We start from the raw sequence: 144,179 nt of genomic DNA, 5'->3' as shown, positions 1-144,179 counted from the left end.
ACTTTTAGGCTAATCTTAAACGAGTAAAGCAAAAAGCTTACTACTTAGTACAGTATTACAATTGGGTTTTTGTATTAGATATATTAATAGTATTAGATAAAAATAAAGCTTATACTACGGTAGCGGCTTTTCCAGATTCTCTTTTCGTGGTCAAAGTCCAGTGAAAAATGAAAACAGGTTGTCTTACATCTACTGTAGAAACTTTTAGCAGGTGCAGGAGCCTTCCTATTCGATTATTTCACCTCACTTCAACTTACAGGTGATCTCCGTAATAATCACTTCCGTGTAGAAACAAGCTCTTTTTATTTTAGCTTTTATAACTTCTAATTTGTTCTAATTTATTTAAGTTTATTTCTATTACACTTTAATTCACTTCACTTCGCTCCAGGGTTGCCAGATCAATAATTATTTCTGGGGATTTGAGTAGCTATTTCATCATAAGTCTGTCTATGATATGTCTAAGTCAATGGGGTGTATTAGTCCGTTAAGTAATTCTGGGTTATGGTATTGTTTGAATATGTCTATAATGTCCTGTGTCGATTAATTTTGTTTTGTAATTATGTGTCTGTGATGTGTCTGGAAATGGGATTTGAAATGCATAGCTATCTTCATTCCCTGATAATAAGAAAATTTGATTTTTAAAACATTTAAGCGGTGCTTTTGTGGCTGGGATGAGGTTATGTGCTGAGCTTTCATCACTATGGTCGGTAGTTGTTAGAACATTGATGTCAGTCTGTGGTGGTCTAGAGAGTACGTCTGCTACGATATTCTTTTTTTCTGATTTGTAATTCATCTCGTAGTTGTATTCTTCTAAGATACACTTCCATCTCTTCATTTTTTCATTGTGATTTTTATTACTCAATGCAAATGTGAGCGGTTGGTGGTCTGTGAAAGTTACAACTTTCGCTGATCCATACAAATAATTTCTAAGTGAGGTGAGAGCCCAAATAATCGCCAGCATTTCTTTTTCATTTGCGGCGTAGCTTTCTTCGGTTTTATTTAATGATCGGGATATGAAAGTTATTGGTTTACCTGCTTGTTTAAGGACTGCTCCTAGAGCATAGTTTGATGCGTCAGTGGTAAGGTGAAATTCTTGTTTGAAATTTTGTATGATAATATAACTACTTTTGATATTAGGGATAATTTAATTTTATTGAAAATTTATTGCTGGTGTATTCTTCAGTCCGAAAGGAAGTCGAATGAATTCGTATTTGCCGTTATCTGGTGGAAGCCGCTCTTCAAATCAAGAACAGAAAAATATTTATTATTTCCTAGCTGTGAAATTACTTCGTTGATTTCTGGAATGGGGTATCTATCTGCTATTATTAATGTATTTAATTTCCTGTAGTCAATTACCAATCTGCAATTTTTTTGTCCTGATGCATCTAATTTTTTTGGTACAACCCACACAGGTGCGTTGTAAGGTGATCGCGATGGCCTAATGATTCCATCTTTTAGTAAGTTTCCTATTTCATTTTGAACAAAATCTCTCATTGCCAAAGGATATGGATAGTATTTAGTGTATACCTGGGTTTCAGAACAAGTTCTAATTTCTCCTACTACGGTGGTGGTATAAGTAAGTTTTTCATCTGGTTCGGAAAAAAGATTAGGATATTTTGTAGTTAGATGGTTTATGTACCATTACCTAATGTCAGAGTATTGTCATAAGTTTTAACGGTGGCACGCATTTCTTTAAGGCCATCATTTCCAATTATACCGTCAAAAGAATTTAATGTAGGGAGAAGGAAGAATTTCAAAGTAGTGTCTTTATTGCCGAATAAATTTATGATTGTATAGTGAGTAATTTGCATCTGTCCTGCAATAGATTTTGCGAAAAATGGTTCGTCATTTAGTATTTGTTTTGCTACGTGGCAGGGCTGTATATAATTTTTACTTGAGCCTGTATCGATTAACATTTTTAGAATTTTTCCGTTCTTCGTTTTGAACTCTACGTAAGGCAACGAAGAACTGCTCATTCTAAAAACTTGATATCGATATAATCTTGAGTTTCAGGCATTGAATTTTCGTCTACATAAGCCTGGTCTGGCTGTTCAATTTCGTTAGTAGTCAGTGTATTTTCATATTCTAGAGGAGTGGGTGTCAGCTCATATTGGTAGTGTTGGTCTTGTGCTGTGTCCTGTTGAGTAGCTGATTCAATATGTGAATTTCTTTGTTGTTGTAGAGGTATTTGTTGGAAAAAATTAGATGGTCTTTTTCCGGTGTTATTAAATTGAGGTCTATTCATGTAATTGACTGCTCTTGAATGTAAGGAGCGGTCGACATCCATAGGCTCTGGTCGTGGAAATTGAGGTTTGGTAGGTGGTTGGCCAAATGGTTTGTAATTTTGCATATTGCGAAAATTATTTGGAGGAGCTTGATGACGTTGATGATACGTGAAATTTTGTGGAGGCATCTGCGGCCTCGAATAAGTTTTTTTTTATGTATTTATATTAATTGTTCTTTTACTCTGGAGGGACCCTTTGGTGGTGAATCGCAGAGTTGAACTTTAATTATAAAGAACAGGAGGGTCCCCCCGAAGGTGGTGAATCGCGGCTCTTGATTTTATATTAAGTTATTGGCTGTACAAGCCTATGTTTATATTTATTTAAAATTTATAATTGTCTGGAGGGTCCCGTGGGTTGTAAATCTCAGAGAATTTTGTTTTTTATAAGCTGGAGGGTCCCCCCGAACTTGATTTTTATACTCTCGCAACAAAAGTTGCTAAGAGAGTATTATAGTTGTGTCCACATAACGGTTTTTTGTAAGTCCTAAAACTAAACGAGTTAGATATAGGGTTATATATACCAAAGTGATCAGGGTGACGAGTAAAGTTCAAATCCGGATGTCTGTCTGTCCGTCTGTCCGTCCGTGCAAGCTGTAACTTGAGTAAAAATTGAGATATTTTAATGAAACTTGGAACACGTGTTCCTTGGGACCATAAGAAGGTTAAGTTCGAAGATGGGCACAATCGGACCACTGGCACGCCCATAAAATGGCGATAACCAAAAACACATAAAGAGCTATAACTAAGCCATAAATTAAGTTATAAAAATAAAATTTGGAACATAGGATCGCATTAGGGAGGGGCACATTTGAATGTAATTTTTCTGAAAAAGTGGGCGTGACCCCGCCCCCAAATAGGTTTTTTGTATATATCTTGCAAACCAGTAAAGCTATATAAACTTTCTGCAGTCGTTTCTTTTAGCCGTTTCCTTATGCAGTCCAAAAATGAAAGAAATCGGATAATAACCACGCCCGCCTCCCATACAAAGGTTAGATTAAAAATTACTAAAAGTGATTTAACTCACTAACGAAAAATGTCAGAAATTTCACATAAGAAATGGCAGATGGAAGGTGCACTGAGATTTTTTTACAAAATGGAAAAAGGGCGTGGCGTCACCCACTTATTTGTCAAAAACCATATCTCAGGAACTACTCGACAGATTCGAATGAAATTCGGTATACAATATTTTCTTGGCAACCTGATGACACGTGTGGAAAATGGATGAAATCGGTTCACAACTACGCCTGCTTCCCATATAACTCAATTTTGAATCCTTCTGATTCTTTCACTTTATAATGTATACATAAGGAACATATAAAGATAGCGAAATAAAACTTTACACAAATACTGTATTTGAGCTGTGACATGACTTGAGGAAAAATTGTCAAAATCGGACCATGACTTTTGCACCCGAACTTAGCCTTTCGTTACTTGTTTATTTTTTATTGACTGTACGAGCCCGTTGTTATGTATTTGTTATAATGTTAGTTAGGGTTAGTAAATATACAATTAAAAATTTAAATGTAGATAAATGTTACTAAAAAATTTTCCCTTAAAATGTAGATAAATGTTACTAAAAAAATTTTCCTCAAAATTTTTTTTTAATATTTCCTTAAAAATAATGGTTTATATGCTTTCTTTCTTTTTGTTAATTCTTACGTATTTTCTAATTATTATTTTTGTTTAATTTTTAAAATGTTTTTATTTTTTTTTTTAATTCCTTGAAATCTACGTGTTTTTCTTTCTCCTTTTTTGTTATTTTAAAAATCCCTTGTAAGCTTGTAAAATTTTCTTGCTTCGTTTTAATATATTTATTATGTATTATTTGATGTTTCTTTTTTTATTTCATAATTTTTTTAATTTGTAAAATTTTCTTACTTCTTTTTACTATCTTTATAATTTTTTGATGTTTCTGTTTTTTTTTATTTCATAAATTTTTTTATTTTAAAATTTTCTTACTTCTTTTTAATATCTTTATTATTTTTTGAAGTTTCCTTTTTTCTTTCAAAAATTTTTAACTTTTAACTTTTAATATTTTCTTAGCTTCTAATTCTTTCTTGTTAACCTCTTGGCGCCTGGGGTGTCCTCTCGTTTGGTTAGTACCTACTAAAGCTCCCACGGTGCGCACGTTTGGAGGGTGCGTCTCCTTCCTACAGGATCCTGACGCTTGTTGGGTGTTGGACCAGCTCGTCCAGTCAAGTGTTTCCTATCCTTCAACGGATTTGAGGTTTGGGGTAGTAATACTACGTTGCTTCGGCGTTTTTCCGCGGGTGATTGATGTAGTATTATTATGTTGCTTTTACATCTGTCTTTTCCACGGGTGATTAAAGACTCCAACTAACAAGTAAGGTAGGGCTAAGTTCGGGTGTAACCGAACATTTTATACTCTCGCAATTTATTGATGTAATTTTATAAAGATAACACAAGTCGACCCATATATTTGGTATAAAGTTCAATAGAATAACGAAAATCATCATAAATAGTATATGGGGACTGAGGTAATTCCTAAACCGATTTCACTCGTTTTCACTACCAAGATACAATGTATCGAAGACTATACGCTCACTTCATTTAATATTACTTATAATTGGTATATGGGATCTGGGGGAAGTTATGACCCGAGTTTTACCATTTCAGGTACAGAGAGAAACTGTTATAAGAAAAAAATTCAGAGGGAATGAATTACATTAAATTATCTGAGGGATTTACCTATATTTTCGGTGAAAAATTAACCTTAGGCACTGAGTTCTTCATGTTCGATATCAGGGGCCTTGAAAAGTCATGGTCCGATTTTGACAATTTTTCCACAAGTGATGTCACAGCTCAAATACAGTATTTGTGTAAAGTTTTATTCCGCTAGCTTCATTGGTTCCTTATGAATACATTATAAAGTGAACGAATCAGATGGAATTCAAAATTGAGTTATATGGGAAGTAGACGTAGTTGTGAACCGATTTCGTCCATATTCCACACGTGTCAACAACAAAGTGTTATATACCGAATTTCATTGAAATCGGTCGAATAGTTCTTGAGATATGGTTTTTGACCCATAAGTGGGCGACGCCACGCCCATTTTCCATTTTGTAAAAAAATCTCAGTGCAGCTTCCATCTGCCATTTCTTACGGCAGATTTGGTGTTTTTGACGTTTTTCGTTAGTGAGTTAACCCACTTTTAGTAATTTTCAACCTAACCTTTGTATGGGAGGTGGGCGTGGTTATTCTCCGATTTCTTTCATTATTGGACTGTATAAGAAAATGGCTAAAGGAAACGAGTGCAGAAATTTTGGCTTATATACCTTTATTGGTTTGCGAGTTATATACAAAAAACCTATTTTGGGCGGGGTCACGCCCACTTTTCCAAAAAAATTACATCCAAATGTGCCCCGCCCTAATGCGATCCTATGTTCCAAATTTAATTTTCATAACTTTATTTATGGCTTAGATATGACACTGTATAGGTTTTCGGTTTCCTCCATTTTGTGGGCGTGGCAGTGGGCCGATTTTGCTCATTTTCGAAAGCAACCTCCTCAGGGTGCCAAGGAACATGTGTTCCAAGTTTTATTAAGATATCTTAATTTTTACTCAAGTTATCGCTTGCACGGACAGACGGACAGACGGACGGACAGACATCTGGATTTCAAATCTACTCGTCATCCTGATCATTTATCTATATATAACCTCATATCTAACTCTTATATTTCTTGGTGACACAAACAACCGTTATGTGAACAAAACTATTATATTCTGTGCAACAGGTTGCGAGAGTATAAAAACTGTTGTCGACTCAAGACTGTCTACTAAGGACTGAATTCTAAATACTTCTTAAGCCTAAATTAAACCTTACATATTTCTTATTTAATATTCTTAATATGTAGCGTAATAAAAAACTAAATGTATTGCTGCACAAAAACTAAGTGTGGCCTTTTGACGCCAACATACATGTTAATTTTTGAATTGTTAGGCTATCGTTCCCTTTATTAGTTCGTGCTCATCACGGCAGTTAATATACATATTTGGCTGTCGCCGAAGCTTTTATGTTTTCTTGGAGTTCAGCGTCTTCAGTATCAACTACTATATCGTACACTACCAGAAGGCGTGCCCATAATTCGTGGACACTTTCGAGTTTTACCTTTAAAACCGATTCCGTGATGTTAGCAATAGGGGAAGCTTTTACTTGTTATGTGTAAAAGATTTATTTCAAATGATATGCAAACCTGCTTGTTTGTGAGGCAATGAACAAGGAGTATTGCTAGTCATGTTTGCCTAGACAGATTTTGAATGTGTACGTTTGTATGTGTATATATATGGTAGTGTCCACCCGATACTAAATTTTTGGCCGATGCCGATTAATCGGCAAAAGAATCGGCCGAGGTTGATGCCGATGCTTTCATCAACAACTTTACGTAGTAAATTAGAATAGTAACAAAAGAAAAATAACAAATAAAATCACAAAATAAGTAAACAACTCAGTTCATATGATCAAGTTGTTTATTCATTTAATTAATATTCAAAACTAAATAAATTATTATTATAAGATATATGTTGATAGAAAAAATAAGTTATTCGCGTTTTCTTAGCAATATAGCTTTCAAATAGTCAAATAATGCGTTATTTTCAAAGAGATGACTTTTGCATTTATATCTCGCATTGTGAAAGACGTCACATAGTGGTCGTAACTCGATAGAAACTTCGGAAGCTTGTTTGGGAAGTTATTTTGGCCATCACTTTTGAACTTTTAAAAATAGACTCTCCTAGTTACTAATGCTTCTATAATAGTGGCTTTATGACATTATCTTCAAAATCTCAACAAGTTGTTAAAAAAAACTGATACGAATCGAATCTTTCTATCAGTGCTAAATAAAACCTTCAATCTAACGCAAAATTATTATACTAGACTTAAATTATCATCGTGATGAATTATTAGTGTAGTTAAATGTGAATCACTGTGTTTTATATGAATCCGAAAGAAGTAGAAAGAATCGGCCAAATATAGCCGACGCCAATACCGATGCCGATGCTGAATTTTGTGGGCGATGCCGATACCAAGGCCGAATAAACGGTCGATCTCTAATGCCTAAGACTGACATATGGTTTCTGTACTACAATAGGGATGGAAAAGTCGACTCTGACTTTAGTCGAAAATCGATCTTTTATTAGAAATAATAGACTTTTTAGGATCGATTCAAGCTTGTCTTGAATCGATTAAAATCGACTTTTACTCGATGACTTTGACAGTTGATGAATTAAGATAATCACTATAAGATTACTTTTAAAAGCACAATACAAAGTACCAATCGAAGCGTTTCTTTATAAATAGCCTCTTTCTGATTTTCTAATTGGTCTATAACAATATAATGTTTACATTGCCGCCGGTAATTGATGTAATTAACTTTTTAATATACGGTACATAGTATTGAACAATTCTTCATCATGCCTCCCAGTTTGATATGGGCCTATTGCACAAAAGTTAACAATGGCAGTAAAGTTAAGTGTGATTTATGTCATAAACAGTTTTTGTTTAATAAAAGCACATCAACAATGATGAAGCACTTACAATGTGCTCACAAGATTGCTCCTCCGTCAAGTAATGAAAAACAAACTCAGAAAAGATTGAATGACAGTCACAATGATTTCGAAGTTCAGCCTAAAAAAGTAAGTGCTTTTGAAGAACTTTTTAAAGTTTGTACATAAATTATTCCTCTCCACAGACAATTTAATTTTTTATATTGATACTAACTTAATCATGTTTGTTCTTAGGTTTTAGTCGCTGTCGAATCATCTGTTCCATCGGTTGCTTTGGTACCTCAAACAAAATCATCTCTTCAAGAGAATACCACAGTACAATCTCAGGTCCAAGGTCCTATGGATCGTTGTATAAACAATGCTAATTCTTTTTCAGGTAGTAGTGAATTAAATTAGGAAACAACGTTAATCTTATTAATTTCTTCTATCATGCATTTTCATTGTTTCCTAGCTGGTGGACGTAGATATGATCAAGCTACCACAGCTCTTTTACGAATGATCGCTGTTGATAATATGCCTCTGTGTACCACAGAAAGACCAGGATTCAGAAAAGCCTGTGAGCCAACTATAACTAATGCTATGAGTCGTAAATATCAAGATTTGTCGAATAAAATAAAACTTGAACTGCGACAGACTGAATCTGTGTGTCTTACTACTGATATCTGGACTCACCAACACACAATGAAAAGCTATCTTGGCTGAACAGTTCACTATCTGAAAGGTCAGTTACTGATTTCATTTTCAAAAATCATTACATTCAGTTTTAACTTCAAATATCTAACTTTATTGACATATTAACCTTTCTTCACAGAAACTGAGATGAAGACTGTTGAGCTGGGCGCTTATCTCATGGAAGAGAGGAAAACAATAGAAAATTTGAGCTTGAAATTAAGAAATATATGCAATGACTGGGGTCTTGATGATAGTAAAATAGCAGCATTCGTTTCAGACGGGGGCGCAAACATCAAAGGAGCTATTAAAAGTGAGTTCGGCGATGGGAAACACATTTCATGTTTTGGACATGTAATAAATAATATTGGTCAGCGCCTTATCGAAGTTAATATTACTCCACCTGCATCTGAATCTCGAAATCAAGTTTCCGACTTACCCGCTGATGAAAATGATGCTATTGACAATCTTGAAGACTTAATTACAGATCATACTGAGCAATCGTCATTGCGTGAGCTATTGTCAAAAGTTAAACAAATTGTCACATTCTTTCGACAAAGTGAAAGAGCGACTACAGAGCTGCTGAAATTACAGAAGGACAATCCTGAAAATTCTCGTCTGAAATTAATTCAGGAAGTGCGAACGAGATGGAACTCCTGTTTTGAAATGGTTGACCGTTTCATTGTGCTTGCTGATCATGTCAGTAAAGTGCTTTTACAAGTGAAGATGGACAAATCTTCGAAAGCTAAGCCACCTAACATGATCACAGGTGAGGAAATCGATGCGTTAGTAGAATTTCGTGACATCTTAAAACCTCTCTTGCAAATAACTCAAGAAGTTTGTTTTGAGAAATGTGTAACATTGAGCAAGTGCATTCCTTTGATTTCAAGTCTTAGAAAAGTAAGTTCCCATTATTAAACTAGCAAAGCTATTGCAATATTATCTTGTTTTGAATTTTTATTGAATGAATTGATTTTATATTTTACAGAAGATTGAAGAGTTAACGCCAGAAACTTTAATTGGGCGACATTTGAAAAAGAGAATGGTTCAAGACATCGAAACAAAATACGGCAATATTGAATCCGTAAAACTGTACGCTTGTGCAACATTGGTTGATCCTCGTTATAAAAAGTTTGGTTTTCAAAGTATTCGGGATTCTGCACGAGCGGTAACTAATGTCGGTAGGTTGATTATGCAAACATTATTTGATTATTTCTATGGTTTAGTTTAATCTTAATATAATTTTTTGTGTAGCTGATCTTGTCAAGACAGAACGAAAATTAGCATTGGCAGCAACGGTGGCAAATATTAACCCTCAAGATGAGATATTAGCTATTCAAGGTCCGGAATCTCAGAAAACGAACGATGACAATGATGATTTATGGTCTTATTTTGATAACACTGTGAGTTGTAGTTCCAATCTTGCAGATTCTGATGAGGCTGGAGGATTACCAATACAATTACGACAATATTTGACACGCCCGGCTGTCAATCGGAAACAAAATCCTAATCCGTTCACTGTGTGGGAAAGTATGAAATATGAATATCCGTATCTATGGAAAGTAGCTAAAAAGTACTTGCCAATAGTTGCAACGTCTGTACCCTGTGAGCGATTATTTTCACATGCAGGACTTATCGCAAATCAGTTGAGGAGTCGCTTATCACCTCAGCACATTAATGAGCTAATATTTTTAAGATCAATCGGCGAAGAAATGTGGTTTTCGTAGTTATTTATTTTTAAATATTTTGTTTTTTAATTTAAAAAAAAAGCAATTTTATTATCCAATACCAAAATGTATGCAATGAAATCCTAAAATACTTTTTATAATATGTTAAAAACTAAAAAAATATTGATATATCTAATGAATTTCGTGTACGAGTTGCTTAATTTATAAAAAGTCAACTTAAGTCACAAAAGTCGACTATCGGGGTTGATTAATTGACTTCCAGAATCGAAAAACTAGAAGTCAATTCCAAAGTCAAAAATCGATTCCGCTCGCGCTCTTTCCATCCCTATACTACAATAAAAGCTCAAGAAACCATACACATATACTATGTTTACATCCATCAGCTGATACAAATAAATTCAAGCAAAATATAATTATGAATAACAGGCAGGAAAATTGAACCCGACTTAATTATAACTTCAAGCAATCTTACAATATTATTGTCCAATATAATTATTACACATTACATATTATTACATACATATTACATATTTTTCGCATACTTTTTTTCAAATTTTGTTTTTTGATTTCAAAATTTGAATTTAATTTATTTTCTGTATTTCAAAAAATCAGAAGAGCTTAAAGCTTTCGGTGTGTTAAATGCAATCCACACAGTACATTTCACAACACCACAAAATTTCAATGGTTTCTAGAACTCTATTGTAGTATTGTAGCAAACTACAATATGTACTACATGTCATAATATATGGTGTATTTTTATACTCTCGCAACCTGTTGCACAGAGTATAATAGTTTTGTTCACATAACGGTTGTTTGTGTCACCAAGAAATATAAGAGTTAGATGTGGGGTATATATACATAAATGATCAGGATGACGAGTGGATTTGAAATACGGATGTCTGTCCGTGCAAGCGATAACTTGAGAAAAAATTAAGATATCTTAATGAAACTTGGAACACATGTTCCTTGGCACCCTGAGGAGGTTGCTTTCGAAAATGGCCACGCCCACAAAATGGTGGAAACCGAAAACCTATACAGTGTCATAACTAAGCCATAAATAAAGTTATGAAAATGAAATTTGGAACATAGGATCCCATTAGAGAGAGGCACATTTGGATGTAACCCCGCCCCCAAATAGGTTTTTTGTATATAACTCGCAAACCAATAAAGCTATATAAACCAAACTTTCTGCAGTTGTTTATTTTAGCCATTTCCTTATACAGTCCACAAATGAAAGAAATCGGATAATAACCACGCCCACCTCCCATATAAAGGTTAGGTTGAAAATTACTAAAAGTGCGTAAACTCACTAACGAAAAACGCCCCTGATATCGAACATGAAGAACTCAGTGCCTAAGGGTAATTTTTCCCCGAAAATATACTTAGGTAAATCCCTCAGATATTTTAATGTAATTCATTCCATCTGAATTTTTTTCTTATAACAGTTTCTCGCTGTACCTGAAATGGTAAAAATCGGGTCATAACTTCCCCAGATCCCATATACCTAATTATAAGTAATATTAAATTAAGTGAGCGTATAGTCTTCGATGGGGGGATGGGGTCATATGTAGAAGTTCACGCAAGTGAGAAAGTTTCTGATTGCCATTCACTTGGGAGTGGCCAGGACCGATTCTTTTACATATGACTCAAGCAGCTCACGACATCCGGTTTTAGACCAAGGACCTGGGTAGCCAACAGGCATCCGTTTGAAGGCGAGCTAAAGTGAGAAGGCGAAGCCCGCTTCTGCGGTTGTGCGTAGGGTTTGGGACCCACCACATAAAAAACCTCCCCAATGAAAAAACAATCAGAGCCTCGGAAGAGAAACCCCCCCTTATGATGACGACCCTGCAAACGTACTAAGGATCATGATTTGAGGGCATGCACCTGGAATGTCCGGACCCTTAATTGGAAAGGTGCCTCTGTCCAGCTGGTTGATGTCTTCATACAACTAACGGCTGATATCACCGTCATCCAAGAAGTGCGATGGGCGGGACAAGGACGGACGAAGGTGGGTCCTTGTAACATCTACTACAGCGGCCATATAAAGGAGCGCAAATTTGGTGTTGGATTTGTGGTGGGAGAAACACTCCGTCGCCGAGTCCTGGCATTCACCCCGGTGGATGAACGTCTTGCCACAATCCGCATAAAAGCGAGGTTCTTCAGCATATCGCTAATTTGCGCCCACGCCCCAACGGAAGAGAAGGACGATGTGACCAAAGATGCCTTCCACGAGCGCCTAGAACGTACCTATGAGCGCTGCCCCCGCCACGATGTCAAAATCGTGCTTGGCGATTTTAACGCCAGGGTGGGTAAAGAAGGTGTCTTTGGCACAACAGTCGGAAAATTCAGCCTCCATGACGAAACATCGCCAAACGGCCTGAGGCTGATCGACTTCGCTGGGGCACGAAATATGGTTGTCTGTAGTACCAGATTCCAGCACAAGAAAATTCATCATGCAACATGGCTGTCCCCTGATCGAAACACGCGCAATCAAATCGATCACGTTGTGATAGACGGCAGACATGTCTCCTGTATTTAAGACGTGCGTACGCTCCGAGGACCAAATATTGACTCGGATCATTATCTAGTAACAGCAAAGATACGCACTCGCCTCTGTGCAGCAAAGAACGTCCGTCAACAAACCCAAGGAAGGTTCGACGATGAAAAGCTGTAATCACAGCGAGCGATTTTGTACTCGACTTGCACTCCTGCTCTCTGAGAGCACTCATCAGCATCTCGATATAAGGGAGCTGTGGAACGGCATCTCAAACTCATTGCATACCGCTGCAGCCGATCAATTGATCAGTTGGTACGATGAGAGTTGTCGTTCCGCAGTGGAGAGAAAACAGACTGCCTACCTCGCAACGTTGCGTTGAAAAGCTTGAAAAGCTGGCCGACATGGGTAATGCTCGAAAATTTTATGAAAAGATCAGGCGATTTACAGAAGGTTCCAAGACCGGAGCATTATCATGTACACACCAAAAGCTCCGTCAGAATCGGGAAGGACCTCTCCGAGCCGTTCGATACCAAACGAGGCTTCAGACAGGGTGACTCACTATCGTGCGACTTCTTCAATCTATCACTGAAAAAAATAATACGAGCTGCAGAGCTAAATAGAGAAGGTGCATTCTTCTACAAGAGTGTACAGCTGCTGGCGTATGCCGATGATATTGATATCATCGGAAGCAACAACCGCGCCATTTGTTCTGCTTTTTCATGACTAGATAAAGAAGCGAAGCGTATGGGTCTGGTGGTGAATGAGGACAAGACGAAATATCATCAAACAAACAGTCAGCGCATTTGCGTCTTGGCTCCCACGTCACTGTTGACAGTCATAACTTTGAAGTAGTAGATAGTTTCGTCTAAAGTAAAGTTCTCTCTCGACGAACAAAAATCAAACTCTACAAGTCGCTCATTATTCCAGTCCTGATATATGGCGCCGTAGCGTGGACGATGACAACATCCGATGAGACGACTCTTGGGGTTTTCAAGAGAAAGGTTTTGCGTAGAGGCTTGGGTGGAAACTGGGCACGAAGCGACGAGGATAAGGCAAATTGTTTTGCAAATCACCTAGAAAAGGTATTTCAATCTAATTGCCCAAAGAACAGCTTTAAGCTGCCAATCATCTCCAATAGCGCTCACGAGTCGCTTGGGTCTATTCAAACGTCATCTTCTGAAATTATTAAAATCATAAAAGAGCTGAATCCAAAAAAGTCGGCACGATAAAATTACTCCAAAAATGCTAATTGAGTTACCAAATATTGCTTTAACAGTGCTCTCCTTGCTCTTTAACGCTATTTTCAGTTTCGGGTACTACCCAATTTCATGGAAAAAGTCGCAGATCATCATGATAGAGAAACCAGGTAAAGACTTGACACAGCCGTCTTCATACAGACCAATCAGTCTTCTACCCTGTCTTTCTAAAATATTTGAAAAAGTGTTATTATCAAAGATGTCTCCTTTCCTCAATGAAAATAATGTAATACCAACGAACCAATTCGGTTTTCGTGCAAAACATGGCACTGTAGAACAAGTACATAGAATTACTAACGAAATCAGAAGGGCGTTCGAGTATAGAGAGTACTGTTCTGCTATATTTCTAGATGTGGCTCAGGCGTTCGATAAAGTGTGGCATGACGGGCTTTTATATAAGATTAAAAAAAGCTTACCTCTCGAAATGCATAAAACCTTGGAGTCTTATTTAAAAAATAGAAAGTTTACTGTCAAAGTAGGAGACTTCATATCTGAAGAACGACCAATAAGAGCTGGTGTACCTCAGGGCAGTGTTTTAGGGCCAACTCTATACATAATATATACAGCTGACCTTCCAACAGCTAGTAATGTTTTGACATCAACTGTTGCGGATGACACAGCTTTAGTGAGCCGAAACAAATGCCCAATTATAGCATCAAGAGTATTAGAAGATCATTTGATTTTTGTCGAAGAATGGCTAACCAACTGGCGTATAAATGTAAATGAACAAAAGTGCAAGCATGTTACATTCTCCCTAAGACCAAAAACGTGCCCGGCAGTTAAAATGAACAATATTTTAGTGCCCCAAGCGACTGAAGTAACATATCTTGGTATTCACTTAGATAGAAGGCTCACATGGAGAAAACACATATCGAGCAAAATAACCTGCATGAAGATAGGAGCTGCAAATTTAAATTGGCTTCTACATAAAAAATCAAAACTTAGCCTAGACAACAAAGTTCTGTTATATAACGCGATTATAAAACCGATTTGGATGTACGGCATTCAACTGTGGGTTACGACCTGTGCGTCGATATAATTCAGAGATTTCAATCAAAAATGCTTAGAACAATCACGTGCTCACCATGGTACATGCGTAATGAAAATATCCATAAAGATCTTGGTGTTCTCGTGGTAAAGAAAGAAGTAGAGAACAGCAAACACAAATATTTATCAAAACTCCGAGATCATCCAAACCCATTGGCTAACGCTTTAGTACATTCTTGCAATCAATCACGTCTAAAAAGAAGAGATATGCCAGCACACTCATGAGCAACGTTTCACCAAAACAACTCAATCACTTGGTTGAGCTTGTCTAGTTTTAATTAGAATTAAGATTTAATAACTTATTGTTAGGCTCCAAAGAACAGATTCAATAATTAAACAAATATTGAAAAAAAAAAAAGTTACCTGGCTTCACTTCGTGTTTCCAGTTGGCGCCAAAAAGCAAGAAGAGGAACGATTGGCGCGCTCTGGTGGATTCGGCTATAATCGCTTAAACGGTTTCTACGCCAAATACAGTTTGTCAACAAATTCTTTGCAAAATGAAAATTGACTCAAAAAATCAACTTTGACATTAAATTTCTTTAACAAAGGTTTAGTTTTTTATGATTTTTCTTCTACAGTATTATTATAGGATATATCTAGTCATAGAATATGTTAAAAAAATAACAAAAGTAAAAACAAAAACATAAGATAGGACTCAAATAAGCAAAAACAACAAAAAACCAATTGTCAATCAATTCTTTGCAAAATGCAAGCACATGTCGAAGAACGAATTCATGAGAAATGAACGGGACATTTTCAAAAAAAAAAGCGATTTTAACGCCAGGGTGGGTAAAGAAGGTGTCTTTGGCACAACAGTCGGAAAATTCAGCCTCCATGACGAAACATCGCCAAACGGCCTGAGGCTGATCGACTTCGCTGGTGCCCGAAATATGGTCGTCTGTAGTACCAGATTCTAGCATAAGAAAATACATCAAGCTACTTGGCTGTCTCCTGATCGAAACACGCGGAACCAAATCGATCACGTTGTGATAGACGGAAGACATGTCTCCTGTGTTTTAGACGTGCGTACGCTCCGAGGACCAAATATAGACTCGGACCACTATCTGGTCGCAGCAAAGATACGCACCCGCCTCTGCGCGTGCGGGATGGGATAGATACCGAGAACTGAAAAGGGAAGCGAGACGCATCTGCAGACAAAAAAAGAAAGAGGCCGAAACGCGTGAGTACGAAGAGAATGAGAAGCTGGCAGACAGAGGGAATGCTCGAAAATTTTATGAAAAAATGAAGCGACTTAACGAAGGTTTCAAGACCGGAGCATCCTCATGTAGAGACCAAGGTGGTAATCTGGTAACCGATGTCCAGGGCATACTGGGATTATGGAGGGAACACTTCTCCGACCTGCTGAATGGCAGTGAGAGTACAACACCAGGAGATGGCGAACCCGATCCCCCAATCGATGACGATGGAACAGATGTTCCATTACCCGACCATGAAGAAATTCGAATAGCAATTACCCGCTTGAAGAACAACAAAGCAGCGGGGGCCGATAGATTACCGGCAGAACTATTCAAATACGGCGGCGAAGAACTGATAAGGTGCATGCATCAGCTTCTTTGCAGAATATGGTCGGAAGAAAGCATGCCTGACGATTGGAATCTCAGTGTGCTCTGCCCAATCCATAAAAAGGGAGATCCCACAATCTGCGCCAATTACCGCGGGATCAGCCTCCTAAATATCGCATACAAGGTTCTATCGAGCGTATTGTGTGAAAGACTAAAGCCCACCGTCAACAAACTGATTGGACCTTATCAGTGTGGCTTTAGACCTGGAAAATCGACAACTGACCAGATATTCAACATGCGCCAAATTTTGGAGAAGACCCGAGAAAAGAGGATCGACACACACCACCTTTTTGTCGATTTTAAAGCTGCTTTCGATAGCACGACAAGGAGCTGCCTTTACGCCGCGATGTCTGAATTTGGTATCCCCGCAAAACTAATACGGCAGTGTAAATTGACGCTGAGCAACACCAAAAGCTCCGTCATGATTGGGAAGAACCTCTCCGAGCCGTTCGATACCAAACGAGGTTTCAGACAAGGTGACTCACTATCGTGCGACTTCTTTAACCTGATGCTGGAAAAAATTATAAGAGCTGCAGAGCTAAACCGAGAAGGTACAATCTTCTACAAGAGTGTATAGCTCCTGGCGTACGCCGATGATATTGATATCATCGGAAGCAACAACCGCGCCGTTTGTTCTGCTTTTTCCCGCATGGATAAGGAGGCGAAGCGAATGGGTCTGGAGGTGAATGAGGACAAGACGAAATATCTCCTGTCATCAAGCAAACAGTCGGCGCATTCGCGTCTTGGCTCCCACGTCACTGTTGACCGTCATAACTTCGAGGTCGTAGATAATTTCGTATACCTGGGAACCAGCATCAACAACATGAACAATGTCAGCCTCGAAATCCAGCGCAGAATAACTCTTGCCAACAGGTGCTACTTTGGACTGAGTAGGCAATTGAACAGTAAAGTCCTCTCTCGACGAACCAAAATCAAGCTCTACAAGTCGCTTATCATTCCCGTACTGCTCTACGGTGCAGAAGCTTGGACGATGTCAACATCAGATGAGACGACACTAGGAGTTTTCGAGAGGAGGATATCGGCTACGCTGGCTAGGTCATGTTGTCCGAATGGACGAAAACACTCAAGCACTGAAAGTGTTCGATGCAGTACCCGCCGGAGGAAGCCGAGGAAGGGGAAGGCCTCCACTCCGTTGGAGGGACCAGGTGGAGAGCGACCTGGTTAAACTTGGGATCTCCAACTGGCGCCGAACTGCGAAGGAGAGAGAGAGGTGGCGCACTATCGTCGATTCGGCTATAACCGGCTAAACGGTTGCAACGCCAATCACATACATACACCCGAACTTAGCCTTTCCTTACTTGTTTTTTTTGTTAAGCCGATTTGGTATATATCTCACAAACCAATGAAGCTATATAAACCAAACTTTCTGTAGTCGATTGTCTTACGTACCCCACCACACACCATGAAATGGTGTGGTTATTATCCATGGTTGAAATCGGATGATAACCACGCCCACCTCCCATACAAAGGTTAGGTTGAAAATTACTAAAAGTGGGTTAACTCACTAACGAAAAACGTCAGAAACACTAAATTTCACATAAGAAATGGCAGATGGAAGCTGCAGATGGAAGATGCACTCAAATCTCAGGAACTACTCGACCGATTTTAATGAAACTTAGTTTGTAATAGTTTCCTTACCTCCCAATAATATGCCAAATCGTTTCACAACTACGCCTACATCCTATATACCAGAACTTTGAAGGCGATCTGAATCGTTTACATTACAATATATAAAGTAAGCACTAGTGAAGATATCGGTGCAGAACTTTGCACAAATACTACGTTTATAGTCTGGCAGCCCCATTCTAAAAATCGCCAAAATCGGACCATATGTTTTTAAGGCCCCATATATCGAACATGAGGACCTCGGTGCTTCAAACCTAATATTATGGTTTCCAACTTTCAATGGACTTTATATAATATATATGACGAATATGTGGGTCAAATTGTGTATTATCTATGCTAATATTATAAAGCTGAAGAGTTTGTTTGTTTGTTTGTTTGAACGCGCTAATATCCGAAACTACTGGTTCGAATTGAATAATTTTTTTTGTGTTGGATAGTCCATTTATCGAGAAAGGCTATAGGCTATATAGCATCACGACCAATAGGAACGAAGAAACAGTGGTAAATGTGTAAAAAACGGGATTTTGGCAACAATTCGATCTCAAAATGGCATTACGTTGGCTCTCGCATCTACTGGAATTTCAGCAACGCTACTTGAAGTCGGAAGAACGGCACATACGACACTGTAGCTTCAGTTAAACATGCAAAACTATGAAACATATATGAGATGAGCGCAATTTTCTAGAAGCACTTGACAGAACAATGAAAGATCTGTTGAATAATAATCATCGCTTTGGTGGCGTAATGATACTGTTATTGACAAACACATTCTGTTATTTCGAAATCAACAGCGGCGGAGGAATTGAACGCATGTCTGAAGTCATCGTACTTGTGGCGGCACGCGAAAAAACCATATGATTGACCATGAATATGTGTGTGTTCCAACAGGATAGCACCGCAGAAGATCTGCAAAGAACTGGGCAAATTCCGGTTAATACTTCTAATGGTTTGATATCAATCCGAACATTAGCCAAATTTATCGTAACTACGATTGGTTGAGTGCACGCAGATTTTTAAATGCCAAAAATACCGATGTCGATGATTTAATCTGTACGACTTAAAGTCAACTTCCGGGAGATTTGTGTTCATACACATCGATCGATCATGTTGAAAATGAAGACGAAGCTGTGAATTATCCAGTGAAATTTCTAAATTCTTTGTCATTATAATGCTTTGTCATTTATTATGCTTCGCAATCTTCAAGCAGCTATCGAATAATGTAATAGTTGCAAGAATTAAAGTTAAAGGGACTTACAAGGGGGCACAATGCTTGATTCCACGAACTTCTTTGAGTTCCAACGATTTGCCATTTCAGTTCAAACGTATTCAGTTTCCAACGAGACTTGCATTTGGGATGACAATCAACAGGTCTCAAAGACAGTCGCTGGAGGTGTGTGGCATAAATTTCATTTACGAGTTGAAAAACCATCTTCTCTGCACATTTACGCACCGGAACAGAAAACAAAAAATGTTGTTTATTATGCTGAGTTGCATTGAAAAATAATTTAGAAAAATCGCAAATAAATGTTTTCCAACACTATACAAATTCAATTTTGTTTTCAAAACAAATTATTTTCAAACAGCAGTGCAACAACTGCGGAGTCAGCTAGTATAATATAAATAAAGTTAAATAAATAAATTGCGAGAGTATAAAATGTTCGGTTACACCCGAACTTAGCCCTTCCTTACTTGTTTTTATAATCTTTGTTAAGAATGAATAATAATTACGCCTACCCTAAGTATGTATATATGAACATACAGAGGTAGTCAAAATTATTTACACATCGAACGTTTTTTTACAAGTTTCGCAGAAAAAGATTTTGATTGTTGTTGTTGTTGTCGCAGGGTAACAAAATGATATGTTGTTGTAAAACTTGATATATTCCTGAGCGGAGAAATAAGCAAATGAACTGAAGACTCGCAGTAGTCAAAAGTATTTGCACACATTTTTTTTGCATTAAAAGTATTTACACACAAATTGAAATGGAGTATCCTATTTTTTTATACTCTCGCAACAAAAGTTGCTAAGAGAGTATTATAATTTTGTTCACATAAAGTAGGGTAATATATGTATATCAAAATGATCAAGATGACGAGTCGAGTTGAAATCCGGATGTCTGTCTCTCTGTCCGTTTTTCCGTGCAACGGATAACTTGAGTAAAAATTGAGATATCTTAACGAAACTTGGAACTAGTATTCCTTGGCACCCTGAAGAGGTTGCTTTCGAAGATGAGCAATATGGAAACAACGCCACGCCCACAAAATGGCGAAAACCAAAAACCTATAAAGTGTCATAACTCTGCCATAAAGCTAGATAAGTGGAATAAAGTATAGCACTAGGAAGTGGCATATTCGGACGTAATTTTTTTGGGTAAGTGGGCGTGGCCCCGCCCCAAATTTGTTATTTGTATATATCTCGCAAAGAAAGCTATATAAACCAAACTTTCCGCAGTTGGTTCCCTTACGTACCCCACCATGAAAATAATTGAAATCGGATAATAACCACGCTCACCTCCCATATACATCCGATTTCATTTTTGGACTGCATTAAGAAATGGCTAAAAAAAACGACTGCAGTAAGTTTGGTTTATATAACTTTATCGATTTGCGATATAAATACAAAAAACCTATTTGAGGACGGGGCCACGCCCACTTTTTCAAAAAAATTACATCCAAATGTGCCCCTCCCTAATGCGATCCTGTGTTCCAAATTTTATTTTAATAACTTTATTTATGGCTTAGTTATGACACTGTATAGATTTTCAGTTTCCGCCATTTTGTGGGCGTGGCAGTGGACCGAATTTGCCCATTTTCGAAAGCAACCTCCTCAGGGTGCCAAAGGATCGCACTATGAAGGGGCATATTTGGATGTAATTTTTTTGGGGACGTTGGCGGTTATTTGTATATATCTCGCTAACCAATTAAGCTATATAAACCAAACTTTCTGAAGTCAGTTCTCTTACGTACCCCACCATACACCATTAAAATAGTTGAAATCGGATAATAACCACGCCCACCTCCCGTACAAAGGTTATTACTAAAAGTGGGTTATCTCACTAACGAAAAACGTCAGATAAACTAAATTTCAGATAAGAAATGGCAGATAGAAGCTGCACTCAGATTTTTTTACCAAATGGTAAATGGTCGTGGCGTCGTTCCTTACATCCCAATGATATGTTGATGACGATCTGAATCGTTTACTTTACAATATATAAAGTGAACACTAGTGAAGATATAGGAACAGAACTTTGCATAAATACTACGTTTATAGTGTTTCAGGCCCATTCTAAAAATCCCCGAATAAGGCCCCATATATTGAACATGAGAACCCAATATTATGGTTTCCAACTTTCAATGGACTTTATACAATATATATGACGAATATGTCGGTCAAATTGTTTGTTATATTAATAAAGTTAAATAAATAAATTGCGAGAGTATAAAATGTTCGGTTACACCCGAACTTAGCCCTTCCTTACTGGTTTTATAATATATATGTACATAAGGAACCAATGAAGAAAGCGGAATAAAACTTTACACAAATAGTGCATATCATCTCTGGGGTCACTTGTGAAAAAATTGTCGAAAACGGACTATATTTTTTCAAGGCCCCAGATATCGAACATTTTGAACTCAACGCATAAGGGTAAATTTTAAATAATAAATATGGGTAAATCTCTCAGATAATTTAATGTAATTCAGAGGAAATTGTTTTCTTCTAATAATGTGTCTCTCTACCAAAAAGTATTTGAATCGGGTCATAACATCTCCTAGCTCCCATATACCTAATTATAGGTTTTTCAAAAATACGGTGGACTTTATTCCGCATATATGTATGTATTGGTTAATATGTGAGACATTATAGCAAAATTAAGTGAGTGTATAGTCTTGGATATAGTGTACTTTGCTGGTGAAAATTAATGAAATCGGTTCAGGAATTACTTCAGCCCTCATATCTATATATGACGATTTTCGTTATTCTGTTAAACTTTATGCCGAATTTATGGGTAAATTTGTGTGTTATCGTAATAAAATTTCTGCAATAAATTGCGAGAGTATAAAATGTTCGGTTGCACCCGAACTTAGCCTTTCCTGACTTGTTTTATGATAATTTTTTTAATTTTAAAGATTACAGCCCTATTATCATGCCTTCACAAAAATCACCACATCACTACTGTGAAGTTTTTGAATTTTGTGATGATTACCTTATTCTGGCGAAAATTCAAAAGCTCAAATGCTCACAATTTTGTCAAACTTCTGTGACTTGTGAAAGCAGCCATCACAATTCAAAAACATCTGTGATTGTTTTGTTTTGCATCAATATTTTAAAACAAATATGTATGTAAGTATTTGGGTGTTATAACTAGCATACAGTCTTATTGATATAGTTGGTAACAACGCCGTCTTCGATTATAAATTCAAAATAAAAGGCTTAGAATAGTTTACATTGGAGTTTATTTCATTCCCAGTTTCTTTGTGATCCTTTATACCACTTAACGATTTACGTTTTGTTAATAATTGTTCTAGCTTGTCTAACAAACTCATTTGCATGTCGACTTTCTTAATTTCGTTATTGATAGTGACAAGGTCCTCTGCAATTTTCGATTGCACAGAATGAGCATATCCAACTCCTAATTTACGACGAGTTTGGTGCTTGTTGCTTCACATTGGCTCTTTAACTTGCGCCTTCGATGAGGTTCTACAATTTTGACAGTTAGTGCTTGTTTTGCCATCTCTCTCTTCGAACAAAGCAAACTGTTATGTTTAGTCTGCCCTGGACAACTAGTACAACCATTTTGAAAACAATTACTAGCTCCATGTCCTTTCTTGAAGCAATTCTGACAGATATTGTTTATTCTCACAAAATCTTCACGAGATCTTAAATTTAATGCCACAAACTCATCACACACCCAAAGAGGATGATCACCACTACAGGCAATACATGGAAATGATCGTTTTTCACCTCTTGTTGTATGTTCACGCTTATCACTTGCGCTTCGATTATTATTGAAGATTACCTTGACATCTTGTGACCGCGAATTACGTAGATCCGTAATATTAACTAAAGCTGCAGCTTGGCGATCCAGAAATTCTAACATTTCGTCTTGTCCTCATTCACCACCAGACCCATACGCTTCGCTTCTTTATCTAGTCTGGAAAAAGCAGAACAAACGGTAATAGATTGAAGAAGTCGCACGATAGTGAGTCACCCTGTCTGAAGCCTCGTTTGGTATCGAACGGCTCGGAGAGGTCCTTCCCGATTCTGACGGAGCTTTTGGTGTTGCTCAATGTCAGTTTACATAGCCATATTAGTTTTGCAGGGATACCAAATTCAGATATCGCGGCATAAAGACAGCTCCTTTTCGTGCTATCGAAGGCAGCTTTAAAATCGATGAAAAGATGGTGAGTATCGATTCTTCTCTCTCGGGTCTTTTCCAAGATTTGGCGCATGGTGAATATCTGGTCCATTGTCGATTTTCTAGGTCTAAAGCCACACTGATAAGGTCCAATCAGTTCGTTGACGGTGGGCTTTAGTCTTTCACACAATACGCTCGACAAAACCTTATATGCGATATTGAGGAGACTTATACCACGGTAATTGGCGCAGATTGTGCGGTCTCCCTTTTTATGGATTGGGCAGAGCACACTGAGATCCCAATCGTCGGGCATGCTTTCTTCCTACCATATTCTACAAAGAAGCTGATGCATGCACCTTATCAGTTCTTCGCCGCCGTATTTGAATAGCTCGGCCGGTAATCCATCGGCCCCCGCCGCTCTGTTGTTCTTCAAGCGGGTAATTGCTATTCAAATTTCTTCATGGTCGGGTAATGGAATATCTATTCCATCGTCATCGATTGGGGAATCGGGTTCGCTATCTCCTGGTGTTGTACTTTCACTGCCATTCCGCAGGCCGGAGAAGTGTTCCCTCCATAATCCCAGTATGCTCTGGACATCCGTTACCAGATTACCTTCTCGGTCCCTACATGATAATGCTTCGGTGTTGAAACCTTCTGTAAATCGCCTGATCTTTTCATAAAATTTTCGAGCTTTACCCATGTCGGCCAGCTTTTCAAGCTTTTCATACTCACGCATTTCGGCCTCTTTCTTTTTACGTCCACAAATGCGTCTCGCTTCCCTCTTCAGTTCTCGATAACTGTCCCACCCCGACAGTGTTGTGGTCTTTCGCAACGTTGCGAGGTAGGCAGTCTGTTTTCTCTCCACTGCGGAACGACAACTCTCATCGTACCAACTGATCAATTGATCGGCTGCAGCGGTATGCAATGAGTTTGAGATGCCGTTCCACAGCTCCCTTATATCGAGATGCTGATGAGTGCTCTCAGAGAGCAGGAGTGCAAGTCGAGTACAAAATCGCTCGCTGTGATTGCAGCTTTTCATCGTCGAACCTTCCTTGGGTTTGTTGACGGACGTTCTTTGCTGCACAGAGGCGAGTGCGTATCTTTGCTGTTACTAGATAATGATCCGAGTCAATATTTGGTCCTCGGAGCGTACGCACGTCTTAAATACAGGAGACATGTCTGCCGTCTATCACAACGTGATCGATTTGATTGCGCGTGTTTCGATCAGGGGACAGCCATGTTGCTTGATGAATTTTCTTGTGCTGGAATCTGGTACTACAGACAACCATATTTCGTGCCCCAGCGAAGTCGATCAGCCTCAGGCCGTTTGGCGATTTTTCGTCATGGAGGCTGAATTTTCCGACTGTTGTGCCAAATACACCTTCTCTACCCCCCCTGGGGGTATCCAACACCAAATTTGCGCTCCTTTATATGGCCGCTGTACTAGATGTCACAAGGACCCACCTTTGTCCGTCCTTGTCCCGTCCATCACACTTCTTGGATGGCGGTCAGCCTTTAGTTGTATGAGGACATCAACCAGCTGGACAGAGGCACCTTCCCAATTATGGGGACATTCCAGATGCATGCCTTCAAATCATGATCCTTAATACGCTTGCAGGGGTCGTCATCAAAAGGGGGGGTTTCTCTTCCGAGGCTCTGATTGTTTTTTCATTGGGGAGGTTTTTTTTTATGTGGTGGGTCCCAAACCCTACGCACAACCGCAGAAGCGGGCTTCGCCTTCTCACTTTAGCTCGCCTTCAAACGGATAGCTGTTGGCTACCCAGGGGATACTTGGTCTAAAACCGGAAGTCGTGAGCTGCTTGAGTCATATGTAAAAGAATCGTTCCTGGCCACTCCCAAGTGAATGGCAATCAGAAACTTTCCTCACTTGCGTGAACTTCTATATATGACCCCATTCCTATATATTAATATCGCTTGTTGTTATTGTTGTCGCAGAGTAACAAAATGCTATGTTGTTGTAAACCTTGATATATTTCTGAGCGAATGAAGTCAGTTTGGCCAGAATTGCTAGAACTATGGCGGAGAAATACGCAAATGAACTGAAGACTCGCAGTAGTCAAAAGTATTTACACACATTTTTTTTGCGTCAAAATTATTTACACACGGCGATTTAGCCTTTATCCTTGAATTTGATTTAAGCCAGAGTAGTAATTGGATTCTATTGCATTCATAACAACCTAACTCAGGCTTAAAATAAAAAATTGGTAAATAAAATGTCGAAAACAAAGGAATTATCGTTTATAACTAGATTGGAGACTGTTACTAAGTTTAAGACTCGGGTTTCGTCTTCGGAGTTAGTTAATTTTATATTTATAGAATTTGATAAAATACTATTTATAATGTTATTAAAAAGAGGGACACGAAATATTACAAGGGCAATTTTAATATAACTGGGCGGAAACCTGTGATAACTCAAAGAGAATGCAGAAGATTAGTAGGAACAGTCATACAAAATCCCACAATTAGTCCAGTTAATATTGCAGCAGCATCAAATCAGCATATTGCATGAACAGTCAAAAAGCTTTATTTCCGAAACCAAAAAAGCGATATGCCTCTCATTTGCCTTAAAATGCATCCTAAATCCTATCTTGGGCAGATAATGCTGTCTTTTAGTTCCAGGGCTTCTTTAGTAAACGCTTTATGCATATACCACGTGAGAAGAAGAATAATGCAGTTTAGACGCTAAATAGAGTCGGGAGTGACATTATGATTTTTTGGGGAAATTTTCCTTACGTCTTTGGAGATTTGGTACTAATTTAGGGACCCTAAATCATCCGGACGATGTCAACATCCGATGAGACGGCACTAGGAGTTTTCGAGAGAAAGGTTTTGCGGAAGATTTATGGTCCCTTAAGAATGGGCAACAGCGAATACCGCAGACGATGGAACGATGAGCTGTATGTGTTACTCGACGACATAGACATAGTCCAGGGAATAAAAAAACAGCGGCTACGCTGGCTAGGTCATGTTGTTCGAATGGATGAAAGTGCTCCAGATCTGAAAGTATTCGATGCAGTACCCGCTGGTGGAAGCAGAGGAAGGGGGAGACCTCCACTCCGATGGAAGGACCAGGTGGAGAGGGACCTGGCTTCGCTTGGAATAACGAATTGGCGCCAAACTGCCAGAAGGCGGGATGCGTGGCGCGCTGTTTTGGACTCTGCTATAACCGCGTAAGCGGTGTCTACGCCAGTCAAGAAGAAGAAGAAAAAATCATCCGGATATATCAGAATTCACATTACCATACCATTGTAGTGGTCCGTCGGCCTTTCCCAACTATTGACTACATTTTACAACAGGATAATGCTCCATTTCATAAAGGATCTTTACCTACAAAAGTTTTAAATGAAGCAAGTCAAGTTGACGCAAGAAAAACGCAAGCGAAAGCTTTTTGTGTGAAACTTGTAAAAAAACGTCCGATGTGTAAATAGTTTTGACTACCTCTGTATATATATACGGTTACAAATACCATCTAGTGGACGTAAGAAAACATAGTTTATATACTTGTATATATGTATGCATTGTATTCACATGTGTAAATATATACATGTGTTCATATAGCTATCTTTCACAAATTCTATAGAATTCTATACTTTTCTGTCTTTTCACCTTTCATTTCTTGATATAATCTTCAGAGACCGACCGATTAATCGGCCTTAGTATCGGCATCGGCCAGTATCGGCCACAAAAATAAGCATCGGCATCGGCCATATTTGGCCGATTCTTTCTACTTCTTTCGGATTATACTAAAATACATTTTTTTTCTGTTTTGATTTCTTTAGAGCATAAAATTTGAATTCTTCTGTTTACCATATAAAATACAGTGAATCACATTTGACTAAACTAACAACTCATCATGATGATTATTTAAGTCTAGTATAAAGAAATTCAACAATTTTGCATCAATGAAAGGTTCTATTTAGCACTGCTAGAAACATTCGATTTATGTCAAATATTCACAGTTTTGTTTAACAACTTGTTGAGATTTTGAAGGTAATGTCATAAGGTCACTATTATAGAAGCATTCGTAACTAGGTTAATTTATTTTTAAAAGTTTGCCATAGACAGGGTCACGTAATAATCCCATGGTGCTGGCCTGGACTATAATAAGGTGCATGGAAAATAACCTCCCAAACAAGCTTCCGAAGTTTCTATTGAGTCACTATCACTATTTGCCGCCTTTCACAATGTGAGATATAAATGGCAAAAGTCATCTCTTTGAAAATAACGGATTCTTTTTACTAGACCTACTATTTTCGAATATTGGCCTTAATGCTCATATTTGTCCTTAAGCGGTAACCCAGTGTAACCATGAAAAATTAAGCGATTTTAGTGAATTTTTCTTAAAGAAAGTACTCGGTCGAATGTTTTGAAGTTTTTTGGACATAATAAGGTGTACTTTCAACTATATTTTAAGATTTTTATTTTACAAAAATTTTGAAAAATAAAAGAGTTATGGGTTGTCTTGGGAAGTGCCAAAAAAAAGTTCCGCAACTGCTGAGTTGAAGTTGAATATATTCCCTATACAATGACCTACGATTCTCTCAAAATTTTCCTCTCACCTCCAGTTATGAGATTTTTCAGAATAGGGCTGTAATAGCGTTTTTAGACAGAAGCAAATTGATCAATTTATCGGCCTCTGCTCGATTTAAACGCTTATTGATATCGATTTACCATACAAAATAAAATCTCCATTTATTTTAAATTGAATTTAAATCGACTTGAAAATCAAAAGCAACTCTGCGACAAGAACGTACGATATAAGTTCTTTGTCTGTTATTGGCTGAATTTTTTGATAAAATAGCATTAATACAAATAGACTGTAGATGGCGCTGCTGAAAAATAATAATCAGGTGATGAAATTACGAACTTCTTATGAAAAGAAAAAAAAATGTATAACAGCTGATCGTAAATCGAGTAACCGGCAGTATAAACGGCAAAAATGAGTTTCTCGATTTAAATTTAAACTTATCAATTTATTTGGCTGTCTTAAAAGCTATAAGGCTGATATTGTCACTGGCGAAGCGAATGAAATTTCAGTTAAATTTCGCCAGCTCGAATTGTGAGTGGCGAACACTTGGCGAATTCGCCAAGAATAGGCGAAGGAACCGGCAAAATTCGCTTCGAATAACTTTCAAAATCTTATCATCTTATTTCATTCGCCAGTTCAATTAAATTCAAAAACCTGTAAACATTTAAACAAAATTAAAGGAATTGGAATTAAAAAAAATTGCACACACAAAATAAAATAAGTATTTCAAATAATTATAAAGTAATTACATTATTTTTATATTATATATTACAAAAGCTTATGTATTACTGCATTTAGGGATGTAACTACAATATTTACAAAGAATTCGCTATTTGTCTACCGCTGCTGAACCACTGAAGTTTTCTTCAACTGGTTGCAGTGGTACTACTACATCAACGAAAGTTTCTTGTTCAGGATCATTAACGCCATATTGCTTACAAATATTGTGTAAAGCACAGCATACATTAATAATCATTGTTGCTTTACTAGGAGAATATCGAAGTTTACATTCACCCAAGTATATAACGAAAACGGCATTTTCGTTTGTTTTAATGAACAGGAAAGTGTCCAAAGATTCCATATTAATTGCTTTACGCATCTCTGTTGTGCTCATCTTTTGTATGTTATCACCTTTCACAAGATCCGAAGTAGCTTCTATACATTTTTGCTGAATTCATTTTATTAAACCGGTAATAATATAATTCTTATACCTGCTTCTGACGGGCCATGAATATATTCTATATTTGCTTCCGTAGCTTTCACAGAATTATTGCTTACCTTGCAATGTAAGCTCTGCAATATGTAGTATCTTCACCTTTATTGAACCAATCTTGGTCATCGGACTCTATATCAGACATTTCTTCAAGTACACAATTTTTGTTTATGCTTAAATAGAAATAACAATTTATGGAATTTTTTTTACAATAAGCCCTTGGTTGTATGAAATTCAAAATAAATTTTGTAAACAAAAATAATCGGGATGTAGAGCGGGTCGCCTCCTAGTGGTGCATCCTGGGTAACGCTAAATGACCTGCGGCCTCCACGGCCTTTTTTGAAGCTCCTCACGGACTACGACCCTGGACCGACTCGGACTACGATTTTTGAAATTTCTCTTTTGGATTTGGTTGTTACCTGGGCTGGTGGTCTTGGTATTCCGCCACCTGAGTATGTAGGGGTGATACTCTACAAAAATGGCTGGTGGGTTAATGCCAAGGCTGCCTCCGTCCCGTTAAAACCCTGGCAGGCCTCGGAGTACGTTCCGCTCCCGTCATCATTAAGTTGATGTGGTAGGTGTAGGCTTTTGCCAGACTGAGGTTGAAACACCTCCGAAAGCCCTTTTTCGACGATCCTAGCGAATTGGCTAGAATCGATATTACCAGTCTTAAGAAATTTATAACGGATTCCAAGCGGTTTGCTGAATCTTAAAGGTCTTTGATCCACGGGGAGTTTTATTGGTACCAAATGGACAGCGCCAGGCTGTCTAAGTGAGATCTTTCTGTTTTGCAGAGATCTGCCTACAAACCTAACTTAACCTAACCTAAACAAAAATAATATTCAAATTAAAAACGTCAAAACCTCGTGTGACATTTTTAAATTATTTTGGTATGGCAACAAAAAAGTTAGGCGAATGTGTTCATTCGCCAGTCACAATACAAACGATTCGAATTATCGCCAAAGCGTTCGACTCGCCAAGTACATTCGCTTCGCCGGTGACAATAGGCGTGTTTTATTTGACCACCACAAGCTAATAGCTAAATCATGGACAAATAAAACGCATTTAGCTTATTTCATATCTTCGCTTAAAAATGAATAGTGTTGAGTAGTGAAATGTTGGGGACCCGAACTCTCAGCTGAAATGTAATTTATTTGAAAACAAGTAAGGAAGGGCTAAGTTCGGATGTAACCGAACATTTTATACTCTCGCAATTTATTTATTTAACTTTATTTATATTATATAATACACAATTTGACCCACATATTCGTCATATATATTGTATAAGTCCATTAAAAGTTGGAAACCATAATATTAAGTTAGAAGCACCGAGGTCCTCGTGTTCGATATTTGGGGCCTTAAAAACCTATGGTTCGATTTCGGCAATTTTAAGAATGGGACTGGCACACTATAAACACAGTATTTGTGCAAAGTTCTGCACCGATATTTTCATGCTTCATGTAAAGTTAACGATTCAGATCGTCTTCAAAGTTCTGGTATATAGGAAGTATGCGTGGTTGTAAAGCGATTTGGCCTATTTTTACAACATATCATTGGGATGTAAGGAAACTATTATAAACCAAGTTTCATTTAAATCGGTCGAGTAGTTCTTGAGATATGGTTTTCGACCCATAAGTGGGCGACGCCACGCCCATTTTCAATTTTGTAAAAAAAAATCTGAGTGCAGCTTCCATCTGCCATTTCTTATGTGAAATTTAGTGTTTCTAACGTTTTTCGTTAGTGAGTTAACCCAATTTTAGTAATTTTTAACCTTTAATTACGTGGGCACTAATCGCTGTTATACCCAGCAAAAAAACGAGGGCGACTTTGTAATGCATCGCTAGTGCTTTTTATAGATCGAAAATTACAAACTAAATTATTTGAAAAATTAAATTAAATATTTCAATTTTGAAAAAAAAATCTGAGTGCAGCTTCCATCTGCCATTTCTTATGTGAAATTTAGTGTTTCTGACGTTTTTCGTTAGTGAGTTAACCCAATTTTAGTAATTTTTAACCTTTAATTACGTGGGCACTAATCGCTGTTATACCCAGCAAAAAAATGAGGGCGACTTTGTAATGCATCGCTAGTGCTTTTTGTAGATCGAAAATTACAAATTATTGAAAAATTAAATTAAATAACTGTAAAATTGCAGTACAGCACGATCTTGTGTAACAAAATTAAGTGTTGAGATTGAAATAAAGTCGCTTCGGCACAATCAATATAAAGGTTAGCTCAGTTCAACTGCTAATAAGCAATAATGAAATTCATTGAAATCCATATAATTCATATTTAATGCGAAATTAAGAAATTACTAAATTTTTTATTTATAAAAACCACCAAAAGCGTTTGCAGAAAGTGCCTTCTCTCTTTTGTTGGTTGATTAAAATATTTTTAAGAAACAAGTAGAGAATACTTCAAAAAAATGCTCTTGCTTTTGCTAAGAGTGTGTGTTGTATGAAACAAATTGAGTTAGTCCCGAAAAATTAAAACTAAAACTATAACCCTGTAAATCAGTACTCATTAACAACCAAATTTATGAACCGGTAACTATTGCTTTTGGTAACCGCTTAACTTATTTAAAATTCAACACATATGTATGCTAACCTTCATTAAGTTACCTTTCAAATTCTCTGAGATATTCATCTTAAAACAATCTACCGGATATTGATTCAGATGTTGTATGAATCCCAGATGAATATATAGCATGATTTTGTTAATTTTTGGTAGACTGTTATAAGCTCACAAATTTTTATCCAGACATTTTAATCACTTCTCTGAGATATTCATCTTAAAACAATCTACCGGATATGGATTCTGATGTTATATGGATCTCAGGTGAATATATAGCATGATTTCGTTAATTTCTGGTAGACTGTAATAAGCTCGCAAATTTTTATTCAGACATTTTAATCACTTACCAAAATAAACGTCTTAATGTTAACCGGAAGTTGGAAATTGATATATTACTTTATATATTGTAAAGTAAACGATTCAGATCGTTTCAAAGTTCTGGTATATAGGAAATAGGCGTGGTTGTAAAGCGATTTGGGCTATTTTCACAACATATCATTGGGATGTAAGGAAACTATTACAAACCAAGTTTCATTGAAATCGGTCGAGTAGTTCCTGAGATATGGTTTTTGACTCATAAGTGGGCGACGCCACGCCCGTTTTCCATTTTGTAAAAAAATCTCAGTCCAGCTTCCTTCTGCCATTTCTTATGTGAAATTAAGAGTTTCTGACATTTTTCGTTAGTTAGTTAACCCACTTTAAGTAATTTTCAACCTAACCTTTGTATGGGAGGTGGGCGTGGTTATTATCCGATTTCTTTCATTTTTGGACTGTGTTAAGAAGTGGCTAAAAAAACGACTGTAGAAAGTTTGGTTTATATAGCTCTATTGGTTTCCGAGATATGTACAAAAAACTTATTTGGGGGCGGGGCCACGCCCACCTCCCCAAAAAATTACATCCAAATATGCCCCTTCATAGTGCGATCCTTCATACCAAATTTTATTTCCATAGCTTTATTTATGGCTTAGTTATGGCACTTTATGTGTTTTCGGTTTTCGCCATTTTATGGGCGTGACAGTGGTCCGATTACAACCATTTTTGAACTTAACCTTCTTATGGTGCCAAGAAATACTTGTGCCAAGTTTCAATAAGATATCGTAATTTTTACTCAAGTTACAGCTTGCACAGACGGACACACGGACAGACAGACATTCGGATTTGAACTCCACTCTTCACCCTGATCACTTTGGTATATATAACCCTATATCTAACTCGTTTAGTTTTGGGTGTTACAAACAACCGTTATGTGAACAAAACTATAATACTCTCTAGCAACTTTGATGCGAGAGCCAGTAAGGAAAGGTGCAACCGAACATTTTATACTCTCGCAATTTATTGATGTAATTTTATAAAGATAACACAATTCAACCCGTATATTCGGCTAAAGTTCAATAGAACAACGAAAATCATCATAAATAGTATATGGGGACTGAGGTAATTCTTAAACCGATTTCACTCGTTTTCGCCACCAAGATACAATGTTTCGAAGACTATACGCTCACTTAATTTAATATTACTTATAATTGGGTATATGGGATCTGTGGGAAGTTATGACCCGATTTTGACAATTTGTCCACAAGTGATGTCACAGCTCAAATACAGTACATATTTGTGTAAAGTTTTATTCCGCTATCTTCATTTGTCCCTAATGTATATATCTACTAATATTATAAAGAGAAAAGGTTTGTTTTTTTGTTTGTTTGTCTCGAATAGGCTCCGAAACTACTGTACCGATTTGAAAAGTTCTTTCACCGTTGGAAAGCTATACTATCCCTGAGTGACATAGGCTATATTTAGTTTAAAAAAATAGGGTTCCTTAGCAAAACTCCGATAATGTAAAAAAATACCAAAAAACTTTCTTTAATCGCGAATGCTGAGTAAACGATTGAAGATATAACAAAGTGATGTACTACAATTTATCTTTATCTACAAAAAACGTCGGGAAATCATATCTCTAATTATTATAGTTTTGTCACAATAAGCGATTTTATATAAAAAAATTAATTGAAATACCACTTGAAGAAGGCTCTTTATTTGTACCTTAGATGATGTATTATTTAAGATCGCTTCAAAACCTTTATATAACTTTTTGAATTATTAGATTCTAACATTCCATTCAAAAGATATCACGAGTTAAAAATTTTGAAAATATCCGCTCGGCGGCTAACTATGCGTTGTAGAGTTGTAGGCGTCACTCGGGCATGTAGGTACGGGAGGGGGGTTAAGATCACTCGCGCGGTCGGCTCCTTACTGAATGGTCGTGTGCGGAATTAAAAAAAATTTTCGCTTGATAATAATCCATATTAATATTATAAATGCGAAAGTTACTCTCTCTGTCTGTTACTCTTTCACGCCTAAACGGCTGAACGGATTTTGCTGAAATTTGGTATGGTGATAGATGAGTGATTTTTAGTCGTTTTTTGTTGGGACTTTTGCTCTTTCACGTCTAAACGGCTGAACGGATTTTGATGAAATTTAGTAATGTAATAGATGGTTACCTAAAAACGGATATAAGATCAAAATGATCACGTCATCGTACTTAGGGGGTAGGAAGTAGGCAGAAAACTGAATTATGAGTGATTTTTTATGGTTTTTGCTGGGAGTTTTGCTCTATCATGCCTAAACGACTGAACGGATTTTGATGAAATTTAGTTAGAAGATATTAATAATTTAAAAATTGTTTTACTTCTAATTTACAGTTACATAAATATAATATAAAAATAAATTGCTGTTCGTTAGTCTCGCAAAAAGTCGAGAACGGCCAAACCGATCTGGCTAATTTTAGTCTTTAAATATTCGTGGAAGGACAGGAAAAGATTAGAGAGTGAGTAAATATGGAAAAATTGCGAGGAAGATAACAAGAAGATAATTTTTTTCGAGTTGACAAGGAAAATATAAAAAGAGAAAACAAAAAAATAATATTTCAAATTTTGTTAAAATATTTTTGTTATTGTTCAATTGTATAAGGTTGTGTCGATAACCCAAAACAATTTGTAACAAATAAGGAAAAGCTAAGCTCGGGTCTAACCGAATATTTCATACTCTAGTAATTTATTGAAGTAATTTTATTAAGATAACACACAATTTGACCTATATATTCAGCATAAAGTCCAATAGAAAATCATCATATATAGTATATGAGGGCTGATATAATTCCAGAACCAATTTAAGATATCTTAATTTTTACTCAAGTTATCGCTTGCACGGATAGACGGACGGACAGACATCCGGATTTCAAATCCACTCGTCATCCTAATCATTTATATATATATAACCCCATATCTAACTTTTATATTTCTTGGTGACATAAACAGCCGTTATGTGAACAAAACTATAATACTCTGTACAACAGGTTGCGAGAGTATAAAAAAAAGTTGAATTTATAAATCAAATTTCTTTTTGTTTACCGCTTTTCTATAATATTCTGAGCTTTTAAGGAATCTACAATCATGATTAGATTCGGGATGGTCTAAATAAATATGGATAAACTTCGATAGAATTTAAAATTTTGGTTTGTTTACATTTTTATCTGTCAAAATGGAGCTTCTCGCTATTGCCAGCTATTTTTTTTTTTTTTAAACCTAACTATTGTGAATGAAAACAAGTAAGGAAGGGCTAAGATCGGGTGTAACCGAACATTTTATACTCTCGCAATTTATTTATTTAACTTTATTTATATTATATAATACACAATTTGACCCACGTATTCTTCATATATATTGTATAAAATCCATTGAAAGTTGGAAACCATAATATTAGGTTAGAAGTACCGAGGTCCTCATGTTCTATATATGGGGTCTTGAAAACCTATCTTTCGATTTCGGCGATTTTTAGAATGGGGCTGCCACACTATTAACATAGTATTTGTGCAAAGTTCTGCACCGATATCTTCACTAGTGCTAACTTTATATATTGTAAAGTAAACGATTCAGATTGTCTTCAAAGTTCTGGTATATAGGAAGTAGGTGTGGTTGTGAAGCGATTTGGCCTATTTTCACAACATATCATTGGGATGTAAGGAAACTATTACAAACCAAGTTTCATTGAAATCGGTCGAGTAGTTCCTGAGATATGGTTTTTGACCCATAAGTGGGCGACGCCACGACCATTTTCCATTTTGTAAAAAATTCTGAGTGCAGCTTTCGTCTGCCATTTCTTATGTGAAATTTAGTGTTTCTGACGTTTTTCGTTAGTGAGTTAACCCACTTTTAGTAATTTTAAACCTAACTTTTGTATGGGAGGTGGGCGTGGTTATCATTCGATTTCTTTCATTTTTGGACTGTATTAGGAAGTGGCTATAAAAAACGACTGCAGAAAGTTTGGTTTATATAGCTCTATTGGTTTGCGAGATATGTACAAAAAACTTAGTAGGGGGAGGGGCCACGCCCACTTCCCCAAAAAAATTACATCCAAATATGCCCCTTCATAGTGCGATCCTTCATACCAAATTTTATTTCCATAGCTTTATTTATGGCTTAGTTATGGCACTTTATGTGTTTTCGGTTTTCGAAAGCAACCTTCGTGCCAAGTTTCATCAAGATATCTTAACTTTTACTCAAGTTACAGCTTGCACAGACGGACGGACGGACAGACAGACATTCGGATTTGAACTCCACTCTTCACCCTGATCACTTTGGTATATATAACCTTATATCTAACTCGTTTAGTTTTGGGTTTTACAAACAACCGTTATGTGAACAAAACTATAATACTCTCTTTAGCAACATTTGTTGCGAGAGTATTAAAACTAAAAAACACACTTTTAAGCCACATCAAACTAAAAAATTAAAAATAATTCTTATTATATGCTGAGAAAAATAATTAACGAAACATATTTGTGTTTTTGGATAAAAAGCGTGGGTACTATTGAGCAACTAACGATTTTTAACCTAAAATACAAATATGTTTCGTTAATTATTTTTGTCAGAATATATTATGAATTATTTTTAATTTTTAGTATGATGTGGTTTAAAAATGTTTTTTTTTTAGTTTTTTTAAATTACATATATTTATTATTCTTAGCCCTGCTTCATTATTTTTGAGTAGTATAAAATGTACTAATTCTCTCCAACCAAAATTAATAAGTAGCATGAAAGCATAATCATCTTTTAATAATGGTTTGAATTTTTATTTTTTTTAATAATTATAGAGAATGGAATATTTCTTTTCTCCATGAATCAAACATTTAATTTTATTGTCGGAAATTAGTATGAAACTTTTATAATAAATTATCAGACATTTACAAACTAATTGGTCTTTCAGAAATTGGCCTAAAAATTATGCTTTCGATACAATTAAAGGGCAAGGAATATTCGGGCGATGGATACAAAATGTTGACTAATTACATTTAGGATGACTTTGACCGACTATCCACTACAACAGTTTTATTTGGTATTTTTAAACACGTTCTTGCAATTTCTTTTGGACTGTAGTTTAGTTTTCTTTAGCGTGTTTTCATCGCAAATTTATTAAATTTTTTGCTACTATTACCAAACCCTTGACAAATTAGGGGTATTCGGAGTCTGTTGTATTCGTAGTAATTATTTACTCTTTTTACAACGAATTCAGAAATACACAAGAAAATCGCAAACACACCCATTGTAATGTCATAGTAAAATTTGCCGAACAGCTGATTTTTGTGCCACAACAAATAAACAAAAGTGAGAAATACGCCGCGAAAAAACTAAAATATTAGATTTATTTGTTGATAATTTGAAAATCAAATTGCTGATCTGAACTATAGAGCTATTTATTCGAGTTCCGTATTTGTAGATGCCGATGATGATGCAGCCGTCGATGATATTTTAGACTGCTCTATAGAAGAGGTTATCATTATATTGCAGTGCCGCCGAAGAATTGAGAAATTTATTCCAAAAAGTATAACTTGGCATTTGGATGTGTTAAGTGAACTGGATGATACCAGGTTGAAGCAAATGTTAAGGGCGGATCGATTTCAATTCACTCATTTGGTTGGGTTAATTAAAACAGATGAGGTTTTTAATCGACTTCACTCCTGCAAACAGAAATTTAAATTTATCCTTATTGTTCTCTTTTTCTATGGCTAATTTTTCTTCTTCTAGCTCAAACATCTTCTCGTGTCTTTCTTTCTCCAAAACATACTTTTCCTTTTCTATACTTATCCGTTTTTCCTCCCTTTCCATGTAGTCTCTGTGTTTCTCCTTTTCTAATTCTAAGCGTTGCATTTGTAGCTCATTTCTTTCCGATTGTAGTGCAGAAGCTTTGTGACATCACATTTCAAAATTTAGGGCAATATCGTTTCCCGCTCTGCTGCACTCCTGGGTGCTAGACGATTGGCTGCTCTGTACCACGCCGATCACTTGCGGCTACTTGTGCCGGCGGTGGCGTGGTTTTACCGCTGCGTATGCATGCTTGTTGTTGTTTCGTCTGCTTGTCTGATTTCTCCGTATCAGTGGTTATCCCGCTGTATTGTTTGTGTAGCGTGATTTTACCGCTGCGTATGCATGCTTGTTTTTGTTTGTAAGACTGACAAGAGCCGTCGCACATGCTTCGCGCCGGCGCAGTGACTTCTATTCGTTCCCATTGTTTACTTGACAGTTGTCTTCTGCCGTGTAACAGTCATACATTTCTAAGTCGTAGTATTCTGAAGTTCATATTTTTAATTAGCATAATTAAGTATCTATTATTTCTTGACTAGTCATTCGTTGTCTCTGTACTTAATATTTAACTAAAGGTTGATTTTATTAAAGATTATTCTATAAATCTATAATATAAAAATGAATCGCAAAATGTGTTGCTAAGCGCATAACTCGAGAACAGCTGAACCGATTTCGCTAATGTTTTTTTGCAATGCTTCTTAAAGTACAAGGATGGTTCTTACGGAGAGAAAAATTAAAAAAAATCCTTAAAAAGTCTAAAATCCACACTTATCTAATCTCCCATACAAACTACTCTACAAACATAAAAATGAATTGCTGTTCGTTAGTCTCGCAAAAAGTTAAGAACGGTCACACCGATCTGGCTAATTTTAGTCGTGAAAAATTCTAGCAAGCCTAAGAAAGGTGTAGAAATATGGAAAAATTGCGAGGAAAGTAATAAAAAGAGAATTTTATTTGAATTCACAACAAAAATACAAAATAAAAGAAAACAAAAAATAATAATACTTTGAAGGTTGTCATTGTTGCTTTGTCAAAATATTTTTGTCATTTCTCAAATGTATAAGGTTGTGCCGATATCCCAAAACAATTTGTAACCAATAAGTAATGGCGAAGTTCGGGTGCAATCGAACATTTTATACTCTCGCAATTTAATGCAATATTTTTTTTAAGATAACACACAATCTGACCTATATATTCGGCATATAATCCAATAGAAAATCATCAAGGTTAAATTGCATATTCGGCCTTGAAATTACTCATAAATTGCAAATCAAGATTATTCAAGAAGAACTGCACAGGACTTTAAAGGATTTACGCGACAACTAAAACGTTTTTGTTGGAGACATGATTCTGTTGGCAGGTGACTTACGCCAGACCCTACCAATTATTCATGGTTCAACTGTTGCTGACGAACTAATCGCATGCCTAATTCTAATTTGTGGCGACACATAAAGAATCGCCAATTAACAACTAATATACGAGTGATTTCGAAACAATATTAAATTGCGATTGTGGAAGCAGTTGGAAATGGTAGCGTCCCAGTTGACACCTCGATGGATTAATAACATTTCAAACAGATTTCTGTCACTTCATTGATTCGAAGGAGAAGCTTATTCATCGTCTCTTTTCTGACATGAAACCACAATATGATAACCATAAATGACTATTTGTGGTAAAAAACAAAGAGCTCGGTGATCTTAATGCTACAATTTAGAATTTCCTTCCAGGAGAGAGTACAATAATATATATTAAGAATTTTCAAATTTAGCGGCTATAACTTTTTCGTCTCTATGCGTATGAATCTTTTCTCTGTATTGAAAAATTTACTAATTCAATGTATACCTTAGCCACAAAAACGTGTGGCCGGGTCTGCTAGTATATGTATATATCTTTATATATATAAATCTTCTGTACGTGTGTTAGTCATTGAACTCCTCCTAAACGGCTGGACCGATTTTGATGAAATTTTTTGTGTGTATTCCAGGGGGTTTAAGGATGGTTTAGATTCACAATACGATAAACTAGATTATGTTTTTTAGTTATTTTATTCATTTAAAAATTGTTGTTGATATTAGCACAACTTGCATAGGATACGACAGACTGCGCTGTAGTCGCTGTGTTAAATATTCAAGAGTGTGTCTTGAAATCTTCGTGGAAGACCAGGAAAGAATTAGAAAATATGTAAATATGGAAAAATAGCGATGAAAATAATAATAAGAAAATTGTACATATTTGAATTGACAACAAAATTAAAAAATAAGAAAACAAAAACAGAGAAGCAACTTGGCACCTGTTAGTAGGTAAACAAACGGCACATTCGGCCTTTAAATTACTCCTAAATTGCAAATGAACGAAACACCAGTCGGCAAAATCGCAAAAAAAATCGCTGTGTCGAAAATTTTCTAAATATTCAAGAAGTCGCTGGAGGCACTGCACAGGACTTTAAAAGATTTACGCGACATCCAAAACGTTTTTGGTGGACTCTTCCAATTATGCCTGAATCAACTGTTGCTGACGAGCTAATCGCACGACTAAAATAATCTAATTTGTCGCGACACATTAAGAATCGCCAATTAATAACTAACATACGAGTGTTTTTGCAAAAATATCAAATTACGATTGAAGAAGCAGTTGGACATGGTAGGGTCACAGTTTACATCTCGACGGATTAATAACATTTCCAACAGATTTCTGCCAGTTCATGGATTCGAAAGCTCCTCAGTCAACGTGTTTTTCATGACATGAAATCATAATATAATAACCATAAATGACTGATTGAATGACCTATTTTGGTGGTAAAAAGAAAAGAAAAAAGATATCGATGATCTCAATGCGACAATTTAGGATTTCGCTCCAGGAGAGTTGGCACAGCTACAAACCAGGATGACGTAGTCAATTATCCCACAGTCTTTTTAAAATTGCCTGGACTATCACCACTAACTTGCAATTAAAAGTGATGACACCTTGTGACAAGGAGGGGGGGGAATTGTTAAAATTGTCCTTAAATTCGTGTGACGTAATTTATGGATGGCCCCTGATTAGTTGTACCGTCTTCGGACAGGAACACGTACTGTGTTGAGTCGGCCGATTTGCTCTTAAAAAATCGCTTGTAATGGGGACACATCTTGCTCAGTTTTTCTAAAAGCATAAAATAAATCTATATATATAAAAGAAAGTCGTGTTAGTTCAAGTGTTTATAACTAAAGAACGGCTGAACCGATTTGGCTTAAATTAGGTTTGGAGGTAGCTTAGCACCGGGGGCAAGACATAGGATACATTTTTCGTATCTGTCACAACATCAATTTGATAAAAAAAAGCAACTGAAAAAAGCAACGTTATATATCATGATGAAAAAGTGAAAAACGAAAAAATTATCAGTCACAACATCAGTATAATAAAATAAAATACAATTTCGGTATAGATTTTATAATGAACTGCTATTTGAGTGACTGTTGCGTTATATCAAATATGAAATTTATTATATGGAAGGACTCTTTATAATGAATGGCACTAATATCCCTGCTTCATAATATACAATAGTGCACTGATAACAATTATAAATTACTCTATCGATTTTTGCAGACAAACATTCCTTAGATGTTACAAAAATTCTCTTTCTCTTGCTCGAAATTCTTTATTACTTATTTAGCTTTTGTTACTTGATTAACTTTTTTCAATGAAGTATAGACCGTGTAAAGGGCAAAATCAATTTGATAAAAAAGCAACTGACAAAAAACGCATTGTTATATATCCTGATGAAAAACTGAAAAAGAATCAAGTAAGGAAGGGTTAAGTTCGGGTGTAACCGAACATTTTATACTCTCGCAATTTATTTATTTAATATTATATAATAGACAATTTGACCCACATATTCGTCATATATATTGTATAAAGTCCATTGAAACTTGGAAACCATAATATTAGGTTAGAAGCACCGAGGTCCTCGTGTTCGATATATGGAGCCTTAAAAACCTATGGTCCGATTTCGGCGATTTTTAGAATGGGGCTGCCACACTATAAACATAGTATTTGTGCAAAGTTCTGCAGCGATATCTTCACTAGTGCTTACTTTATATATTGTAATGTAAACGATTCAGATCGTCTTCAAAGTTCTGGTATATAGGAAGTAGGCGTGGTTGTGAAGCGATTTGGCCTATTTTCACAACATATCATTGGGATGTAAGGAAACTATTACAAACCAAATTTCATTGAAATCGGTCGAGTAGTTCCTGAGATGTGGTTTTTGACTCGTAAGTGGGCGACGCCACGCCCATTTGCTATTTTGTAAAAAGATCTGAGTGTAGCTTCCATTTGCCATTTCTTATGTGAAATTTAGTGTTTCTGACGTTTTTGGTTAGTGAGTTAACCCACTTTTAGTAATTTTCAAAATAACCTTTGTATGGGAGGTGGGCCTGGTTATTATCCGATTTCTGTCATTTTTGGACTGTATAAGGAAAGGGCTAAAAAAAGACTGCAGAAAGTTTGGAATATATAGCTCTATCGGTTTGCGATATATGTACAAAAAACCGCCATTTGTGGGCGTGGCAGTGATCCGATTTTTCTCATTTTCGAATGCATCCTTCCTATGGTGCCAAGAAATAAGTGTGCCAAGTTTCATCAAGATATCTTAATTTTTACTCAAGTTACAGCCTGCACAGACGGACGGACGGACAGATAGACATTCGGATTTGAACTCCACTCTTCACTCTGATCACTTTGGTATATATAACCATATATCTAACTCGTTTAGTTTTGGGAGTTACAAACAACCGTTATGCGAACAAAACTATAATACTCTCTAGCAACTTTGATGCGAGAGCCAGTAAGGAAAGGTGCAACCGAACATTTTATACTCTCGCAATTTATTGATGTAATTTTATAAAGATAACACAATTCAACCCGTAATTCGGCTAAAGTTCAATAGAACAACGAAAATCATCATAAATAGTATATGGGGACTGACGTAATTCCTAAACCGATTTCACTCGTTTTCACCACCAAGATACAATATATCGAAGACTATACGCTCACTTAATTTAATATTACTTATAATTGGGTATATGGGATCTGGGGGAAGTTATGACCCGATTAAGATTCAAGTACAGAGAGAAACTGTTATAAGAAAAAAATACAGAGGGAATGAATTACATTAAAATGTCTGAGGAATTTACTTATATTTTCGGTGAAAAATTACCCTTAGGCACTGAGTTCTTCATGTTGGATAATAGGGGCCTTGAAAAGTCATGGCCCGATTTTGACAATTTGTCCACAAGTGATGTCACAGCTCAAATACAGTACATATTTGTGTAAAGTTTTATTCCGCTATCTTCATTTGTCCCTAATGTATATATCTATACTAATATTATAAAGAGAAAAGGTTTGTTTTTTTTTGTTTGTTTGTCTCGAATAGGCTCCGAAACTACTGTACCGATTTGAAAAATTCTTTCACCGTTGGAAAGCTATACTATCCCTGAGTGACATAGGCTATATTTAGTTTAAAAAAATAGGGTTCCTTAGCAAAACTCCGATAATGTAAAAAAATACCAAAAAACTTTCTTTAATCGCGAATGCTGAGTAAACGATTGAAGATATAACAAAGTGATGTACTACAATTTATCTTTATCTACAAAAAACGTCGGGAAATCATATCTCTAATTATTATAGTTTTGTCACAATAAGCGATTTTATATAAAAAAATTAATTAAAATACCACTACTTGAGAAGGCTCTTTATTTGTACCTTAGATGATGTATTATTCGCTTCAAAACCTTTATATAACTTTTTGAATTATTAGATTCTGACATTTCATTCAAAAGATATCACGAGTTAAAAATTTTGAAAAATATCCGCTCGGCGGCTAACTATGCGTTGTAGAGTTGTAGGCGTCACTCGGGCATGTAGGTACGGGAGGGGGGTTAAGATCACTCGCGCGGTCGGCTCCTTACTGAATGGTCGTGTGCGGAATTAAAAAAAAATTTCGCTTGATAATAATCCATATTAATATTATAAATGCGAAAGTTACTCTCTCTGTCTGTTACTCTTTCACGCCTAAACGGCTGAACGGATTTTGCTGAAATTTGGTATGGTGATAGATGAGTGATTTTTAGTCGTTTTTTGTTGGGACTTTTGCTCTTTCACGTCTAAACGGCTGAACGGATTTTGATGAAATTTAGTAATGTAATAGATGGTTACCTAAAAACGGATATAAGATCAAAATGATCACGTCATCGTACTTAGGGGGTAGGAAGTAGGCAGAAAACTGAATTATGAGTGATTTTTTTATGGTTTTTGCTGGGAGTTTTGCTCTATCATGCCTAAACAACTGAACGAATTTTGATGAAATTTAGTTAGAAGATATTAATAATTAAAAATTTGTTTTACTTCTAATTTACAGTTACATAAATATAATATAAAAATAAATTGCTGTTCGTTAGTCTCGCAAAAAGTCGAGAACGGCCAAACCGATCTGGCTAATTTTAGTCTTTAAATATTCGTGGAAGGACAGGAAAAGATTAGAGAGTGAGTAAATATGGAAAAATTGCGAGGAAGATAACAAGAAGAGAATTTTTTTCGAGTTGACAAGAAAAATATAAAAAGAGAAAACAAAAAAATAATATTTCAAATTTTGTTAAAATATTTTTGTTATTGTTCAATTGTATAAGGTTGTGTCGATAACCCAAAACAATTTGTAACAAATAAGGAAAAGCTAAGCTCGGGTCTAACCGAATATTTCATACTCTAGTAATTTATTGAAGTAATTTTATTAAGATAACACACAATTTGACCTATATATTCAGCATAAAGTCCAATAGAAAATCATCATATATAGTATATGAGGGCTGATATAATTCCAGAACCAATTTAAGATATCTTAATTTTTACTCAAGTTATCGCTTGCACGGATAGACGGACGGACAGACATCCGGATTTCAAATCCACTCGTCATCCTGATCATTTATATATACATAACCCCATATCTAACTTTTATATTTCTTGGTGACATAAACAGCCGTTATGTGAACAAAACTATAATACTCTGTACAACAGGTTGCGAGAGTATAAAAAAGTTGAATTTATAAATCAAATTTCTTTTTGTTTACCGCTTTTCTATAATATTCTGAGCTTTTAAGGAATCTACAATTATGATTAGATTCGGGATGGTCTAAATAAATATGGATAAACTTCGATAGAATTTAAAATTTTGGTTTGTTTACATTTTTATCTGTCAAAATGGAGCTTCTCGCTATTGCCAGCTATTTTTTTTTTAAAACCTAACTATTGTGAATGAAAACAAGTAAGGAAGGGATTTGGCCTATTTTCACAACATATCATTGGGATGTAAGAAAACTATTACAAACCAAGTTTCATTGAAATCGGTCGAGTAGTAGGAGGATGGAGTCATATGTAGAAGTTCACGTAAGTGAGGAAAGTTTCTGACTGCCATTCACTTGGGAGTGGCCAGGAACGATTCTTTTACATGTGGCTCAAGCAGCTCACAACTTCCGGTCTTAGACCAAGTATCCTCTGGGTAGCCAACAGACATCCGTCCGGAAGCGAGCTAAAGTGAGAAGGCGAATCCCGCTTATGCGGTTGTGCGTAGGGCTTGGGACCCACCACATAAAAACGAATAACCAGTGAATAAGAAACACAGGCCTCGGATGAGAAACCCCCCTTTTGATGACGACCACGGCAAACGTATAAAGGACCATGATTTAAGGGCATGCACCTGGAATGTCCGGACCTTTAATTGGGAAGGTGCCTCTGCCCAGCTGGTTGATGTCCTCGTAAGAGTAAAGGCTGACATCACCGCAATCCAAGAAATGCGATGGACGGGACAAGGACGGAAGAAGGTGGGTCCTTGTGACATCTACTACAGCGGCCATATAAAGGAGCGCAAATTCGGTGTGGGATTCGTGGTGGGAGAGAGACTCCGTCGTCGAGTCCTGGCATTCACTCCGGTGGATGAACGTCTAGCCACAATCCGCATCAAAGCGAGGTTCTTCAACATATCGCTGATTTGCGCCCACGCCTCGACGGAAGAGAAGGACGATGTAACCAAGATACCTTCTATGAGCGCCTAGAACGTACCTATGAGCGCTGCCCCCGCCACGATGTCAAAATCGTGCTTGGCGATTTCAACGCTAGGGTGGGTAAAGAAGGTGTCTTTGGCACAACAGTCGGAAAATTCAGCCTCCATGACGAAACATCACCAAACGGTCTGAGGCTGATCGACTTCGCCGGGGCCCGAAATATGGTCATCTGTAGCACTAGATTCCAGCATAAGAAAATCCATCAAGCTACTTGGCTGTCCCCGGATCGAATCACTCGCAACCAGATCGATCATGTTGTGATAGATGGACGACATGTCTCCAGTGTTTTTGATGTGCGTACGCTTCGTGGTCCCAACATCGACTCGGACCACTATCTTGTAGCAGCTAAGATACGCACCCGCCTCTGTGTAGAAAAGCGCACACGTCAACAAACACAAGGAAGGTTCGACATCGAGAAGCTGCAATCACAACCGACAGCCGAACGATTTTCTACTCGACTTGCACTCCTGCTCTCTGAGAGCACTCATCAGCATCTCGGTATAAGGGAGCTGTGGGACGGCATATCAAACTCCTTACGTACAGCTGCAACCGAAACCATTGGCTTTCGGAAAAGCCAAAAAAACAGCTGGTATGATGAGGATTGTCGTCTCGCAGTGGAGAGAAAACAGACTGCCTACCTCGCAATGTTGCGATCGACCGCAACACGAGCGGGATGGGAAAGATACCGAGAGCTGAAGAGGGAAGCGAGACGCATTTGCAGAAAAAGAAAGAAAGAGGCAGAAATGCGTGAGTATGAAGAGCTTGACAAGCTGGCCGACAGGGGTAATGCTCGAAAATTTTACGAAAAGATCCGGCGACTAACTGAAGGTTTCAAGACCGGAGCACACTCCTGTAGGACCCCCAGCGGTGATCTAGTGGTTGATGACCAGAGTATACTGTGTTTGTGGAGGGAACACTTCTCCAGCCTGCTGAATGGCAGTGAAAGTACAACACCAGGAGATGGCGAACCCGATTCCCCAATCGACGACGATGGAACAGATGTTCCATTGCCCGACCGTGAAGAAATTAGAATAGCAATTACCCGCTTGAAGAACAACAAGGCGGCGGGGGCCGATGGATTGCCGGCCGAGCTATTCAAATACGGCGGCGAAGAGCTGATAAGGTGCATGCATCAGCTTCTTTGCGAAATATGGTCGGAAGAAAGCATGCCCGATGATTGGAATCTCAGTGTACTCTGCCCAATCCACAAAAAGGGAGACCCCACAATCTGCGCCAACTATCGTGGGATAAGCCTCCTTAACATCGCTTATAAGGTTCTATCGAGCGTACTGTGTGAAAGACTAAAGCCCACCGTCAACAAACTGATTGGACGTTATCAGTGTGGCTTTAGACCTGGAAAATCAACAACTGACCAGATATTCACCATGCGCCAAATCTTGGAGAAGACCCGTGAAAAAAGGATCGACACACACCATCTATTTGTCGACTTTAAAGCTGCTTTCGACAGCACGAAAAGGAGCTGCCTTTATGCCGCGATGTCTGAATTTGGTATCCCCGCAAAACTAATACGGCTGTGTAAGTTGACGTTGAGCAACACCAAAAGCTCCGTCAGGATCGGGAAGGACCTCTCCGAGCCGTTCGATACCAAACGAGGTTTCAGACAAGGTGACTCGCTATCGTGCGACTTCTTTAACTTGATGCTGGAGAAAATTCGGACATCGGAAACAACACCCGCGCCTTTAGTTCTGCTTTTTCCCGCCTGGATAAGGAAGCGAAGCGAATGGGTCTGGTGGTGAACGAGGAGAAGACGAAATATCTCCTGTCATCAAACAAACAGTCAGCGCATTCGCGTCTTGGCTCCCACGTCACTGTTGACAGTCATAACTTTAAAGTTGTAGATAATTTCGTATACCTAGGAACCAACATTAACACCGATAGTAATGTGAGCCTTGAAATCCAACGCAGAATCACTCTTGCCAACAGGTGCTACTATGGACTGAGTAGGCAATTGAAAAGTAAAGTCCTCTCTCGACAAACAAAAACTAAACTCTACAAGTCCCTCATCATTCCCGTCCTACTTTATGGTGCAGAAGCGTGGACGGTGTCAACATCCGATGAGACGGCACTAGGAGTTTTCGAGAGAAAGGTTTTGCGGAAGATTTACGGTCCCTTAAACATTGGCAACGGCGAATACCGCAGAAGATGGAATGATGAGCTGTATGTGTTGTTCGACGACATAGACATAGTCCAGCGAATAAAAAGACAGCGGCTACGCTGGCTGGGTCATGTTGTTCGAATGGATGAAAGTGCCCCAGCTCTGAAAGTTTTCGATGCAGTACCCGCTGGTGGAAGCCGAGGAAGAGGGTGACCTCCACTCCGGTGGAAGGACCAGGTGGAGAAGGACCTGTCTTCACTTGGTATTACCAATTGGCGCCAAACCGCCAAAAGGAGAGATGCGTGGCGCACTGTTGTGGACTCGGCTATAACCGCGTAAGCGGTTTCCACGCCAGTTAAGAAGAAGAAGAAGAAGTTCCTGAGATATGGTTTTTGACCCATAAGTGGGCGACGGCACGCCCCTTTTCCATTTTGTAAATAAAAACTGAGTGCAGCTTCTATCTGCCATTTCTTATGTGAAATTTAGTGTTTATGACGTTTTTGGTTAGTGAGCTAAGCCACTTTTAGTAATTTTCAGCCTAACCTTTGTATGGGAGGGGGGCGTGGTTATTATCCGATTTCTGTCATTTTTGGACTGTACAAGGAAATGGCCCAAAAAACGACTGCAGAAAGTTTGGTTTATATAGCTCTATTGGTTTGCGAGATATATACAAAAAACCTATTTCGGGGCGGGGCCACGCCCACTTCCCCAAAAAAAAGACATCCAAATATGCCTCTTCATAGTGCGATCCTTCATACCAAATTTTATTTCCATAGCTTTATTTATGGCTAAGTTATGGCACTTTATGTGTTTTCGGGTTTCGCCATTTTGTGGGCGTGGCAGTGGTCCGATTTTGCTGATTTTCGAAAGCAACCTTCCTATGGTGCCAAGAAATAAGTGTGCCAAGTTTCATCAAGATATCTTAATTTTTACTCAAGTTACAGCTTGCACAGACGGACGGACGGACAGACAGACATTCGGATTTGAACTCCACTCTTCACCCTGATCACTTTGGTATATATAACCTTATATCTAACTCGTTTAGTTTTGGGTGTTACAAACAACCGTTATGTGAACAAAACTATAATACTCTCTTTAGAAACATTTGTTGCGAGAGTATAAAAACTAAAAAACACACTTTTAAACCACATCAAACTAAAAAATTAAAAATAATTCTTATTATATGCTGACAAAAATAATTAACGAAACATATTTGTGTTTTTGGATAAAAAGCGTGGGTACTTTGTATTATATTTTACTCATATTGAGCAACTAACGATTTTTAACCTAAAATACAAATATGTTTCGTTAATTATTTTTGTCAGCATATATTATGAATTATTTTTAATTTTTAGTATGATGTGGTTTAAAAATGTTTTTTTTTTTAGTTTTTTTAAACTACATACATTTATTATTCTTAGCCCTGCTTCATTATTTTTGAGTAGTATAAAATGTATTAATTCTCTCCAACCAAAATTAATAAGTAGCATGAAAGCATAATCATCTTTTAATAATGGTTTGAATTTTTATTTTTTTTATACATGAGTCAAGTCCAGTACTATGACTTCATATCTATTTATAATAATAATTATAGAGAATGGAATATTTCTTTTCTCCATGAATCAAACATTTAATTTTATTGCCTAAAGATTATCCTTTCGATACAATTAAAAGGCAAAGAATATTCGGGTGATGGATACAAAATGTTGACTAATTACATTTAGGATGGCTTTGACCGACTATCCACTACAACAGTTTTATTTGGTATTTTTAAACACGTTCTTGCAATTTCTTTTTTACTGTAGTTTAGTTTTCTTTAGCGTGTTTTCATCGCAAATTTATTAAATTTTTTGCTAATATTACCAAACCCTTGACAAATTAGGGGTATTCGGAATCTGTTGTATTCGTAGTAATTATTTACTCTTTTTACAACGAATTCAGAAATACACAAGAAAATCGCAAACACACCCATTGTAATGTCATAGTAAAATTTGCCGAACAGCTGATTTTTGTGCCACAACAAATAAACAAAAGTGAGAAATACGCCGCGAAAAAGCGAAAAAACTAAAATATTAGATTTATTTGTTGATAATTTGAAAATCAAATTGCTGATCTGAACGGTAGGTAACTTAAATACTTATAAGTAAAGAGCTATTTATTCGAGTTCCGTATTTATAGATGCCGATGATGATGCAGCCGTCGATGATATTTTAAACTGCTCTATAGAAGAGGTTATCATTATATTGCAGTGCCGCCGAAGAATTGAGAAATTTATTCCAAAAAGTATAACTTGGCATTTGGATGTGTTAAGTGAACTGGATGATACCAGGTTGAAGCAAATGTTAAGGGCGGATCGATTTCAATTCACTCATTTGGTTGGGTTAATTAAAACAGATGAGGTTTTTAATCGACTTCACTCCTGCAAACAGAAATTTAAATTTATCCTTATTGTTCTCTTTTTCTATGGCTAATTTTTCTTCTTCTAGCTCAAACATCTTCTCGTGTCTTTCTTTCTCCAAAACATACTTTTCCTTTTCTATACTTATCCGTTTTTCCTCCCTTTCCATGTAGTCTCTGTGTTTCTCCTTTTCTAATTCTAAGCGTTGCATTTGTAGCTCATTTCTTTCCGATTGTAGTGCAGAAGCTTTGTGACATCACATTTCAAAATTTAGGGCAATATCGTTTCCCGCTCTGCTGCACTCCTGGGTGCTAGACGACTGGCTGCTCTGTACCACGCCGATCACTTGCGGCTACTTGTGCCGGCGGTGGCGTGGTTTTACCGCTGCGTATGCATGCTTGTTGTTGTTTCGTCTGCTTGTCTGATTTCTCCGTATCAGTGGTTATCCCGCTGTATTGTTTGTGTAGCGTGATTTTACCGCTGCGTATGCATGCTTGTTTTTGTTTGTAAGACTGACAAGAGCCGTCGCACATGCTTCGCGCCGGCGCAGTGACTTCTATTCGTTCCCATTGTTTACTTGACACTTGTCTTCTGCCGTGTAACAGTCATACATTTCTAAGTCGTAGTATTCTGAAGTTCATATTTTTAATTAGCATAATTAAGTATCTATTATTTCTTGACTAGTCATTCGTTGTCTCTGTACTTTAGTATTTAACTAAAGGTTGATTTTATTAAAGATTATTCTATAAATCTATAATATAAAAATGAATCGCAAAATGTGTTGCTAAGCGCATAACTCGAGAACAGCTGAACCGATTTCGCTAATTTTTTTTTGCAATGCTTCTTAAAGTACAAGGATGGTTCTTACGGAGAGAAAAATTAAAAAAAAAATCCTTAAAAAGTCTAAAATCCACACTTATCTAATCTCCCATACAAACTACTCTACAAACATAAAAATGAATTGCTGTTCGTTAGTCTCGCAAGAAGTTAAGAACGGTCACACCGATCTGGCTAATTTTAGTCGTGAAAAATTCTAGCAAGCCTAAGAAAGGTGTAGAAAGTAAGTAAATATGGAAAAATTGCGAGGAAAATAATAAAAAGAGAATTTTATTTGAATTCACAACAAAAATACAAAATAAAAGAAAACAAAAAATAATAATACTTTGAAGGTTGTCATTGTTGCTGTTGGGTCACCTAAAGTTGAACCCTGTACTTTATTATCTATTATTCAGTTACTTTATATTTAACTACTCATATCATTACAAGAGCATACATACTCTCAATTGTTTTAACAAACATATGTACATACTAAAGTTAATTTGGATGCTCCTGCATCACTCATTGTATATACACACGTATGCATGTGTACATATGTACGCACCAACATAATAGCGAGAGTGCTTTTTGTCATCTCCTTTTGCGCAACTCTTTCGCATGTACAGGTACATAGCCATGCATGCCAAATATTAGCATAAGTAAAATCATTATACCTAATTACATTTTTATTGCATTAAATAATACAGTCTATTGCTGACCACCAAGACGGCGTGTCTTTCTTTGTTCCGCATTTTCAGTTTAATTGCACAGCCCAAACTTCTTATTTAAATTGTTGTATAGTTGTCATACCGCGGTCGGGAAAAACTCTTCCTGATCCTATATTTATTGGCGCCCAACGTGGGGCAGTGTTTTTAAATTAATTTAGTGCTCGCGATAAAATTTAATATTGGGTGGAATTTAACTTAATTTAAATTTTTGTACGCGACTATTTAACAATAAATCTAACGTCATTTGTGCTCTTGGTGGTCATCATAACACTCGCCACACTAGTCTACGTCATCATTATCGCTAGAGGATCGCATCATTGGAAAACCTATTTGGATTGTTGCAGAATCTTGGATAAAGGTCATTGCGGTAATACCTCATGGTTGGACCTAAATCAGTTATACGAGACCTCGAACACCGCTGTTCCGCACCGGTTTTTCTCGCTGCCGCTATTCTGCCAATTCGCTGCCATCGTTGCTGTTCGCTGCCATCGTTGCTGTTCGCTGCCATCGTTTCTGTTCGCTGCCATCGTTGCTGTTCGCTGCCATCGTTGCTGTTCGCTGCCATCGTTGCTGTTCGCTGCCATCGTTGCTGTTCGCTACCATCGTTGCTGCTCGCTGCCGCTGAAAACATTTGTCGCACTGCTTGATTAGCTGTCGCTGCTACTGCTGGCTATTTAGCTTTCAATATCGTTTGATACGCTAATACATCGCTTGTAGCTGATCTCACATCACACTTCATCTCTGCCGCTGCACTTACTGTTTTTTCGTTGACACGCACTCGTTATTTGTTTGTGTACACCTTCGCTTACCTACATACATATCGCTATATCCGTATATCCAACGAACCATTTGAACGCGGTGCTGCCATTTGTCATAGCTTCGTTGGACCAAAGGAAATCCAATCGCAAGTATTCAAATATTATATTCACTTTTATTACTCGTCGTTATATCGCCAATTCAAATAAATATTCAATTACAAGTCGCATTTTTCGTAAGTTATACAACATTTTTAAAATGTCTTTGGAAGAGCTTAAACAGCAACGTGCTAACATTAAGAAAAACATTTCTCGCATAAAAAATATTGTGGAGGCCAGTCTACGGCCAGGTGCTAAACTACTTTCATCAGCCGAGTATAAATGTCGACTTGGCATTCTTGAATCATACTTCAAAAATGTATTGTCTACACAGACGGAAATCGAAAGGATAGATTCAGAGGATTGCGGACGTATGGATCTTGAGGAGCTGTATATTACAACAAAATTAATCATCCAGTCACAGGTCACCGAGGATCACAACAATACACTGTCAGACACCACTTGTGTAATGCAAGCGGGATCAAAGCTGCCCAAACTTAAACTTCCCTCATTCAACGGCAAGTACTCTGAATATCAAAACTTTATAACATCCTTTCAGCAAATTATTGATCGAGAATATAGCTTATCTAATATAGAGAAGTTTAATCATTTACGCAACTGTCTCACTGGACCGGCATTAGAAACTATTGACGCTTTTCAAGTCTCCAATGAAAATTATTCGAAGGCATTGGAAAGGCTTAAAACTCGGTACGATAACCCAACTCTCATATTTTTAGAAAATATTTCGTCTTTATTTGAACTCTCGTCCATTTCTAAGCCCAATGGTGGTCAGTTGAGAAGTTTACTCGATAAAGCATCAGCAATTTACGGTTCATTGTTGTCATTAGGAAGTGAAAGCCAAATTTCACAAGCTATGCTCATTTATTTAGTTTTAAAAAAGGCAGATGAAGAAACCAATCGCAAATGGAAAGAGTCATTGGACTTTAAAACTTTGCCAAGTTGGAAGGATTGCACTCACGTTTTGGAGAGACATTGCCAGTACCTCGACTCAATTGATAACGCGCACACCGTTGGATACGTACACCAAAGCACTACTAACGCTCACAGATCGAAACCTTCTCGTAAGGGTTATTCATTTTCTTGCTCCAACTCGCTTTGTTCGGTATGTTCCAGCAACATTCATAAAATACACAATTGCGACCGTTTCAAGGCGCTTAGTGTATCGCAACGCTTTGACCATGTAAAACAGTTGGGCCTTTGTATTAACTGTTTGGCAAAGGGACACCAGTTATCGAGCTGCCCATCAACGCATAAGTGCAAGATATGCTTTCGTCACCATCATACCTTGTTACATCGTCAGATTACGCCAGATTCATCAAATTCTACTTCGACATCTGCTGTTCACACACACATGGACAATTCGTCATCGCTTGATAACATCATCCTCGCCACAGCGGAGGTTCTAGTTCGCGACGCTACTGGAAATTATCGTCCTGGCCGCGCTTTGCTTGACTCTTGCTCCCAAGTCAATTTCATTACTGACGAGCTTTCACAAAAGTTGATGCTTCCACGCAGTAAACACAACATTGAGATACAAGGCATTGGTAAGTCCTCTACCAATATAAAGTACAAAACTTCCACAAATATTAAATCGCAAGCGACTAGTTTCGAATTACCTCTTGAGTTTTGTATTACTTCGCACATCGCTTATCATCCGGAACCGGAGATAGATACATCTACTTGGCACATTCCACTAAACATAGTACTCGCTGATAATCAATTCAATAAATCAAAGACAATTGACTTACTACTGGGAACGGAGAGTTTCTTTAGTTTACTTTCCGTAGGACAAATTAAACTTGGTAATAATCTTCCAATTTTACAGAAAACGCTACTAGGTTGGGTAGTCTCGGGACGCTATCGAACGAACACTAACGCGCTTAATACCAAATGCTTGTTTGTCTCTGAGGAGTCCATCGATTCAAAGTTGGAAAAATTGTGGCACATTGAAGAAATTGCAACAAAGCCGGACGTGTGGACACGAGAACAACATAGCTGCGAAAAGTTATATAATGACACCGTATCTAGAAGTCTAAATGGTAGGATCATTGTGAACATCCCATTCAAGGATGATCCTTCCTGCTTGGGTGAATCTTATAACACCGCTCTGCGTCGATTCAATGCGCTAGAACGTCGGTTACAGCAGTTACCCATAGTCAGGAAACAATACGTAGACTTCATGGAAGAATATGAAAGTCTAGGCCACATGGAAGCATTGCCCAACCCAAACTTGGAAAAGCCTCATTACTATATCCCTCATCACTGCATTTTGAAACCAAATAGCACCACGACGAAATTGCGAGTTGTATTCGATGCATCTTGTCGAACAACTACGCAAAAATCGATAAACGACATTCAAATGGTTGGACCTACAATTCAAAACGAACTTGTAATTACTTTGCTTCGTTTTCGTTTACATCGCTTCGCTCTTACTGCAGACATCGTTAAAATGTATAGGCAGATACTAATCAATGAGGAACATCGTAGGTTCCAGTATATTTTGTGGAGGAGTTCGCCTCATCAGGATATTCAAACATTTCAACTCAATACTGTCACATACGGAATGGCAGCCGCCCCATATCTTGCTGTTCGTAGTCTACATTACCTCGCGGATCAGCATGTGTCGCAATTCGTCGTTGGGTCAGATGTTGTCAAGTCATCATTCTACGTCGACGACCTGCTGTGTGGAGCTGACTCACTTGCCGAGTTATCCAGGATAAAACATGAAGTAACAGAGTTACTAAAGCTAGGTGGACTTGAGCTATCAAAATGGCATTCCAACCACCAATGTTTTAGAGTTGATCACACTGACAAGGCTTTACATCTCGACACTTCTGTTACTAGTGCTCTTGGTCTTAAATGGAATCAAATTCAAGACCATTTTATGTTTTCATTCTTACCAAAGCATCCAACAAACGGAAATATCACTAAAAGAGCAATACTATCCATCGCTTCATCGCTCTTCGACCCACTCGGACTACTAGCACCAGTAATCGTAACCGCTAAAATTCTACTTCAGGAGATTTGGTTGCTGAAGCTTGAATGGGATGAATCGGTTCCCCAACACATCGCTTCGGCGTGGAAAACATTCGTCAAAAATTTCTCGGATCTACCTTCAGTTAAAATTCCAAGGTACTGTCTACATGCTAATATGCAGTCCTTACAAATACATGGATTTTGTGATTCTTCGATACGTGCTTACGGCTGTGGAATATATACACGCACAGTTGACAATGTTGGTAATATTAGCGTTCGTCTACTTACAGCAAAATCACGTGTAGCACCAACTAAACGACAGTCACTACCAAAATTGGAACTTTGCGGTGCACTACTACTTTCTCGACTATTTGTAAAAATTAAATCTACACTCTCTAATTACAATTTCGATACTTTTCTTTGGACAGATTCGCAAATTGTTCTTCATTGGCTTCAAATGCATTCAAGTACTCTTTCAGCCTTTGTTGGGAACAGAGTATCAGAAATTCAGGATTCGACTGTGGACGCTTGTTGGAAACATGTGCCAACGAAAAGCAACCCAGCAGATATTGTTTCCAGAGGAAGTACACCATTTGAACTCACAAATTCAATTTGGCTCCACGGTCCTGAGTTTCTATATGAAGATGAAGGAAATTGGCCTAAAGGAAAAAGTAACGACGTTGATATGGAAATTGTTAATGCAGAAATGCGCAAATCAGTATTTAAGATAATTGTAACCAATAATTACATTCTTGAAGCACTCGACAGATACAGTACTCATACTCGTGAAGTACGGATTGTCTCATGGATGCTACGTTTTCACACTAGACTTAAGAAATCTAATACGGAATTTGCAAATGGACCAATTACTCCTGATGAACTACATCGCGCTTTGCTGTGCATTGTTTGGAACGTTCAACAACAACACTTCGCTGCAGATATTCGATTGTTACAAAGCAACACTATGACAAATGGCATGCTACGAAATTTAAACCCGTTCTTGGAAACCACTCACGGATTTGAACTACTAAAGGTTGGAGGAAGACTTGAATTGACAAATCTTCCAGAAAGCCAGAAACATCCTATTTTGCTGCCGAGTAAATGTGGATTTGCTACGCGGTATGTTCGATATCTACATATTAAAAACTACCATGCTGGACCTAAGGCGCTGGTGGCTTTAATTCGTTTACACTTTTGGATCGTCAATGCCCGTGACCTTACTAGACGTATTGTCCGGTCATGTATTCATTGCATTCGTTACAAACCAAAATTACTTCAACATATGATGGGTAATCTTCCTGTTGAGCGGTTAACCCCATCACGCCCATTCTCTCGTTGTGGCGTCGACTTCTGTGGACCTGTCAACGTATATCTTCGTATTAGGGGCAAGGTACCCTATAAGGCTTATATTGCGATATTTGTGTGTTTCGCGACAAAGGCTGTCCACATCGAAGTCGTCTCAGACTTGTCCACGGATGCATTTTTGGCATCCCTCAAACGAATGATTGGAAGAAGAGGTCTTCCATCAGATATTTTCTGCGACAACGCAACTAATTTCGTCGGCGCTTGCGGCAAACTAGCTGAATTGAAAGCCTTTCTTTTTAAGAACGAGAACCAAGATGTCATAAAAAATTATTGCGCTAATGAATTTGTTAATTTTCATTTTATCCCTCCTAGGGCACCTCATTTTGGTGGGCTTTGGGAAGCCGCAGTTAAATCAGCTAAAGGACATTTAAATCGAAGCTTCATGAATACTAAATTAACGTATGAGGAACTAACTACAGCCTTGGTCGAAATAGAAGCAGTTCTAAACTCTCGACCTATATCACCACTTTCTTCTGACCCCAGCGACTACGAAGCTTTGACTCCAGGTCACTTCTTAACTGGTAGTGCGTTGAGGACTCTTCCCGAGCGAGCAGTAGCAGACAACGTCAATCCAGTCAACAAATGGAATGAAATAACCGCCATCAAACAAATATTTTGGAGACGTTGGTCACACGACTACATAAGCGAACTTCAAGCGAGATCAAAATGGACTACTGACCATGGAAATGTCAGTAAAAATGCATTGGTTCTTATCCATGAGGACAACGTACCACCGCAACGATGGCAAATTGGTCGTGTCATAGATGCTGTTCCAGGAAAAGATGCACGAGTAAGAGTAGTTGATGTGCAAACCTCTAAAGGCATCATTCGTCGCCCAATTCACAAAATTGCAGTTTTACCTGTTTGAAAGTCCTTTCAACGGGGCCGGGATGTTGGGTCACCTAAAGTTGAACCCTGTACTTTATTATCTATTATTCAGTTACTTTATATTTAACTACTCATATCATTACAAGAGCATACATACTCTCAATTGTTTTAACAAACATATGTACATACTAAAGTTAATTTGGATGCTCCTGCATCACTCATTGTATATACACACGTATGCATGTGTACATATGTACGCACCAACATAATAGCGAGAGTGCTTTTTGTCATCTCCTTTTGCGCAACTCTTTCGCATGTACAGGTACATAGCCATGCATGCCAAATATTAGCATAAGTAAAATCATTATACCTAATTACATTTTTATTGCATTAAATAATACAGTCTATTGCTGACCACCAAGACGGCGTGTCTTTCTTTGTTCCGCATTTTCAGTTTAATTGCACAGCCCAAACTTCTTATTTAAATTGTTGTATAGTTGTCATACCGCGGTCGGGAAAAACTCTTCCTGATCCTATAGTTGCTTTGTTAAAATATTTTTGTCATTTCTCAAATGTATAAGGTTGTGCCGATATCCCAAAACAATTTGTAACCAATAAGTAATGGCGAAGTTCGGGTGCAATCGAACATTTTATACTCTCGCAATTTATTGCAATATTTTTTTTAAGATAACACACAATCTGACCTATATATTCGGCATATAATCCAATAGAAAATCATCATGGTTAAATTGCATATTCGGCCTTGAAATTACTCATAAATTGCAAATCAAGATTATTCAAGAAGAACTGCACAGGACTTTAAAGGATTTACGCGACAACTAAAACGTTTTTGTTGGAGACATGATTCTGTTGGCAGGTGACTTACGCCAGACCCTTCCAATTACTCATGGTTCAACTGTTGCTGACGAACTAATCGCATGCCTAATTCTAATTTGTGGCGACACATAAAGAATCGCCAATTAACAACTAATATACGAGTGATTTCGAAACAATATCAAATTGCGATTGTGGAAGCAGTTGGAAATGGTAGCGTCCCAGTTGACACCTCGATGGATTAATAACATTTCAAACAGATTTCTGTCACTTCATTGATTCGAAGGAGAAGCTTATTCATCGTCTCTTTTCTGACATGAAACCACAATATGATAACCATAAATGACTATTTGTGGTAAAAAACAAAGAGCTCGGTGATCTTAATGCTACAATTTAGAATTTCCTTCCAGGAGAGAGTACAATAATATATATTAAGAATTTTCAAATTTAGCGGCTATAACTTTTTCGTCTCTATGCGTAAGAATCTTTTCTCTGTATTGAAAAATTTACTAATTCAATGTATACCTTAGCCACAAAAACGTGTGGCCGGGTCTGCTAGTATATGTATATATCTTTATATATATACATATTCTGTACGTGTGTTAGTCATTGAACTCCTCCTAAACGGCTGGACCGATTTTGATGAAATTTTTTGTGTGTATTCCAGGGGGTTTAAGGATGGTTTAGATTCACAATACGATAAACTAGATTATGTTTTTTAGTTATTTTATTCATTTAAAAATTGTTGTTGATATTAGCACAACTTGCATAGGATACGACAGACTGCGCTGTAGTCGCTGTGTTAAATATTCAAGAGTGTGTCTTGAAATCTTCGTGGAAGACCAGGAAAGAATTAGAAAATATGTAAATATGGAAAAATAGCGATGAAAATAATAATAAGAAAATTGTACATATTTGAATTGACAACAAAATTAAAAAATAAGAAAACAAAAACAGAGAAGCAACTTGGCACCTGTTAGTAGGTAAACAAACGGCACATTCGGCCTTTAAATTACTCCTAAATTGCAAATGAACGAAACACCAGTCGGCAAAATCGCAAAAAAAATCGCTGTATCGAAAATTTTCTAAATATTCAAGAAGTCGCTGGAGGCACTGCACGTTTTTGGTGGACTCTTCCAATTATGCCTGAATCAACTGTTGCTGACGAGCTAATCGCACGACTAAAATAATCTAATTTGTCGCGACACATTAAGAATCGCCAATTAATAACTAACATACGAGTGTTTTTGCAAAAATTTCAAATTGCGATTGAAGAAGCAGTTGGACATGGTAGGGTCACAGTTGACATCTCGACGGATTAATAACATTTCCAACAGATTTCTGCCAGTTCATGGATTCGAAAGCTCCTCAGTCAACGTGTTTTTCATGACATGAAATCATAATATAATAACCATAAATGACTGATTGAATGACCTATTTTGGTGGTAAAAAGAAAAGAAAAAAGATATCGATGATCTCAATGCGACAATTTAGGATTTCGCTCCAGGAGAGTTGGCACAGCTACAAACCAGGATGACGTAGTCAATTATCCCACAGTCTTTTTAAAATTGCCTGGACTATCACCACTAACTTGCAATTAAAAGTGATGTGAGTTGTCAACCTAGACTTTGCAATAGAAGAAGACTGGCTGTGAAGAGAGTAATAAATATCGTCACAGAAGCCAGGATTGAACTTTAAAATTGTATAAGAATACAAAAATTAAAAGTTTAACAAATTATGATTCACCCATGTATTTAAAAGCATGACAATATTGACACTCATTGTCCATACTACCAATCATAGAACAAGACAGGACAACGTCAGTCGGGTCCGCTAGTATAAGAATAAATAGAATAACCTGTTTTTTTATTTTATGATAAACCCATAAAATTGGAAAATGGTTGTCATCACGTCAGGGGGGGGGGGGTGCGTTCCAAATGTGACACCTTGTGACAAGGAGGGGGGGAATTGTTAAAATTGTCCTTAAATTCGTGTGACGTAATTTATGGATGTCCCCTGATTAGTTGTACCGTCTTCGGACAGGAACACGTACTGTGTTGAGTCGGCCGATTTGCTCTTAAAAAATCGCTTGTAATGGGGACACATCTTGCTCAGTTTTTCTAAAAGCATAAAATAAATCTATATATATAAAAGAAAGTCGTGTTAGTTCAAGTGTTTATAACTAAAGAACGGCTGAACCGATTTGGCTTAAATTAGGTTTGGAGGTAGCTTAGCACCGGGGGCAAGACATAGGATACATTTTTCGTATCTGTCACAACATCAATTTGATAAAAAAAAAGCAACTGAAAAAAGCAACGTTATATATCATGATGAAAAACTGAAAAACGAAAAAATTATCAGTCACAACATCAGTATAATAAAATTAAATACAATTTCGGTATAGATTTTATAATGAACTGCTATTTGAGTGACTGTTGCGTTATATCAAATATGAAATTTATTATATGGAAGGACTCTTTATAGTGAATGGCACTAATATCCCTGCTTCATAATATACAATAGTGCACTGATAACAATTATAAATTACTCTATCGATTTTTGCAGACAAACATTCCTTAGATGTTACAAAAATTCTCTTTCTCTTGCTCGAAATTCTTTATTACTTATTTAGCTTTTGTTACTTGATTAACTTTTTTCAATGAAGTATAGACCGTGTAAAGGGCAAAATCAATTTGATAAAAAAGCAACTGACAAAAAACGCATTGTTATATATCCTGATGAAAAACTGAAAAAGAATCAAGTAAGGAAGGGTTAAGTTCGGGTGTAACCGAACATTTTATACTCTCGCAATTTATTTATTTAATATTATATAATAGACAATTTGACCCACATATTCGTCATATATATTGTATAAAGTCCATTGAAACTTGGAAACCATAATATTAGGTTAGAAGCACCGAGGTCCTCGTGTTCGATATATGGGGGCTTAAAAACCTATGGTATATAACCCTATATCTAACTCGTTTAGTTTTGGGTGTTACAAACAACCGTTATGTGAACAAAACTATAATACTCTCTTTAGCAACTTTTGTTGCGAGAGTATAAAAATTATCAGTCACAAAATCAGACCGATTTTGCTCATTTTCGAAAGCAACCCTCTCATGGTCCCAAGGAACATGTGTTCCAAGTTTCATTAAGAAGTTATCGCTTGCACGGACGGACGGACAGACGGACGGACAGACATCCGGATTTCAACTCCACTCGCCATCCTGATCATTTATATATATATAACCCCATATCTAACTCTTTTATTTCTTGGTGACGCAAACAACCGTTATGTGAACAAAACTATAATACTCTGTGCAACAGGTTGCGAGAGTATAAAAATGAGCTCAATAAAATCATAAATCTCCTCATTTATTGCATTTAAAGCGGAAGAAACTTCTCCGCTGGGTAAGCTAGTTACTAATAAAATATAAATTTCGAAATTCATTATACTTACGTTCAATGCTTTCGATACCTTATTCCTCTAACAGGCCGGCGTCTGTCCCATTTCTCCACTACTCTGCTTTGCTGTATGCGGTGCGCATGTTGCGTACTTTCCACCGTACTAAATTCCAATCTGCTGAGATGCCTGTTTCTAATATTACTTTTTTTGTAAAAAAATTTTGCAGAAGGCATCTGTAGTATGAAAAGATATAAAAGCGTCCATAAAAATAAATATAAACAAACAAAATGGGAATAGCTGCAAATTACTTCAAACGACGGATGCTCCTGCAAATACAGTATACTCTCGAAAAGTAAATCGATTGGTATTTTGGGTAATTTACTTTTTCGAATAATTTACTTTTCCAAATATATACATAAATTATCTGTTTTTATAATATTAAATGCATTTTTAAACTTAAAAAATTCATTCATTTATTTGCTTCAATAAAACATATGGATTTACATGAAAAACATATTTACATGTACATACATACATATGTATTTACTGAAGAGAAAAAATCTTGAATATTCTTTTGTTTTTTTTCTTTTGCAATATATTTTCTGACCATTTTTGTACGACAATTCAAAAAGTCTGACACCTGATTTGCATCGTTTTCATTTTTAAACCAGTGGATCAAGTAGGAGAGTTTATTTACTAAAAAGACGCGATAAACAAGAGAGTAAGTGTTTTTGCAAACATCGTAAAAAACGCTGCTTGCTTCGTTTCGAATTTTTTATCACACTCTCTGAAAAGTAAATTAAAAAATTTACTTTTTCGAGGTGCATGTGTAATCTTAAAGGTGAATAACTTTTCCGCGATTATTTACTTTCTGAGAATTTACTTTTCGAGAGTATACTGTAGTTAAGAACTTGTCCCACTTCTTCTTCTGTCAATTTCTTATTAGGTTTTTCACGCCGCCTTATTTTATCCTTTTTTAACTTCTGTAAAATAGACTTTTTATTACAATATTAAAAAAAAACCTTAGCAATAAAAACCTCAGCTGTGAGAAATGTACAACACAAAACCCACAATTACAATAGAGTCGCACTATTGTATTTTCTTAAACTGTTGTATTTGAATGGTACGTATATTTTGTTGTTGGATTTTTACTACATTTACTATAAAAACCAAAGAAACCACGAATACAAAAATATAATGGCAAATACAACAGATCCCGAATACCCCTATTGCTTAAAAAAGGGAAATAAAATAAATGCATAAAATAAAGAATATCTAAATACCATAGATCCAATCAAATTATTGATTAATAGCAGCCCGTTCCGGCTTCGCACGGGTTTAAACAAACATTTCAAAAGTTATAAGTTTCTTCACACACATATACACTCGCCCGTACATATGTATGTATCTTCGTTCCCGTTTCTTACGTGGAGTAATTTGAAAAACGTAAAATGAGGAAAATTCGAACATGAAACTTTTTTCAAATGAGCAAAAACTTTATTGCAACCTCTAGTCTTTGATGTCTGTTGTTTTTCTCTCAAATTATGTAGGCGTTGGGAACACTCAGAGTTCGACTACCTAGTGCGAGTCTGTAAATTACTAATATTTTTATACTCTCGCAACAAAAGTTGCTAAGATAGTATTATAGTTTTATTCATATAACGGTTGTTTGCAAGTCATAACACAAAACGAGTTACATATAAGGTTAAATATATCAAAATGATCAGGGTGAAGGAACGAGTCAAAATCCGAATGTCTGTCTGTCCGTGCAATGGATAACTTGAGTAAAAATATCTTGACGAAACTTAGTACACATGTTCCTTGGGACCGTGAAAGGGTTTCTAGCGAAAACCGAAAACACAAAGTGCAGTAACTAAGTCATAAATAAAGTTATAAAAGTAAAATCTGGTACAAAGGAAGGTAATTTTTTTGGGGAAATAGGTTTTTGTATATATCTCGCAAACCAATAAAGCTATATAAACCAAACGAAAAACGTCAGAAACACTAAATTTACAGAAGAAATAGCAGAAAGAAGCTGCACTCAGATTTGTTTACAATTTTACAATAAAATTGGGTTATAACTTCTCCTAGCTAGCGATGGGCTTAATAGCTAATATATTGGTTAATATGTGAAATATCTTAGCCAAATTAAATGAGCATATAATCCTAGATGTAATGTATGTTGGTGATGAAAATGAGTGAAATCGGTTCAAGAATTACCTCAGCCTACATACTATATATGATGATTTTCGTTTTTCTATTGGACTTTATGCGGAATATATGGGTCAAATTGTATGTTATATTAATAAAATTATGTCAATAAATTGCCAGAGTATAATATGTTCGGTTGCACCCGAACTTAGCTTTTCCTTACTTGTTTTTTCTTCAAGCCGTACTCGATTCTCTAGCGCGTACGTGGGCGGTTCTGAATTTTTGTTCAGCAATCATCTGCGATCGGTACTACTTACTAAAAAATTAAAATAAGATGGATTTAGTTCTGAAAAGAACTGAAATTAGTTCTGGTCAATTTTAGTGACAGATCATTTGTCATTTCCATAAAATATACAGAGTGGCAACATGTACAAAAATACCGTCGGATAATCCATGCGCCCGATGTTTTCATGTTTTTTGGGTTAATTGTAATTTAGCGTTGTGAGATTCAAATCGCAAACTCTAACAATATGTAGGTAGACGAGTGTGAGCAGCGACCACGCGCCAATTTTCAAATAACTTTCATTTTTTAACTCGTGATATCTTTCGAATATATTAAAACCGAAGTATAAAACTTATTGTGACATAACTATAATAAAATGGAACTTCTATAACTCGAATCACCATAATCCACAAAGAAAATTCGAGTCATGGAAATTTTCATTAAAACATAAAATTTTTAAAATGCTGTATAACATAGATTTACGCACTGTTTTTGTTATTTACTTCGCAAAAAGTTTATTTAAATACATTAAAACATGTGTTCTTTATTTTTTTTTGTTGCACGTTGTCGTTGTTTGTATCTCATGCCTTTGTTACACGATTTTTAAAATCTATAAGTGTAATATCATATATTATAATATCATATATTTCCATACAAATATAGGGACTGGCAACTACGAATATCGATGTCTAGATACATCTGGCCGATAAGCCAGGATGAATAGTTCCACCATGCTATCGAACTGTGGATGTAATACAACTGCAAGTGTTTTCTGGACACATAACTTCTGGTACAGTACTTCTCGCTTAATTGCACATCAAAATTTGCACGAATTTTCGTTCAATTAACCGGGGAATCAATTAACAGATACTCGTTTAATTGAACAGTTTGTTCAATTGCAGGAATCTGGCTTAATTGGACCACAGGAAAATGCATATGTTCTCTAAAAGTTTTTCAAATATTTCAATATTTTTTACCCTTATCAAAAAAATGTAAGTAACAGAAACAATTTATATATACTTACATAGGAATCTATTGTTGTAAATATGTATGTAAATGATCAGGACGACGAGTGGATTTGAAATCCGGATGTCTGTCCGTCCGTCTGTCTGTCTGTCCGTCTGTCCGTGCAAGCGATAACTTGAGTAAAAATTAAGATATCTTAATGAAATTTGGAACACATATTCCTTGGCACTCTGAGGAGGTTGCTTTCGAAAATTTGCAAAATCGGTCCACTGCCACGCCCACAAAATGGCGGAAACTGAAAACCTATACAGTGTCATAACTAAGCCATAAATAAAGTTATTAAAATCAAATTTGGACCACAGGATCGCATTAGGGAGGAGCACATTTGGATGTAATTTTTTTGGAGAAGTGGGCGTGGCCTCGCCCTCAAATAGGTTTTATGTATTTATCTCATAAATCAATAAAGCTATATAAACCAAACTTTCTGCAGTCGTTTCTTTTAGCAATGATTTGTTGTGAAAATAGGCCAAATCGGTTTAAAACCACACCTACTTCCTATATACCAGAGCTTTGAAGACGATCTGAATCGTTTACTTTACTATATATAACGTAAGCACTAGTGAAGATATCGGTGCAGAACTTTGCACAAATACTACGTTTATAGTGTGGCAGCCCCATTCTAAAAATCGCCGAAATCGGGCCATAGGTTTTCAAGGCCCCATATATTGAACATGAGAACCCAATATTATGGTTTCCAACTTTCAATGGACTTTATACAATATATAGTATATGACAAATATGTGGGTCAAATTATGTATTATTTATTGTTAATAAAGTTAAATAAATAAATTGCGAGAAATTGTTAATTGTAGATTATGAGGTGGTAAACCGGGCAATTCCAGCGAATTTAAAAATTCTGTTGGATAGTTCACAACTTTATCTTCATTAGTAATGGAATCAAGTGATATGTAATTCTTCAATTCGCCAGCTATTTTCTCTTGAATCTGAAAATTCATATTTATACTCAATTTAAGTGTTTTAATGTATTTCCATAAAATGGACGACTTCAAATATGCATTCAGTTCATCAACTGGCGTTGAGCGTGGAACAACTGGCAAAATTTGTCGAAAATCACCTGCCAATAGTATCATTGCACCACCAAATCGTTTTTTGTTATTTCGTAAATCTTGCATCGAGCGTTCTAATGCCTCCAAAGATTTTTTGTGTGCCATCGTAAATTCATCCCAAATGAATTCCTCGAAAGGTTGCAAGTTGAAGTGTCATTAATTTGAAGGTTCAACGGCAGCTTGGGAGCTGAATGAGCAGTTCGACCGCCTTCCAACAACGTAGCGGCAATACCTTATGAAGCTAGGACTAGTGCAATTCCATTTTGCGATCGAATCGTTGCCAATATCAATGATAACAAAAAAGTTTTCCCAGTTCCACCGGGAGCATCTAAAAAATAAAATCCACCAGCTCCATCGTTCACTACTTTCATGAGCGTATCGTAGGCATATTTTTGTTGTTGATTTAAAAGGGGAACTGTTTTATCAACCATTTCTCGCAATGTTTCGGAATCGTATTGGGCATCTCGTCTCAATTCTTGATCAAATGAGTCGTGCATTGGGCGATTGGGTGCTATCATTCCTATTTGTGTTAATACTTTGTTGGTAAGCATCAAGCACATGTCCTCAATTTAAATTAATGCTTCATTGTGGATTTCTTCGTTCATTTGCAAATCTGCATTCGATGTTCTAAGACGCATCTGATGCAATATATCTTCTGCCATCTTTGTATTTATGCCATAAATCAGTCGGTGTTGATGGGAAGCATGTAGACAAAATTATAGAAAATAATGTTCGTATTTGTTTAGCATTTGACGAAATCACAGCATCTTCGAGAGTGTGGTCCCAATGGGTGTCATTCTCAAATAATCCCAAATGTTGACAGGCTTCTCTGTATGTGCCACACAATACACCATTAACAGTTCGCAGATGTTGGAATGATGTTGGACCACGAACATTGACTAATAGTAAACGCAAATAAAAACACTCGTCTTGATTAGGAGGGCCTGCATAAATACGGCTTAGTGCATCGGTGGAAAATATTAGGGGGTAAGCTGGAACTGGCTGACCTCGTTTTCGTCGTTCAAATTTTTTTGATGATTGGTTCCAGGTATAATACCTTGGCATTTCGGAGTAAAGTAGTATTCTGGCAAAATCATCATTCTGGCACATTTCAAAGAAGCTGGTTAATGTTGTCGATGGTGGACTGTCAACTCGTTGTAATACATTTGCATCTGTAATATACACCCGTTGACCATTTTCCAAATGTACGGCCAAGTGAACAACAGTAGGGTGTCGTTTATGTATAGGAAATGAAAATATACGCCACATGCCTTCGTTACTACTAACATAACGGCCCATTTGATATTGAGTGACTTCATCATTTGAATTTTCAGCAGCAACCCCAAAGACAGCCATGTCACTACCTTTGTTCGCATACTTGCAAATGTATTTAATAGATTTCACGGAATGGCAAAATTCGAAATTTATGTGTGCTTTATATGCCTTGCAGAGTAATGGCGAAAACGGAACAACCCAACGATTATCAACTTTAATGTCCTGTCGATTTACTTTGACTATTGTTGACTTTCCATTGTCATCAATGGATCGGCGGCGATAAAGTGGATATCCATCATTTCCAGTAATCGTTTCTGCTACTAATTGTCTTGGGTAGCGTTTTGAACATTTTCCTTCAATCATACACGGAGAAATCATATTTTTTGTAATAACCTCATGTAATATTGGATCTTCATTATTATCGGGAATTTCTGCTGATATCACATTATCAATTTCATTCGGTCTTATCCTCTCAACCAACCAAATGAGGATATGTGCATGTGGCAATCCGCTTTTTTACCACTCAACTGAGTACATCCAACAGCGCGTCTCGCCGAAAACGCGATGCTTAACAATAAAATCCATGAGTGATTTTAATTTCATTTTGAACACCCTTGCGGTAACATCGTGGCGATCAATAGGTGATTTTCTAGTAAATAATTCTTGTTGAATTTCTGTCCACTATGGATTGCATGTGAACGTGATAAACAAATCTGGTGTGCCATAATATCGTACATAGGACATAGCATCTTGAGCATATTCATGCATATGTCGCGGACTTCCGACGTATGTTGCTGGGAGTATAGTTGTTCTGCCAGCATTCTGTGCATTTCCATCAGCAGTAATGGCATCCCGAAGATGAATGTATTCCTCGGAATGGAGTTTTGCCTGGTTCAACCTGATAAATGTCAATCGTTCAGTTTCGACTTTCACATACATATCCACATCATATAGGTGAAATAGACGCCGACACTTTAAGATGTGATTGTCCTCATTTTCGCGAACCATCAGTCTGTATGAATAATAATTCATTGCACTAACTTTTTTGTTGTAGTAGTAATATATATTGTTAATTAATTTACCTGTAACTGGATTTATCATCTTGATTGGAAAATGATAGCCGTCTTCACCTTGCCAAAATAGGATATGATATTGTAATGCATCATATGATCGATGTGTTTCAGACACACGCTGAAGTTGATAGTTCCGCCGATGTAAAACAATGTCCCGGTTGTCCAAATTTTCTCCCACGACGACAATAGCCATTTCATCAATTGTTGGCGCATTAAAACGTCCAGCATGTTGTCCTGCAGGCGCCTTATCGGCTCTGATGACAATTTTATGATTATCTGATGGCATGCGGTCTAATGCAGTTGTGAATAATGCAACTAATTCATTATGTTGATGGAAAAATGTTTGAAGTTGTTCCACAATGGATCTTTTCACTGAGTTGTTGTGTGCGCAACGCTGATCGACTTCTCTTGCTGAATTGCCGATAAAATATATTTGTAAATATTTATAGTCTTCATCAGACATGGGCAATAAGGAACCTGTTCGATGATATATTTGACCCTGAATCTTCATCAAGAATATAAATATATTTAGGTAATTGTACAGCAAATTGTTTGTACCACCATGTGCCTCGCAAAATACTGCCACAATGCTTTACATTATTTCAAATTATAACTACTTTAAACCTCGACATTGAACAGCAGCCTTCCATGACAGCTTTAGGTAGTAGGCTTTACCAAGTGTTGGAACACCTTGCTCATGCCATTATGAAATACAACATGTTATAAAATGTTGCTGATTAAGTCATTGGGCTATTGACTATTATTATGTATTTATTTATTATGTATTTGACTTGTTTACAAAATAAACATATCTACGCAATACTGGCTCAACATATTTTGCATCAGCTACATGGTTGTAAAATTAAATAAAATTGTTTGCCATTATACTTACTTTAAAAATAGGCATAAAATTGTCTTGAATAACTTTTGTTGCGCCAAATGATGTCATTTGAAAGCAATTATTATATTGTTGGATATGAGTCAAAAAATGATTAGAATCTGGCCAATTTCCAGAAACCAATGAATGTAGTGGTTCTGGTGGTGGTACCAATGGCGTTAATTTGACTTGGCCGCTGGCGCAACACAAGCCAGGGGCTTCATTTTTGAATTTCAATACATTACAATGTAGACACACAATATTCATTAGTCCAATAGCAACAATTTGCTCTGAACTGTAATCAATTGCCACATTATGACTGAATGCAGCTCTGTAGGGATTAAACTTAACATTTCTATGTTGTATTCGATTCCTTTGAAGTTCATTTCGTGCTTTGTGTTGCTCATCAGTTTGCTTTGCTCTTATATTTCTTTGACTTGCCGTATTTCGAGTTCTGCGGCCTAAGTTTGTATGTCTGGTTGGTGGCATTGTGGAAAACGAAAATCTAACTAAAAATAAAAAGATCTCATACATTTTCTGTATATCCATGTATACCAAATTGTAATATTGTGTAGTCACCAACAGTTAACAAATATCTATATAAAGTGAATTGAACTTACCGTGATTAACAAACGCTTATTAGCAAACAAAAAACTTCTTAGTCTTTTAAAACAAAACGAACTTTATCAAAAACTTAATAAAATTATATTTAACGCGCTTATGGATGTGTGACAGATTACCACATATTTTTTATTATAAATTGAATGACGTTGACATTTGTTAGCGCGGTTATGTCTGTGGTCTTAGATCACCACAGAGTTTTTTGTTTTAAATTGAATGACATTGGCTTTTTTTTAAATATGCAAATTAAATTTATAATTTTCAATCTTTCTCTGAGATTTTCTTAATATTTTTTTCGTAAGAACCTTGTACAGAGTATTAGAAAACTACAAAAAAAAAATCAGCAAAATCGGTCAAGCCGTTTTCATGCTTTGTCGTGTCAACGGAAAACGGGTTTCATTTTTATATATATAGATAAGAAAGATATAAGATGTATGTAGACATTACAAATTGTTTGTATGGGAGATTAGAAAAGAGTGAATTTTAGACTTTTCAGGCATTTTTTTTTTATTTCCTCTCCGTAAGAACCATCCCCCCTGGAATATACATAAAAAAGAATCAGCCAAATCGGCCAAGCCCTTTTCTTGCTATGTCGTGACAACGGAAAACGGGTTTCATTTTTAATTTTTTTTTTTAATTTGCGTGTTCTTTTCTAAAAATTTTTCCAGGGTTGTTTGTTCTTTTCTCAAAATGTTTCAACTTAACCCGAAAAAACTGTCACAAATTCTACCCTGCCAAAACGTAAGAGTGAGAGTTGCAGCTGATATTTATTTACATTTTTATTTGAGTTTAATTTTTGATAAAATGAATCGTGAAATTTTGTTGTATTCAATTATGGAAATTGCGGATGAACTGATAGATTCATCATCGTCTTCATCAGAAAACGAAATTAAGATGGTAGATGTTGAAAGATACCTAGGATAAAAAATTTCGTTGAAGACGTAGTGAACGCCTATTCGGAGGCAGAGGTAAGATATAATATGTACATTAAATGAGAAACATATTTTCATTATATTTTTAAATTACAGTTCAAAAAAAACTTTCGCATCAGTCGGGACGTTTATCATATTCTCCTGACCAAATATATGTCGAGTACGTGGCTTATAAAAAGGAGCTACAAGGGAGGAAGAACCCCAACAACAGCCGAAACTCAAGTGCTTGCGTTTTTGTGGTATGTTGATTTAATTGCAACTTTTATACCAAAATTGTTAACAATTTGTTTTCCATATTTAATATAAGTTTTCTGCTAATAAAAGCAGCTTCAGAGAAGTAGGCAATCTATTTAATATGGCTTTGTCCAATTTTTTCAAAACATTTAACGTGGTGTTAAACTTCATAGTGAAAGATGTCGCACCAGAAATTATAAGGTTCCCAAAATAACCTTCGGAGAGGGAAGTTATAGTTAGAGAGTTTGAAAATGTAATAATGGTTTGTATTTTAATATATCTATGTATGTACGTAATATAAATTATGTATTATTTGCAGATAGCTGGCTTTCCAAATGTCTTGGGCTGCATTGATGGAAGTTACATCACAAGCCCAAACATAAAAGACGCTCCACATATGTATATCAACAGGCACGATTGTGTTTCAATCACTATCCAAGGTGTATGTGATGCAAAGTTACGTTTTTTGGACGTATTTACCGGGGTGCCTAGCAAAATCCATGATGCTAGAGTTCTCAGATTATCTTTCATCGGCAAAGAATTGTCGAGCCTATGTGCACCAAAATACTATTTATTGGAGATTCGGCATATCCTATAAGAGAATATTTATTAACACCATACAGAGATTATGGTAATTTGACAGAATCCGAAAAGGTATACAACACAAAATTTTGTCAGACGGGGATGAAAATTGATGATAACATATTCATGGAAAGAGACGACAGGAGAGACCAACTTCTTTCACAATTAGGTCAGATAAAGCGTAACGAAGTTAAAGACCAGCTCTACACTCCAAGAAATGAAAATTAACTTTTTTTTAATTTAATTAACTAAAACAAAATAAAACACGCAATTCAATAAACAAAGTATTAATATAATTAGGAACTTCAGTATTTTTCATACATTTCATTTCAGTTTAAATAGTTATAAAAAGGTACAAAAAGGTTATATATTTAGAAACTACACTATAAAAATTTACAAAAAGGTTAAATATTTATAATGTTATTTATGTATTCCTTTACAACATAGTTGCAAACATGTGCTGAATATTGCTCAGCGCCTCGAGCGAGCTTCTTCCTTTCTCTCCGCGATTTCCAGCAGTTTCTCCTGCACAGACTTTTTTCTACCCAATTTTTCTTTTGGAGATGGTGTGAGTTTTATAATCAGCGCTTGGCTGCTCATTTGCACCTCTGGTTCAGTGGAGTCATCCATTGCAGAGATATTTTCGATTTCCTCTGCAAACTCAATATTTTGCCTCTTGGCGCCAGAAGTGTGGTTATTATCCACAGCTGTTTTTTTTCTTCGCAGCACAGTTTTGTACCGCTCATCACACTGCCTCGCCGACCTTCCTTCTATCCCGGTAGCAATTTTTGCCCACATTTCTTTCTTATTGCGAATTGCTTTCATGGCCCAATTTCAGGAAAGTATGTGGCGTATTTGTCCAAGAGAAGACGTGTCTCATTATCTGGCCACACTGAAACAAAAACATATTATATATGTACATATCCTACGCTGTGTTTTAAATGTTTATTTTGTATACTTACTTTGTATCCTTTTGAAACAGGAATTATTAGCTCCATTAGAAATTTTAATATCACTCGAATTCTTTATTAATTCCAAATTGGCGCAAATTCACTATTCTTCCCAAATTGTCGCAAAAAGTCAAACAGCTGATGCACGACAGGGTGACACTTTTTTGGTTCTTTTGTGATGCGAAAAGTGGAACTATTTCACAGGGTGTAATTGATTATTTTAATAATGTTGTCACATAATGAGGCAGGCCTTCTGATCGAGAAAAGAAAACGCTATTAACTTTTCAACGGCCAACGCAGAATATTTCAACCAAAAGTCACACAAAATAGTTGAGAATTCGCAGAAATGAAACAGAAACGAAAGAAAAATAATGCGCAAGCATACAATCATACATGAGCAACAAAGTTGCTACATAACGGTTGTTTGTAACACCTAAAACTAGACGAGTTAGATATAGAGTCATATATACCAAAGTGATAAGGGTGACGAGTAGATTTGAAATCCCGATGTCTGTCCGTCCGTCCGTCTGTCCGTCTGTGCAAGCTGTAACTTGAGTAAAAATTAAGATATCTTAATGAAACTTGGAACACATGTTCCTTGGGGCAGTGAGAGGGTTGCTTTGGGCAAAATCGGACGATTGCCACGCCCACAAAATGGCGAAAACCAAAAACACATAAAGTGTCATAACTAAGCCACAAATAAAGTTATAAAAGTAAAATTTGGAATAAAGGATCGCACTAGGAAAGGGCATATTTGGATGTAATTTTTTTGGGGAAGTTGGCGTGGCCCCGCCCACAAATCGGTTATTTATATATAACTCGCAAACCAATAAAACTATATAAACCAAACTTTCTGCAGTCGGTTGTCTTACGTACACCACCACACACTATGAAAATAGTTAAAATCGGATAGTAACCACTCCCACCTCCCATACAAATGTTAGGTTGAAAATTACTAAAAGTGGGTTAATTCACTAACGAAAAACGACAGAAACACTAAATTTCACAGAAATAATAGTAGAAGGAAGCTGCACTCAGATTTTTTACAAAATGAAAAATAGGCGTGCCATCGCCCACTTATGGGTCAAAAACCATATCTCAGGAACTACTCGACAGATTTTAGTGAAATTCGGTACATAATATTTTCTTTACACCCTGATAACACGGATAAAAAATGGGCGAAATCGGTTAACAACCACGACTACTTTCCTTATATCTCAAATTTGAACTCCATCTGATTCCTTTACTTTATCAAGTATACATAAGGAACCAATGAAGATTGTGGAATAAAACTTTACACAAATAGTACATATCATCTCTGGCTTCACTTGTGAAAAAATGATAAAAAACGGACTATAACTTTTCAAGGCTCCAGATATCGAACATGTCGAACTCAGGGCCTAAGGATACATTTTAACCGAAAATATGGGTAAATCTCCCAGATAATTTAATGTAATTCAGAGGAAAATGTGTTCTTCTAAAAGTGTGTCTCTGTTCCAAAAATTATTAAAATCGGGTCATAACATATCCTAGCTCCCATATATCTAATTATAGGTTTTTCAAAAATATCTTCTCCTTGCTCTTATATATCTAATTATAGGTTTTTCAAAAATACGGTGGGCTTTATTCTGCATGTATGTATTGGTTAATGTGAGATATCTTAGCAAGATTAACTGAGCGCATAGTCTTGGATATAGTGTACCCTGCTGGTGAAAATGAAATAATTTCCTAAGCCCTCATATAGTATATATTACGATTTTCGGTATTCTATTAAACTTTATGCCGAAAATTTACCCATTTGTATGTTTGTAATTTTCTTCAATAAATTGCGAGAATATAAAATGTTCGGTTGCATCCGAACTTAGCCTTTCCTTACTTGTTTTAAGAAAATACGATACAATACCTATCCATATATGTACATATTATAAAAAAAGTTATTTATATATGAACTGATTTTTTAATTATTTTGTGATGTTATTTGTTATACTCTTGCAACAAAGATTATAATAATTTTGTTCACATAACGGTTGTTTATAACACCCAAAACTAAACGAATTAGATATAGGGTTATATATATCAAAGTGATCAAGAGTGGAATTCAAATCCGGATGTAGGAAGGTTAAGTTCGAAGACGGGCAAAATCGGACTAGTGCCACGCCCACAAAATGGTGAAAACCGAAAACACATAAAGTGCCATAAATAAAGCTATGGAAATAAAATTTGATAGAAAGGATCGCACAATGAAGGTGTATAATTTTTGGTACTTACTTTGTTTCTTCACTCACCTTCGTATGGAGGATTGGTAAATGTTATTAAAATAAGGAAGCGCAAGTATTGATGTGTGTTCTGTAGTAATACATACATTATATTATATGTTTTCTTTCAAGGTATATACAACGCTTCAAATTGAATTTATAAAATAATTATGACAATTTTATTTATTTAAAATACGACGGAGGGCGGAGAATAGTCGCTGATCGGGTGACCGGGAATGCGGAATCTCGAAACGATAAAAGAGAAGTGGGGTTCGGGTCGCATTGTACGTCCATTTTGTTTGTTGTGTTCGGACGAGCAGTGTGGTGTTATCGTGTAGTGTCATCATGTAGTTTCATCGTGTATGGGTGTAGTTGTGTGTGCATTGGTGTGCAGTGTTCTCTTGAGTGAGGTGGTGAGTGTGATGAGTGTGCAGTGTTAGTGTTGTAAGTTTAGATGCGTGGAAGACCGAAGCTCATTTGTCCATCCCGGCCCCCCGAGGAATGTTTAGCCTAGCAAACATTGTAGTTGTTGCAACGACAACACTACTGATACCTGTGTTGTGACGAGATTGTCGTCTAGTTTGTCGGGGGCGCGTCGAAGTCCTTGTCGGTGGGTGCCTTGAACTGGATTCTAGTGGGTTTGCCCATCGTCGTGGTCGTGATGCTCGGCTGATCCGCGGATGAGGGGCTGCGCTGCGGCTGCGTGGTGACTGTCGTTGGACAACATCGCGTGTCAGATCGCGGTGCAGTAGTGTATGATGCGGCAGCATGTATATTTGGCATAGATTGCTGGATATGCATTATTGGGTTATATGCGCAGCCGACAGGCAATTCAGGCAATATCCGTGTGCATGTGCGACCTGTTGACGTTGCGCTGGAGTCATCCCTTAAAAATGATGCAGTGTTGCAGACGATGATGGCGGAGGCATGTGGGGCATTGAACGCGCGGCCGCTCGGAAGGTGGCAGAGGTAACTGTGGTGTTGCCCGTGAAACAGCTCGTGGAATAGTTGACGCCGTTGTTACGGGGATTGCTCGAGGTGCGGCTATGGGAGTAGCTCCTGAACGAGGCGTCTTGACCGCCGACCGGGGGGTAGGTATGGGGCTTGCCATTTCTACGTCCACTTTACCTGAATGGGAAAAGGTTTTAATGATTATAATGAGTTTCATATAAAGGATATGATATATTATATATGATTTGGATTTCGTTTGCGCTTTGTCGGTTTTGTAAATTGTAATTGGTTTATTAGGTTTATTAATTTGATCGGTTTAATTACTTTTCGATAGAGTCAGTAGTTGGCAAGAAACATAGTTTGGCGAGCGGTCTGGTTAGTGTCCCGTTTTGCGTACGGAGATCAACTACGCGAATATGACCGTCGGAGCCGTAATAAAGCTTCACTATGCGGCCAAGTCGCCATTCGGTTCACTTATAAACTTCGTCAGCTGCAATAAACCTCTTCTTACAAGCATCTAACTTCCGGTATATAATTGGAACGCAATAAGAAAAAAATAACGTTCTCAATAATATTATACAAATAAAATTTCCGTTAATCAGCTAGCAATTTACCAAACAATTAATTACATTAGTATTAAACACTGATAGGCAATTAGTCACTGTCGAGTAAAATTTTTGAAATTCCTGGCTGGTTTCTTGTTTAATTTTCGGGTAATACAGTATAGTTTTAATCGGATTTTCTATTATTACTCTTTTATTTTCATATCTTTGGACTAGTGCTTCCCAAGCCAGCTTAAAATTTTCGCCATTCAAAGCGAATTGCTTGACGATAATGCCTGCTTCCCCTTGTGTTTTGTACCTTAGTTGGAATAGCTTTTGTGCTTCTGCAAGTCTAGAATGGTTTATATAAAGGGCTGTGAACATGTCCCGGAAGGACGGCCATTGGTCATAACATCCAGTAAAAACTTCAGTATCACAAGTTGGTACATTTATATACATGCCTTTATCTAGGTCTTCTTTTGTTGTTGTGACTACCCTTGAAGGGGGAATAGTGGCGCTATTTGGCCTTAATGCATTTAATTGTTCGCTTATCATTCCCTTTATTAGTTCGATCTGAGCACGACAATTATTATATTTGGCTGTTGTTTTCTGTTCGGCGTCGTGAACACTTTCGAGTTTTACCTTTAAAACCGATTCAGTGATGGGGGGTGAAGGGGGGAAGCTTTGAATTTTGAGCAATAGCTTATATAAGTATCACCTTCATTGATGAATTTTGATAATAAATGGTCTTTTGATCTTTTTTGTTTTACACTCTGCTTTGAGCGTGTAGCTTCTGCAGGTATGCCTTGTTTATCGTCATCAGCCATTTTTGGAATTTTTAGAAATGTGCTTGATTTAGATTCTTCTGACTCTGTGTTCATTTAGAATATGAAACTTTGATATCTTATTTCGGTGTTAACTGATAAATGCTGATACCGAAACTCTTTTAAGTAAACAAGAGGTACTGTTTTTATTTATCGCGTTTGTATTTACTTTCGTTTTTAAATGTTTTTTGAAGTTATACTTCTTATACGAGTTCGGAACAGTTGCGATAATTGTTGCGCAACAGCAACATTATGCATAAACATACATATGTACATGTTTATATGTCATTGAACAAGCACACAAACTTACATTTGTATATGCGTGCACGTAAGTTTGTCAACCACCAAAAATCAAAAGCAGTGTTCTACAAAAACAACAAGCGCCAAAAATTTATGTCGATATGTTTGCATGCTCATACATTTTCATACATATTTACAACAAGCCGATTTTCTACCAACAACGCAATGTAGCGTCGCGCAGGCGGCCATCAATTTTTCGACACATCGAATTTTACAAAGTCGTTTCAAGTGATCCCTCCGTAATTATAAATGCGCAAAATACATATGTATTGGATAGTATTGACTTTCTATTAGCAAATATAAATAATTAAATGTATTTAAATATTCTACTAATATATGATGCCAAATATTAATGTACTACAATTGATTTTAGTAAGAATCAATACATAAAACAATCCATAATAATATGAGTTGGGGACATGGACCTCTTTGCCTGCGAAAACGCGACACTGATTACAAGTCTGTGACAATTAATTAAAAAAAATTACTATTTGCGGTCAGAAGATTTTACAGGAAATGTACTACAAAACATACATATGTACATGTTTATATGTCATTGAACAAACACACAAACTAACTTTTGTATATGCGTGCACGTAAGTTTGTCAACCACCAAATTTACATTATCCCAGTGAACAAACAGAAAAAATTGTATCATGGCATTGGAAGCAATGACAGGTCATGTCGCGCTTTGCGAGATGAAATGATAAAATTACGTCGAAATCCAATTGTCACCTTAGGAAAAGAATTATTCGAGTTTCTTAGCACAAGAAAATGTTTATCAATAATATCATTCAATTGTCAAAGTCTTCGTGCTCATGTTGATGATTTCTCAGATAGGGTGTTTAAACAGTCAAAGTGATGTAGGATTTCAACGAAATGAAACAAGAAATTCGGGCGTTGCTATTTATCACAATGAACAAGACAAATGTCATTTTCTCACTCCTCATTTAGATATAAAGGCTCCGTAGGCGAGTGATGCTGATGTGACAATGTCAACATCAACAAGAATTAGCGATTTGTGTGCGGTAGAATGCAAAATGAACCCTAGCGATAATCATAATAATAAAAAATTGAATTTAATTGCCATTTACATAACACCAAATTCATCTATGAGGGATATAAAATTGTTCATCGGTAAAGCTTTATTACCGTTGTCAACTGCAGGTTTGAAAGCTTTTGCAGATATTATCGGAGAACCAGTAGAGTATAGCGAACAACCGGTATTCCTTGACGGAGATTTTAATGTAAATTTCTTATTGCCAGAAGCTGAACCATTACTGGCATTCCTCAGAGAGAAATTTTCATTAGAAATTATCAATGGAAGAAATGATCCTACGACAAAAAGAGGTACGACTATTGATGCGGTATTCGCGAGAAATATAGATAAAATAGATGTAAGACATTTCATATCGTATTTTAGTTATTATAATCCAATTGTAAATATTATAGATATCAATCCGTCAGAACCCAGAAATGATAATTGATTTGGACTTTGTTTTTTAAAATGTGCATAATCTTAAAATTAAGTGGCAAAACTTCCTGTTCGTATACTCCTCCTAGACGGCTTGCCCGATTTCAATGAAATTGTCTGGGGTGATTGGGGTCTGTTTGGAGGGTGCACATAAGAAATTTAATGTGAGTATCATTGCACGTTTTGCAAAAAAAAAAAATGTTACATCCCGCTTATACAAATTCTCATGAAATAATGTTTTGCCGCACGATTGGCAGTCCTGTCAAATGCCTTCATTTGGCAGTTCATCTCGAAAATGGTCAATGCGTTTATTTCACTGCAGACAATGTACAACAGAGCGCAGCACGACCCCCGGGGACAACACTAACTACAGTAGAATCCGTTTATTATGACTCCGCCTATATTGACCAACTGGTTACTATGACGTAATTACCCTACGAAGTTTGGTTTTCATATAAAATTCTGTATAAAAAAGTCGGATATAATGACTTCGCTTACAGTGACATGTCGCTTATTATGACCCATTTTTAATAAATTATGTCCGGTTAGAATGACTGACATGATTATTTACACCTCCCGCAATGTTCGTTGATTCCCGACGCCGTTCGGCACGTGGCTCGTTTTTGTTTTGAGCCTCAGTGAGTAATTGACACTTGAACGTCACGCATTCTTGTTTGTTTGTTACTGTGAAAAAATGTCATCACAACGACGTAAAGCATTTACAATTGAGGAGAAGGGTGCAATAATATGCAGATTAGAAAATGGAGAATCTAACGCATGTCTCGCAAAGGAATTTGGCGTGGGTCATTCGACAATCTCAATGATTTTTAAAAACAAGAACCGCATTAAGCAATCGTTCAATTCAAATGTTTTGAAACCGAAGAGGCTTCGAAAATCACGACAAGAAAATGTTGATGAAGCATTAATTCAGTGGTTTAAAAACATGAGAAACAAAGGAATACCTGTCAGCGGCCCTATGCTACAGGAAAAGGCAAATGGTTTTGCCGCGCGTTTTGGTATTCTCGACTTCAATTGTTCTGCAAGCTGGATTAGTCGTTTTAAAGTTCGACATAACATTGTGGCGGGAAAAATTGTCGGTGAATCTTCGTCTGTTGATCAAAATTCAACAACAAACTGGTTGATATCTGTGTGGCCGAATTTACGAGGACAATTTTCTGATGATGAGATATTTAATGCTGATGAAACCGGAATTTTTTACAAATTAATGCCGGATAAAACTTTAAAATTTAAAGGTGAAAATTGTAGTGGAGGTAAGTTGTCGAAAGATAGAATAACTGTCATGGTAGCAGCTAATATGAGTGGCACAGAGAAAAAGAAATTGCTCATTATTGGTAAGTCACAAAAACCAAGATGTTTTAGAAGTGTCAAATCATTACCTGTCGATTATGCTAACAATCGTAAAGCTTGGATGACGTCAGAACTTTTTGAAAAATGGCTTCGTGATTGGAATCGTGATTTGGTGAAGAAGAAGAAAAAAATTCTATTGCTGGTTGATAATTGCCCGGCGCATCCAAATGTTACTGATTTAAAGTCTATAACACTTGCTTTCCTTCCGCCGAATACAACATCAGTACTGCAGCCAATGGATCAGGGAATAATACGATCACTCAAAACGAATTTTAGGAAGAACCTAGTGCTCAAAATGATTAGCTGTCTTGATGCTAATGAAAACAACTCTTCTACAAAAATAACGGTGCTAGATGCAATTCTGATGGTTAATGATGCCTGGAATAAAATGTCACAAAGTACCATTCGTAACTGTTTCAAACATGCAGGATTCATTGAAAGCCACGACGGTTTACCTATTCAAATATCAGAACATGAATTCAATGAAGAAGATGACATTCCTTTATCTTTGTGGTCACGAAACCTAAATTCAGATTCTTTAGCAGCACCGGAAATGTGGGAAGATTATGTTGACGTCGATAGCGCTCTCCTCACATCCGAAGAACCCAACGATGAAAATATCGTACAGAACATTAGTGCTAAGAAACAACTCGAAAGTGATGGGGAAGAGGAAGTCGAGGAAGAACCATTACCTACCGCAGAAGAGGCATTAAAAGCTGCAGAATTATTATCACGATTTGTTCACAGCAATATTGAAAATGATAATTTGACCATAGCTACGTCTTCTATACACAATAGTATTAGAGACTGTTTTTACAATAAAATGAAAAAACAAAAGCAGACAAAAATTACAGATTACTTACAGTAAAATATACACTTGTATGTGTTATAATGTGCTGATTACGTACAATTTTGATTTCGATTTTATATGTATGTATACATATTTAATTACTATGTTTCTGTATTAAAGTACTTAAGTACATACATATTTACATAAAAAAGTTTTTCATTTCAAAAAACGCTTTGTATGACGTCCGCTTATTATGACGTGTTTGTCAATTCCTTTCGATGTCATAATAACCGGATTCTACTGTACCTTTTTTGAGTTGTGTGAAAACGATGAATTCGCAAGAACATTGCTATATTCCGAAATACCACAATATTTCACTTGGAATCCATCATCGAAAACATTTCAACGACGAAAGCAAGGGGAGTGTGTTGACGGTTATCCAAATGTCCATAAAACCGATGCTATTAGTCAACGCGAATAAGGCATTAGCGCAACTTGCCATAACTGCGCCCAATCGTTCAGCGATTGATATGCTTGACCATGAGCTTCAACGTGAACAACAATACGATTGCAAATAATTGTGTGCTTTCATACAAGCTAACATTACCAAATTGAATATTCAGCAGAAAAACGCTTATGATAAGATTATACGAGCGGTTGACAATAACGCAGGTGAATTCTACTTTCTGGATGCGCCCGGTGGTACAGGGAAAACGTTTCTGATCGCTTTGATTCTTGCTACTATACGGTCACAGCAGAAAATTTCGCTTGCAATTGCTTCGACAGGCATCGCTGCTACTCTACTTGATAGCGGTCGAACAGCACATTCAGCACATTGAAATTACCGTTGAACATCCAAGTCGTTGAAACACCAACGTGCAACATATCGAGGAATTCAGCAATGGCAAAAGTTTTGCGAGGAGCTGGAATAGTTCAATGGGATGAGTGCCCAATGGCTAACAAAAAGTCGTTTACGCCAAAAGCAACAACTTTTTGGCGGAGCATTAGTCTTATTATCCGGCGATTTTCGGCAACCTTTGCCAGTCATTCCTCGATCAACTCCTGCCGACGAAATAAACGCATGTTTAAAATCGTCAGTTTTGTGGAGACATGTTCAAAGGCTGACTCTTACCGTCAACATGCGAGTCCAATTGCAAATCGATAGATTCGCAGCGGCGTTTTCGAAGCAGTTTTTGGACATTGGCTCAGGCAAAAAACCAATCGATGATACCGAACAACTTTTGTACACTTTTACAATCGAAAGAAGAATTGATTGAAAGTGTATTTCCGAATATTGTTCAACACTGTCAACGCCACGATTATTTAAGTGAACGCGCAATATTGGCACCGAAAAATGTACACGTCAACGAAATCAATTTTGCCATTCAAGAAAAACTGCCAGGAGAAGCTACAACATATACATCGATTGATAGCGTTTTGAATCAAGATGAAGTAGTCAATTATCCAACTGAATTCTTGAATTATTTGGATCCCCCCGGTCTGCCACCGAATCGTTTAGTCCTGAAAGTCGGTTCACCCATTATACTTCTACGAAATCTGAAGCCACCGACTTTGTGTAATGGCACAAGGCAGCAGGTGAAGTTGTACTCTTACCACGCATTCCCATGATTCCAACGGACATGCCGTTTGAATTTAAGCGCTTGCAGTTCCCAGTACGTCTTGCCTTTGCGATGACCATCAACAAATCGGAAGGGCAAACGTTTCAAGTGTGCGGTGTCAATGTGGAAGAACCGTGCTTCTCCTACGGCCAATTGTTCGTCGCATGCTCGAGAGTGGGAACACCAAGGTGCTTATTCATTTACGCGCCAGGTGGAAAAACCAAAAATGTTGTATACCAATATGTTTTAAAAATGTTTTATAAATAAGTAACAATTTTACAACAATAAACAAAACACAAAGTAAAAACCCTTAAGAGTTTTAATCGATTTAGGTGTGGCGAAGCGCAGTAACATCTAGTAAATTTATAAAATGTGAATTAAGGAAAGTGTCTCTCGCTAGTTTTCTTTCATACAAAATGATATGCATTTCTTGGAATATCACTAAGAAGTATAACTTCATCCGCGCGTAGGGACTCCACGCACTCTGTTTTTTGTTTTTTTTTTGAAGTGACAACTTCTTATGGCGCGTTAGCAACTTTTGTGGGCCGCCGTTTTCGCGACAGATGAGATTTTACACAGATATACACCAGATTGAGTACTAATAAAATTAGTGCACTATCTCATGACCCAAACAAATTAGTGCAAACGAGTACTAATACTAATATCAAAAATGACTAAGACTCATTTCCACGAAACTAAAAAAAAACTCAGAGTATTTCTACACTTATATGTGCCGTCAATTTATGACTCAAACGAGTGTATAGTAACAATTAGATTTTACTCACTTATTCATTGGTCACGATGAAAATAAACTTGAATGAGTTCAGTACACTGATCGGAACGTGTGGAATTGTGACTTCGTAGCTGAGCACGAAAGTTAAGATATTAATTTCAATTTTCATTTTCAGTATATTAATATTAAAAGAAATATATTAGAACCTAAAAGTATTAACTTTACTGTCATTAAATAACTTAAAACATTAAATGTAATACACAATATCAACGAACAAAACACATCGTTAGTCAATTCCCACAAGCCACATTTGCCTAGCGGCGGCACAGACTTCGTCAGTTTTACTTTGATCATATTCGTATCACTTTATTCATTCAGCTATACTCTTGGTGTTTTTTGGGGGTATGGCTCATTTTGGTTTATATATATATATTTGGCGTAGGAACCGCTTTAAGCGATTATAGCCGAATCCACCAGAGCGCGCCACTCATTCCTCCTTTTTGCTTTTTGGCGCCAACTGGAAACACCAAGTGAAGCCAGGTCACTTTGCATTTGGTCTTTCCACCGGAGTGGAGGTCGTCCTCTTCCGCGGCTTCCTCCAGCGGGTACTGCATCGAATACTTTCAGAGCTGGAGTGTTTTCTTCCATCCGTACAACATGACCTAGCCAGCGTAGCCGCTGTCTTTTTATTCGCTGAACTATGTCAATGTCGTCGTATAAATCGTACAGCTCATCGTTCCATCGTCTGCGGTATTCGCCGTTGCCAATGTTTAGAGGACCATAAATCTTGCGCAAAACCTTTCTCTCGAAAACCCCAAGAGTCGTCTCATCGGATGTTGTCATCGTCCACGCTTCAGCGCCATACATCAGGACGGGAATAATGAGCGACTTATAGAGTTTGATTTTGGTTCGTCGAGAGAGGACTTTACTTTTCAATTGCCTACTCAGTCCAAAGTAGCACCTGTTGGCAAGAGTGATTCTGCGTTGGATTTCAAGGCTAACATTGTTGGTGTTGTTAATGCTGGTTCCCAGATAAACGAAATTATCTACAACTTCAAAGTTATGACTGTCAACAGTGACATGGGAGCCAAGACGCGAGTGCGCTGACTGTTTGTTTGATGACAGGAGATATTTCGTCTTGTCCTCATTCACCACTAGACCCATACCCTTCGCTTCTTTATCTAGTCTGGAAAACGCAGAACAAACGGCGCGGTTGTTGCTTCCGATGATATCAATATCATCGGCATACGCCAGGATCTGTACACTCTTGTAGAAGATTGTACCCTCTCTATTTAGTTCTGCAGCTCGTATTATTTTTTCCAAAGCAGCTTTAAAATCGATAAAAAGATGGTGAGTATCGATTCTTCTCTCTCGGGTCTTTTCCAAGATTTGGCGCATGTTGAATATCTGGGCCATTGTGGATTTTCCAGGTCTACAGCCACACTGATAAGGTCCAATCAGTTCGTTGACGGTGGGCTTTAGTCTTTCACACAATACGCTCGACAAAACCTTATATGCGATATTGAGGAGACTTATACCGCGGTAATTGGCGCAGATTGTGGGGTCTCCCTTCTTATGGATTGGGCAGAGCACACTAAGATTCCAATCGTCAGGCATGCTTTCTTCCGACCATATTCTACAAAGAAGCTGATGCATGCACCTTATCAGTTCTTCGCCGCCGTATTTGAATAGCTCGGCCGGTAATCCATCGGCCCCCGCCGCTTTGTTGTTCTTCAAGCGGGTAATTGCTATTCGAATTTCTTCATGGTCGGGTAATGGAACATCTATTCCATCGTCATCGAATGGGGAATCGGGTTCGCCATCTCCTGGTGTTGTACTTTCACTGCCATTGAGCAGGTCGGAGAAGTGTTCCCTCCATAATCCCAGTGTGCTCTGGACATCCGTTACCAGATTACCTTCTCGGTCCCTACATGATAATGCTCCGGTCTTGAAACCTTCTGTTAATCGCGTCATCTTTTCATAAAATTTTCGAGCATTACCCATGTCGGCCAGCTTTTCAAGCTTTTCATACTCACGCATTTCGACCTCTTTCTTTTTACGTCTGCAAATGCGTCTCGCTTCCCTCTTCAGTTCTCGATATCTATCCCACCCCGAACGTGTTGTGGTCGATCGCAACGTTGCGAGGTAGGCAGTCTGTTTTCTCTCCACTGCGGAACGACAATTCTCATCGTACCAACTGGTTTTTTGGCGTTGCCGGAGACCAATTGTTTCGGCTGCAGCGGTATGCAATGAGTTTGAGATGCCGTTGCACAGCTCCCTTATATCGAGATGCTGATGAGTGCTCTCAGAGAGCAGGAGTGCAAGTCGAGTAGAAAATCGTTCGGCTGTCGGTTGTGATTGCAGCTTTTCGACGTCGAACCTTCCTTGTGTTTGTTGACGGGAGTTCTTTGCTGCACAGAGGCGAGTGCGTATCTTTGCTGCTACTAGATAATGGTCCGAGTCAATGTTTGGTCCTCGGAGCGTACGCACATCAAAAACACTGGAGACATGTCTTCCGTCTATCACAACGTGATCGATTTGATTGCGCGTGTTTCGATCAGGGGACAGCCACGTTGCTTGATGAATTTTTTTATGCTGGAATCTGGTACTACAGACAACCATATTTCGGGCCCCAGCGAAGTCGATCAGCCTCAGGCCGTTTGGCGATGTTTCGTCATGGAGGCTGAATTTTCCGACTGTTGTGCCAAAGACACCTTCTTTACCCACCCTGGCGTTAAAATCGCCAAGCACGATTTTGACATCGTGGCGCTCATAGGTGCGTTCTAGGCGCTCGTGGAAGGCATCTTCGGTCACATCGTCCTTCTCTTCCGTTGGGGCGTTGCCGCAAATCAGCGATATGTTGAAGAACCTCGCTTTGATGCGGATTGTGGCAAGACGTTCATCCACCGGGGTGAATGCCAGGACTCGGCGACGTAGTCGCTCTCCCACCACAAATCCAACACCGAATTTGCGCTCCTTTATATGGCCGCTGTAGTAGATGTCACAAGGACCCACCTTCTTCCGTCCTTGTCCCGTCCATCGCACTTCTTGGACGGCGGTGATGTCAGCCTTTAGTTGTATGAGGACATCAACCAGCTGGGCAGAGGCACCTTCCCAATTAAGAGTCCGGACATTCCAGGTGCATGCCCTTAAATCATGAGTCTTAGTACGTTTGCAGGGGTCGTCATCAAAAGGGGGGTTTCTCATCCGAGGCTCGGTGTTTGTTTTCATTGGGGAGATTTTTGTTTTATGCGGTGGGTCCCAAGCCCTACGCACAACCGCACAAGCGGGCTTCGCCTTCTCACTTTAGCTCGCCTCCAAACGGATGTCTGTTAGCTACCCAGGGGATACTTGGTCTAAAACCGGAAGTCGTGAGCTGCTTGAGTCATATGCAAAAGAATCGTTCCTGGCCACTCCCAAGTGAATGGCAATCAGAAACTTTCCTCACTTGCGTGAACTTCAACATATGACCCCATTTGGTTTAGCTTGACTGAATTATTGTCTCATGACACATTTGAGCACTTCAACGAAACGTATCAAGAGAAACTTACTCATTATTCATACTCTCGCTCGTCCAGCAGGTGGGGTGGCTATTTATCATCGGTCCGATGATACTATGGCCACATTTTCTACAGATCATATGGAAGCGCATGCGAGATATACCAGTATGTTTAGCACTCATGTTTCGAATATTGGTGATATATGTATTTCCCAATGCCATTCTAATGGACAAACAATAATAATGGCTGCCGTTTATATTTCACCAAAACAGTCTTTACAAGCAATCCGAGAATTCTTGTATTCAAACTTATTCATTTATTCTAAAGCTGCTTCCGCACTATTTATGATGAAAATTAATAGAAGATTTGATCATTATCCTATGACTTTGAGTGGAAATTTCAACATAAACTTTGCAGATGACAAAAATCAATCATTAATTGAATTTTTATATGAAGAATTTGATTTAACGATGTCCAATGATCGCATTCTTAACGCAACAAAATACAAAACTACTATTGATGCAGTATTCACAAGATATTTAAATAGATTTAAATCAAAATTGTTCATTTCATACTTTAATTACCATAGACCTATTGTTTCAGTTTTAGAATTTGATGAAAATCCTGATTATAATGATGAAAATGCTGATAATGATGACGTAAGAGTTGTTGAAATTATGGGTGAGAATTGATAAATTTTGTATTTACTATTTACTAATATTTAACCATTTAAATAAAACCACTTCCTTCGAATATAGTTTCTACATTATTATATATGCCCACATTGCTTTGATCAACTTGATTTTTATACTCTCGCAACAAAAGTTTGCTAGAAAGTATTATAGTTTTGTTCATATAACGGTTGTTTGTAAGTCATAAAACTAAACGAGTTGGATATAGGGTTATATATATCAAAATGATCATGGTGAGACGAGTCAAAATCCGTAAACATAAAGTGTCATAACTAAGCCATAAATAAAGTTATAAAGGTAAAATTTGGAACAAAGCATCGCACTAGGAAGGGGTATATTTGGATGTAATTATTTTGGGGAAGTGGGCCTGCCCCCAAATCGGTTATTTGCATATATCTCGCAAACCAATAAAGCTATATAAACCAAACTTTCTGCAGTCGGTTCTCTTACGTACCCCACCACACACCATGAAATTAGTTGAAATCGAATATTAACCACGCCCACCTCCCATACAAAGGTTGGCTTGAAAATTGCTAAAAGTGGGTTATCTCACTAACGAAAAACGTCAGAAACATTAAATTTTACAGAAGAAATTGCAGAAGGATGCTGCATTCAGATTTTTTTACAAAATTAAAAATAGGCGTGGCATTGCCCACTTATGGGTCAAAAACCAAATCTCAGGAACTACTCGACCGATTCGAATGAAATTCTGTATGTAATATTTTCTTGACACCCTGATGACACGTGTGGAATGGATGAAATCGGGTCAAAACCACGATAACTTCCCATGTAACTCAATTTTGAACTCCATCTTATTCTTTCACTTTATAAGAAAAAACTTTACACAAATACTGTATATGATCTGTGGCATCACTTGCGAAAAAATTGTCGAAATCGGACTATAACTTTTCAAAGCCCGAATATCGAATATGAATATTTCAGTGCCCCATGGTAATTTTTCACCGCAAATTTCGGTAAATCGCTCAGGTATCTTAATTTAATTTAGAGGAAATATTTTTCTTCTAATAGTGTAACTTCCCCTAGCTCTCATATACCTAATTATCGGATTTTCAAATTGGGTCAAATTGTGTGTTATCTTAATAAAAATATGTCAATAAATTGCGAGAGTATAAAATATTCGGTTGCACCCGAACTTAGCCTTTCCTTACTTGTTCCTATTAATATCAACAATATCCACTAAACAGTAATGAACTCTCTCCAAACCATCGGCACACCAAACTTAGGCCTATTTCGTTTTCCTTGAGTCCACTGTCGCAAATTTACACAGCAAGTATTGCACGCAATGTGTGGAGTCCAGCTTTTATCTTGGTCACCAAGATCAACTCCAAAGTAATCTAAATACGATTTTTTAACAAATTCCGAAATAGGTCTTTTGTTTTTTTTTTTAAGGTGTATTCTCAACAAATGTAACAAAATGTGTCAGCGTAATTTTTACACCGTCTTCTATTGAAAGTCATTTCTATTTAGATCAGCGTTGTCCACGGCTTGTGCACACAATAGCACACGGACAGTTGTACAGCAAGCCAGACACCTCACGCCACCATGTCGCGACAAGTGTCTGTGAAAGCACGATTGTGCTACTGTATTCAACTTCGTAGGCAAGCTAAGCAGAATTTTGCAATCAGTTAACGCTAGAAAACAGAACGCACTAAAAATGTTCCAACAAATTTGGGAAATATGTTAATTTTTTTATGGAGAACAATGAAAAGCATGCAGAATGCTTAATTTGTTATAAAACAAGTAAGGAAGGACTAAGTTCGGGTGTAACCGAACATTTTATACTCTCGTAATTTATTTATTTAACTTTATTAATATAATACACAATTTTACCCACATATTCGTCATATATATTGTTTAAAGTCGGCTGCCACACTATAAACGTAGTATTTGTGCAAAGTTCTGCACCGATATCTTCACTAGTGCTTACTTTATATATAGTAAAGTAAACGATTCAAAGACGATTGTCTTCAAAGTTCTGGTATATAGAAAGTAGGCGTGGTTGTGAAGCGATTTGGCCTATTTTCATAATATATCATTGGGATGTAAGAAAACTATTACAAACCAAATTTCATTGAAATCGGTCGAGTAGTTCCTGTGATATGGTTTTTGACCCATAAGTGGGCGACGCCACGCCCATTTTCCATTTTGTAAAAAAATCGGAGTGCAGCTTTCATCTGCCATTTCTTATGTGAAATTTAGTGTTTCTGACGTTTTTCGTTAATGAGTTAACCCACTTTTAGTAATTTTCAACCTAACTTTTGTATGGGAGGTGGGCGTGGTTATTATCCGATTTCTTTCATTTTTGGACTGTATTAGGAAGTAGCTAAAAAAACGACTGCAGAAAGTTTGGTTTATATAGCTTTATTGGTTTGCGAGATATGTACAAAAAACTTAGCAGGGGGCGGGGCCACGCCCACTTAAAAAATTACATCCAAATATGCTCCTTCATAGTGCGATCCTTCATACCAAATTTTATTTCCATAGCTTTATTTATGGCTTAGTTATGGCACTTTATGTGTTTTCGGTTTTCGCCATTTTGTGGGCGTGGCAGTGGTCCGATTTTGCTCATTTTCGAAAGCAACCTCTCTATTGTGTCAAGAAATAAGTGTGCCAAGTTTCATCAAGATATCTTAATTTTTACTCAAGTTACAGCTTGCACAGACGGACGGACGGACAGACAGACATTCGGATTTGAACTCCACTCTTCACCCCGATCACTTTGGTATAGATAACCCTATATCTAACTCCTTTAGTTTTGGGTGTTACAAACAACCGTTATGTGAACAAAACTATAATACTCTCTTTAGCAACATTTGTTGCGAGAGTATAAAAATAAAGCGTTGTAGCAAACATGATATAAAACACATTATGAACGTTGTCACAAAAATCTTGTAAATATCGAGGGAGACGCAAGAAAAAGTCTTCTTAATAATTACAAAAGAAAGTTTTATTTACAATTAAATTCTCAGCTATACTATCAAACAATCACATTTCTGATCTCATTAGAATTAAGCAATATAATAAAGAAATAAATATAGATAATTTAGTTAAACCGTAATTTTTATACTCTCGCAACCTGTTGCACAGAGTATCATAGTTTTGTTCACATAACGGTTGTTTGTGTCACCAAGAAATATAAGAGTTAGATATGGGGTTATATATACATAAATGATCAGGATGACGAGTAGATTTGAAATCCGGATGTCTGTCCGTCCGTCTGTCCGTCTGTCCGTGCAAGCGATAACTTGAGTAAAAATTAAGATATCTTAATGAAACTTGGAACACATGTTCCTTGGCACCCTGATGAGGTTGCTTTCGAAAATGGGCAAAATCGGTTCACTGCCACGCCCACAAAATGGAGGAAACCGAAAACCTATACAGTGTCATAACGAAGCCATAAATAAAGTTATGAAAATGAAATTTGGAACATAGGATCCCATTAGGGAGGGGCACATTTGGATGTAATTTTTTTGGAAAAGTGGGCGTGACCCCGCCCTCAAATAAGTTTTTTGTATATAACTCGCAAACCAATAAAGCTATATAAGCCAAACTTTCTGCAGTCGTTTCTTTTAGCCATTTCCTTATATAGTCCAAAAATGACAGAAATCGGATAATAACCACGCCCACCTCCCATACAAAGGTTAGGTTGAAAATTACTAAAAGTGGGTTAACTCCCTAACGAAAAACGTCAGAAACACCAAATATTACATAAGAAATGTCAGAATAAAGCTGCACTGAGATTTTTCTACGAAATGGAAAATGGGCGTGGCGTCGCCCACTTATGGGTCAAAAACCATATCTCAAGAACTATTCGACCGATTTCAATGAAATTCGGTATATAAGACTTTCTTGACACCCTGATGACACGGGTGGAATATGGGCGAAATCGGTTCACAACTACGTCTACTTCCCATATAACCCAATTTTGAATTCCATCTGATTCGTTCACTTTATAATGTATTCATAAGGAACCAATGAAGCTAGCGGAATAAAACTTTACACAAATACTGTATTTGAGCTGTGACATCACTTGTGGAAATATTGTCAAAATCGGACCATGACTTTTCAAGGCCCCTGATATCAAACATGAAGAACTCAGTGCCTAAGGTTAATTTTTCACCGAAAATATAGGTAAATCCCTCAGATATTTTAATGTAATTCATTCCCTCTGAATTTTTTTCTTATAACAGTTTCTCTCTGTACCTGAAATGGTAAAAATCGGGTCATAACTTCCCCCAGATCCTATATACCTATTTCTAAGTAATATTAAATTAAGTGATCGTATAGTCTTCGATATATTGTATCTTGGTGGTGAAAACGAGTGAAATCGGTTTAGGAATTACGTCAGTCCCCATATACTATTTATGATGATTTTCGTTATTCTATTGAACTTTATGCCGAATATATGGGTCGAATTGTGTTGTCTTTATAAAATTACATCAATAAATTGCGAGAGTATAAAATGTTCGGTTATACCCGAACTTAGCCCTTCCTTACTTGTTAAAAAGTACGTTTACTTATTTGTACGCACTGTTCCGTATTCGTGTTGTCTGCTTGTAACTTTCCGAATGTACGCTAATAACCAACACAAGCATAACGTGCACACAGTCACGTTGGACAACACTAATTTAGATCAACACTTATAAACTTCGTCAGCTGCAATTAACAACTTCTTACAAGCATCTAACTTCCGGTATACAATTGGAGCGCAATAAGAAAAAATAACGTTCTCAATAATAATATACAAATAAAATTCCCGTTAATCAGCTAGCAACTACACAAAAAATAATATTTTCGGAAACTGCTTGTACCGATTTTATATACCATCCAGTAAATGAGTTACTAAGTTAAATTAACCGATTTCATCAAAAAAGCATATCTTAAGCGAACCGGTTTGATACCTATAATTTTTTTTCAGGTCATAAGTTAAGTGGAGGGTATAAAAAGCTATAACATAAATAAACTGAAAGCTGATAGAGACAAACTGATTACAGATTTGAATTCAGCACGCCCAAATTAACCAAAATCAGTTCATAAATTCAAAGAAGCAAACATTTATTTTTTAATTTTACTTTCCAAGTCTTCCGTCAGCTTTAGGGGTTGCCTAAACTCTCTCTTGATTTTTTTCTCGCCAATTTACCAAACAATTAATCACATTTGTCTTCCGTATCTGGATCATGTATTTTAAATTTTATGACTTAAATTGTAACTTTATATCCGTTTTTGTATAATAGTATCAATATCCACATCAAATTAGTATTGAATGAGAAGCAAAAGAGTGCCTATGATGAATTGATGAAGGCTTTTAATGATGGAAACAGTGGACTCTTTTTAATTGATGCGCCCGGCGGAACGCGGAAAACGTTCCTGATATCATTGATTTTAGCAACAATACGATAGCAAAATGTCATTGCGTTGGCTCTTGCATCTAATGGAAATGCATAAATGCTACTAGAAGTTGGAAGAACGATACATTCGGCACAGAAGCTTCCGTTAAACATGCAAATCAAAGAAACACCTGGTGGCAAAAGTGTTGTCGATTTTTGACAACTACTTCCTGTTATTTCGGAATCAACATTGAACGTATCAAGTCATCGTATTTGTGGCGGTACGTGAAAATCATACGATTTACTATAAATATGAATATGCGTGTACCTGCAACAGGATAGCACCGCAGAAGAATTGCTAAGGATTGGAAATGGGCAAATTCCGGTTGATACCTCCAAGGGAAATATGAACTCATCACGAATGTTTAACGAACATTGTCCAGAATTATCGTACCTAATATTGGTTGAGTGCACGCGCAATTTGAATGCCAAAAATATCGATTTTGATGAGCCCGACTGATAGTTGCAAGAATTTTAAAAGATACTTACAAGGGGCGGAATGCTTGATTCCACGAATTTTTTTGAGTTCCAATGATTTGCCATTTCAGCTCAAACGTATTCAATTTCCAGTGAAACTTTGTATTTCCATAGCAAATGTGGTCTAAAATATTTTGTGGTCCAAACAATTGCTAATAACATCCTTTCTGTTGTAGAATAGTGAAGTTCATGCTCATTCAGAGTACGATTCGCGAAACAAATGGGGTGAATATGTTGGCTTAATATTGCCCTTAAGGCGACATTAGAAGCGTCTGTAGTTAGCGTAAATGGCTTTTCATAATTTGGGTAAAGTAATATAGGACTATACTACTATTATAATTAGAAAGGATTTGGGTGTATTGTAACGAAAATGGCTAGAATTGACAATCGTAATCGATAACTTACCAGATGTATCTAGACATCGATATTCGTAGTTGTCAGAATGTTCGAGTGGCGATGTATCGCTTACAATCGACTATATAAGAGTTGTCGGATTGGCAGCAAGACACAGATAATGGCTCAGTTAACTGAAGAAGACATGGACACGATTTTGTTGCACATATCGTCACAGTTCCAAACTCAGAAATTAGAATTAATGGAGATGAAATCCCAGCAGCAATCATTGTTTTAAGCGCAGGTCAAAATTCATGGCAGAGCTGTCATTGCCAATGTCAGATCAAGATTCTTCACAGTTAAAAGAGTAGAAGGAAAGTCCGTCGAAGGAGGTGACCTCATATATAGCTCAGGTGCCAACACAGCTGGAAACGCAAGACGAGAATTTGTTAACACAAACCGAAGCGAATGATGCGTGTATGTCAAAGCCTTTGGAAGCGCATGGGAAAGTTTTGTCAACACTGTAGGAAGCGAATGAGACGTGTATGTCAAGACTTTTGGAAGCCCATGGGAAGATATCACAATTGCAAATGAATGGGGTCACAGTTGAAAGAGGAGGAGTCGATGGAGGTGACCTTACAAAGAGAAGAGGTGTCAATACAGCTGGAAGTGCATGGAGAGTGTATACCATCACAGGTTTCGGCACAGGTGTTGACACAGTTGAAGGATCAGGAGGTGCATAAATCGACGCAGGTAATCCCAAGGAAGACAGACGTGTCATGGACAAATATTGTGATATGAAGGAACAAGAATCTCTAGATGTAGCGCCAGTTGTGAAACGTGCAAAGAAAGAAGAAATGTCTGCAGAAACTCTAGTCGCAAAGGCACAGTGGAACGGTTTTAAGTTGGTGGCTGGTTGCTTATATCGAGTGTGGAAAGGCAAAGCAGGATACTGCTCCCGATCTCTCATGGTTGTTCGAAATGAAAGATCACCTGAAGTTCGCTACGAGATGCACAAAGGTCCAAGAGAAGGGCACATAAGAATCACGGAAACCTTGGGAAAATTAAAGCCAAGCTTCTATTGGATTGGTTGTCGTCAATCACTCACTTCGTGGATGGCTAATAGTGCTCAATGCATTGAAGCTAAGGGGACGAGACTCAGGTGTCATAGCAAGATGAAGCAATACAGTTCGGAAGCACCATTTGAGCGATTTACCATGGTTGTAGATGGTCCATTACCTACCAGTAAATCAAGAAATATGTTTTGTTGGTCAGGACAGAGGTGTGCCCAATTCGTGGTAAAAAGACTGAAGATATAGCGGACGTGGACATCAAATTTTGGGAGATGTACAGTACTTTTCGCTTAATTGACCCTATGGTTAATTGGTTTCCCCGTTTAATTGAACCATGTAATCGGGCAAAAAAATATAGCATATGAAAGCACAGCACATCTAAATTTTCTCGGATAATTGGACTCGGTTAATTGATTTTCCCGCTTAATGGGTTCAAAATATATGGCATCGAAAATAATTTTCCTTTTATTTTTCCCCGGTTAATTCCACCAAATAGTAAAAAAAGTCTGGCATTACATATTCCTCAGCATTTGTAATAAACACTGTGTGGCATCTCTATTAAGCAATTGAAAACATACATATGTTTATTGGTGAAGAAAAACTGTGAGATAACGTAAGTGTTTAATTTCTACTTGATAATAACTTTGGAAATTTATTTTATTGTATTGTTAATTTTGGTTGACTTTGAGCGAAAAACGATATGTAACCCTTACAATTAAGGATAAGCTTCAACTTTTAACTGAAGCTAAATGCAAGCCGAAGGTATGGGTGCTCTCTTACCGCATGAATAGAATTCTGCGAAATAAGTTCTACATAAAGTCTAAATCATCTCAGTGCAAATTGTCAAGCAAACGTGAACGGTAGGAATTCATATTGAAGTTGAACGGGCGCTTTAAATTTGTTTGAACAAATTTAATCATCTGGTGCTGTGATTTCAACAAACATGTTGATAGAAAAAGCACAACAGTTGGCACAACAAATGAATTGTTATTTAAACAGCCCCTAGCCCCTAGCTCAGAGTATTATTCATGCCTTCAAGTCATATTATAGGCAGAATATTATTAGAAAGCAGATTGGAGCTTTGGAGATAGGGGAAACAGTTGAAGAGTTTTCAAAATCAATTAATATTCTAATTTGATTGCATATGATAAAGCGCAGTTTCTGGATGGTAAAGCCAACGTCTATTAAACAGTGTTTTAAAAATGTATTAAATTATGGGATTTCGTTATTGTGTATTTTAGTAATACTAAGTATCATTTTACAGTCGAAATTAACAAAGACGTGTCTTGAAGAAGAAAATGAGGAAACTGAAAGTACCAGTAATTTTGGAAATAGCAGAAGATTTAAGAGAAGAATTTGAAAAATTCGTCACATATGACGACAACGAAGAAAGAATGAAGTGCTTACTGATACAAAAATTATTAAACATATTTTGGATAGGACTGATATTGAGGAAGGGGAGAAAGAAGATGACAACCCAAAGCCTCCATCAGCTCTAGAAGCTTTAACATACGTACCAGAGCTTCAGACAAATTTTTACTCCAAAAATAAATTTATATCACCGGTGAAAATAGACCTTATTAATCTCTCATCTCCTTGCCCTCAAGGAGAGAAGCCTTCCTCTTCAAACTATTCAGGATCCGCCTCCTATTTACTCTAAGTTTGTGGCAAAAAATTTTGTAGTAATACCACAACGAAAATCAATTTTCGTTTCGAGATTTGCTTCGGATACTACAATCGAAGATATAAAGTTTTACATCTCGTCGAAATTAAAAACGAACAATACTGATGTCAGAAAATTTAACTTTAAATACGAAAGAAATATATCTTGGTGTGTACTATTTGCTGTGCATTATTCAATTCCATCTGAAGAAGTAGAAGTTCCTCATGCATTTATTGAATTTAAGTCCATACGTATTTGTATTAATAAATGTTCTATTTACTTAACTTTATCTTATATACCGCCTCAATCAGACTTATCTGTATACATATATGCAGCATACTTCTTTAATAAATAATGTTTTTTCAATTGCTAAGAATACTGATTACATTAATTGTTCTAGGCGATTTCAATTTAGCGTATGTATCTTGGAAATTTGTTGACGATTGCATTACCCCTGTTTGCACTCGTTTAAGCTTTAATGAGTTTTTGGAAGAAATGTCTGAGATGAGTCTTAACCAAATTAACTTAATTCCGAACAAGTTTGGTAAATTCTTAGATTTGGTCTATGTTGATAATACTTCAACAGTTTCTGTGGTCCGGTCTGATCCTTTAGTTTTGCCAGAGGACCCTTATCACCCTGCCTTGGAAATTAATATCGAAATCATAGACGAATTACTTGTTTACAATAAACAGGACCTTTGTTCTCGGTTCAACTTTGCGAAAGCTAACTTCAAACAAGTAAGGAAAGGTTAAGTTCGGGTGCAACCGAACATTTTATACTCTCGCAATTTATTTAGAGATTTACCTATATTTTCGGTGAAAAATTACCCTTAGGCACTGAGTTCTTCATGTTTGATATCAGGGCCCTTGAAAAGTCATGGTTCGATTTTGACAATTTTTCCACAAGTGATGTCAAAGCTCAAATACAGTATTTGTGTAAAGTTTTATTTCGCTATCTTTATCGGTTCCTTATGTATACATTATAAAGTGAACGAATCAGTAGGATTCAAAATTGAGTTATGTGAGAAGTAGGCGTAGTTGTGAACCGATTTCGCCCATATTCCACCAGTGTCATCAGGGTGTCAAGAAAATATTATATACCGAATTTCAGTGAAATCTGTCGAGTAGTTCTTGAGATATGGTTTTTGACCCATAAGTAGGCGACTCGACGCCCATTTTCCATTTTGTAAAAAGATCTCAGTGCAGCTTCCTTCTGCCATTTCATATGTAAAATTTGGTGTTTCTGACGTTTCTCGTTAGTGAGTTAACGCACTTTTAGTGATTTTCAACCTAACCTTTGTATGGGAGGTGGGCGTGGTTATTATCCGATTTCTTTCATTTTTGGACTGTATAAGGAAATGGCTAAAGGAAACGAGTGCAGAAAGTTTGGCTTATATACCTTTAGTGGTTTGCGAGTTATATACAAAAAACCTATTTGGGGGCGGGGTAACGCCCACTTTTCCAAAAAAATTACATTCAAATGTGCCCCTCCCTAATGCGATCCAATGTTCCAAATTTTATTTTCATAACTTTATTTATGTTAGTTATAGCTCGTGATGTGTTTTTGGTTATCGCCATTTTGTGGGCGTGGCAGTGGTCCGATTCCGCCCATCTTCGAACTTATGGTGCCATGGAACACGTGTTCCAAGTTTCATTAAGATATCTCAATTTTTACTCAAGTTACAGCTTGCACGGACGGACAGATGGACAGACGGACGGACGGACAGACAGACATCCGGATTTGAACTTTGCTCGTCACCCTGATCACTTTGGTATATATAACCCTATATCTAACTCGTTTAGTTTTGGGACTTACAAACAACCGTTATGTGGACAAAACTATAATACTCTCTTAGCAACTTTTGTTGCGAGAGTATAAAAAATTAATTGTGAACTTTCTAAATTGACTTGGCCTGATTACAGTGGTAATATTGAATTAAATGTATCTCATTTTAATGAAACACTTTTTAATATTTTTGAAAGATTTGTTCCGAAATGTTTTATTACCAAAAGAAAAAGTTCAAATTTGTGGTATTCGAATGAGCTATGTAAATTAAAAACTAAAAAAGCTCGAGCTTTTAAACTTTATAAAAAAACTGGAGCTCTTGTTGACTATTTAAAATATTCTAAATTGCGTCGACAGTTTGCGGAACTTAACAAAAAATGTCATAAAACTACATAATCAAAGTAAAAAATAATAATATTTGTAATCCGAAATTGTTTTATGGTTTCGTTAACTCCAAACGTATGATATCTAATTTTCCGTCCGGGATGAAATAAAAATCAACAATGTCATGTGACAATTATAATATTTCTAATATGTTTGCAGAATTCTTCAAATCCAATTATTGTTCAAACTACCCTATGAATGTGCCATATCATCAAGTGTTATGTCCGAGTACTGTAATTAATACACCAATTATTTCTGAAACAGATGTCTTAAATTATTTAGTTACGTTAAAAAATTCGTTTAAATATGGCCCTGATATGATTCCATCAAGCCTTCTTAAAAATTGTGCAAAATATATCTATCTGCCCTTAACTAAGCTTTTCAACCTATCTCTTAAACAAGATATTTTTCCGTCAATGTGGAAAAACACTTTTATAATACCTTTGCATAAAAGTGGAGTTAGATCATCTATTGAGAACTATAGGGGGATAGCTAAAATGACAGCTATACCCAAACTTTTTGAAGCTATTGTCACTGATCAAATAACTTTCTTAATCTATCCTTTAATTTAATTTTCTCAGAACGGATTTTATAAAGGGAAATCTTAGTAAAGCATTCGATAGAGTAAACCACTCAATTCTTTTGCAAAAACTAGATCTTCTTGGTTTTCAACCAAGACTTCTTGAATGGGTATCCTCATATCTTACTAACAGAAAACAACAAGTTTTATTTAATAATTGTGTCACTTCAGGGGTTCCACAGGGTAGTCATCTCGGCCCGATTCTGTTCTTGTTGATATATGTCCTTCATCAATGATTTACCTTCTGTAATTAAGCTTTCAGAAATTTTATTATATGCGGATGATGTAAAACTTTTTAAATCATATACTTCTCATAACGAAAGGACTGAGTTGCAAACGGATTTAAATAATTCAGTTACTTGATGTCACAAAAATGATATGCCACTGAATCTTAAAAAATGTAAAACGATGTGTTTTTCGCGTAGAACTGTTGATATTTCTCCCTATGTAATAAATAACTTCAGTTTAAAGCAAGTTTTTAGCTTTGTTGATTTAGGAGTTACTATGGACCCTAAACTAAATTTTAATTCTCATGTAAATTCAATTGTCTTAAAGGCTAAAGATGCTCTTAGCTTTGTTAAACGTTGGTCTAAAGAATTTAGTGATCTGTATATTACTAAAATTCTTTTTACAACATTGGTAAGGCCTATATTGGAGTATGGTTCTGTGGTATGGAAAACTTTTACTTTTTGCTTTAGGCCACTTACATTGGGATTCAAGATTGAATCTTCCGTCAGTTTAGACCATTATTTCTAAAAAATTTTCTGCACATACCGGCCAGTGTCCAACTTGATCTTGCCTAACTGCCATAGGAGGAACATGTTGGGCTGGGCCCTTATGCTTTTTAAATTGTATCTCCGCTTCAATTCCTCTTCGTTTCATAGGGGACTTTGTACCCAATTTGCACAACACCTTGGCAACTTCTAAACGAAAATCAGCAGATGACAACTGATGGCCCTATAATTTTTTTCTTTATGAGCTCTTTTGTATAAGAGCCAAGCATTAGACATTGCAAGGTCTAAAAAGTGATAACATAGACGAACGTGCCATCGCTTGCTTCTTAGTAATATCTTATAGCGGCCCATGATGCTGTCAATGAGATCAACCCCAACCATGTGCCGATTATACTCGGCTACAATATAAGGTCTTTTAATATCTATGTACCTTTTGTTTGCCTTTTCATAGCGGCGTACTGTGGACTTCGGTAGCTCCCCAGAGAAATTAGAAGCAAGAGTTACACTTTTGTTGTCTTTCCAGACAACGATGGCTATATCTATTCCTCGCACATTTCCAACATATTCTACGCGGTGACCACGGCTCTTTTTCGAAATATACTTATCTGTTGGCAGTTTACAGTCAGGTATCCTATTTCGATGATTCCTCTAAGCGAACGTCAATATCTTCCCTTTCGTTTTCCAAAAGAGCGTCATTTTGCTCACAATCGTGTTCAAAGTCTGAACTTATATCGCCCTCAGGATCAAAATCGGGATCTGTAACGCTATTATCGTCAGTTTCGAACCCATCTTCACTACTTTCATAATTCATCAACTCTTCAAGAATTTTATCAGCAGATAAGTTACGAGACGCCATTCTGGTGAAGTATATAAGAAATCCTTATTACTCAATGTTACAGAAATAGTACAAACCTAAACTTCACTATATATTGTATTAGTGAACATTTTTCGTATTATCTTATTGAAATTAAACATAATAGTGAACTTACCTGGACTTTTCCACTAAATATTTTATTAACACACTGAACAATTTCTTATATTTATCTTTTCGGTAATTGCAAGCACGTGCATTCACTAACTTCACCACAGCGAAAAAGAAAGTACCGCTTTATAAGTGATGCCAATACATAAAAAAGCAGAGAATTTTAAAATTGAAAAATACGGAGTGTGACAGTGCTGCTATATCATACTAAAAAGGAAAAAATTAATTTTCCTATGTTTTGTACCCTCTAAAAGAGTTTGTAACATATCTGTCACATGATGCTATAAAGGGTTAATTCTTTTATTCTCGCAACAAAGTTGCTACGAGAGTATTATAGTTTTGTCCACATAACGGTTGGTTGTAAGTCCTAAAAGTAAACGAGTTAAATATAGAGATATATATATCAAAATGATCAGGGTGACCAGAAAAGTTCAAATCCGGATGTCTGTCTGTCCGTCCGTGCAAGCTGTAACTTGAGTAAAAATTGAGATATCTTGATAAAACTTGGAAGACGTATTTCTTGGCACCATAAGAAGGTTAAGTTCGAAAATGGGCATAATCGGACCACTGTCACGCCCACAAAATGGCGAAAACTGAAAACACTTAAAGTGCCATAACTAAGCTATAAATAAAGCTATGGAAGTAAAATTTGGTATTAAGGATCGTACTATGAAGGGTCGTATGTGGATGTAATTTTTTTGGGGAAGTGGGCGTGGCCCCGTCCCCTACTAAGTTTTTTGTACGTATCTCGCAAACTAATAAAGCTATATCAAGGAAACTTTGTAGAGTCGTTTATTTTAGGTACTACCTTATACAGTCCAAAAATCGAGGAAATCGGATTGTAACCACGCCCACCTCCCATACAAAGGTTATGTTGAAAACTACTAAAAGTGGGTTAGCTCACTAACGAAAAACGCCAGAAACACTAAATTTCACATAAGAAATGGCATATGGAAGCTACACTCAGATTTTTTTACAATGAAACTGGGTTTGTAATAGTTTCCTTACATCCCAATGATATGTTGTGAAAATAGGTCAAATCGCTTTACAACCACGCCTACTTCCTATATACCAAAACTTTGAATACGATCTGAATCGTTTACTTTACAATATATAAAGTAAACACTAGTGAAGATATCGAAACAGAACTTTGCACAAATACTACGTTTATAGTGTGGCAGCCCCATTCTAAAAATCGCCGAAATCGGACCATAAGTTTTCAAGGCCCCATATATCGAACATTAGGACCTCGGTGCTTCTAACCTAATATTATGGTTTCCAACTTTCAATGGACTTTATACAATATATATGACGAATATGTGGGTCAAATTGTGTATTATAATTATGTTCGGTTACACCCGAACTTAGCCCTTCCTTATTTGTTTATAATAAGTGCATGGAAGAGCTAAATATGCATATTAATTGTTTTTAAGTAAAGTTTATAAATTTAATCTTTTGTATAATCAATAAAATAATTATTTTTTTCTTTAAGTTTAAAACTTTATATACAGCTACTCTCACTCAAAATGGGACACTACGAAAAGTCCACAACTCCTATAATTTAAACCCAAAATTGAAGCCTTGCTTAAGTTTTAAAGTTTATTTTCAATATAATTAATTTTTTTATTAATAATATTTAAAGACAAAACAAAACAATTTTTCCTTTTATTTCATAAAACAAATAAATAATTGCATTTTGGTTTGAACATTGCTTAAATTGAAGCTCATTCTTAAAGTGGGACACTAAAATTATTTTATTATAATATTGCTTTGGACGCATGGTTAGTATTTGGTTGACTTCCCTTGGTGGCAATCACAGCATGCAGACGTCGGAGCATATTTTCCACTAATTTTTTGCAAAATTCTGGCTCAATATTATACCATTCTTCCTATACACCGTCCTTCAGAGCAGTAAAATTTTTCACTCTACGTTTGGCAACTCTTTTTTTCAATTCCGCCCACAAATGCTCAATTACATTTAAATCTGGAGACTGGGGAGGTGTCTCCAGTACTTTCGGGAAATTATATAGTAGCCAGTTTCGCACATTCCAAGACTTATGCTTCCGATCGTTATCCTGGTAAAACACGAAGTCGTCTTTTATGTCGAGATTTTCAGCGCTTTCCTTCACAGTTTCTTTAAGAATATCAATATAATACTTAGAGTCCATTATTCCGTTGACGAAATGTATTTTACCGAGTCCAGACTCAGACATACACCCCCATACCATAAGAGACCCGCCACCATATTTTACTGTTTTTTTAATCGCCGCATCATGAAGTTCAGTACGAGGTTTCCGCCAAGCAAATCTTTTTTCTACCGGCCCAAAGAGATTTATGCAAACATGCCAAAGAAATTCTTCTGGATAATTCACGGCTTTGTCTTCAATTTCATCACAATCGATGGATTTGTATGAACACAAATCTTCCGGAATTTAACTTTGAATCGTATAGTTTAAGTCATCGGCATCGGTATTTTTGGCAGCTAAAATTGCACGTGTGCTCAACATCATCACAATCGATCGATTTGTATGAACACAAATCTTCCGGAATTTGACTTTGAATCGTATAGTTTAGGTCATCGACATCGGTATTTTTGGCAGCAAAATTGCGCGTGTGCTAAACCAATAGTGGTTACTTATAATTTTGGCCAATGTATTCAGATATACATTCGTGATGAGTACATCTTTCGTTGAAGTGAATTGGCAATTAGCTGGTGGAATTGACATCAAACCATTGAAAAATCAACCGGAATTTGCCCATTCCCAACTTTTAACAGTTCTTCTGCGGTGCTATCCTATTGCAGGAACTTTCGCATATTCATGGTCAATCGTGTGGTTTTCACGTCCCGCCACAAATGCGATGACTTGAGACATGCATTCAATTCATCCGCCGTTGTTGATTTTGGAATAACAGGAAGTATTTGTCGAAAATCGCCTGCTAATGGTATCATTGCGCAACCAAAGCGACGATTATTATTCCACAGATCATGCATTGTCCTGTCAAGTGCTTCTAGAGAATTGCACTTATCTCATATTATTTTTACCTGCACTTGGTATTTATGTAAACTGGATATTATGTCAAAAGAATTACCGTAAAACGAAAATAAGTTAAACTAGCCTACTTATTTAATTAATAATCTACATAAAAACAAAAAAAAAGATTAATTACTGTGAAACTATTAGAAACAAAATAATATACTAAAACAATAAAATATCTACTATATAGAAAACAACTACAAAATGAAAATGTGTGTAAAAAGTATTATTAAGATAATATATTGCAAAAAAAATTAGCGCTGCGTTCGACCGTTCAGTACGGAGACGACCGCGCGAGTGAGCCGCATGGTATCTCGTAGAGCTACACCCCCCTCAGGCGCGCCCGCAAACACCGCTTCTCGCACGCCGGCCAGCGCAGCGCAGAGTGCAAGTTGATTTTGTTTCGGAGTTATTTATTTGTAATATTATCTTTTAAGTTGTTCGTTGAAATTAAGTGTCGTCAAAGACAATTTTATTCAGAATTAAATACTCTTAACCAACAACACATTTATTTGGATAAAGATTAATATTATTATGTTAATACAACTCTAACAAATAATTTCGACCAAATTAGTTATCACAAAAACGGTACTCACGGACTTTTTTAGATCATTAAAAGAGAAATAATTCTGTCATAAATAACTTTTGTGTATCTTGAACCGCTTTCACAGCGCAAAGAACGGAAGCCCTCAAAGATAAATAATTTCCCCCGTTTTTTACACATTTACCACTGTTTCTTCGCAGCGTGATGCTATATAGCCTATACCCTTCCTCGATAAATGGACTATCCGACACAAAAAGAATTATTCAATTCGAATATATAGCTTATAGCCTTCCTCGATAAATGGACTATCCAACACAAAAAGAATTGTTCAATTCGAACAAGTAGTTTCGGAGATTAGCACATTCAAACAAACAAACTCTTCAGCTTTATAATATTAGTATAGATTTGGATTGTGTAAAGTTTTATTCCGCTATCTTCATTGGTTCCTTATATTATAAAGTGAAGGAATCAGATGGAATTAAAAATTGAGTTATAAGGTAAGTAGTCGTTGTTGTGAACCGGTTTTGCCCATTTTTTGCCGATTTTGGCCATTTTCGAAAGCAACCCTCTCACGGTCCCAAGGAACATGTGTTCCAAGTTTCATTAAGATATCTCAATTTTTACTCAAGTTATCGCTTACACGGACAGACATCCGGATTTCAACTCCACTCGTCATCCTGATCTTTTATATATATATAACCCCATATCTAACTCTTTTATTGCTTGGTGACACAAACAATCGTTATGTGAACAGAGCATAATAATCTCCATTTCTGATACAGAGACACACTATTAGAAGAAAAAGATTTCCTCTGAATATCTGCTATGTTGTTGTAAACCTTGATCTATTCCCGAGAGAATGAAGTCGGTTTGGCTAGAATAGCTTGAAATATGGCGGAGAAATAAGCAAATGAACTGAAGACTCGGAGTAGTCAAAAGTATTTACACACATTTTTTTTGCGTTAAAAGTATTTACACACGGCGATTTAACCTTTATAATTGGATTTGGTTTGAGCAAGAGTAGTAATTTGATTCTATTGCATTCTTAACAACCTAACTCAACCTTAAAATATAAAAATTGGTAAATAAAATATCGAAAACAAAGGAATTATCGATTATAACTAGATTGGAGACTGTTACTAAGTTTAAGACTCGGGTTTAGGCTTCGGAGTTACTTAAAATTTATAGAATTTGATGGAATACTGTTTATAATGTTATTAAAAAGAAGGTAACGAAGTATTGCAAGAACAATTTAAAGATAATTGGGCGGAAACCTGTGATAACTCAAAGAGAATGCAGAAGATTAGTGGGAACTGTCATACAAAATCTCACCATTAGTAAAGTTAATATTGCAGCATCATCGAATCAGCATATTGCATGAACAGCCAATGATGCTACACTGCTAAGGACATTTAAAAATAGTAACATAAATACATACGTTGTGCATAAAGTTGACCACTTCCGAAACCAAAAAAGCTTTATTTCCGAAACCAAAAAAGCGATATGCCTCTCATTTGCCTTAAAATGCATCCTAAAGCCTGTCGCGGACAGATAAAGCTGATTTTTTGTTCCAGGGCTTCTTTAGTAAACGCTTTATGCATTTACCACGTGAGAAGAAGAATAATGCAGCTTAGACCCTAAATAGAGTTGGGAGTGATGATTTTTGTTTTTTTTTTTTTTGATTTTTTGGGGAAATTTTCCTTACTTCTGTTTTGGAGATTTGGTACTGATTTAGTGACCCTAAATCATCCGGATATATCAGAATTCACATGACCATGCCATTGTAGTGGTCCGTCGGCCTTTTCCAACTATTGACGACATTTTACAACAGGATAATGCTCCATTTCATGAAGGATCTTTACCTTCAAAAGTTTTAAATGAAGCAAATCAAGTTGACCTCCGCACAGCCCTGACCAAAACTTTAGTCAAAATGATTAGTCTTTCGTTAAATATCAGAGGACAATTGATATAATAACCGAAAACGTCGAAATTACCGACATTTGGTCTAAATTAACTGTTAACTTAGCGCACAATTGTGTTGAATCAATTCGGACCATAAAGCAGGCTGGTATTGACGCCAATGGTAATGTAACCCATTATGAATTTATCGCCTTAGAATAGGAATTTATACTAAACATTAAAGTGTTATGATTATCATTAAATAAGAACAGGATAATAGAGTTCATGTTGTGTGTAAATACTTTGACGCAAAAAAAATGTGTGTAAATACTTTTGACTACTCCGAGTCTTCAGTTCATTTGCTTATTTCTCCGCCATATTTCTAGCTATTCTAGCAAAACCGACTTCATTCTCTCGGGAATAGATCAAGGTTTACAACAACATAGCATTTTGTTACCCTGTGACAACAACAACAAGCGAAAGCTTTTTGTGTGAAACTTGGAAAAAAACGTCCGATGTGTAAATAATTTTGACTACCTCTGTATATTTTTATACTCTCGCAACAAATGTTGCTAAAGAGAGTATTATAGTTTTGTTCACATAACGGTTGTTTGTAACACCTAAAACTAAACGAGTTAGATATAGGGTTATATATACCAAAGTGATCAGGGTGAAGAGTGGAGTTCAAATCCGAATGTCTGTCTGTCCGTCCGTCCGTCTGTGCAAGCTGTAACTTGAGTAAAAATTAAGATATCTTGATGAAACTTGGCACACTTATTTCTTGACACAATAGAGAGGTTGCTTTCGAAAATGAGCAAAATCGAACCACTGCCACGCCCACAAAATGGCGAAAACCGAAAAAACATAAAGTGCCATAACTAAGCCATAAATAAAGCTATGGAAAATTTGGTATGAAGGATCGCACTATGAAAGGGCATATTTGGAAGTAATTTTTTTGGGGAAGTGGGCGTGGCACCGCCGCAAATCGGTTTTTTGTACATATCCAAACCAAAAGAGCTATATAAATCAAACTTTCTGTAGTCGTTTTTTTAGCCATTTCCTAATACAGTCCAAAAATGAAAGAAATCGGGTCATAACCACGCCCACCTCCCATACAAAAGTTAGGTTGAAAATTACTAAAAGTGTTTTAACTCACTAACGAAAAACGTCAGAAACACTAAATTTCACATAAGAATTGGCAGATGAAAGCTGCACTCAGATTTTTTTACAAAATGGAAAATGGGTGTGGCGTCGCCCACTTATGGGTCAAAAAACATATCTCAGGAACTACTCGACCGATTTCAATGAAGCTTGGTTTGTAATAGTCTCCTTACATCCCAATGATATGTTGTGAAAAAAGGCCAAATCGCTTCACAACCACGCCTACTTCCTATATACCAGAACTTTGAAGACGATCTGAATCGTTAACTTTACAATATATTAAGTAAGCACTAGTGAAGATATCGAAGCAGAACTTTGCGGTGCTTCTAACCTAATATTATGGTTTCCAACTTTCAATGGACTTTATACAATATATATGACGAATATGTGGGTCAAATTGTGTATTATATAATATAAATAAAGTTAAATAAATAAATTGCGAAAGTATAAAATGTTCGGGTACACCCTTACTTGTTGCCCTTCCTTACTGGTTTTAATATATGTTTTACGAAATATATAGAAAAGTTAGTGATTTAAATTTTGCCATCCAATTTAGCACATATCTGTTTTTATACTATCGCAACAAAAGTTGCTAAGAGAGTATTATAGTTTTGTCCACATAACGGTTGTTTGTAAGTCCTAAAACTAAACGAGTTAGATATAGGGTTATATATACCAAAGTGATTAGGGTGACGAGTAAAGTTCAAATCCGGATGTCTGTCTGTCCGTCCGTGCAAGCTGTAACTTGTGTAAAAATTGAGATATCTTAATGAAACTTGGAACACGTGTTCCTTGGCACCATAAGAAGGTTAAGTTCGAAGATGGGCGGAATCTGACCACTCCCACGCCCACAAAATGGCGATAACCAAAAACACATAAAGAGCTATAACTAAGCAATAAATAAAGTTATGAAAATAAAATTTGGAACATAGGATCGCATTAGGGAGGGGCGTGACCCCGCCCCCAAATACGGTTTTTGTATATATCTCGCAAACCAAAAAAGCTATATAAACCAAACTTTCTGCAGTCGTTTCTTTTAGCTATTTCCTTATACAGTCCAAAAATTAAAGAAATCGGATAATAACCACGCCCACCTTCCATACAAAGGTTAGGTTGAAAACTACTAAAAGTGGGTTAACTCACTAACGAAAAACGTCAGATACACTAAATTTTACAGAAGAAATAGCAGAAGGAAGCTTCACTCAAATTTTTTTACAAAATGAAAAATGGGCGTGGCATCGCCCACTTATGGGTCAAAACCATATCTCAGGAACTAATCGACAGATTTCAATGAAATTCGGTACATAATACATTTTTGACACCCTGATGACACATGTGCAAAATGGGTGAAATCGGTTCATAACCACGACAACTTCCCATATAACACAATTTTGAATTCCATCTGAATCCTTCACTTTATAATATATATGTACATTAGGAACCAATGAAGATAGCGAAGTAAAACTTTACACAAATACTGTATTTGAGCTGTGACATGACTTGTGGAAAAATTGTCAAAATCGAACCATGACTTTTCAAGGCCCCTGATATCAAACAAGAAGAACTCGGTGCCTAAGGGTAATTTTTCACCGAAAATATAGGTAAATCTCTAAATGAAGTGCGAGAGTATAAAATGTTCGTTTGCACCCGAACTTAGCCTTTTCTTACTTGTTTTATAAAGATAACACAATTCGACCCATATAGTAACCGAAAATCGTCATATAGTATATGGGCTGAGGTAATTCCTGAACCGATTTTACTAATTTTCACCAACAAGAAAAATATGTCAAAGACTATTAGGAATATGGGATCTAGGAAAAGTTATAAAGTGAGAAGCAATATCAAACGTTAAAACCGCCTAAACTTTGACAGTTTGTCGAAGTGAAGATGTTTTGACGTTTCGCAATTGGAAAAGAGGGACGGCCGGATTGAAATATTGCCAAATAAATAATGCGACGGAGACATTTATAACCGCCGTGCAAGATCACTTATAAGAACTTGAAACAATAAATATAAATGGAAACGCGTGTTTTTAGGTATTTGAAGAAATGTTTTGTGTTCGCATGCCAGAGAGTCTAGTAATGAGCGCTCGCTGCTGCTTGCTGTACAAAATTTCAAAACCTCCCAAGTACGCGCTTGAGAGTCGAGTACGGAGCGTGTACAGCGGCTTGAAGAACAAAATATTAGAAATATATAAACTCGCACCAGGGCATCGAACTCTGAGCGTTCCCAACGCCTTCATAATCTGAACGAAAGACAACGGACACCAAAGACTAGAGGTCGTAGTCAAGTTTTAGCTCATTGCAAATAAAATATAATTTCAAGTTCGAAATTTCGTCATTTTACTTTTTTAAAATGAACCCACACAAGAAACGGCAAAGTACATACATTCATATGGGTGTATAAGTGTGTAAAAACTTATAATTTTTGAAATGTTTGTTTAAACCCGTGCGGTTTCCTAGTATTAAATAAAATAGAGCATTTGAGCAGTACAAAAACTGCCGATCTACCGCCGAAATGCTGTAACTGCAATAAAAATCACTCTGCGAACTATAGTGGATATGAAGTGGCAAAACAACTACAATAAATTAAAAACGCGGCTGTGAAACATAAAGAGCCTCAACAACCAAAAGAAATAAGCACAAGGGTATCTACTGCCGCACAGAAGGAAGTAACGAATACAAGCCAGGAATCTGGTGAACCATCATTTGCCAGCATAGTAAAAGATGGCAACAAATTGCAACAACAAATTTCTGATAATCAAATAAATTCGAGAGTAGTTGATGATGCTACCGACAATCTTTCGTTGATTCTCAAAAAATTTAAATAAGATAGAAGAGCAAAAGAAACTTATTCACGAATGTCTTAAACAACTAGAGCGACTGCAAAATGGAAATAGGAAGCAAAAATGAAACCTCTAAAAATTATGACCTAGAATGCTAATGGCTTACTCAAACATAGGGACGAATTAGAGACATTGCTCCATCATGAAAAGATTGATATATGTCTTATATCTCAAACTTATTTCACAAATCAGACTTTTGTTAAGTTTAAAAACTACAGGACGTATTGCTCTAATCACCCAAATAATAACGCTGGAGGTGGGAGTGCAATAATTGTTCGAGATAATATTCACCATATTGGTTGACTGTGAATTGGAAAAATATATATTACCGCAACATATAGCCCACCTAGGCATAATAATAAATATGATTTATATACGGAGCTTATTTTAAAGCATCATGGAAAATTTATTATGAGTGGTGCCTTAACGCAAAACAAGAGGGGGTTCAAGAATTACGACATCAAAGGGCAAAGAGCTCCTTAAAGCCGCTATGGCCACTGGATGTCACTTCGTGTGAAGATACAAGAAAATTTCCTGACTTGGTCGACTTTTTTATCATTCGTCAAATATCGAAGGACTTCATCACCGTAGACTATGGCTCAGGCTTAAATTCGGACCACTCAACAGTGTATTTCATTCTAAATGACCATCTAAAATAAATCGACCTACCACCATATCTTTATAATAAACATACGGATTGTGAGTATTTTAAAGATATGTTGGACAAACATATTGATCTTACAGAAAATATTGCAACACCTGATATCCTAGAATATGAAAGCAATGAATTTACAAAAGTTATTCAAGAATCGGCATGGAAAAGCACTCTTGTTTTAAAGCAAAAAACTTTTATACTAAATACCCTGCAGCTATTTTGGATCTCATAAGTAAAAAGAGAAAAATGCGTAAAAAACGGCAAAACATGCGATTTCCTAAATATAAAAAAGAGCTGAATAATTTAACCGGGCTTTTCAGTATCAAAATAAAAGAAATTAAAAATCAAAACATTTCGAGCTATATTAAGAAATTAACGCCAAACAAAAATACAGACTATTTTCTCTTTGGAAAGCTGTAAAAAATGCCAGGAAACCGATATTGTCTAATACTCCTCTCAGAAAGCCCAACGGATTGTGGGCTAAAAGCGACGAAGAAAAGCGGAAGTTTTTTCAGAGAAACTAACTAAAACGTTTAGTCCATTTTCGTTCCATGATACCTTACCGCAACGCAATATGTAAGCGAAATTCAACCAACTACAAAAAAAGAAGGGGAAAATATCATCAAACTTAGATTAAAACCTAAAAAGACTCCCGTCTTCGACTTAATTACAAGTGATGTATTGAAACATCTAACAACCAGAGCATTAACAAAGCTTACATCGATAAACGCTTGCTTAAATCTTAAATACGTTCCAATGTCATGAAAGCTATCCGAAATCATTATGGTACAAAAACCTGGGAAAAGTGCACATGAAGCCTCGTCATATCGTCCAAACCTCTGCGAAATATCTAGGCATAGACATACAAAAAAAAGTTGCAGAACTTAATCTAAGATATAACAAAATAAGCTGATTAATCGGTAACAAATCACAGCTAACAACATTAAACAAAATCCTCGTATATAATCAAACGTTAATACCTATTTGATATACTTTCAAGCGATACAACGGTTCCAAAATAAAATCCTACGGAAATTTGTAAATGCCCCGTGGTATATACGTAATTCAGATCTGCGCCGTAATCCGGGAAGTTCTTCACGAAACGGTTATTCATTGAAACATTCAGCGAGGTTGCAAAATCACGTAAACGCAGAAGCCCGACGACTACGATAGATTAGAAATAGCAGGCGCGAACAACATTCTACGAAATTATACGATCAAAAGCAGTGTTGTCCAACGTGACTGTGTGCACGTTATGCTTGTGTTGGTTATTAGCGTACATTCGGAAAGCTACGAGCAGACAACACGAATACGGAACAATGCGTACAAATAAGTAAACCTACTTTTTAAAAATTACGGTCAACTAAATTATCTATATTTATTTCTGTATTATACTGCTTAATTCTAATGAGATCAGAATGGTGATTGTTTGATAGTATAGCTGAGAATTTAATTGTAAATAAAATTTTCTTTTGTAATTATCAAGAAGACTTTTTCGGGCGTCTCCCTTGATATTTACAAGATTTTTGTGACAAAGTTCATAATGTCTTTTTATATCATGTTTGCTACAACGCTTTATTTTTTTATAACAAATTAAGCATTCTGCATGCTTTTCATTGTTCTCAATAAAAAAGTAACATATTTCCCAAATTTGTTGGAACATTTTTAGTGCGTTCTGTTTTCTAGCGTCAACTGATCGCAAAATTCTGCTTTGCTTGCCTACGAAGTTGAATACAGTAGCACAATCGTGCTTTCACAGACACTTGTCGCGACATATTGATGTGATGTGTCTGGCTTGTCCGTGCGCTATTGTGCGCATAGGCCGTCGGCAACGCTGATCAAAAGTATTTTACGTAATATTTAGTTTCTGAAAAAAAGCGCTTATATTGTATGTATTTCTTTTTTTAAATTAGAAAAATATTGCTTGTTAGTACAATTTCGTTTTGTTTCACTAGTTTCAATCATATGAAATGTAAAAATATATCTAATTACGTTACAATAAAAAACAAGTAAGGAAAGGCTAAGTTCGAGTGAACATTTTATACTCTCGCAATTTACTGAGAAAATTTTATTAAGATAACACACAAATTTACCCATAAATTCGGCATAAAGTTTAATAGAATAACGAAAATCGCCATATATAGATATGAGGGCTGAGGTAATTCCTGAACTGATTTCATTCATTTACACCAGCAAAGTACACTATATCCAAGACTATACGCTAACTTAATTTTGCTAAGATATCTCACATATTGACTAATACATATATGCGGAATAAAGCCCACCGTATTTTTCAAAAACCTATAATTATGTATATGGGAGCTAGGAGATGTTATGACCTGATTTTAATAATTTTTGGAACATAATACCATTAGAAGAAAACAATTTCCTCTGAATAACATTAAACTATCTGAGAGATTTATCCATATTTTCGGTTAAAATTTACGCTTAGGCGCTGAGTTCAACATGTTCGATATCTGGGGCCTTGAAAAGTTATAGTCCTTTTTTGAAAATTTTTTCACAAGAGAAGCCAGGGATGATATGCACTAATTGTGTAAAGTTTTATTCCGCTATCTTCATTGGTTCCTTATGTATACATTATAAAGTGAAGGAATTAGGTGGAATTCAAAATGGAGTTATAAGGAAAGTAGTCGTGGTTGTGAACCGATTTTGAATATTTTTTGTCAGTATTATCTGGGTGTCAAGAAAATATTATATACCGAATTTCATTGAAATCGAGTAGTTCCTGAGATATGGTTTTTGACCCATAAATGGGTGATGCCACGCCCAATTTTCATTTTGTAAAAAATCTAAGTGCAGCTTCCTTCTACTGTTTATTCTGTAAAATTTAGTGTTTCTGACGTTTTTCGTTAGTGAGTTAACCCACTTTTAGTAATCTTCAACCTAACCTTTGTATGGGAGGTGGGCGTGGTTATTATCCGATTTCAACTATTTTCATGGTGTGTTTATATAGCTTCATATATACAAATAACCGCGGGGCCACGACCACTTCCACAAGAAATTACATCCAAATATGTCCCTTCCTAATGCGATCCTTTATTCCAAATTTTACCTTTATAACTTTATTGATGGCTAAGTTACGACACTTTATCAGTTTTTGGTCTTCGCCATTTTGTGAGCGTGGTAATGGTCCGATTTTACCCAATTTCGAAAGCAACCTCCTTAGGGTGCCAAGGAATACGTGTTTCAACTCGTCTCGTCATCCTGATCATTTTGATATGTAAACATATATCTAACTCGTTTAGTTTTATAACTTACAAACAACCGTTATGTAAACAAAACTATAATACCTCTTAGCAACTTTTGTTGCGAGAGTATAAAAAGACAATTTTAGCAGTACAAAAAGTTTGGTATCCATATTTGTCCAAACTCTGAAGAAACAAGTAAGGAAGGGCTAAGTTCGGGTGTAACCGAACATTTTATACATATATATTGTATAAAGTCCATTGAAAGTTGGAATCCATAATATTAGGTTAGAAGCACCGAGGTCCTCGTGTTCGATATATGGGGCCTTAAAAACTTATGGTCCGATTTCGGCGATTTTTAGAATGGGGCTGCCACACTATTAACATAGTATTTGTGCAAAGTTCTGCACCGATATCTTCACTAGTACTTATTTTATATATTGTAATGTAAACGATTCAGAACGTCTTCAAAGTTCTGGTATATAGGAAGTAGGCGTGTTTGTGAAGCGATTTGGCCTATTTTCACAATATATCATTGGGATGTAAGGAAACTATTACAAACCAGGTTTCATTGAAATCGGTCGAGTAGTTCCGGAGATATGGTTTTTGACCCATAAGTGGGCGCCGCCACGCCCATTTTCCATTTTGTAAAAAAATCTCAGTGCAGCTTTCATCTGACATTTCTTATGTGAAATTTTGTGGGCGTGGCAGTGGTCCGATTATATTAGTCTGGTGAAGGTGTGGTAACCTGATGACGCGGAGTGTACATATATAGATTGGAACTCGTTTAGATTTGGGACTTACAAACTACCGATAGGTGAACAAAACTATAATACTCTGTGCAACATGTAAATGCAAATATCATATTAGTATTGCTAAATAACTTTATTAATAAATACAACATGTTGCGAGTGTATAAAAATATCATATTAGTATAGCTTAATAACCTTATTCACAATCCCGGTCATTTGATTTTAAACAGCGTTATGCTTTTGACCTAACATGTATCATCTTATTTATATATGTACCTACATTTGCCGTAATGGTCGTAAAATTGTCTTCGTTCTTATTTGGTCCAAACTGAAATTGAAAAGAACATAAATTATCATATTAGTTTATATTAAATTAATAATATTAAGTTAAACTAGTTATAACAAGTAAGGGCAAATGAATTCACATACACCATACAATGAATTTATTTATGTAATTTTATTAAAATAATTCACAATTTGTTCCATATAGTATAATCTTATGTATTAAATTGTACTTCCATAACTTTATGTTATGGCACTTAATTAGTTTTGGGCATGACAGTGATCTCGCCCATCTACGAAAGGTACATTCTTATGGTGCCCAGAAATATGTGTACCACGTTTCATAAAGATATCTTTATTTCTACTCAAGTTATCGCTTGCATGGTCGGACAGGCAGATATTTCATATCTACTCATCACAATGATCATATCCCATCTAACACCTTTAGTTTTGGGACTTACAAACAACCGTTATGTGCGCAAAACTAATATACTCTCTTTCTTTAAAAATGAATCGATAAATGTGTTATAAGCGCCAATCTCAAGAGCAGCTGCACCAATAAAATTTTAAAATTTATTATTCAAAACATTAGTATATATTGTTTATCTTTCAATATTTGATTATGTTAAATTTAACCCGTCTATGTGTTCGTTTTCAGTTTTATTTGTGCCGATATTGGGATAAATAATTCAATGCCGCGATCAAGATGATCAAATGTTTCCATACTATGATTCGAAAGATTGCGAATGAAAGGACTGAAGAGGAACATGAAATTACACGTGAAGAGCGCCGCATTAGTATGTCTCGACTTCGTCCTTGTCAGCCATAAGAGCAAAGCGAGAAACACATAAAAAATATATTTTGTGACGAAATTAATTTCAAGATAAAACAGTTATTTCCAATATTATTCAAGTAACCATTTTGACTGGAAAGTTGTGAAAAGAACAACTTTTTCAGATCAAAAATACTCTGTACAAACTGCTTGTGCCTTGAACATAATCTGAATAATTGTGAAAACAAATTCAACTACGTTTACTGTCAAAAAAAAAAACACATCCTTAAATGTTGCATTTTAACAATTTTCCTAGTCCATCTCAAAATAGCGCTGATATTAGCACAAAAAAGCCACTTGTTTAGTTGCAACCGCAACTCCCAAATCACAATGCTACTTACAGATATACCTAAATCTAGCAGATTATAATTGCAAGACTTTCTTTCAATTACAAAATCGAACTACACGGGATCTGTATGGAACTCGATTTCTTTTGCAAGGAGTCCAGAAGCTGAACACAATTATCGACGGTTTTCAAGCATAAACCGGCCAATATTGCTGTAATTTTACTTTCGATATTCGTACGAAGTTAATTTCAGGAAATTAATGACTATGGCTGTTTAATGCTTTGAATTTGTTCTTATTTCATCCGAAAAAACATCATAGTACCAATGGACAAAATGTAATCGTGTATCTCTTCGTTCAGCGTCAAGGGTTAATTTTTGTACTCTCGCAACAAAGTTGCTAGAGAGTATTATAGTTTTGTTCACATAATGGTTGGTTGTAAGTCCTAAAACTAAACGAGTTAGATATAGGGTTATGTATATCAAAACTATCAGGGTGACGAGTAAATTTAAAATCCGGATGTCTGTCTGACTGTCTGTCCGTCCGTGCAAGCTGTAACTTGAGTAAAAATTGAGATATCTTGATGAAACTTGGAAGACGTATTTCTTGGCACCATAAGAAGGTCAAGTTCGAAGATCGGACCACTGCCACGCCCACAAAATAGCAATAATCACAAATATATAAAAATTTGATATGAAGGATCGCACTATGAAGGGGCATATGTGGATGTAACCACTTTGGGGAAGTGGGCGTGGTCCCGCCCCCTACTAAGTTTTTTGTCCATATAAAGGAAACTTTCTAGAGTCGTTTCTTTTAGGTACTACCTTATACAGTCCAAAAATGGAGGAAATCGGATTATAACCACGCCCACCTCCCATACAAAGGTTATGTTGAAAACTACTAAAAATGCTTTAATTCAGTAAAGAAAAATAAAAGAAACGTTAAATTTCAATATAAAGAAGGTACAGAAGAGCTGTACTCAAAATGGGGCTGTAAACCGAGTGGGGTTCCTCTCCGGGAGTGCAGGCAGAAGTGAAAATTTGAACTTATGGTGCGTTGGGCACTTTTTTGGACATGAGAAATTGTACATAAAAAATCAAGTTTATCAAAGCAATGTGCGCACTTTTTGAATGGACATGAAGTATAATAATATAGAAACTATATTCGAAGGAAGTGGTTTTATTTAAATGATTAAATATTAGTAAATAGTAAAATTTATTAATTCTCATCCATAATTTCAACAACTCTTACATCATCATTATCAGCATTTTCATCAAATTCTAAAACTGAAACAATAGGTCTATGGTAACTAAAGTATGAAATGAACAATTTTGATTTAAATCTATTTATATATCTTGTGAATACTGCATCAATAGTAGTTTTGTATTTTGTTGTGTTAAGATTGCGATCATTGGACATCGTTAAATCAAATTCTTCATATAAAAATTCAAATAATCATTGATTTTTGACACCTGCAAAGTTTATGTTAAAATCTCCACTCAAAATCATAGGATAATGATCAAATCTATTAATTTTCATCATAAATAGTGCGTTAGCAGCTTTAGAATAAATGAATAAATTTGAATACAAGAACTCTCGGATTGCTTGTAAAGACTGTTTTGGTGAAATATAAACGGCAGCCATTATTATTGTTTGTCCGTTAGAATGGCATTGGGAAATACATATATCACCAATATTCGAAACATTAGTGCTAAACATACTGGTATATCTCGCATGTGGCCATAGTATCATCGGACCGATGATAAATAGCCACCCCACCTGCTGGACGATTGTGTCTCTTGAAACTTGCTATAAAATTGAAATTTGGAATGTCAATGGTTTCTTCGTTACTCACATGAGTTTCTCATAATATTAACACACTCATTTTCTCAACAAGAGCATCAACTGATACGTCATGTACATGTCGCCGTAAGCTTTGACAATTGAATGAAAAAATAGATAACCCTTTTTTTGTAGAAATTAAATCAATAATTGTAAAATGAAATATTTAAATAAATAAATTTTCCATTTAATATTCATTTATAAAATAAATATAAAAAACTCTCAATCTTGTCTGTCGAGAGGGCACGAACGAATTCCCATGCAAAGACTGCGTATAGTATACATACATATATTATTAGAATACACGCGGTGTATATCAGAGAACCGCAATTATTCTATTTTTTGAGTCATTGGTTGAGTAACATAAAAATAGTATTAGTGCATATAAGCCAAAACTCACCAATCATTAATATCCACTAAAACACATTTACGAACAGCACACAAAGCGAGAGTATGAATAATGAGTAAGTTTCTCTTGATACGTTTCGTTGAAGTACTCAATTGTGTCATGAGACAATAATTCAGTCAAGCTAAGCCAAAATGAGCCATACCACCAAAAAACACCAAGAGTATAGCTGAATGAATAAAGTGATACGAATATGATCAAAGTAAAACTGACGAAGTCTGTGCCGCCGCTAGGCAAATGTGGCCTGTGGGAATTGACTAACGATGTGTTTTGTTCGTTGATATTGTGTATTACATTTAATGTTTTAAGTTATTTAATGACAGTAAAGTTAATACTTTTAGGTTCTAATATATTTCTTTTAATATTAATATATTGAAAATGAAAATTGAAATTAATATCTTAACTTTCGTGCTCAGCTACGAAGTCACAATTCCACACGTTCCGATCAGTGTACTGAACTCATTCAAGTTTATTTTCATCGTGACCAATGAATAAGTGAGTAAAATCAAATTGTTACTATATACTCGTTTGAGTCATAAATTGACGGCACATATAAGTGTAGAAATACTCTGAGTTTTTTTTTTAGTTTCGTGGAAATGAGTCTTAGTCATTTTTGATATTAGTATTAGTACTCATTTGCACTAATTTTTTTGGGTCATGAGTTAGTGCACTAATTTCATTAATACTCAATGTGATGTATATCTGTGTAAAATCGCATCTGTCGCGAAAACGGTGGCCCACAAAAGTGCCTAACGCGCCATAAGAAGTTGTCACAAAAAAAAGTGTGCGTGGAGTCCCTACGCGCGGATGAAGTTATACTTCTTAGTGATATTCCAAGAAATGCATATCATTTTGTATGAAAGAAAACTAGCGAGAGACACTTTCCTTAATTCACATTTTATAAATTTATTATGCACATTTTAAAAACCAAAGTCCAAATCAATTATCATTTCTGGGTTCTGACGGATTGATATCTGTAATATTTACAATTGGCTTATAATAACTAAAATAAGATATGAAATGTCTTACATCTATTTTATCTATGTATATTTCTCGCGAATACCGCATCAATAGTCGTACCTCCTTTTGTCGTAGGATCATTTCTTCCATTGATCATTTCTAATGAAAATTTCTCTCTGAGGATTGCCAGTACTGGTTCAGCTTCTGGCAATAAGAAATTTACATTAAAATCTCCCGCAAGGAATACCGGTTGTTCGCTATACTCTACTGGTTCTCCGATAATGTCTGCAAAAGCTTCCAAACTTGCAGTTGACAACGGTAATAAAGCTTTACCGATGAACAATTTTATATCCCTCATAGATGAATTTGGTGTTATGTAAATGGCAATTAAATTCAATTTTTTATTATTATGATTATCGCTAGGGTTCATTTTGCATTCTACCGCACACAAATCGCTAATTCTTGTTGATGTTGATATTGTCACATCAGCATCACTCGCATACGGAGCCTTTATATCTAAATGAAGAGTGAGAATATGACATTTGTCTTGTTCATTGTGATATATAGCAGCGCCCGAATTTCTTGTTTCATTTCATTGAAATCTTACAACGTAATCAAAATTTGGTACGGATACAGGAGGCTCGTTGTCGTTCATAAATGTTTCTGATAACATCAAGATGTTTGACTGTTTAAACACTCTATCTGAGAAATCATCAACATGAGCACGAAGACTTTGACAATTGAATGATATTATTGATAAACATTTTCTTGTGCTAAGAAACTCGATTAATTCTTTTTCTAAGGTGACAATTGGATTTCGACGTAATTTTATCATTTCATCTCGCAAAGCGCAACATGACCTGTCATTGCTTCCAATGCCATGATAAAATTTTTTCTGTTTGTTCACTGCGATAATGTAAATTTGGTGGTTGACAAACTTATGTGCACGCATATACAAATGTAAGTTTGTGTATTTGTTCAATGATATATAAACATGTACATATGTATGTTTTGTAGTACATTTCTTGTAAAATCTTCGTTGCCACGGACAACAAATGACCGCAAATAGTAATTTTTTTGTCACAGGCTTGTAATCAGTGTCGCATTTTCGCAGGCAAAGAGGTGCATGTCCCCAACTCATATTATTATGGATTGTTTTATGTCTTGATTCTTACTAAAATCAATTGTAGTACATTAATATTTGGCATCATATATTAGTAGAATATTTAAATACATTTAATTATTTATATTTGCTAATACAATTATCGCAACTGTTCCGAACTCGTATAAGAAGTATAACTTCAAAAAACATTTAAAAACGAAAGTAAATACAAACGCGATAAATAAAAACAGTAACTCTTGTTTACTTAAAAGAGTTTCGCATTTATCAGTTAACACTGAAATAAGATATCAAAGTTTCATATTCTAATTGAACACAGAGTCAGAAGAATCTAAATCAAGCACAGATATAAGAAGTATAACTTCAAAAAACATTTAAAAACGAAAGTAAATACAAACGCGATAAATAAAAACAGTAACTCTTGTTTACTGAAAAGAGTTTCGCATTTATCAGTTAACACTGAAATAAGATATCAAAGTTTCATATTCTAATTGAACACAGAGTCAGAAGAATCTAAATCAAGCACATTTCTAAAAATTCCAAAAATGGCTGATGACGATAAACAAGGCATTCCTGCAGAAGCTACACGCTCAAAGCAGAGTGTAAAACAAAACAGATCAAAAGACCATTTATTATCAAAATTTATCACTGAAAATACTTTTATAAGCTATTGCACAAAATTCAAAGCTTCCCCTCTTGCTGACATCACTGAATCGGTTTTAAAGGTAAAACTCGAAAGTGTTCACGACGCTGAACAGAAAACAACAGCCAAATATAATAATTGCCGTGATCAGATCGAACAAATAAAGGGAATGATAAGCGAACAATTATATGCATTAAGGCCAAATAGCGAAACTATTCCCCCTTCAAAGTAGTCACAACAACAAAAGAAGACCTAGATAAAGGCATGTATCTAAATGTACCAACTTGTGTTACTGAAGTTTTTACCGGATGTTATACCAATGCCCGTCCTTCCGGGACATGTTCACAGCCCTTTATATAAACCATTCTAGACTTTCAGAAGCACAAAAGCTATTCCAACTAAGGTACAAAACACAAGGGGAAGCAGGCATTATCGTCAAGCAAATTCGCTTTAAATGGCGAAAATTTTAAGCTGGCTTGGGAAGCACTAGTCCAAAGATATGAAAATAAAAGAGTAATAATAGAAAATCCGATTAAAACTATACTGTATTACCCGAAAATTAAACAAGAAACCAGCCAGGAATTTCAAAAATTTTACTCGACAGTGACTAATTGCCTATCAGTGTTAAAAACACAAAATGCCCTGTTGAATCGTGGGCCATATGATAGTAACTATTTGTGCAGAAAAACTCCCTGAGTCTGCGTTACTACGATGGGAACAATCACTAGACGATAGAAGAGTAATGCCCACATGGCAGCAAATGAAGACATTCCTCTCTACTCAATACGAGATAGCTGAGCGAATGGACAACCAAAATATAAATATATCAAGTCATAAAAATGAGTCAACTAAAAACTTGTTTAAACCTCAAGCCAGCAATCATATGCAATACAACAGACACGTTAATAAAAGTCATCATAAGATAAGATCTTGCGAGAGATTTAAAAAACTATCCGTTTCTGATAGGAAAAATCTTGTCAGACAACATAAACTTTGCAAAAACTGTCTGTTGAATGCTAATTTAATTGTGTGTATTGCCAACGAAGACATCACTCATTGCTTCACATTACCAATTATCAAAATATGAAGCAAAATCAGTTTCATAAAACCACGGGGTTAGTTGCTAGAACCACATCAGGTAATCCCGAAATAACGGAGAAACAACCATGTTGCTCTAAATCAGCAAAAATTCCAGCGCTTCATTCGGAAAATGAAAGCAAAACTCTTTTACCCTCTGCGGTCATCGCCATTGAACATAAAGGTGATGTATTTAAACTAAAGGCTCTCAAAGATCCTTTATATCAGCAAAAGCTCAAAATCGGATAAAATTGCCAACAAAACATTCCATTTTCCAAATTTCGGGAATGGGCGGAAGAGTATTCCAAACTCTGCCCCATTACCCGAATTTCACCCTTAGCGGATAAGCGCATTCAAGCAGAAGCTATAGTCTTTCCGCAACTTACAAACATGCTTCCAAGATACAAAATACAGAGCAAGCATTAGGATAAAGTTTTACACAACAATTCCCAAACACACTCGCCTTAGGTCACTCTCGCACCTCTGCAATACAGCAGTTTCTAAGTATGGAAAAAAACCTACTTAAAAAGGGCGAAATCAAACCAGAATATGATGGGGTCTTAGAAGAATACCTTCATTTAGAAAATATGGAGGAAGTAAGCCCATGTGAAAAAATAATTAACGGCAAATACTATTAATTTTACTTGCCACATCATGCGGTAGTAAAGTCGGACAAAAAAACAACAAAAGTAAGAGTTGTCTTCATTGCCTCGAGATCCACTAGTTCGGGGAATTCCCTAAATGACATTTTATTTACGCGACCGACACTGCAGCCGGACTTAATGCTTAATCCTCGTTCTAAATTGGCGTTTATTCAGATACGTATTTAACGGGGACGTTGAAAAAATGTATCGACAAATAGTCGTACATGAAAAATATCAAGATTTTCAACGAATTATTTTCCGAAAATCTCCCAATAGTCCACTACGCGACTTTAAACTAAAAACAGTTTTGAAGCCAACTGTGCTCCATATCTGACCATTCGTACCATTTACGAATTGGCAGAAGACACAAAGTCGGAATTTCCTCTGGCAACCGATGTATTAAAAACTCACACTTATGTTGACGATATTTTGTCTGGAAGCCACAGCCTTCCACAAGCTGCAACTATCACAGGTCATAAAAGCTCTCAAAACCGCAGGGTTCACAGGAAAATCGCGGCAAATCACCCAAATATCATAAAAAATATACCAATAGATAATTTGTTGGATACTACTTTCTTTATATTCGAAAATAAAAGTACAACAAAAACTCTAGGCATACAATGGAATGCGATATCTGATCAGTTTTCATACACTGGCAACTTCAATATCTGCATTACCCGCCAAAACAAAGAGACAAATTTTATCCTCTGTTACAAAACTTTTTGACCCCGCCAATTATGATACAAGCTAAAATACTGATATAAGAATTATGGCTATACTGGGAGGAACAAATGAAACCTCTTCGATTAGAAAGATGGTTCCAGTTCGCTAACAATCTCAATGACATCTCGCAAATCCAAATTTCATGGTGGGTAAACTACTCACCCGAATATAAAGTCGAACTACACGGCTTCTGCGACGCCTCTGAAAAAGCATATTGTGCCAATTGTGTGAAATTAATATCCATGATACAGACCCATTTAAACTTGGCGACGTATAAGGTATATCTCTGGCCAGTTTCCGAAATTGTTCTTGCCTGGTTAGAAAAACCACCAGATGCGTGGAAAACATATATTTCTAATCGCACTTCTCAAATACTTGATCTAGTGGGAACAGCCACATGGCGACACGTAGCCAGTGCTGATAATCCTGCTGATCTGGGTACAAGAGGGTGCAAGCCCTTGCACCTCGCCACCACCACCCTCTGGTGCATTGGCCCCCGATGCTTAACGGAATCCCACGATTCTTGGTCACCCATGCGCAACATCATTGCTTCGGAAAATAGAAACCAATCTTACAACATTGGATGATACGGACATCCTTGAACGATTTTCATCGTACCCCCGAGCCCTCAGAGTAGTTGCCTATATACTAAAATTCACAGAACGACACGAACTTAAAGTAAAGGAGGCAACTTGCCCCCAATGCGATACATTGACGCACCTAGACTTACAAAAGGCAAAGGTCGCTCTTATCGCATCAACTCCAACGCGCTACTTCAACCGCGATATATCGTTATTAAGAGAATCAAAAGCGATTGAGAATAGGAGTTCACTCTTAGTTTTGAACCCATTTCTGGGTCGAAAGGTCTGCATCGTGCAAATGGCCGGGTTGTAAACTCAAGCCTAACCTATAATGACCGCCATCCCATAATAACACCAGAGAAATCATCACTTGCCACATTAGTCATTAGTTACATCCACATCCTAATGCTACACACTGAACATCGTCTGATGCAACAGATGGTTCGCCAAGAGTACTATATTCCCCGTCTTAAGCCCCAAATAAAGAAATGCCTTTTCACGTGCAAGATTTGCACCATGCACAAGCAGAAAATGCGAACGCAGATTATGGCAGCACTTCTACCCGAATGCTGCAATTTGGCTCCGCCTTTCACCACTACAGGTGTCGATTTTGCTGAGCCTTTTCAGATAAAGGCGTCTATGTATGTTTCACAACAAAGGCAGTACACCTTGAGCTGTGTACTAATCTGACGACGGAGGCTTTTCTCGCGTCATTTGCTCGCTTCGTCGGACGACGTGGATTCCCGTCAAAAATTATGAGCGATATCGGCAAAACATTTATTGGAGCTCAAAGAGCCACAGAAAAGCAGTTTATAGATTTCATGAAACAGGTCTCACCTGACATAGTACAAAAGTATGCCCCGCAAGGCATCAATTGGCAATTTATCCCGCCAAGCGCTCCTCATATGGGTGGTTAATGGGAATCAGCCGTAAAAGGCTTCAAATCCCACTTCAAAAAAATAGCTGGAAACTACAAATTTAACTATGAAGAATTCGCAACACTATTATTTAGAATCGACGCCGTTCTTAATTCACGGCCTATAGCTCAACTCTCACAAGATCCCTCAGATTTCACAAGCTTAACTCCAGGACATTTCCTGAAAGGAGCACCCATTCTGGCCACACCTGAATCAGGCATGGAGTCACTATCCGCGGATAAGCCGAGCATCACGACCACGACGATGGGCAAACCCACCAGAATCCAGTTCAAGGCACCCACCGACAAGGACATCTACGCGCCCCCAACAAACTAGACGACAATCTCGTCACAACACAGGTATCAGTTGTGTTGTCGCTGCAACAACTACAATTTCCGCTAGGCTAAACATTCCTAGGGGGGCCGGGGTGGACAAATGAGCTTCGGTCTTCCGCGCATCTAAACTTACAACACTAACACTGCACACTCATCACACTCACCACCTCACTCAAGAGCCCGACGGGACTGTTTCAATAGAAGCAATCCACTCAGCTAGGCTCTGACCTACCGGGGAGGGTCGGCAGGTCGCGGATAGCCGGACGGCCTGTAGTAGCAGGTTAGTTGCGAAATAAGTGTAAACGAATAAGCAACCTCGGACGATGAGCGGCAGGAGCGGAGGATGCGGTATAAAAGCTAGCAAATCCGGTGAAGTTCCTGTGACTGTGGCGAAACGACACCGCCTCATAGAAATATGTGTCCCCCTCATTATGCACAGACATAATGAGTAATACAAAAATCCAGGCGAGACGGACCCAAGATGGGCGGCTTCCTGTCAGCGACTGTACACCATGTTAGGTGCGGCTGATAACACTAAGTGACCAGTACACATCGTGGCGCACTGGGAGTCCCTAAAATCCTAGTAACGACTTCTCCGTTTGTAAGATTGATAGGGTGATGCAAGCTTGCTCTGCCGAGGTGGCAGTCACGGTGTGTATCAGAAACCAGCCCCTTCGGGCTCTGGTCAAGAAGTGTGCATTGGGCGCAGAATTAGTAGTCCGCGTTGCCCCGGGCGAGCGCTGGCCTCAGGGAACTGGGGTAGGGGCATCGTCCCCATTCGGCCCGCCCCCCTGCACACGATGCGCTGGTACAACTAAAAGAAAGAATGGAACCAAATCTGAGAAAATTCTTTAATAGTGCAAATACTGATGCGATTTGTAGCGATAATGAAAGCGCTAGTGGTGGAGTTAGTAGAGTTCTGGAAACATGCTCGTCCAAAACAACACCAAACATAGACATGGACCCCTTTAAACGTGCCCCAAGGCTTGGCAGATCGCCAACAAAAGTGCTAAGTGTAGAAAAGCCCGTAAGAGCAAGGTCGTTACCGCCAGCGTTGCAGGATAGCACACCGCTGACCAAAGAGGCAAAACCGAATAGAGATCATATGATGCAACTGGGGGATGAACTTAAGAGGCTGATGGAGCTGATGCGCCCACCACAGCGATCCATCAATAACAATCACAGATGTTTTCTTAACCACGTGGTAAAATTATACGAAAAGGCGCAAGAAGAATATATTAAAAACAAGGAGAGAAGGAACATTTTACAATTGCCTGTGACTACGGAAATCACACCCAAGAGACCGAGGGACGAAAGACAGACGAAGCGTCTAACGGCACCAAAGAAGAATAAAACCACCCTTGAGGATGAGACAGATAAAGAAACAATAAAGGAGGGGAACGTCAATAAGCCTTTCGCGGCAAAAAAGGACAAGTGAAGGAAACAAAAGATGGTTGGACAGAGATAAGGAAGAAAAAGAAGATGTTGAAAAAACACTCACCACGACCCGATGCCATAGTCATTGCACGAACCGGAAATATGTCCTATAGTGACATTCTGAGGGCGGTGAAGAAGGAGGACGCTCTCCAGGGACTCGGTGAAAGCGTAATCAGAATCAGAAAAACTGTCAGAGGAGAAATGTTATTGGAGCTAAAGGATGCCTGGGAATCAAGCAAAAATTAAAACACATACCCACGAAATCACATTAGAAATTAAGAACCTTGATGAAATCACTACCGAAGAAGATGTATCACATGCTATTCGAAGCCAGATAAAAGAACTTGATGGCTTTGATAAAGGTTCAATCAAAACCATCAGATCGGCGTATGCAGGCACACAGACAGCGGTCTTAAGCCCCCCTGCACTACAAGCCAGGCAAGAAAAATAAAAATTGGATGGGTAATATGCCGGATAAGAGAGAAGCCGAACCTCATAAAGTGTTTCAGGGGCTTCGAATATGGTCACCTGGCCAGAGCCTGTAGTAACCCAGATGATAGAAGTCAGTGTTGCCTCAAATGTGGAGAGAAGGGACACCTCGCGAAGACCGTACTGAGAAAAAACCATACTGCAGTGCATGTAAAAAAAACGGCAAAGAGAACTACGAACACCAGATAGGTAGCAAAAAATGTCCCCTCTACCAGGAAGCGTGTAAAAGGGCCAATATATGAGAGTATTGCAACTAAACCTCAACCACTGTGAGGCAGCACAAGATCTACTCACACATACCGTGTTTGAACAAAAAATTGACGTAGTAATAATCAGCGAGCAGTATAAAAACCTAAGCACAGCAACATGGACTTCCGACCTGACGAATAAAACAGCCATATTGGCCTGTGGAGACAAAGTTTTTCAAAACAACCCCCTGACAGGTCAGCCCTATTACACACGGGCAAAAATTTGTGGGATAAACATATATAGTTGCTATATCCCGCCAAGCATCCCACAAAGTGAATACGAAAATTTCCTTGACAGTCTAGTACGAGATATATCAAACACAACAATAAACGTTGTGGCCGGTGACTTTAACTCATGGGCGATTGAATGGGGGAGTACATACACGAACAGGCGAGGAGATGCTCTCCTGAAAGCTTTTTCGTCAAAGGATATCGTCCTGTTAAATACTGGTAATAAAAATATCTTTGAAAAGAATGGACGTGGTTCCGTAATTGACATCACTTTCGCTAACAGTTCCCTAGTGCGTACAGCTAAGTGGCAGATGAGTGACCTGTATACCCACAGCGACCATCTGGCCATTTTATTAGAAATTGGTAATCAGGAACGTACACAAGACGAAAGACCCCCAAGACGGCGCAAACCAGAGGTTGGAAAATTGAAAATCTCTTCAAATTGATGTTAGACGGAAAACCAAACGACGCATTAGATGTGGAACGGAAGGCGGAGCAACTCGTGAAATTCGTCAGTAAAGCCTGTGATGCATCAATGCACAGGAAAAAACAGTGTTCAAACAGAAAGCCAGCGTACTGGTGGAATGAGAAAATTTCTGCGATAAGAAATGAATGTCGTAAAGTGAGGCGTCTGTGCCAAAGGAGGCGACAAACAACGGAGTATATAATGCTGTATGATTATTTTAAGAAGAACAGAAAAGAAAAAGAAAAGAAAGCTATTAAAGAGAGCAAGGCCTGCTGCTTTAAAGAGCTCTGCAAAAAACTAGAAGAAAACCCATGGGGGGATGCCTATAAGATAGTAATGACAAAAGTTAGAAGCCGCAAGGGACAAAACCCAACATGCCCTAAACTACTTAAGACTGTTGTACAAACTCTATTCCTCCCGCAAACTCCACAAGAATGGCATAACGAGGGAACTGAAATAACAGGAGTACCAATAGTCACCGGAAAAGAGGTAGTTGAAGCAGCAGAAAGATTCGCCAGCAACAAGGCACCTGGATTAGATGGCATTCCAAACAAAGCTCTAAAGATCGCCATTAAACACAACTCCGCCCCTTTCACGGATATGTTTACGCAGTGTGTACGAGAGGGTGTTTTCCCAAAAATATGGAAGAAGCAGCGAGTGGTCCTCCTCCAGAAACCAAGCAAGCCAGCCGGAGAGCCAAGCTCATACCGACCGCTATGTATGCTAGACACAATGGGCAAATTATTAGAACGAATAATAATGTGTTCATCTGGAGCAACATCTAGAAAACGAATTACCGGGTTTGGCAGATAAGTATGGTTACCGAAGACAAAGGTCGATAATAGATACAATCCAGAAAGTAACTGATGTCGCAAGCAGAGCCATTGAAGGAACCAGATAGATGTATGGCTCTAAAAAATACTGTGCGGTGGTAACGTTCGACGTGAAGAATGCCTTCAATTCGGCCTACTGGCCTCACATTATAAAAGCTCTCGAACTTAAAAAAAACACCGTTATATCTAGTAAAGATTATGTCAAATTACCTGTCCAATAGAATGCTATCATATGATACCGATGAAGGACCACAGAACTACGCAGTGACGGGCGGAGTACCCAAGGTTCCAGACTAATGGCTAACATTGGTGGACCGAGCCAGAGTATACGAGCACTCTTAGCCAAAGTGAGTCAGTCGGTACTAATGTATGCGGCACCTATATGGGGACCTGCACTGCAGTATAAATCATACGCTGAAAAGGCAAAATCTATAATGAGGTTAAGTCCAATTAGAGTTTCCTGTGCGTTTCGGACTGTATCACATGAGGCGGTCGGAGTTATAGCTGGTATCATGCCACCAGACATTGCAGCGATGGAACAAAAAAGAATTTTTGACAAAATGAAAAGTACGGAGAGACGCCTGACAACAGAAGAGAGAAATGACGAAAGGCAAAAGAGCCTAAATGAATGGCAGAAATGCTGGGATGAGACTACAAAAGGTAGATGGACATATAGGATTATCAAAAACATTCAAAAGTGGGTAGAAAGACAGTATGGTGAAACAGACTACTACTTGACGCAGTTCCTGACTGGACACGGCTGTTTTAGAGAATACCTACAAAAGTATGGACATGACGATACGTCTGAATGCTCTCTCTGTGACAATGGATGCGAAAACGCATTACATGTATTTTTTGAGTGTCCTCGTTTTGAATGTGAAAGAACGGAACTGGAGAAACTACTAAAGGAACGCCTCACACCAGGAAATAAAGTGGCGCACATGATCCAGTCACCAAATGTATGGAATCAAGTAAGAGCATGGTCCGCGAGAGCTCTAACAGAGCTAAGAAAGAATGAGTGGCAACGTAGCAGCGAAAGGAGGATGACGAGTGACCAGTAGACCAAATTGGATTGGAGATGAGCAAATTGGCTAAAGCTTACCCTTGTGATGAAATATCTAACGGTGGTACCGGTGGGAGAATAAAGAGCTATAGAAGACGGAGTTTAGGGTTTAGTACGTAGGCGTCCCTCTTCGCAAGTCCTGCAAAATTTAGAGTTGCTGGGTGTGATCCCAAAATTGGTGTATCTAACCGAATCTTTGTTGCAACAAATAAAATCACAAAATAATAAAAAAATCAGTTCATATATAAATAACTATTTATACTCTCGCAACAAAAGTTGCTAAAGAGAGTATTATAGTTTTGTCCACATAACGGTTGTTTGTAAGTCCTAAAACTAAACGAGTTAGATATAGGGTTATATATACCAAAGTGATCAGGGTGACGAGTAAAGTTCAAATCCGGATGTCTGTCTGTCCGTCCGTCTGTCTGTCCGTCCGTGCAAGCTGTAACTTGAGTAAAAATTGAGATATCTTAATGAAACTTGGAACACGTGTTTCTTGGCACCATAAGAAGGCACCATAATAACGCCCACAAAATGGCGATAACCAAAAACACATAAAGAGCTATAACTAAGCCATAAATAAAGTTATGAAAATAAAATTTGGAACATAAGATCGCATAAGGGAGGGGCACATTCGAATGTATTTTTTTTGGAAAAGTGGGCGGGATGCCGCCCCCAAATAAATCTTGCAAACCAATAAAGCTATATAAACCAACCATATCTGCAGTCGTTTCGTTTAGCCGTTTCCTTATACAGTCCAAAAATGAAAGAAATCGGATAATAACCACGCCCACCTCCCATACAAAGGTTAGGTTGAAAATGACTAAAAGTGCGTTAACTCACTAACGAGAAACTTCAGAAACACAAAATTTCACAGAAATGATAGCAGAAGGAAGCGGTTGTTTGTAAGTCCTAAAACTAAACGAGTTAGATATAAGGTTATATATACCAAAGTGATCAGGGTGAAGAGTGGAGTTCAAATCCGAATGTCTGTCTGTCCGTGTGTCCGTCTGTGCAAGCTGTAACTTGAGTAAAAATTAAGATATCTTGATGAAACTTGGCACACTTATTTCTTGGCACCATAGGAAGGTTGTGTGAAAGACTAAAGCGACAACTGACCAGATATTCACCATGCGCCAAATCTTGGAGAAGACCCGTGAAAAGAGGATCGACACACACCACCTTTTTGTCGATTTTAAAGCTGCTTTCGACAGCACGAAAAGGAGCTGCCTTTATGCCGCGATGTCTGAATTTGGTATCCCCGCAAAACTAATACGGCTGTGTAAGTTGACGTTGAGCAACACCAAAAGCTCCGTCATGATTGGGAAGGACCTCTCCGAGCCGTTCGATACCAAACGAGGTTTCAGACAAGGTGACTCACTATCGTGCGACTTCTTTAACCTGATGCTGGAAAAAATTATAAGAGCTGCAGAGCTAAACCGAGAAGGTACAATCTTCTACAAGAGTGTACAGCTCCTGGCGTACGCCGATGATATTGATATCATCGGAAGCAACAACCGCGCCGTTTGTTCTGCTTTTCCCCGCATAGATAAGGAGGCGAAGCGAATGGGTCTGGAGGTGAATGAGGACAAGACGAAATATCTCCTGTCATCAAACAAACAGTCGGCGCATTCGCGTCTTGGCTCCCACGTCACTGCTGACAGTCATAACTTCGACGTCGTAGATAATTTCGTATACCTGGGAACCAGCATCAACAACACGAACAATGTCAGCCTCGAAATCCAGCGCAGAATAACTCTTGCCAACAGGTGCTACTTTGGACTGAGTAGGCAATTGAAAAGTAAAGTCCTCTCTCGACGAACCAAAATCAAGCTCTACAAGTCGCTTATCATTCCCGTCCTGCTTTACGGTGCAGAAGCTTGGACGATGTCAACATCAGATGAGACGACACTAGGAGTTTTCGAGAGGAAAATTTTGCGCAAGATTTATGGTCCTCAGAACATTGGCAACGGCGAATACCGCAGACGATGAAACGATGAGCTGTACGAGTTATACGACGACATTGACATAGTTCAGCGAATAAAAAGACAGCGGCTACGCTGGCTAGGTCATGTTGTCCGAATGGACGAAAACACTCCAGCCCTGAAAGTGTTCGATGCAGTACCCGCCGGAGGAAGCCGAGGAAGGGGAAGGCCTCCACTCCGTTGGAGGGACCAGGTGGAGAGCGACCTGGTTACACTTGGGATCTCCAACTGGCGCCGAACTGCGAAGGAGAGAGAGAGGTGGTGCACTATCGTCGATTCGGCTATAACCGGCTAAACGGTTGCAACGCCAATCACATACATACATCGTAAGGTTGCTTTCGAAAATGAGCAAAAGCGGACCACTGCCACGCCCACAAAATGGCGAAAACCGAAAACACATAAAGGGCCATAACTAAGCCATAAATAAAGCTATGGAAATATGGTATGAAGGATCGCACTATGAAGGGACATATTTGGATGTGGGCGTGACCCCGCCCCCTACTAAGATGTTTGTACATATCTCGTAAACTACTAAAGCTATATTAACGAAACTCTCAGGAGTCGTCTTTTTCGGGCATTTCCTTATACAGTCCAAAAATGGAAGGAATCGGATTATAAGCACGTCCTCCTCCCATACAAAGGTTATGTTTAAAACTACAAAAAATTATTTAATTCAGTAAGGAAAACCACCAGAAACCTTAAATTTCATTATAAAGAAGGTAGAGAAGGGTTCCATTCAAATTCGTTAACAAAAAGTGGCTCCGCCCACTTATGAGTAAAAAACCATATCACCGAAACTAATCGACCAGTTTCAATGAAATTCGGTCATAATATCTTCTTGGCTTCCCAATTATATATTATGAAAATAGTCAAAATCGGATTACAACAACGCCTACTTCCCATATGCCACAATTTTGAGGTCGGTCTGAATCCTTTACCTTACTATTTTATGGTAGTTACGTTATTTCACGCCTACTTCTCATAAACCACAATTTTTAAGTCCAACTGAATAGTAAGTTAAGCAACGGTAAACATATCGGAACAAAACTTTGCACAAATACTTTGTTTCTAGTGTGGCATAGCCCGTATAAAAATCATTGAAATTGGACTATAACTTTTCAAGGCCCCAGACCTCGAAGTTTGGGGTAAATTTTTATTGAAAATATTGGTAAGGGTCTCAGATATTCTAAAGAGTTTCAAAGCAGATGTGTTCCTTCTAATAGTGTGCGTCTGTGCCAAAAATTTGGAAGATCAGGCCAAAATTCGTCATATACCTCATATTCGGATCTTCAAATTTCCGGAGGACTTTATAACGTTTACATCGGTTATCAAAATTAAGTGAACCTAGAATGTTGGATTTAATGTAGCTTTATGGCGAAAATTGTGAAACGGTCCAGGGATTACCCCATCTACCATATATAATGATTGGACAGTTTCATTTTAAATAAGTTGCTTTTATTGTATTTTTCAACTTTTCACTAAAAGCTAAAAAAGTGAAAATATGTTCAATTAAAGAAGAAATAATAAAAATTTTAAAATTAATTACAAGAAAGAAAACGTTTTATAAAAGTAACCTAAGAAGTGAAAATATGTACATACAATTAAAGAAGAAATATGAAAAATTAAAAAAAAAATGGAGAATTTACCTATTAGGTATAAACTTCAAAATTGTGACAGATTGTAATGCATTTACAATGACTCTTAAGAAAAAAGACGTACCGCCAAAAATAGCGAGATGGGCATTGTTTCTTCAGGACTTCAACTACGAAATCGAGCATAGGGCAGGATCTAGAATAGTCCACGTTGACGCTTTAAGTAGGGTGTACTGCTTAATGCTAGAAGACTCCTTAAAGTTTCGGCTAAAGCAAGCTCAAATGAATGGCGAATGGACAAAGGCAGTACGCAAGGTTCTAGAAAAGGACGAATATGAAGATTTTTATATCAAATTTTTATAAAAATTTTTTTTTATATAAATTATGGTTTCCGCATCAAGTACGGAAGTTAAATTTCGAAACAATAGCTCAAGTTCATCCAGATGTTACATCTGCCTTCTTTTTAAAGCAAAAATTTCCTTCAGAAGATGGAAACTACAATTTTTGCTCAACTTGCAAAAATGCAATTGTTAAAAACAACATTCCAAAAATTTGTTTAACAAATGGTCTAGACTTTCCGGAAATACCAGATTGTTTAAAAAATGTAACCCCTATTGAAGAACGGCTAATAATGCCTAGATTGCCTTTTATGACCATCCGTCCTTTAGGATATCAAGGGCAAAGTTCGCTCAAAGGTGCTGTTGTTAACATACCTATTCCTGTTAACCAAGTCGTGACATCTCTACCGCGGACTTTTGAGCAAACTCATGTTATACAAATTCACTTAAGAAGGCGTATGGAATACAATCATGATTATATGACTGATACCATACGGCCTGTGAAGGTTATGGAGGCCTTGCGATTCTTAGTGAATACCCCTTTGTTTGAGAATTGGATTTCTGGTTTTAATAATCAAGAAGAAGTTCCTTTTATTGCATCTTCTGAAGATGCTAGATTGCTTGAGGAACAGATTTCCCATAATAACCTCCCAGGTAATAATATTCCCATAGCACCTGTACCTGAAGAGCTGAACCCAGGTGGTCAAGAGACTCTCTTAGATAATATTCCGGTAGAAAACTTGGACTATAACCGTTTAGTTATAGCGCCTGGTGAAGGGCAAAGACCAACTGACATAATTCAAGATAATAATTCAGAAGAATTGTCATTTGGAACAATATACGCTGGACAGAAACGTACATGCTCATACATATAGTAAGATAGTACGATCCGAAATTCGCGGATTTGATCGGAGAGCATGTACTATACCAAAGTTGTTCTACAACTATAAAAAATTAGAACTACTGCAAATTAAGAATAGTACATCCATTTGCCTTCGAAAGTTTTCAGGTCGCAACCGTGTTACGGCTCAAAATGTATTAAATGAAAACTTTGTTCAAAACTTGATTCAACATGATGACGGTTTCAAAGTTTTGAAAGGTATTAGATCCTCTCCTGCTCACTGGGAAGCTGAGAAAAAAAAAGCAATTGCAATGATTCGTCAATTTGGGCTTCCAACCTTCTTTATAACTCTATCGGCTGCTGAATCTCAGTGGATTGAGCTGTTGGTTATTCTGTCGAAAACTGTTGATTCAAAAAATATTTCAGAAGAGGAAGCAAACATTTTATCAACCCAAGATAGATATCGCTTAATCCGCTCAGACGCAGTTACTTGTGCTAGATTACCGCTACCGACAAATCCTTTTAAAGATAATCCCGGCATTTTTGGAGCAGGAAAACGTTTGTATAATATAATGTAAAATATGTATTTTATAAAAGCAACCTAAAAAAGTGAAAATATGTTCAATTAAAGAAGAAATAATAAAAATTTTAAAATTAATAACAAGAAAGAAAACGTTTTATAAAAGTAACCTAAGAAGTGAAAATATGTACATACAATTAAAGAAGAAATATGAAAAATTAAAGAAAAATGGAGAATTTACCTATTAGGTATACACTTCAAAATTGTGACAGATTGTAATGCATTTACAATGACTCTTAAGAAAAAAGACGTACCGCCAAAAATAGCGAGATGGGCATTGTTTCTTCAGGACTTCAACTACGAAATCGAGCATAGGGCAGGATCTAGAATAGTCCACGTTGACGCTTTAAGTAGGGTGTACTGCTTAATGCTAGAAGACTCCTTAAAGTTTCGGCTAAAGCAAGCTCAAATGAATGGCGAATGGACAAAGGCAGTACGCAAGGTTCTAGAAAAGGACGAATATGAAGATTTTTATATAAAATTTGACATTCTTTTTAAAAATCCTGCAAAGGAATTGATTGTAGTACCGAAGCTAATGGAAGACGAAATCATTAAGTTGGCACACAGACAGGGTCATTTCTCTATAAAGAAAACTCAGGATCTGTTAGAAAAGTCGTATTACATTCCCCAAGTCAAGGGTAAAGTTTGTCAGACAGTCCGAAGCTGTATTGAGTGCATTATTAATGTAGCCAAGACAGGAAAGAAAGAGGGATTCTTGAATAGCATAGATAAAGAAGATATGCCATTAGGAACATATCACATTGATCACGTAGGGCTATTAGAAGCGACCAGTAAGTTGTACAATTATATATTGGTGGTGGTAGATGCGTTCAATAAATTTGTGTGGTTATACCCTACTAAAAACACAGGAGTAGAGGCAGTGGTAGATAGACTCACAAAGCAGGCAGCTGTATTCGCTAACCCAACACGTATTATTTCGGATAGGGGGACAGCTTTTACATCAAATTTGTTTAGAGAATATTGTCAAAAGGAGAATATACAAAATTTACTAATAACAACAGGGGTTCCAAGAGGAAACGGACAAGTGGAGAGAATTCATAAAATTATTATACCTATGTTGTCGAAGTTGTGTACGGAAACCCCAACTAATTGGTATAAACATATAGATAAGGTGCAACAGTTCATAAACAATACACCTCCTCGCAGTACGAAACAGTCTCCGTTCAGGTTATTAACAGGACTTGACATGCGAATGGCCAACATACCAGAACTAAAGGACATATTAGAAGATACAGTTATAAATGACTTAAATGAAAATCGCGAAACAGAACGAAAAGTAGCAAAAGAAAATATTTTAAAAATACAGGAAGAAAACCGGAAGTCATATAACTTACGTCGTCAGAGCGAGAAAAACTACAAAATAAACGATTTGGTAGCAATAAAGAGAACACAATGTGGTAGCGGGTTGAAACTGAATGGAAAGTTTTTAGGACCGTATAGGGTAGTGAAGAAGCTTAACCATGGCAGATATGAAGTAGAAAAGGTGGGTGAAACCGAAGGGCTAGGAAAGACCTCGACTGTCTCAGAATACATGAAGACATGGACAAAATCATTCGAGGACGAATGAAAACAGGACGGCCGATTGTAGAAATAAGACTTTGAGAACAGATACATTAATAATAACTAATAACTTTACTTTAACGAAAATACGACCTACAACACTGACCGAACGAAAAAAAGACGAAACTGAACGAAGCGTCAGAACGCTGCGCTTGCGTTCGAATATGTTCTACGAATTCATTCTGGACGGTGACGTGATACCTACCACTTCGTGCGCGTGGACAGTTTCATTTTAAATAAGTTGCTTTTATTGTATTTTTCAACTTTTCACTTTTTATCATTTGTTGAATAAAGTTAAATTCCTATTTTATTGTTAAAAGTATTGTTTTGTTTTAAAAACGCAACAAAGAGGAGAATGCAGTCTAATTTCCAGGAATAAAGGGGACCCGCAGCAGTAAGAAGACTACATATATGTAATAACATAGAAATCGTATTTCACTTTATGCCGACTATATTGCGTAATTTCTGTCCTTCAATGGTAGATTTGGTATTAAGTCACAGATGTGTACATAGACGTAAAAATATATTTAAATTGTTTGTATTTGCCGGTAAACCCCTTCCTCAATTATATTGAATGATAGCTTACCTACCACACTATGTCTATTCATAAGAACTCATTTACAGCAAATCTTCATGCCGATATATGGTATACCTCTACAAATTTTCTACCTAGGTTAGCCTTCACAAGAGAACATTTTCCCTTTGTTTTAAAAAGCGTTAAAAAAGGAATTTGAATTAAAGAAAGTAGTGACAGCATTATCAATTATATCGATATAAAATATACAACGAACCTATATTAATATCCAACTGAAGGAAGACAGCGCATAGGAGGCATTCGGAAGAATTACACCCATATAAGCAGAAAGTATTTACACATTTGTTTTAATTGCATTGATATAAGTAATTTAAGATTAAGTTATTTATTTTCTTCATAGTAAGATTTAGTTTTAATAAATTATGCCTAGATTAAATAGAAAATCTGTTGTACAAAGTCGTCTTGAAAATAGAAGACGTATGCAGACTCTTCGGTCTAACTCATTATTTAGAGTCAGTGAGCAATCACATAATACTCAAAGCCATGCTAATCGCAGATTAGATCCAGAAGTCCGCCTGTCGGAACAAAATATCAATACAGTTCAACATAGGACAAGGAGACAAAATCAAGAGGTTCGGTCAGTTGAACAAACAATTGATGCCAATCAGCATAGAATCCGACGACAAAATCCTCAATTTCGCTCGGAAGAGCAAAGTAGGACCACTCGAGATATAGATCTCGGCGTGAAGATCCCGAAATAAGGTCTGCTGAACAAATCCTTGATACCAATCAGCATAGAACTCGGCGACAAAACCCTCAATTTCGCTCTGAAGAGCAAAGTAGGAACACCCGAGAACATAGGTCTCGGCGGGAAAACGTTGAGGTTCGGTCTGAAGAGCAAATTAGAAATTCTAGGGAACACAGAATTCGGCGTCAAAACCCTATGATTCGGTCAAATGAGCAGTCTCATAATACCGTAGTTCACAGAGAACTTAGAAGAAATCCTAACTATAGAAATTTAGAGCGAATGCGTGATCAAATACAAAGAGAACGTTCAAGATGGAATCCTGAAACAAGAAGAGAGGAACGTTATAGAGAATCGCAACGACGACAGTTCATCAGGAGGGGTGCAAGGGAACAAATTTTTAATCAGAGACGTCGGCAACAAAATCAGATTCGTATTCATAGAGAAAACTTAGCAAATAGGCCAATTCAAAACGAAAGGCAGTCCCAACGAAATATATTAAACAGAGAAAATAATGAGTCAGAAAATTTCCCTAATGGTGACAATGCAAGAGACTTTCGAAGCATTTATTTTGAAAATATAAAGAAAGGTCCTACCGAAATTTGCATTTGCTGTGGGGGCTTATGGTTTCCGCATCAAGTACGGAAGTTAAATTTCGAAACAATAGCTCAAGTTCATCCAGATGTTACATCTGCCTTCTTTTTAAAGCAAAAATTTCCTTCAGAAGATGGAAACTACAATTTTTGCTCAACTTGCAAAAATGCAATTGTTAAAAACAACATTCCAAAAATTTGTTTAACAAATGGTCTAGACTTTCCGGAAATACCAGATTGTTTAAAAAATTTAACCCCTATTGAAGAACGGCTAATAATGCCTAGATTGTCTTTTATGACCATCCGTCCTTTAGGATATCAAGGGCAAAGTTCGCTCAAAGGTGCTGTTGTTAACATACCTATTCCTGTTAACCAAGTCGTGACATCTCTACCGCGGACTTTTGAGCAAACTCATGTTATACAAATTCACTTAAGAAGGCGTATGGAATACAATCATGATTATATGACTGATACCATACGGCCTGTGAAGGTTATGGAGGCCTTGCGATTCTTAGTGAATACCCCTTTGTTTGAGAATTGGATTTCTGGTTTTAATAATCAAGAAGAAGTTCCTTTTATTGCATCTTCTGAAGATGCTAGATTGCTTGAGGAACAGATTTCCCATAATAACCTCCCAGGTAATAATATTCCCATAGCACCTGTACCTGAAGAGCTGAACCCAGGTGGTCAAGAGACTCTCTTAGATAATATTCCGGTAGAAAACTTGGACTATAACCGTTTAGTTATAGCGCCTGGTGAAGGGCAAAGACCAACTGACATAATTCAAGATAATAATTCAGAAGAATTGTCATTTGGAACAATATACGCTGGACAGAAACGTACATGCTCATACATATAGTAAGATAGTACGATCCGAAATTCGCGGATTTGATCGGAGAGCATGTACTATACCAAAGTTGTTCTACAACTATAAAAAATTAGAACTACTGCAAATTAAGAATAGTACATCCATTTGCCTTCGAAAGTTTTCAGGTCGCAACCGTGTTACGGCTCAAAATGTATTAAATGAAAACTTTGTTCAAAACTTGATTCAACATGATGACGGTTTCAAAGTTTTGAAAGGTATTAGATCCTCTCCTGCTCACTGGGAAGCTGAGAAAAAAAAGCAATTGCAATGATTCGTCAATTTGGGCTTCCAACCTTCTTTATAACTCTATCGGCTGCTGAATCTCAGTGGATTGAGCTGTTGGTTATTCTGTCGAAAACTGTTGATTCAAAAAATATTTCAGAAGAGGAAGCAAACATTTTATCAACCCAAGATAGATATCGCTTAATCCGCTCAGACGCAGTTACTTGTGCTAGATTACCGCTACCGACAAATCCTTTTAAAGATAATCCCGGCATTTTTGGAGCACATTTTGTAAAAAACTATTACTGGAGAATAGAGTTTCAACAGAGAGGTTCTCCACATATACATGGAATGTATTGGCTTAATAATGCTCCCAGAATCAATTTTCAAAATACTGAGACATTCTCCGAAGTCATTGATTTTATTGACAATTATGTTTCTACAGATGGTTCAGTAAGCCACTTGGAAAATTATTTAGATTATCAAAAGCATAATCGCAGTCGGTCGTGTACTAGAGAAATAAGAGGACAACAATTTTGTCGTTTTGGTATACCATATCCACCAATGCCTTCCACACAAATATTGCTTCCTTTTCCAGACACAACCCAAGACTTGGAAAGACATAAGGAAAACTTTTCTAGAATTCAAAATGTTTTAAATTCGACTCTAACTACAGAAGACGTTTCGAATTTAAATGATTTTGAATATTTCCTGAGTGATAGTAGAATAAACATGTCTTTTAATGACTATTTGCTAGCTCTGAGATCAAGTTTATCAAAACCTAAAATTTTTCTTAAAAGAAAAATGCAGGATCGTTTTATAAATGCCTATAATCCTCTTATTTTGGAACTCCATAGGGCTAATATGGATATCCAATATATACTGGATGCATATACTTGCTGTTCGTATATAATTAATTATATTAACAAATCGAACAAAGGAATTTCTAGGCTCTTAAATGAAGCTATATCAGAAGTAAATGCCGGAAATTATACAGTTAAGCAAAAACTTCAACATATAGGTCATAAATTTATATCAGGCACGGAATCTTGTGCAGATATTTCCGTTTAGCTGTTTGCTGCTGCATTGGGCTCCATCTTTCGGAAGCTAGTAATGCAGAAGTATTTATAAATACCTTACGGCCGGAAGAACGTATTCGAATGGTAAAACCTAGAACCGAACTTCAGAACCTTCCTTCAGATTCTACTGAAATATTTGTAGCTGGTATTTTAGACCGCTATGTGCAGCGGCCCGATCAATTAGAAACTGTTTGCTTAGCAGATTTTACATCAATGTTTAAATTTGTTAAATCAAATAGAATAGCGCAAGATAGTGATCATGAAGAAGAAGAGAGGGAAGATGTTAACTTACCAGATATTGGAGTTCGCTTTGCCCTTAAAGACGGTAGCGGTTTTGTTACAAAACGTACCAAACCAATTATTATACGATACCGAAGATTTAGTCCTGATGTGGCCAGAGTTGAATACTTCCGCGAAATGGTCATGCTTTTCTATCCATGGCGGAATGAACAGCAAGATCTTATTGAAAATAATAATGAACAAACTTGCATAGCACATCGTATTTTAATTGAGGGAAATCGAAAAAAATATGATGTTTTTGAGAACAGAGAGCTTGAAATTGTCTTAGAAAGTCTTTATAATGAGGCAGACAAGTCACCCATTTTATGAGTTCATTGGGGGCGGAGCAGGTGTAGGAAAAAGTCGTTTGATATCTGCAATATATCAAACTCTTAACCATCGCTTCAATTCTACACCTGGATCCATCCCAAGTTCTTTAAAAATTCTCCTTTGTGCACTAACGGGTAAAGCAGCTTTCGGAATAGGTGGACTGACACTTCACTCAATATTTTCTCTTCCTGTATTTCTCTTCTCCAGCTGAATAGAGAGTTAAGGCCCCTAAGCAGTGACATAGTTAACTCTCTGTATTCCAAACTTCTGATTTAAAACTAATCATAATTGATGAAATATCAATGGTGGGCGCTCGTATGCTTAGCTATGTTGATGCTAGACTTAAACAAATTTTTAAAACAAACAACCCATTCGGTGGCATGCCGATTATAGTGTTTGGCGATTTGAAGCAACTATCACCTGGTGGATATTTTCTACTAATCCTAATGATGCTTACAGCACTTTAGTTGGTTCTCCTTTGTGGAAGTTGTTCAAATATTTTGAATTAACAGAAATAATGAGACAAAGGGACGATCAAGCTTTTGCTATTGCGTTAAACCGTATGGCATCTGGCACTATGACAAATATCGTTAATTCAAACTCGGGTAGTTAATTCTGAAGAAGTCCCCGATGATGCGATCCATTTATTTTGGTCAAACGAAAAGACGAATAATTTCAATGCTCTTAAGCTCAGTCGAATTCTAACTGAAGCTATTTCTTCAACTGCCAAAGACTCTGTAAGAGGAATGAGTATAAGTGATCATTAAGAAAATATTTTGGAAAGAGTTAAACTTTTCAAAACATCTGAAACGCAGGGACTTCCTTATGAGCTGACACTAAAAACCACTGCAAAATACATGATTACAGTGAATATAAACACGTGTGATGGCTTAGTTAATGGGGCAAGTGGACAACTAATGCAAATTGATTTGCATTGTAATTTTCCAGCAATTCTTTGGGTTAAATTCTTGGAACCTTCTGTTGGATTAATGGCACGGTCAAAAAAGCATCATCCTCAGGAAAGTTCCTGGACCCCTATGGAAAAAGTTATTAGAACTTTTCAATATAAAAGAAATTAGCAAATTATAATTGAAAGAAATCAAT

At 36.9% G+C, this 144,179-nt stretch overlaps 2 protein-coding genes across 2 annotated transcripts; both read left to right on the top strand.

The window, feature by feature from the left end:
* The first annotated feature begins 7,730 nt into the window (after nt 1–7,730).
* Nucleotides 7,731–10,486, top strand: LOC128923515 (zinc finger BED domain-containing protein 4-like). Its single transcript, XM_054235779.1, has 5 exons — nt 7,731–7,936; nt 8,042–8,183; nt 8,619–9,376; nt 9,465–9,657; nt 9,731–10,486. Exons 1-5 carry the CDS (start codon nt 7,823–7,825, stop codon nt 10,201–10,203), a joined length of 1,680 nt encoding a protein of 559 aa, XP_054091754.1. The 5' UTR covers nt 7,731–7,822; the 3' UTR covers nt 10,204–10,486.
* Nucleotides 10,487–81,048: 70,562 nt separating this feature from the next.
* LOC128923488 (tigger transposable element-derived protein 4-like) lies at nt 81,049–126,741 on the top strand. The gene is made up of 3 exons (XM_054235747.1): nt 81,049–81,193; nt 81,246–82,039; nt 126,533–126,741. The coding sequence occupies exons 2-3, from the start codon at nt 81,304–81,306 to the stop codon at nt 126,739–126,741; spliced, it is 945 nt and encodes a 314-aa protein (XP_054091722.1). The 5' UTR covers nt 81,049–81,193; nt 81,246–81,303.
* Nucleotides 126,742–144,179: the final 17,438 nt, after the last annotated feature.

The sequence above is a fragment of the Zeugodacus cucurbitae genome, chromosome Y, assembly GCF_028554725.1.
Source record: "Zeugodacus cucurbitae isolate PBARC_wt_2022May chromosome Y, idZeuCucr1.2, whole genome shotgun sequence".
Lineage (NCBI taxonomy): Eukaryota > Metazoa > Arthropoda > Insecta > Diptera > Tephritidae > Zeugodacus > Zeugodacus cucurbitae.
The sequence above is the reverse complement of the archived record's forward strand: the minus strand, read 5'-3'. Positions and strand labels throughout refer to the sequence as shown.

Bases quoted from the DNA above. Each gene is read 5' to 3' on its own strand.
- LOC128923488 (XM_054235747.1), top strand. From the start codon at position 81,304: ATGACGTCAGAACTTTTTGAAAAATGGCTTCGTGATTGGAATCGTGAT. The intron at 82,040-126,532 runs GTATTAGAGACT...CACGGCCTATAG, and splicing joins TACGTCTTCTATACACAATA to CTCAACTCTCACAAGATCCC.
- LOC128923515 (XM_054235779.1), top strand. From the start codon at position 7,823: ATGATGAAGCACTTACAATGTGCTCACAAGATTGCTCCTCCGTCAAGT. The intron at 8,184-8,618 runs GTAGTAGTGAAT...CTTTCTTCACAG, and splicing joins CAATGCTAATTCTTTTTCAG to AAACTGAGATGAAGACTGTT. The intron at 9,377-9,464 runs GTAAGTTCCCAT...TATATTTTACAG, and splicing joins TGATTTCAAGTCTTAGAAAA to AAGATTGAAGAGTTAACGCC.